The sequence below is a fragment of the Telmatherina bonti genome (assembly GCF_933228915.1).
Source record: "Telmatherina bonti genome assembly, chromosome: 14".
Lineage (NCBI taxonomy): Eukaryota > Metazoa > Chordata > Actinopteri > Atheriniformes > Telmatherinidae > Telmatherina > Telmatherina bonti.
This window is the reverse complement of record NC_136612.1, coordinates 15,503,534-15,634,403: the sequence shown is the minus strand read 5'-3', so window position 1 is coordinate 15,634,403 and position 130,870 is coordinate 15,503,534. Positions and strand designations below refer to the sequence as shown.

The following is a 130,870-nucleotide window of genomic DNA, read 5'->3' as shown; positions in this document are numbered from 1 at the left end:
AGAAAAAAAAATAGTTCCAGCTGTGATTTTGAAGAGTAAAAAGTTAATGTTTTAGTCATATCAGTATTTAAACTAAATGGTGACACATGGCACACTTGTAGAAATAGTGTATTTTCTGACTCATGTAGTAATTAATGATCAAAATGTTAAAAGCTGAAAGAAATAATATTTTACCTTAATCTTTGGATCTCCCCTACATATGTTAAAGTTGTTTGATTCTAAGTTAACATGAATCCTTCTGGTTGTTAAGGAAACTCTGTAACCCAATAGGGTTCATCATCTAGTTGCAAATAATTCCGAAAAAAATAGCATTTGTTATAGCCATTTATTTAACTTGACTTAAATGGTACTTTTTAGAGATCAGAGATGGTGGACAGTAAACATTTTGGCTTTCACACGTTATTGGGCAAACTACCATGATTGGACTCTACATGCTAGTCGATAAAATCATAGAACCACACTGTGTCCTCCACATCTCCGAACCAGATCAAACTACATCCCAGCTATTTTACAGACATCGATTTTCAGCATAAGACTGTTTGTGCAGACTTACAACTTTGCAAGTTTTAAAGTCTTATAATATCCTCTGATATTATAACACTCTTTTCTATGGGTGAAAATGTTCATTTCCAAGTATCTTATTGAACACCTCATAAAGGGTTAATTGCCCAAGAACTCATACATCATATTTAAATGACTGAATATCCAGTTAATAGCTTTCATGGAGGTCCTTAAGGGGGTACAAGATATACCTGGTTACACTGAATTAGAGGTGCTGGACTCTGGACAGGTTGGTGGTCCGTTATAGATCTAACTTACATTACATTACAGCCTATAGACTGCAGAAGGAAGGAGAACCACAGGAAAACCCATGTGGTCATAGCGCAAACATTTAAACTCCTGGATACAAACCCAGAACCTCAATGGGATGCCCCTTATCTTGTGTGCTTTCAGAAATATAACATGTATTCCTCAGGATACTGAAACAATTCTGAAAGACTGAAGGAAAGAGAGTATTTGGAGATTATAACTGGTGGGATTTGGCTCTTTAGCAGTGCCGGAGTTAGCTGCATGCCTGCAGTATTAACTGAAGGGAACAATGGACCCTCTCTCTGCAAGCTGTTTACAAGACGCTGCAAATCCACATAAGCACTGAAGCTGCTCACACACTTCTAGAGGTGAGGTGTACTTACACACACGTGTAGATTCAGCTTTTTATTCACTTCTTTTTTTTCATCTGTTGAGCTGTCTGAGTCAAATATCCGCCTCGTCAACACACTCACGCACACACTCACCCTCTGACTTGTATTCACACATGCCCCTGAAATTATTACTTCCACACAGACAGACGTTATGATCCTGTCATCGTCATCTTCCTCCATAAAAGTGTGCAAGTCAGAAGTTTTTCCATCTTTGTCTCCAGTGCACACACACACACACAGTTAATAAAGGTGAATCCCTTCTTTATACAGAGCAGTGGGAAAATTCTGCTGATGAGCAAATGTGTGTTTTGACATAGAACATTAACACAAGAAAACAGGATCAGGGAAGAAATTACAAGAAGAGAGGAAGGGTATGAAGACGAGGAACGGCAGTAGGGAGAGGAAATGCTTCGTCAGGGCTGGAGCCTAAACTTTAAACTCAGGAGAAAAATCTGTTAATCTTCAGGTCAGAGGTTTGATCCCCGGCTTCCACAGTGGATAGTTTATTGTCCCTGGGAAAGCCATCGGACCCTACTTTTACTCAGACAGTTTCTGACAGGAAAAAGCACCTCATCACTTGTAGGATTACTTGCAATAAGTGTTGTGTGAGTGTGTGTGAATGGGTGAATGTGGCTTGTAAAGGTGCTTTGAGTGATTAACAAACCTAGAAAGTACAAAATTAAGATAATTTTTTTTAAAAGGGGTATGCTTTTTAAAAATATGATAATTATGCTATAAAAAAGAGGAATAGACTTATTATAGAACCTTTTAGAAAAGAGATGAAGAGTTTTTGGAACCATCCATCCGAGACCCAGGAATCCCAAAGTGTTCCCCGGGCCCAAAGCGATACATAGATATATATGTCAAGCTCCCTCTGGCTCTATGAGCTCCTTAATGTGGTAGAGGGGTTTGGGTGCAATGTGAGTCGGGCACCAGGCATGTCAGGGGCATGGGCGGATTTCCGGCGTGGCTGGACTTGCTATGCGTGAGTACCCTTTAGAGGAATGCGAGCAACCGCTGTGTCATGTGTGAGAAATCAACGTACTGAATAAAACGATAAAGGTGATGCTCAAAACAGAAGTGGATAGTAGATGAGACACATACTTAACATGTCCAACGGATATTGTCGGTTAGTCTAAGTCCCACTTCTCACTGTGTTTAAAATGTATGTTTTCAAGTTTCGTCATGAAATATTCTGACTTAAAATGGCTTTGATTTGAAGTCAATGAATATGACAGGGAAAAGAATCAACAGCTATACGCCATCCACATGTTCACTCACATACAGCAGCTAGCATCTACTCACTCAGGGAAGCTAAATCTTTGCTGCTAGTAGCTAGCCCCTGCATTGCTAATTGCCAGCTAACTTCCTTCCATGGCGTTTGCTAACTCAATAAGCTACCATAATTGAGAGGATAAATGAAAAGGAATAAAAGCTTTAGGACTGGAAAAGGATATGAAGAGGATTGTTAGAATAATAGGCTAAAGGAAGGAAGTGGTGTCAGTCTGAGTGATAGATTTCCAAGAAAGCTCAAACTGTTTTTGTGTAAGAGTCACTAAGTTGCAACTTGTTGGTTTTGTTCAACAACATATTTTCTTCTTCATTTCCATTCTCACCTTCTATCTGCAATAGATGAGCTGGTTTGATTTGTTACATTTTGTAGCAGTAGCACTATCTGGAGTGACAAAGACCTAGCCTGGCACGCCAGACTGGAGTGCTCTATATGTTCTATACAGAGTGTCTCAGTCTGGAGTCAAACCGACGACTGATTGGTTGATCTGGGGAGACTCTTGCTTTGCATCACCATGTATTCTTCAAAACATTCAAGATGGCTCACGGGTGTATTGGGGGTTCATTTCTTTTTGCTGTAAATGCTGTTTAAAATGACCATGAATATATCAAATCCTTAAAACCTCAACAACTGACAGCTATGAAAGCTTTTTTTCTTGAAGAAAGACGTTTTTGCTCTACTTCCAACTGGCTTTGGGAAGAGCTTAATTTATCAGTTCTCTCTACTGAACACTTCCAGACATTGTAGGCTGCTGCTTTGCTGACGTCACATCCACCATTTTTCTGATTGGTTTACTCTGCGATTGTTTGTCCCGCCCTAGAAATCCATCAATGCGAGTGAGTCCCCAGACTCTACGCTGGTACAGCAAGAGTCTGTGAGAGAAGAGCGCCTTTATGCTATGAATAAACCATATAACATCAATAGCTCTTACTGGGTAAAAGATGAACATGAAACTTTTGCTGCTGGGGAGATCAAGTCTGAAGATAGGGACCAACAAGACCACTATAAGATTAAAATTGAAGCTTTGTCATTGTAAAAAAAAAAAAAAAAAAGAATAAAGAAAATGAAACCAGAACATTTATGAACCCATGGTGAACTAATATCTGAAATAAAGATAATAATTTCCCTCTGATTAACAGCTTCTCTATTCAGACAGTAACTTAGTGGAAGGAGGATGAATCCTTTGAAGCTTTACCAACATGCATGGTCAGCCTCACTTTGCCCAGTGAGACGAGCCTTTTGGAAAACCTGCAAAACATGAGGATCTGTGCAAACAGCGACTAAAAATTCAAGAGTTTGTTGTTTGTAAACCTGTGGTGCTTCATCTAACATTTACATTGGTTACTGGGACATTGTTATTACCACTTTTTTTTTAATTTCCTCTCATAGACCTGCTCAAGCTTCTGCTGAAGCATCTCATATAAAATAGCTTCCTGGAGATAAAGTGATCCAGATACACAAAGAAAGAAATACAGTAAAGTCATTCTACACATCCTCTCCATCTCTGACACCTGTGACCTGATTATGGATGAGGCTGGGTTACAAATAACAGAGCTATTAAATAATTAGGAGAAAGACCCAGATGGGGTCCTTGGATAATAAATTGCAAGTCTTAAGTGTCTCTCTGTGTGCAAAGATATTAAAGGTCTCATATCATACATTTTTTAAACAATTTCATATGGATGTCAGAGGTCCAACAACATTGTTTTCAATGTGAATTAGTTCAAATTTAGCCTTGGTCCTAAATTTCTGTCATTCAAGAAGTTCATCTAGTGAGCTCAACTGAGAACAGGCTGTGTCTTTGTTTGAAGATTTAAATATTCATGAACGATGCCTGTCCACACCAAATCCACGTCCCTCTCAGAGAGAGGATGCAGCTTTCGCTGGTGCCTTTCTTTGTGAATTTAGAAGGCAGGCTCAGGTAGCTGGGGGGAGGGTTAATGGCTGTATCCACCACCAGAGGGAGGGGTTATTTCCCTACATGAGGTCACAAAGGGAAAGATCTCAGACTCACCTGTTTGACTACATTCACTAAAAAGAAGAGCAAGAAAATGAGAGATGTGACAGAATTTTCTCATTTTCTGGGTCTGATATGCAGACTATGGAGACACATATGACTGTAAACCTTTAGAAAGTTAATTTTGGATAATATGGGACTTTTAAAGCCCTTTAAGAAGAGCTGCTTGAAAGTCATTGCATGGTTACAAAAGTTTGGAAATATTGAAGGAACAAAGTCTAAACTAAGCTACTGAGATATCTCGGCCCGAGAGTGGTTTGACGCGCCGCTTCGATGTGACTGACATCCACTCAGATACTTGATTTGAAATTCATCAATCTTTATTCCTTTGCAAGAATCTTGTGGCATATACACGTCTCGCACCCTGTGGTCAAAAACCGTTTGCCCTTCCAGGCCAAACATCTACCAAACCAGTGACGCGTTCCCCCTATATGCGTCACCTGCCCAGGTAGCAATATAGCGCCCTCTAAAAGCACCAATGTGAACGCAGTTTAAAGGTGGAGTATTGAAGATTTTCAATATTTTCAAAATAAATTAACTAAAAAAATAACTACAGTCATAATTAGATAGTTTTTAAACATGTAGGTTCCAGTCTGTCCATATTTGATGCGTTATTAAATTACAAGTTTAATTAATGACAAAAACCCTTCTTGAATGTTTTCTGACCAGTAAAAAAAAAAGTACTTTTTTTCCACCAGTAGGGGGAGTATAAGCCCATTTATTGCAGAGCGGCTCTGAGCTACAGCTTACAAGCGATTCCTGCCCTCATTGGAGCTGGCAAGGAGGAAGGGTGAGTTTTGCTCACTACTGCCAACCTGTGGTCTTTTGTGGAGGTAGCAGTTTTGTGGTTTTGCGGACGACCTGGTGTTTGCCACCTGGTGGTGGAAAGAATCGCCTTGAAATCTTACATACTCTGCCTTTAAAGAAATCGACTTCTATACACACTTTTCCATTACATCCAATAGGAAAGTGTGTCCAAACTTTTGACTGGTAGTGCATATTGGTGGTGGCTGTGTGTGATCGGTATGGTGTGAGATGATTTGTTCAGGGAGTTGCAGAATACTTTTGAAGTCATCATGAGGACGTCAGGGGAGAGCTGTCAGCTTTCTGTGTGGTGGGGAGAGCTGACAGAAAACATCAGCAGGCCCGTGATCTGCTCAGAGGGAATTCAGCAGCAGCTATTCTCTTTTCTCCTTCGTACCTCTTCTCATCTCCTGTCATCACAGAGCAGTAGTCAAAGCTGATCACACCAGCACAACATCTGTTAGTGTCCCAAAAATCATGGAAATCGTGCATCTCGGATGCCTCACGTGTCTCAGCAATGGTTTGATTATGGTAAAAAAATCTGATGATGGTAAGAGAAACGATTAAAAGCTTCTCTGATGGCTTATTTCTGGTAGAGGCTGATCAGAGAGGATCAATACAAGGAATTTGTGAAAAATGCTTGAATATTTCTTGCCCTTCTGAACTTTCATATTAAGATAAATTAGACTAAAATGTGCATAATATAGCCACTTTGATGAATTTATATGTTGGTCTAAAAGATATTATATTATATAAATCCTGGGTGGAACTGTGAAGTTTGCCTTCAGTAAAATTCTTTCTTCTTCTGTGTTTCCAGGCCTTAAATTAAAAGAAAATTACATTTTTGTGTGTCTAACATTTGTTTGACAGCCTGTACAGTTTTGGCTCATTGCTGCTGTTGTCTCTCGCTGTGTCTCTCTGCAGCACTGTTGCTTTTGCTGTCCTTCTCCCTGTGCCCTTGTGTCCACAGGAAGCCTTTGATGTTTTGAGCTTCACTTCAGAAAAGAAGATGAGCAAGTACAAACTGACTGGAGGGACAAAGCGCTGCAGAAACATGAAGTTCAAACAGAAACCCAGAGAGGAGCCGACTGATGTGGAGTCCACTGAGGCTAGGAAAAGCTCCTCGCTCTCCATCTCTAACATGCCCATCAGATTCCATCCTTTAGTTTCTATCATCCCCTCTGTTTTGTCAGACCTTTTAAGGCAAAGCCTTTCTTTTGTGTTACCTGACTCGTGCATGTTTAATCTTTTTTCCTTTAACTTCCACAACTGACTCTTTGTCATCTATTTTTTGCCTGACCAAATCCGGTTCCTTCTTATTTCCTAAAGACAAGAAAAACATGCATATTTTATTAAGACATAAAACAGAAGGCTTGTCGATCAGACAAGCACAAAGTTGACCATTTAAACAAGCTTCACCGCAACAGAATGACCTGGACGACCGCAGTTCTGTTAAATGTGATTGTGTGTGGTTGAAGGAAGGGGGGTGGGGGGTAATTTGCTGTGAAAGCTGAAGGAATGACCTCTTAAATCTTTTCATGTATCTTCAAAAGCTGAAGATACATGAAGATACAAAGACTCAATGCACCGAACGCTTCAAATACAGATTTTATATGCGTTACAGGAAGAGGGTGTAGAAGATGCTGTTACACCTCTGCCATGTCAGAGAACCAGGTCATAACACCATCACACCCTGTACGGACTGCCGTGTCAGTCATTGTTTGGTGTAATTTCCCACTGTAATAGCTGTAATAGCTTTGGATTAAAGTTTTTTTGGGGCCATCTGTTTGAACAGGAAGAAATGTTATTCAGATTTGATGACTTTACACAAATCTGTTGTCAAGCATCAGTTTGATGTAAAGGCTGCAAGTTGGTTGATTCTCTCACTTCTCTGCCGGTCTCAACCAAAACTGATATATCTGGTTATCTCCAACTTCAACTCCAGCTTCACTTTTTTGTTTTTTAAAAAAAAAAAATATAACACAGTTGAGGAAAGTGTTTCATACCAAAACAAAAGACATAAAAACAGTTTTTTTTTAAAAAAAAGTAAAGATGTCTAAAAACACACGATTGGTCAATAAAAAGAAACAGTTGAAATAAGTACAAAAAGGAAGAAAATCACAAAAACCAACAACTTAACTACTGCTAAAATTTCAAAGAAGGTGTTTTAAGCACGTGTAAAACATGTCAACAATGTTCAGCTGCTAGAGGATGAGCTGGGAAAACATTGCTAATCTGCTGACCTTTTTGCTGTGATGTAATAAATGTGATGAGCGTTACATCAGCTCGTTAGTGTGACGGACAGGATCATAGATGGTAAAAGAGAATTGAGTGAATACGGCTTAAATAATGATTGATGCTGAACAAAAGATATGGAAATGGGAATAACATCATAGTAAACAATGATACAATAGAAATTATGATGTATGTCTATTATTGGGATAAATATGTATTTGTGCGATTGTTTGTTCATTTCTGTCTACTTTAGGAACGGTCTGAAGAGCTGCCAGAGAGGTGGAAGCTGAATGAACCAAGAGAGTCAGGGTACATGGACTGTTTACCAGCCATTCTGTCAAATCCAAACCAGATACATAATGGCCACTTTGTGCAACATCTTGCAGTTAAACCTGATTTTTAAAGCTGAGAGCAAAGCTTTTAAGAAATTTAGAGGAGCTCAACAAAAGGCTTGTAAGTCAGCCAGTAGGCTGAGGCATATCTTGTATCTGAAGTTAACTTTTTAGACTGAGGAGAACAGGAAATGTGAGACTGGCAGCGGCACTGAACAGGAAGCAGTCAAATGAGGTGGCAGAGGATGAGTAGCTGAAGAATGTCATCAGGCTTGAAGCTCAACAACAGAAACATAAACAGCAAACATAAAAAGCTGAGGTTATAGATCTCAACATCAGCATGGAGCATATTTTGAATCCAGATGTTCACTCTATCCAACAGGAACACAGCCTCACACATGGTGTGTGGATGAGATGGGCAGTGGGTTTACAGCATCAGCACCACCAAAATCAATCTGACTGGTAAAAACTTGCATACTGGTGGCCAAAAAAATGTTACTTTGAAGCCTCTATGTTTTGCTGGTTTTGGTTTTGCCATCAATTAATTTTTCCAGTTTTACCTGTTTTTGCAATGTTATCTGTGCAGTAATCTGAACAGAGGTTTGGAAGGGATATTATGGAGGCTGAAGGGCTCTTTTAACTCATATGAACTTAAGAGACAGGTAGATGAGGACAAAGTATGTGCTACGATAGACTCACAACACATTAAGCCCTTGAAACTCCCATTAAGTCTTTCTCATTAGCACACACAACAGGCTTGTAACATGGCCCAAGTGGCCCAAGCCATTAGCCTGAAATAACCTCTTCTCTTCGTGATGAGATAAGTGTCATCCACCACACAAAGAAGCTTGGGCCAGTTGGGTTCAAGGGAACTTAAAAACACACTACTAGGCAATAAAAGTTGTGTCAGAAGGCTAAACTTTAAAGCCACATCTGCTGAAAATAAATTTTTCAACTATTTGATGATTATGCTTCGTGTCTGAGAGCAGGACCTGTGAGTTCAAGCAGACATTATTTTCTAAGAAGATAAGAGGATACCAATCCTGACTACTCCTCGGCTGGATCTCTACAGCTATTTTACACGCACTACAAAGAACCTATGAAAGAAAAAGCTAGTAACTGTGGCTAGTTTTAAGCTAAATGGTTGCTAGTGGTTGCTAGCTAATGGCAGCTAGCAAAGATGTGTGTAAAACCAGATGAACATATTTGAAATACCTGGTTGGTTTACAGACAGACGGAAAAGTTAGACTCATATCAAAACTATTTCAAGGCCACGAGAGTTTCTTTGTCCCTGAGCAAAAAAAAAAGTTTTTTTTTTAGCAACAGTTTTTTATCAACAAGTGGTGTTTTAATGAGTCATCGTGCTACTAAGAAAACAAACGAGCCAGTTTTGAAAATTTTGAAATTTTAATCCCACTCCTCTTTTTTTTCCTTCTCTCCTTCAGATGCAAACTTTCAGTTTGTCTCCCAAAGTGATGAGGAGGCTGCCTAAAACCAGTGCTGCCATTCTGGAGAAAGGTCAAGTGGAGGCTGAAGATAACCTAGAGATTCATGTAGACATGTCAGTATAGATCTGTAAAACTCACTAGGCCATGTATGCCCCCAAATGAACTAAAGGGCATTTTTCTTAGAAAACATGTTTTATAGACTGCTAAACGTATCAGTGTTCATCCCCTTACAAATCTCACTGCAGAAACAGCAACAGATTTTGACAAGCTGGCAGTCAAATGGAGCCGGATGAATAAAGGCCTGCAAATGAGAACTAAATAATTATTTAGTTCTCATTTGCAGGTCTTTGTTCATTAATTTTTATTATAATTTTATTTAATTATAATTCAAATTAAACATTTTTTAATTTTTTTTTTGTTTTTAAAGGTGGAGTATGTAAGATTTTCAATATTTTCAAAATAAATTAACTAATAAAATAAGTACAATCATAATTAGATTTTTTTTTAAACATGTAGGTTCCAGTCTGTCCATATTTGATGCATTATTAAATTACAAATTTAATTCATGACAAATGACAAAAAGCATTTTTTTTTTTTTTTTACTGGTAGGCAAACATTTAAGAAGGGTCTTCGTCATTAATTAAACTTGTAATTTAATAACGCATCAAATTTGGACAGACTGGAACCTACATGTTTTAAAAAAAACTATCTAATTATGATTGTAATTATTTTTTTAGTTAATCTATTTTGAAAATATTGAAAATCTTACATACTCCACCTTTAAAGATTTCTATAAATTTATAAATCTATAGATTTTTTAAAATAAGATTTCTATATAATTTTTATAAATTATAACTTTTTTAAATGATTAAAATTTAATTTTATTATAGGTATTAATACCTAACAGGTGAGCTTTTCCTACATTAGAGAGCACTACAAGCTAAATACAGCCACAAAGTAAGATCAGGGTCTGAAAGAGCTGATAATGTCACCATTTCTTCCAAAAGAGAACAAGGAGTTAATGAAATGTATGTGTGTGTGTTTGACAAGTGTGTATGCATGTTTGCAAATGAACTGTTTATATATAATCTCTATCCTGACAATTCACTCTAATTTAGCAGTATATTCTTCTGTAACTATGTATTTAATCCCCATTAGCTTTTGCTAGACAGCAGCAATTGTTAGTGTAGTCTACACAACTCCTATATGACGATACAAACATCCATATCATGACAGGACAACACAATGCACCTGCATTACAACACACACACCCACATATATACCAGGTAACAATTCTAAAAGAAACTCTTAGTATATTTTACAAAGCAAAATGTTTCAGTGTTTTTTTATTTGTGGATATACTTACTAAAAGAGTTAAATAAACTTCCTCCAAGTGGGAGGATTCCACATTTTCCCCCCTCATTCTGGACTATATTCACAGTTAATGCAAGATGCAGGTGCAACAAGGAAACAAGAACAAATCTCATACATCAATACAGAATTTATTTTCATTTTAGTTTCAGATGAACATTTCACATTTTGTACAAAATCATTAGAAAACGCCTGACGCTCCAAAAATCCCACAGCTAATCCTTCTACAGCAGCTGCAGACGCTGGAGGATTAATAGGGAATCACGCAGCATACTGGACCAGTCAACGAGGCTCAGTCTGACCTCCAGATCAATCAAATTACGATCCACAGTTCACTACGTGGTCAAACATCCGCTTTCCCAGAGTGCCGACACGAAGTCTTAACCTAACAACAGATAGGTGCAGATATATCTCGCCACATCTAGTAATGTACAGAGTAAAGATACAGGAGGATGAGAGGAAGAGGCATTTTTTTCCTGCCTTTCTCAGCTCATCATTATCGGCCATATGTCTTTGATGTATGGGCACAGTACCACATCAACAACACCATGCATGTTTTCATACGCATGACACATCATTGGTTATAACTAGTTATGAAGATTTTAAAAATGATCATTAATATCAGAGATTAAAATCAACCAATGACTGCAGGCCTGAGGAGGGTGGGGCGGGAGTTGGGAAGGTCCACTGAGCCTCTGTTTCAATGAGGTAAAAATGAATGCGGGCAGGTAAGGGGCTAATTACTGGATTTTTTTCTAATGTATATGCCCAGCAAAAACACACCCACATTTAAGTTTCAGTCCAAGCGCGCGCACACACACTCATCTGCAAACACTTCCTCTTCACGACAAAAGCCTCTAATTTCTTCTTTAATAGATAAACCTGACTCTTCTTGGGACTATGTGAGATGGGGAAAATGTGCGGGAAGATCTCGATAAAGATCAGATGACTGAAATTAGAATTTATTACACAAAAAGAAAAAAAAAAAAAGGTCCTCTCCTCTTTCAAACAGAACCATGACAGCGGGGCAGAGAGGCACTTGCATGATCGCTTTCATTTTACACAGTGCTTGCGTCTGTGCGCATCCTCACAGGAGACACAGCTACATTTTTCTTTTTTTTTTAAATTTTATTTTCATTTTTGACCACACTCACGCTCACATGTAGTCGTATTCACATCAGAGCATGTTGCTTTTTTTTTTTTAGCAGTTGGCACATGTACATGCAAAGCTTCAGTTCGGCCTGCGCTGGCTGAACTGGGGGAAACGGGAGCCAAGGAGGTGGGGAGTAAAGGAGAAAAGGATGTGTGTGTGTGTGTGTGGACAGAAAAATGCACAGAATGACTGACAGGAAGGTTTTTGAACACCCCCCCCCACCTCGGATCTTTGACCCTGTCCCTGCCCCACCCTCTTGTGTCACATGGTTATAGAGGCACCAGAAGAGCCCTCTGATTGGTGGGTGCAGCCATCGGTTGAGTCAGTCAGTCTCAAGGATGAGTGGTGGCTGCTCGTTCTCCTCCTCCAAGCGCAAGTCGCTGAGGTCCTCCTCTAGCCCCGCCCCTCCAACGGCTCCCTGTTCTTCGCAGTAACCTAGGAAACAAGTTCAGTTAAACTTTGATGTCGTTCTGTATCAAACAACTCCTGCAAAACCCTTGTAGATGTGCTGCTTCCTACCTTTACTGACAGCAGCACTGTAGGTTTGAGCCACAAGGGGGCGATCATGTGACTCCTGCTCCAGGATCTCATTGGGTGGGTCAGCACTGCTGTCTAATCTGAGGTCAGAAACAGAAACTCTTGCTTCACACTTTCTATTCACAAGTGCTTTGTTGACAGTGTTGTGTGTGTGTGTGTGTGTGTGTGTGTGTGTGTTCTACCTGTGCTGCTTCATGAGCGTACACTCCCCTCCCTCCTGTGGGTCCAAGTTGTACAGATACAGATATCCGTCAGCCGCTGCAACCAGCAACCGAGGAATCTTCTGAATCCTGATTTAAAGCAATAAAAGTGAAGACTTTTGAGTCCTGCCTCAACAACTGTCCTCAGACTCGCTGTTTCATCTGCTGCTGATCATTTTTAAACTGTTGCAAATGATGAATATTATGCTGTTAATTCACCTGATGTCACTGTTAGGATGACTGCTCTAATGCTGCTTTTAGTTTGCACACTATATTTATTCCCCAGCATTTCCTTTTGTTTTTCTCAGCAAGTCTTCAGACATTTCCTCGTTCATTCGCAGCACAGCTGTTGGGAATTCATTACAAGACAAACCAGGTAAACAATAAGATTGTTTGTTTATAGACTGGGACGGTCTGTGATTAAATGAATAAAAGAGTGTTCTTAGTTTAGAAAGTTATTAAGTCAGTGGTGATAAAACGTTTTTACATTTTTAGGCAAGATTTAATTTTGAATTCTATAATAATAACAATAATAATAATAAAAAAAGAAACCAATCAATTTAAGCACCTTGAATAGTCAGATGGTAGTGATGCATGCTACAACATAAATCACAGTTTCTAAATGCTTTTTTAAGCATCAGATTTTCAGTTCTTCTTTTCATGATTTCTACTCATTCTTCCTGCTCCAAGCTTCCTCTCTGAGAGTCACAGACCACCGTGTGTACGCTGAAACTTTACATGACGTTTAGGTCAGAAAAAATCCCAAGTCCACAGAATTTGCAGTTTTTTTTAACCACCTAAACATAGTTTCATGAAAAAAAATAAATAAATAAACACATAGAAGGATAGATAGATAAATAAGCCAAGAAGACCAATTTTTGCAATTTGTTTTGACCTGAATTCACACATATTTTATTTTGTAGTGAGAACACAAAAACAATTTTCTCCTCAATACATTTTTTCATGTTTTGCAAGTGTTTCTGTCCAGTTGAAAGACCTTCCTACTTCCTCGTTTCCTTTTCTTTCTTCCTTTTTTTTTCTTGAATCTGGTGTTTTTTTTGTTTGTTTTCTGTAAACATTTCTTTTAATAATTTTCACTTATTAAATCAGTAACATTTAAAAACGATAACCTAAGTTAAATTTGCAAGCAAAAATATTCATTTTTTTACTTAATCTCTTCTTTAAAGCGGCTTTATTATTCACATTCCAGTCTAATTTATTTTAATATGCAAATCCAGAAGGGGAAGAAATAATCAGGCATTTTTCACAAACCCCTTAATTTATTTTGTGTTGATCCTCTCAGATCAGCCTCTGCCAAAAACAAGCCAACAGAAAAAGCTCCGCCCTCTGTTCTGCCTGTGGGCTGCGTCTGATTGGTCAACTGCTAGGAATAGTGAAGATGGGTGTGGCTTTCTTCTCGTGAACGTACACGACGTAGAGAAGATGACCAATTACTGAGTCCCTCTCCCGGGATGTCACTAAAATTTCAAAGTAAAAAAAAAAACCCAAAACTTTCTAAAACCAATCATTTCCGTCGCCATGGAATCCAAATGTAGAAAGTGCTGGAAAACCCAAACATACGTTTAGGTGATAAACGGTGTCGCTTATATATCTGATGAGTATTCAACACTATTACACTCGGAAAACTAGAAATAGCATCATAGAGTCCCTTTAAAAGTGTTTGTCATCTGACCTTCTGCCTATAAGCAGAACAATTGTGTTTTGGTCTTTTATACCACATCACTGAAATTTTTCTCTCTAATAAAAAGTCTTAAACTTTATCCATCTATTATGGAAATGTAGATCTGTCACCCAAACTAAAAAACAATTGGGAACCTTTGACATTATAACATGACAAGTTTTAATGTTGGAGCATAAAACACAAAGTGCTGCATGCACATGTTGTTGCCACAGAAATATTGACGCATTTATGGAAATTATCCTCGTAAAGAAGAAACATTTCAGTTCTTTTTATGAAGGATTAATTGTTCTACTCCAATTCATTGTTTTTATTATTATCAAACACGGGAATGGGGGACAGTTACGAGCCACATGTCACCTGCTTGAGATGGTGCATGCGTGTATCGGGGTTTGTGTGTTGCTTTTGGTTACATGCACCAGCAGTTTTGCCTATTCCCTGCTGTCTTCTGAAAATGAACTTAAATGAACTAAAATTAAAATGATAAAGGCTACACGCACGCTGGGACTGGGAAAATGAAGGTGTTGACACTAAGACTTAGTTCTGTCTGGTTTATCACAGTCTCCAAGCTTCATCATTATAATCTCTCCTGAATCAAGTAGCGACAACTTCACCCAGTTTAGTAAATTAAACATTTCTTTGTATTCCACCTTTTTACGACAAGCGTATGATGTTATAAAATAATAAGCTTTATGTTTAACAATAAAATGTTCACGTAATAGCATGATATGGCTCCTTTTTAAATTGGATAACAGCGCAACTTCTGTAGTTTTTACATCAGGGCTCTTCAAATGGCGGCCCGCGGGCCACTTCTATGTGGCCCAGCTTATGTAAAATAATAAAGATATTAATCTAGAACCTTCAGTCATTCCTTTGCTGATTAAAGTGGAACTATTATGTGCATTTCAGGCTAATTTATTTTTTATTTCTGAGACCAGAAGGGCTGGGATTGATCGAGTTATTGTTACAAATGGCTTTATTTACTTCAGACCCACCCTCTCCGTAGGCTGTCAGATCAGCCTGTGGGCAAAATGAGTGGATTGAGACTCTTCCGCATTAAGCCCCGCCTACCGCCACTGCACTACATCGGGAGCGCGCACCGCACCTGCTTTCGCCGTCATTGTAACATCTCATAAACAGAAGGATTAGGCTAATATGAACTCAATAAAAAAACAAAATACAATGTCAACACACAGCATACAGCCCTACATGTTGGAACCTGAATCAGACCCTGAAAACGAAGTGGAAAACAGCAACCCACAGCAATGAATGCAGCAGGATGTCTCTCTTTGGTAAACTCACCAGCCATCGTTGGAAATAACTTTATCCCACATTTTCCACCTGCCTGATGTATTTGTACATGCCCTTGTTAACCAGTAGAAGGTAACCAATCACCGAACCTTATCCATCGGGACGTCACAAGGATTTCCAAGTAGAAAAAAATTCTCTAAAACAATGTGTTTTTTTCGTCGCCATGGAAACAGAACGGAGAGCGTGCTGGAACTCAAACTCAAACGTGTTTAGGTGATAAAAAACAGTGTCGTTCACATGTCTGATGAGGATTCAACAATGTAACACTGTAGAAAGCTCAGAAAACTCCAAATACCATAATAGCACCCCTTTAAGTAGCCTACAATCCTAGCAGACCGTGAATGCAACACTTGGTTGCCTAGCAACATTAACACCAACGTGTTGTGTTTTGAAATTGTAAGAGTAGCATGTCGCTCTTTGTCCCAAAATGCTCAATTGACAACGAAAACCGCAGATTTAACCCGCCTGGACTGATAAGTATTTGTTTCTTTTGCCGTCACATTCGAGCGCCAAATCAATGTGTTTAATATGCAATGAGTGTGTGGTGGTGTTTAAAGATTATAATGTGAGGAGGCGCCACATCGAGAAATTTAGTTTGATATGATCTTTTAATATTAAAAGTTAGGAGAAAAATAGGCTCTGACTGGAATTTTCATTATTTTATTTTTTGCACTTGCCCTTGTTATGTGGGACTGAATATGTAGAATAGAAAAATTAATAAACTACTTATTTTTCAAAATTTAAATGTGTCTTTTTTGTTTATTTATTTTTACGTTATTTACTGGCTCTGATAATTTTTTAATTTGAAAATCTTTCCCACCTGAATATCTAATTGAGAAGTCCTGCTTTATATCTTTAATGTTAAAATGAACAGATGAACAGAAATCTTTTTTTTTTTTTTTTTTTTTTTTTTTTTTTTTTAAGACTCAGAGCTCAATTTTAACAGCCATATGACAGCAACAACCAGATCAGTCTTTTATCATGTGAGGACTGATGATTCAACATGATTTAGAAAAATTCTTCCTGTGTGTATTTGCAGAAAGCTTTATCACAACTTTTATAGCTCTAAGAAAGAAATCACGATAACAAGTGCCACTCAGATTCTGCTTCACAGATCGACTGATTTAAAATGTTGCTGCTGGTGTACAAGGCACCAACCTAGGGATGCATAATAGCAGATTTTTTTCTATTCTATTTCTACTCTATAGCCATTTGGCAGACACTTTTATCCAAAGCGACTTCTGTGTGATAAGCAGCCAATTAATTAACCTAACCTCATTCAAAGACGGAGACTGTTAATATTACTTTAATATGGCTGTTAACCCAAACACGCATGCATTTGGACAGTGGGAAAAACCGAAAGTACACAGAGAGAATCCATCCATGCATGCATGTGGAGAACATGAAAACTCTACACATAAAGGCCACTGTTCAAACCTCCTCCCAGTCTAGGCTCGAACCAGCGACCTTCTAGCTGTGAGGCCTAACCGCTACACCACCGTGCTGCCCTTTATGCAATATGCTGATATTTTAGACCCACCTAGTTACAATGATTATCAAGTTTCTCTGTTGTGGAGTTCAAACACAGCATTATTCTGCAAACTCTTTGCCATGTTGGCAAAGCCACATGTAATTTTTAAAAAAAAAAGGTGGAAATGATGTAATATTTACTCCTTGTGCAAAATAGGAAAAATATTTCCACTTAAATGATGTCAAACTGAATCATGGCAGCTGTTTCTGAACAAAACAAGAAGGATATGTGCTTCGTATCCTACTTAACACAGACTTGGATGATATCCTGTCAGCACCAGTTACTTTATCCATTAATTCCACTGGTGGAATTGCAGATATCAGATATTTCATTTTGAAGCCAGTATTGGCTAATAAGTGATATTGTCACGATAATATTGAGTCTTTACACTAAACGGTTTTGCTTACACCATATGAGCCACCAAAACTTCCAGCATCATCTGGGTCAAGTTTGATTTCCATCCAGAGAGTTAAAACTAAACAAGCAGAATCCAAATACGCTTATTAAGACGCATTTCGCAACTTTCTGACCTTAAAACTCTGCGTTCTGGACTTGTTTGATTACACAGTGACATCTACCGTCTGCATTTCTGCCCAGCAGCATCCAAAGGCGGAGAAACAACACTATTCAACTTTTATATACAGTACATGATGTGACCATAGACTGTATATAAAGAGATGGACGTAGCCTCCGTGACGTCACCCATAGGTTTTTGAAGAGCTGAACTGAAGTTCGGTGGGCGGTTCCTACCATCGCCATCTTGGCAGGGGCATGCGTGTCGTCACCCAGAAAATACAAATATGGGCAAAGAGGTGGAGCTGAGAGGGGGGCTGTGAGCGTCATGGTGGATGACTGACATCGAGCGAACTGTAGCTAAGAGCAGACCCAGAGATAACCAGAGATAACAGGAGCTAATCAGCTAACAGAGGCAAGCGGGCTAAAGCTAAGTCATGTTGTTAATCGACTAAAAACCGCAGTTGTTCTGTGTTCTTCTTACCCGAAGCAGATCAAGTACCTGTCAATCAAAAGGACACACCCCCTAAATATGCTGAAATTGGATATTAATTACTTTAAAACGGGCAAGTTAGAAAAAAATTCACTCCCCCCACAGTTGTCATGAAGGTAAACCTGACCTATAAAAACAGAAAAAGGATTTTTGAACCAGGCTGTAAACATGTTTATTTCTGCCGTGAAGTTGGTCTTTTTAACATGGGAGTCTATGGGGATTTGCTCTGTTTTGCAGCCCCTAGTGGATGAAGGGGGAACTGCAGTTTTATGCACTTCCACATAGGCTTCACTTTTAACCACTGGAGGCTCCATCCATCTTTCATATACGGTCTACGGATGTGACGTTGCACCAGAGTTTAGCTTCACTCAAGAAAACAAGCTGCTTTGAACAAGCAACGTTACTGATTCAACAAAGAAATGCAAGAATGTTAAAAGAGAGAAAGGCACCAAACAAGAGTCATCGTAAGATCGTCTTTTGCTGGCTGGACAGCGCTAACAGGCCAGGTGGGACGCAAGATGCATGCAGAATTAGCCGTCGATACGGGGGAACGTGACGTGGAAAATAGCAAAAGTTTTGTCGTGTGTCTAACATCTGGAACAAATGACACAAGAACCCATTAAAAACCTTTGTTCTTACTAATCAGGTCTGAAATGTCTTTAATTTACCACCACTTTTTAATTAAAAATAGGGCCTTGTCTAAGTTTTTTGTTTCGCAAAGCACATTGAGTTGCCTGAAAAGTGCTATTTAATAAATTACTTTTGCTCTTTGGAGATCACTTCTTCTTTAACTTACTTCTTTATTCTCACTAACAGGTGTTCAGACTGTTGCATAAAATAGAGACTGAACTATACTTCTCTTCTGTAAGTCTGTGTGTGTGTGTGTGCTTACACAGCTAAGGCGCAGATGTTCTTATGCCCGCAGAAAGGCAGCCGCACGGTGGCGAAGGCCCGCCCCTGAGTGAACATTTCTGTGACCTGTGAAGGCAGATAGGTGGTGGATGCCATCAGGACCTTCCCCAGGTACCCTCCCCATGTGGTGGGCTCTTCTGCTGGCCTGAACACACACACACAAAGTTTACATTTTAGGTGAAACATAAAATACACTCCACATAAAGCTGGAGAGAAGATGAGCTGCACTTACACATATTTCTCTTTCTGTGTCTCTAATTTGAAGATGTGGACCGTTTCTGTGTTGCTGGAGGCAGAAAGATAGAGACCCTCCATACTGAATGCCAGCGAACAGATGCTCACACACCTGAGAAGAGAGGAAAACATACAGAGGAGCTATGCATAGATGCAGCAAGCGCTTTTTATTAATAAAAAACAGAAACTTCAGCACATCAGTCACTCAATCTTCTACCTCTTGACTCCTCGACGAAACTCAAAGAGCTTCTGTCCCTCTGGGATGGAGAAGACGCGGATAACTGTGCCCTGGCAGGAAGTGAAAGGTACAAAACAAATGTAGAAAGGAAGCTGATTAGTAAACAACAAGTTACTTTGCAGCAGCAGAGGCTTTCAAAGTGTGAGATGGGCTTCCCATGGGGGCTCCAAACAGTTTCAAAGTGGTCTCAATCAGTGGTGTAGTCCAGGGTGTATGCAGGAGTATTCCCACTTCTTTTTCAGTCAGCATAGAGTATACCCACTTCTAACCCCCCTGTTACGCTGCTTTTACATCGCCAAACGTCCCTACACATGTACCTATGTCGTCCAGTAGCTTAGCTAAGTTTCCCTATGCTACACTGGTGCAGTTAGCCATCAGATGGATTAACTTTAGCCTGAACATAGACATAATAAAGATTCTGTATATATATCTCTGAGCCTGTCTCTCACTAGTGAGAGTATACCCAGTTCTTGAGAGACCATTACACTACTGGTTACAGCGAACGGAGTAAAGAAGTTGAAGAAATAGTTTGCAGCCTAAAGAAGAGGTGGTTGTATAACAACAGACAGCTCACCAAGTACTAGAACACCGTTATCAACTCAGTCAGTCAAGCTAGGTTTTCTGACTCTGGTTGCGTGACCAATCACAATCGTGTATTCCCAACAGGCTGAAAAGTAACAATCTGAAGAGGATGTGATGAAAAGTGACGACCACGTGGTTCATGAATGAACGAATGAATCCATTGCATGTATGTCTGTGAGGTTCAGATATAACAGCGGCTGGTTGTGTCCGCTCAGCTCTCTTTCTCCACAACATGCTTGTGTTTTCCACTGCTGCAAAGCGGGGAGTGCTTTTGTTTTTAAAGGGGACCTATTATGGTATTTGGAGTTTTCTGAGCTTTCTTGAGTGTTACGGTGTTGAATCCTCATCAGACATGTGAACGGCGCTGTTTTTTAATCACCTAAACGCATGTTTGAGTTTGAGTTCCAGCACTCTTTCCGTTCGGTTTCCATGGCGACGAAAAACGAGTCGTTTTAGAGTTATTTTCTACTTGGAAATCCTTGTGACGTCCCAGGGTATAAGGTTTAGTGATTGGTTACCTTCTACTGGTTAACAAGGACATGTACAAATACATCAGGCAGGTGGAAAATGTGGGATAAAGTTATTTCCAACGATGGCTGGTGAGTTTACCAAAGAGACATCCTGCTGCATTCGTTGCTGTGGGTTGCTGTTTTCCACTTCGTTTTCAGGGTCTGATTCAGGTTCCAACATGTAGGGCTGTATGCTATGTGTTGACATTGTATTTTGTTTTTTTTATTGAGTTTATATTTGCCTAATCCTTCTGTTTATGTTTACAATGACGGCGGAAGCAGGTGCGGTGCGCGCTCCTGATGTAGTGCAGTGGCGGGAGGCGGGGCTTAATGCGGAAGAGTCTCAATCCACTCGTTTTGCCCGCAGGCTGATCTGACAGCCTACAGAGAGGGTCGGTCTGAAGTAAATAAAGCCATTTGTGAAAATAGCTCAATCAATCCCAGCCCTTCTGGTCTCAGAAATAAAAATAAATTAGCCTGAAATGCACATAATAGTTCCACTTTAAAGTTAAAGATCATGCCATCATGCGTAGTCAGTGATACAGCCATGCTGGCAAGTTTACACAGTTCAGTTTTTTATATCTGACAATCACCAGCTACAATTACTACTTTTAATCGGATCAAATGTCGAATCAGAATAAAAAAATGCGCCATGTAAACATCACAACTGATCCAATCGCTGTTTATTGGGGCGAGTTTTCAATCAGATCGAGAAGGGAGGTTTAAACCTTTTCACAGTCCAATCAGCGGGCAAAAATGACCATTTACTCACTCATTCCTATCGTTTTGTGTCGTATGCTGCTGCACTGCATGTCTGCACATGCTTAAACCACACAGGATACATGATATGATGAGTTGTCAGGTAAAGCTCGAAAAATGGCGGCTGTAAAACAGAATAAAGTTGCTGTAAATATACGTTTTTGTTGGAAGATAAAAGAGTTACGGATTATTGAGCCTTCAATGCTCAAAAGGTTAAAAAAATTAAAGTAAACCCCACTTTTTCCAGACAAATACGAACTGCGTATTAGGGGTGGGAAAATAGAATAAAAAATTGAATATTGGGATTTTTTGCTTCACAATTTTAAAATAAATTGTTTTGTTTAAAAAATAATTTTTTTTCTTCAAATAAATAAAAATAATCCATGATAAATTTTTGGTCATTTTTACTGTTTTTACTGATCTTTGTACTTGTCTTTTGGGCCTTATAGCAGCAGAATGATGGTCTGGCTACTGTGCCGTTTTTTCCAAATTGAAATCAAGAAAAATGACGAGCAAAAGTTTTTTTTTAAGTCTACAAAAAGCAACAATAACAAGGAATCGTGAGAATCGTAATTTAAATCAAATCAAACATCCTAATCAAATCGAAACAAACGCATATCGTCACAGCCCTACTGCGTACGTCAAAAGCCTTACAAACGTATTCAATCTGTTCATCATGCACAACCGATCGGATCATTTTACCTTCCATGTTAACATGTCAGCTGAAATCTTCAATCAGATTAATTTAAATCTGATAAATTAAATATTTGTCTATGGAAAAGTAGCTACTATAAATCCCTGATAGTCCCAGGCAGGGACTGGCCTACAGAACCACACAAACAACCCACCCTTCCAGCAAGACTGGAAGTACAGACATCAAATCAGCAGATGTACAAAAACTTACTGGTTACTGCTAGGAATATCTGTACGGACCAGTTTACTGTCTGATATATTGTGTGTTCTTTATCCTCAAGCATCTTCAAAATCTGATTTTATAAAACTTGTTTAAGATGTTAATCATCTAAATTAGCTTTTTTTGCCCCTATTGACTTGATCTGCTCTCAAGCGAGGAAGAAGACACTTATGTCAGGGGGGGTCAAGTCTGGTCCTCGCGCTCTACCATCCCGCAACTTTTATATGCAAACTGCTCCAGCACATCTGAATCAATTACATGTTTTGTTACCAGGCCACTGCAGAGCTGGATGACATGCAGAAGAAGCATTCAGCTGCTTGTTTCAGGTGTGTTGGAGAAGGGTTAAATCTTGAAGTTGCAGGACCGTAGAGCTCGAGGACCTGGGCACCGCTGCACTAAGCAGTGATTTAAGATAGTTTAGTATTTTTTGCATTACGGTGAGTAAAACACTATCTTTCACACGCTAAAACAGCTTTAAATATTGCATTTATTTTACAATGTGAAAGCTTAAAATGAAAGTGATTTCCCCTTTATTTAGCAGTGAAAATAGTATATTGAGTTTAACCTTTAGCATTGTGACAACCCAAGCATGAAGGTTGATGTGCAGACATTGTTTAATGCAGTTTGCTGAGTTTCATATGCATCACAAGCAAACATTACAGGAGATGACAGCAGGATATATTTTCCAGTTTAGTAATTGGGAGTTAAAAAAAAACAAAACAGACGAATTAATATCATTTACAAATATTTAAAGATACATTTTGCACCTTATAATCCGCTAGACTCGTGTGATTAGGTATTGCAATATTCAGTTGGTATGAGTTTGTTTTCGAAGCGCACCAATCTTTTCAAATAAGATATACCCCTCCTTGCCTGAGGGGGGCACTGCATCAAGAACAAGTTGAGGTAAAGAGACGACTAACAACGAACAAGAAAACTCATTGTGTTACCGCAGCCGGGTAAAAAGTGAACCAACTTTGTGATGCTGAAAATCCTGAACTGAACCTGAAGTTACCTCAATAAGCCATTAAACCTGCTTTGTACAGCAGATCCCTGTCGAAGTAAGCAACCACAGAGTCACAACAACCTCTGGGTAATGCAAAACCACCATTACGACAGTCAAAACTGCAACAGAGGGACAAAACAACCACACACAGGCAAAAATACCGCAATGTAAGATAAAATGACAACAAAAATATGCTAAACAACTGTAAAGTTGCACAAACTGACAACAAGTCAGAGAAGCGTCTCTGTGATGCAGTAAATGAAATAATCACGAGCGCCTCATAAACATCGAGTTGAATCAAGAGGGGCATCTCTCCCTTGTTCTGTCGAACCCACAGTCCCTGGCTTTTGAAAACCCTGGGTCATAACAATACCTTCTCTGATGCTGTGGCCAGTTTGGTACCACTAGCGTCGAAGGCCAGCGCTGCTAATGGGCTGTCGTGGGCTGGAATCATGTTTGCTGCCCGCTGGAAGATAACAAAACACCAGTGAGTGATGCACATCACAACAGAAACCACTCTAACATATGCAGACATGCACTTTTAAAGCAACCATCTGATTCAAATCATTAACATGCATATGCCAAACTTTACAACAAGCTGCTGGAGATACATTTTATTTGAATCAGGTGTGTTGCAGTCGGGAAACATCCAATACCTGCAGGACACCGGCCCCCTGAGTTTATTATCCCAGTTTTAAACGTTCAAGATAAATAAACAAAATAAATAAAACTTCACAATGTCAGATTACATACCAGGTTAACCGTGTCGAACACTTGAACTTCTCCTATCGTAGCACTGCCTGGGTACGCCAAGTAGCAGTTATCATTACTGATGGAGAGAGCACACAACCCTGCAAAGAAATGGGCAGAAAAAAGGATTAAAGACACAGACAGCTTACAAAGAGTGAAAGCTAAATACATATATTGCCTAACATATGATGGAAGACTGCAGTACTCTCGTGTTTACAACATCTATGGCAGCATGACTCCCCTATATAGTAGAAGTGAGGCAGCCTGCAGCCTTGATTAATCAAACAAGTGAAACATCTCATTATCCTAAACATTTCATTTAAACTAGTTTTGTCTGGGTGACGGGAAACAAAAAGTCATTCTTCAATCCAACCTGAAGGGTTGGGCGGAGTCTCTCTGATAGTGTGCAGCACTTTCATGTCTCTGATGTTGTGAATGTAAAGTGACTCCTCCAGACACACGATCAGCCTCTGCAGAGAAACAACACAACATCAGCAACCACTCTCGAAACACCTCTTCCTGATATACGACTGATAAGTTCACAAATATGTGCAGTCCAGGGAAGGGCCGTCCTACCTGTCTGTTGAGCTTGACAGCCAGTATGGTGTTTGAATAAGAGTAGTTGCAGATCTCAGTTCCCTTCTTGAAGTGACAGACTTTGAGCTTCCTGGGGGCCTTCAGGCTCACTATGGCCACGAGGCTGCTGGAGAACAGTCGCTCCACAATACACACATCCTCTGTGTCAGCTGCAGGTACACAAACACACTTAAGATATCACTTCATTGCTTGCTCAGCAGCACTCTCTTATCAGCTATTTGACATGAGGGGAAACGAAAGTGAAATTCAACATTAAGTAGATGTTTAAGGTTGTATCAAGTGTAACAAAATGGTAAAAGCTGCTTCACATAAGTGCATAAAAAAGATGCTTCAGAAAACATATGTTGGATGTGAACCCAATATCAAGGAGGATGCTTAATATTTAAGTACACAAATATAAGAAAAGTGCTGACTGATGTTATTAATATTTAAACTAATGGTGAAGTGGCTGCAAGCTGTCTGGGACTGTGCGAACCTATAGAAGCAATGATGCTGGTTCTGTAGATAATGTAGCTTTGAGAACCAGTGGATTCACTCATACAACTACTCTGTGCAAATAGTGCATGAAGAAAACGCATCCAGACATGAGTAAATGGCACGAGACAGCTTACACAATACTTACTACATTCATATATCTGCTCCAATTTGTCCACAGAGGACAGGGAGAAAAACTTGTATCCCGATTTGGTGCCAACAGCTAAAGACCTGCATGAATATAAGAGACAACAAAGGTGATCAATCATTTTTATCACCATCAGATGAATACAGATCAGCTGTCCACTCAGCCACCCGCTTGTCAACGCTGGTTTCAGTGGGCTCTGTTGCCTCCATGTTACTGGATATGCTGTGTGCAGCAGTCAGATTGCGACGTTAGTCACACGACTGAAGCGGTTTTGCAATAACACCAGGCCCGAGGACAGTGTGCAGTTAACACATCACCCATCTGACAGTTAAAATGACCCGGATAGTCTTATTTAGCAGCATTACAAAGTGAATCCAGTAACCCAGTTAGACCAATTTCCCCACATTTTATGGTCCTCCTGCTGCATCTTCATTACTGAAAAATATCACTTTTAACACTACCACAATTTGTTGTGGACAACATACAGAACAATTTATGAAATGAATACATTTAAAGATGTGTTGTTTGGGTTTACACTGTACAAGAAGGAACTAGTTGACCAACTCTTTTTGTGCAATCTTACCCTGCTAAGAGCCAAATTTTATTTCAATAAATGCAAAGTTACTAAGACTATACCCTCATATATCAGCTTCATTAAAGAAGTAAAACTAAATCCTCTTCCTCCAAAAGTAAAGCCCTGAAAACAATGTCACTTTGCTCTAAATTCAATATTTTCTTATAAATTACATGCTTCCAAATGTGTGTAATTTTCCTGTTGTATTTACAACCCCTGGCATCAGCTAAATGTTTCCATTATGTCTCATAATGCTGTTTATTTGTTTTACCACTGCAATGACAATGTTAAAAAACAAAACAAAACAACAACACTACGACTACTTAAACAGACTAAAACACCTTTACTCCAGATACTGTTAGCTACATTTTAGTACATATGAACAATAAATCCTTCAGCTAAGCTTCTTTATAAGCCAACCAGCCTCTATCTGCATGTTTTGTGGCTAATGTTAGCTCACCGACCACTCAGCATCATGTTAGCTACATGCTAAGCTCGTGTCTGGTGACATAAAATATCTTAACAGCATAAATTAACGGCTGATTAGTTATTTCTAGAAAGAGAAACTGCTTCCCGGACATTTTCAACCAAAACCCGGTTAGGTGCTCCGACAGGTACAGACTGAGCTGGCTAATGATGGCTAGCCGGAGAGCAGTGACAGGCCAGCGGATCCCGACAGACCCTTCCCGGCCCGGCCTTACGTGTTGTCCTGGTTAAAGTTGGCGAAGAGGAGCTGGCTTCCGCCAGCATCCCCGCTTTGACTAGCCAGGTTCATGGGCTCGGCACCATCGACTTATAAAGCTCCGGTTGAAATAGCAGCAGGTGGGCTGAAGTTATTTCAGTTTAAAGGCCAAACGCCATCTCTCTTTTCCAGCCCTCTGTAGGGATTGTTGTTTTTTACTGGATGTTGCTTTCATCGCGCATGCTCACTGCACACAGCGTGCACTGCCTTAAAGGGCCAGTGTTTTTTATGCGCGCTGTCGTGATAACAACTACCTCAAATTATAAAGCCTGCAATACTATGAAAACCATTTATATTTAAGATTTTAACGACAAATAGTCAAAAGAAAATATAAGAAGACACATATTTTTCTTATGAGACAAAACTGTAAGGTACAATTCACAATTTGATGTACCAGCGCCACCTACCTCAAAGGTTGCAAATTACATGTAAAATGAATGGGCTGCCATGACAGATGTGTTACCTGCTAATATTTATTAATCACACCATGAACTGTTCAAACTTTCTTCTAATGTTTAGAAATTATATAAACAAAACATTTGGTTTCTTACAAATATATATATATATATACATATATATATATACGTTTTTACAATAAACTATTACGTTATAACGTAATAAGGCCCAAATGAGGATGACAGCTCTACGCTTCCGTAATCCGGTACTTGTTTCTTGTTTTTTTTTTTTTTTTATTTATTTTATTTTATTTATTTATTTTTTTTTTTTTTTTACAAAAAATTTATTGCATTTCATGTTAAATAATCATTTGTAGTATGAAACTACTTCTGTTTTAAATCTCCTGCAAAACAAATTGAAATTTTTTCTGTATCATTTGGAGGGGCAGATGTAATAATGTATAAACACATGAAGCAAAGCAAAATCTAATTGTAAAACAGTAGAAAAATTTTTAAAACAGCAAAAAAAAAAAAAAAAAAAAAAAAAAAAAAAGAAGAAGAAGAAAAAAAGATATACATTATTTTAGTTATTTGTAGATAGGCTAAAATAGAACCTACGGAGTAAGAGAAGATTGCTTATAAATCCTTTTTTATGACATAGCTTCAGTTGGAGCAAATTTCAGTGTCAGCAACAGCTGATCCCAGCAGAGGGCAGAATACCATGTGGTGAGCTCCTTCCACCACAAACTGACCAGTCTCTGCAAATCTGTGACTTCTTCCAAGCCTGCTGATGTGGAACCGGGCCATTAAGAGACTTAGAAACAATAGGAGGGGCTAATTGGACTTGCACACGTCCAACAGTCTTCTTGGAAAGGCTATAAGTGAACTACAATAGCAAATGATGGAGATGAATAATCATGCATAAAATTTTCTACATCCTACATGGACACAATTTTTACCATTTAAGTTGTTCTAAGATGCCAGAAGGATGACTTTGTTACACCTACAAGAAATATTTTTGCACGCCGGAAATGCAAAAATGACATGAAATTAAATACATATTCAAAACACATAAAAAAATAACAGGATATGGGAGTTTTATTCCAGTGTCCCGTGACGCCAGTGATTCTCCTTTTCCATGGGATTTCTCATTGAGACTTGGAAAAATGATGCACTGACTGAAAAGTAAATTGGATCAAGAGTCATCGTATTTGTCTATGAATAGTTTTGTTGAAGTGTCAAGCGTGATATTGCTCTTGTGAGAATGTGTTTGTAACAAACGCAGAAGGAGGCAGAATCTGCAGGCTGCTGCTCATCCGGTGTGAGGATCTCACAGAACAAAGGAAGGATACAGAGCAGAGACACAATCAGTTAGTTGGCACAAGCACAGATTGCAAAGAAAGCAAGGAAAAGGCTGGGCAAAAGCAGAATCACATTAGAAACAAAGGAAGCTCGTCCATTACTAGGAGTCTAGGTCAGCGATACTGATGATTAGTGACAACAAATGCTTTATTGAGCTTAGCTGAATTAATTGGCTGATTATGGAGCTCAGAAGGAAGAGCGGTTGTCTTTCAACCAGAAAGTTGAAGGATTGATTCCATGACTACATGCCTACACTGCAAAAAATCCAACTTGTGTTGGTTGGCCTGAAACTGTCATTAAAGTAGGTAAAACTTGAAAATATGTATTAATGGCATTTAAAGCAATAATGTTAGTAATCACAACAAAACAAGCAAGTTGTTTGCCCCAAAACAATTAGGTGAGTCTTTAAAAATGATGACTTTAAGTTGGAGTTCAATACAAGGGACAACAGTTCTGCTAACTTTAATTTCATTGTTGTAAAATCCAGGGAAAACCAACTTTTTGAGTTTGTAATTTTCACTTGAAGTCTCACTTGGCTGTGCTGCCTCGAACTGGACTCCACGCAGGTAAGTTTTTATCTAAATTAAGTTTAAATGGTATGGGAATTGTGGACTAATGTTGTGTAGTATGTTGTAGATTTATGGAGGAGGCAACCTACACATTTTCAACATTTAAACACAAACAGCTTTTTCCTCAGCAGCCTTTAGCATAACTGCTGTATGAGTTAGCAGCTAGCTTAATCTGGGCTGATACCGTTCAAACAGGAGAAGACATGTTAGCTTCTACTGGTTAGTACCGTTCAAACAGGAGAAGACATGTTAGCTTCTACTGGTTAGTACCGTTCAAACAGGAGAAGACATGTTAGCTTCTACTGGTTAGTATTCAGTTAATTCATGCTCGCCTACTAGCTGCAGCTAAAGGAGTAGCCATTAGGGTTTTAATGCTAACACATTAGCTGATATTTCATGTATTAAGTATCAGGACAACATGGAGCAGTTTGTGTCACACTTTTTTGTATTAACATTTACATCATGCCGAGTTCAATAAAACACCATACTACTACCATTTACATATTAAAATAAGATGTAAGTCATGTCACTGTTGATAAAATTATTACAGTGTAATCGTAGGAAAGGCCAATATACATATTTAAAATATTGTGTTGGTCATAATATAGGCCTACCTGAAATTTACTACATTGCTTTTGATTAAAAAAAGGTTTAAATATTTGTACCATGACCCACTGTGGGCTCCCAGGCTTGGATATATTGTCCTTCTGTTTAAAAACATTGAAATGCATTTCATTGACTGTCCTGTTTTATACTGACTGCTGACTTTCTTAACCTAAACTGATGTAGGTGTTGGGTTTAGGTATAGATATAGGTTGATAACCTTAGAAAATATATGTTATTTGTAATTAATGTTTACCGCAGCAAAATTTACTAAAAATAAAAACACTGAATGGGTAGTCTTTTCAGCTCAAGGGTCTAGTCTAGTCTTTGCATTGTCATTAAATTTATAAAATGTTATGTGTAATGTATAACATTTCTGCTGACAGCCTTACTAATTCCCAGCAAATTGTCATCTTTGTTTTTCAGATTGAAATGAATGCAGTTCAAGTTCTGCAAGTTTACCAACGCCATGGAAGCTGTTCAGCTGAAAGATCATTGGCTACATCATAGAGGTTCAACACAGCTTTGCAAACACAGGGACTGATGCACTTTCAGAACCATCAGTGCTTTGAAATCACATCTTTCACGACTGCATAGGACTGTCCAACTGTTTTTTTTTTTTTACGAGCACAAGTTGTCTTTCATTTTTCTTGTCTTGATAAAAGCACAAGCTGTTTTTTTATTTGCCTTTTTATTTGATTCCATGCTGGTAGTTTAAAGTGGAACTATTATGTGCATTTCAGGCTAATTTCTTTTTATTTCTGAGACCAGAAGGGCTGGGATTGATCGAGTTATTGTCACAAATTGCTTTCTTTACTTCAGCCCCGCCTCCCGCCACCGCGCTACTTCGGGAGCGCGCACCGCACCTGCTTTCGCCGTCATTGTAACATCTCATAAACAGAAGGATTAGGCTAATATAAACTCAATAAAAAAACAAAATACAATGTCAACACATAGCATACAGCCCTACATGTTGGAACCTGAATCAGACCCTGAAAACGAAGTGGAAAACAGCAACCCACAGCAACGAATGCAGCAGGATGTCTCTCTTTGGTAAACTCACCAGCCATCGTTGGAAATAACTTTATCCGACGTTTTCCACCCGCCTGATGTATTTGTACATGCCCTTGTTAACCAGTAGAAGGTAACCAATCACCTAACCTTATCCGTCGGGACGTCACAAGGATTTCAAAGTAGAAAAAACTCTCTAAAACGACACGTTTTTTGTCGCCATGGAAACCGAACGGAGAGCGTGCTGGAACTCAAACTCAAACTCAAACATGTGTTTAGGTAATAAAAAACAGTGCCGTTCACATGTCTGATGAGGATTCAAAACTGTAACACTGTAGAAAGCTCAGAAAACTCCAAATACCATCATAGGGCCCCTTTAAATAAAACTAAGGTTTTGAAGATGTATGTTGTATTTGTAATTATTTATGCATTTGATTAGAAGTTATTGAAATTAAATTATGAAGTTGAGTTACATTAGCAGTGTGCAATTTTAAATTACTCTTAAATTATTCTGCTATACTAACTTAATCAAATTCAAGTGGATTTTGTGAAAGAATTTGAGTTATTACAGTGTCAAATGGTACATTATTACAACTTATGAAAGAGTTAGAACAAGTAAGGATTAAAAGTTATAACCATGGACATTTTTAAATTAGTACAACTTGTGGAACAGTTACCAGAACTAAAGATGAAAAGTTATTGCAATATAAAATTATAATTTAGTGGAACTTACAATTGAGTTGTAAAAAATCCTAATTTAGAGTTGAGCAAACTCAAAAGCAAAACTTAAAATATTTTGTTTAGCTGTTTAACTTAAAATCTTATCGAAGTTTGTTGCCTTGAAATTTTAAGTTTTTTTTTTTTTTTACAGTGTACGTGTCCTTGAACAAGACCCTGAATGGGGGCCCCCGATGGGCCTATCGGGGTATGAGTGTGTGTGAATGAGTGACTGTGACATGCAGTGTAAAGTGCTTTGAGTGGTTGTCATGATTGGAAAAATGCTAAATAAGTCCAATTACCATTAAAGGCCCATTTCTGCCCCCACAACAAAAATAAAAAAAGTTCTAAGTTTCTCAAAAAAATCAGAGTTGGTGTTTTAAAGCTCACAAGTAATTTCTCTCTCTCTTTAAAATATTTTCAATTAGTATTTTGGAAAAAAAAAAAAAACGGAATTAGCATTTTGCTATTCTTGTTTAGCACTTAGCAATTTAAACCAGGTATATTCAAATGCAATATTTTACAATGCTGACATAATTTCTCAATATCTTGAATCTGTAACAAGAATAAATAAATATTTCAGCTTGATGTCTCTAAATCCTGACTTTATATTTGATGTGATATTTTAAAACTTTGCCCTGATATGTTAAAATCCTGACTTTATGAAAGATAACAATAAAGTCACATTCTTCTTATTATAAATTGTTGCTGTTATGATCATATATATAGTTTTTTCTTTTCTTGCCGTTTTTTTCCTTTTTAGTTATTTTATTTAAAATATTTTCTTGACGTCATTATTTTCCAACTATTTAGTTATTGTGAATTTTCTTCTCTTTTTTTTGGATCTTGTAACTCATCATTACTCAACAAGACTGTTATGTAATTACTGTTATTGGAAGTAGTCTTGCTATAAATAATAATTTGATTGTTCATTCAAATGAATTCACTGGATGACACATTTTTTACACTGACATCTCCCTCCGCTGTATTGTGTTACTTCTTTGTCACCTAAATGCTGTTTTGTCAAGTTTGTCTTGCACATTATAAATAACAAAGGGGGAAAAAAGAAAAAAAAAAGTCCCACTTAGTGTTTTAAAATCCTGAATGAGTGCAAAACATTTCCTGAATGAGTGTCTGAATATAAATTCAGACCAATGTAAACCTAAATGTGTGTGTGTGTGTAGTTGTATAAAGTAAAAAAAAAAACAAAAAAAAAAAAACATCTGTTGACGGAAATAAAAAAATTGGATAATTTTTTATCTCTTTAATGCATTAATAAAAAACAATGCATTTAATTTATATTTTTAATTTATTTAATTTATTGATTTATTTTTATATATTCTATATAATATTCATAAATAGATATATAATCATATTATATTATTTTTTCAAATATTCATGTATCATTTTTTTCCTATTTTGCAAAGGCAAATGTGTGTAATTAAATTTGTGTTCAGTTATATCATGTGTTTCTTTATTCTTCAGTTAGTCGTAAGGTCTAGGATGACACATTAACATCTACTCAAGTGGTTCATTTACAAATATAACATCCTCATTCATCAATATGCAAGAAACCAGCTTGGAAATAGGTATCCGCTATAATGACCACTATGCTAGAAAGGGATAAAGATTACAATTCAAAACATGCTCACAAGTATTTGTACAAAATTATTACCCAAATTCTAAATAAAACTTGTTAGCTTTGTTGTCACTGTGCAGAGTCAGCCGTGCCTGTTGATCTAGTTTTATGATTTCTCTCGGGACAGCGTGGCCTCTTCTCATCCAGAAGCCCGTCGGCACAAACAAAGGTTCAAACCTTCAGCTCCCAAACAAACATATTGATCAGGGAGAAAAAGCAAAATCCCTCTAACAGGTTTAGTTTCTTTTACATTAAATAAAAAGAAATGTTTATTCTGTTGATCATTTGTCACGTACTGCTCATACCTTAACTCATGTCTATGGTGGTTATACCAGTAGGTCTCAGGTTGACTTATGAACACACACCATGACTCTAGATTATGTTGATTGTAACATTCATTCACTCACTCAATTATTCCACATATACACACACTTATGAGTGGTTTTACTGTGTGTATTACATAGTGTTATTCAGCAGGCATTGATATTCAATCTTATCTTTAAACACAGTTGATGTAAATGTGTGACATGCTTTGCTTGCAGTGTGGAAACATATTTGGATATCAGTGTGTTTGCATTTGTATCTGTTTTGTATCACAGATGCTGCACAGTGCCACAACCGGCTGCTGCCTCCCACTGTTATTGTTGGCTAATGTTTAATTTTCCATTCACTGTCAGTGTGTGTGTGTGTGTGTGTGTGTGTGTGTGTGTGTGTGTGTGTGTGTGTGTGTGTGCGCGCGTTGAACAAATACTGAGTAAATATGCAAACTGGAACTTTGACACACAAATAGCTTGTGTATTTATTTATTCCAAATACATAAATGACGAAGATTAAGAACCAGATTTGATCTATGAGACTAAAATGTTTATACTCTATTTTTTCTTTCTTAAAAACAACATACAGTCGCTTATGCTTTTTGTTTTCCTGAAAACTCACATGGAAAATGTAAGACTGCAACTCTCGCATCAGAAAGTCTCACAGCTTGTGCGTGCGTGTGTGTGTGTGTATGTGTGTGTGTGTTTATTTGGCAGCGAGAACCTTACAGTTCATGTTTAGAGTATTTTCACCCTTTCTTCCACAAGATCACCAAATCGAGTTACGTAAGATCGTCACTGTTTTGCATCTTTGTAAAGGTCATGGTTAATCATTGAGCTCGAGATAGCTGATTATGGATTTAGAGATGAGTTTAGGGGAAAATATCCTCTTTTAAAGCAGCACAGCTGCACTGTCCGACTGTGCCCCCCCCCCAACAAAGACTAATTCGAGATTTGTCTTGCTACTTGTCTCTTCTCTGAGCTCCTTAGATCCAGCAAATGTGTTAATAGGTGAGTAAAGGGTTGTTGTGAAATGACTATACAACTCATAACATAAATATTGCTCTGGTTTTCACATCATAAAGGTCTACGGTTTCACCTCTTTTCTTAAGATTAGTATTTGATTTTCCGGCTGCTGTTTAGAGGCTTCTGGTTATTGGAGTTAGTATGTGTCACATGATATATAACATGGCACAATTAGTCTTTTAATTAATGTGAGCAAACCAATAAGTGCTGATAAAGCAGAAGGTTCAGGCTCCTCTCTTATGGAACCAGCTCCCACCGTGGGTTCAGGAGGCAGACTCCCTCCACACCTTTAAGATTGAGCTGAAAACCTTCCTTTTCCATGATTCTTATAGTTAGGATATGAGCATCTCCTGCCCGCCAGCACTTTGCTTTTGGCCCGCTAGTTGTTGTTTTGTACCCTATAAAGCTTGAAGAAAAGAAAATACTTTTAGTGTCATGAAATTCAATAAGACCAGACTCAGAGGGACCCTGACTGACTCACACCTCAATGACCTTGTCAGTGAACCAGGTTCAACCTAACATGGAGAAACTGGTAATGTCCAAAGATCAATTTCATGTGTCCCACTAAGTATCAGCAACTTGCCTTGTTTAACATGCACTGTTTCTTGTTGTTGACATGTTGCACTGTTGCCGTTTAGTGGCTATAATTATTGTTTCTTGCCTTTTTAACTAAGGCTTTATTGTTCCATTGCTATAGTGATCATTTCTGTAACATTTTATTTGCCCAGATCTGAAAGAATACACTGTATTAGTTATTGGACAATAATTAAAATAATTCCATGCATATACTTGTGTTTCATCCTTAAAGTTGCAGCATTTGGCCCGTGGCTCACTGGATCATTTTCAGTTTGGCTCTTGGAGGCAAAAAGTTTAGGCACCCCTGCTCTAATGTATTAATGTATCATTACAAATAGTGTTGCCGTCTCTAATTTATTTCTCCTTTTTTCCGCAGGTCTTCCTGAATAAGTGCAATTGTACATGTTGATCTGTCTTTCCTGTCATCTTCACCCCAACCAGTCGAGGCAGATGGCTGCCCTCCCTGAGCCGGGTTCTGCCAGAGGTTTTCTTCCTGTTAAAAGGGAGTTTTTTCCTTCCCACTGTCGCCGCATGCATGCTCAGGATGGGGGATTGGATCGAAGTCATGACTTGATGCAATCAGCTGGTTTCTATTATAGGATATGTATGAAATGGCTTGAACTGATGTGTATGTTGATTCGTGTATGTAAAGTGCCCTGTGACAACATTGTTGTGAAGTGGCGCTATACAAATAAAGTTGAATTGAATTGAATTTAGTATAAACACTTGGTAAAACGTACACACAACATTTTGGTCAGGTGGTCTGTTTCCAGAAGCTTTGACCTGCTGTTGATGTGATGAGGGGAGGGGTTGCTACTTGCTTATGTGTTATCATCAGACAGGAGAGGGTAAGGGGGAGGGCAGAGGAGGGGAGGGGTTACAAGCCCGGATTCCGCGGAACATCCTGCAAGCACGTCCGGTACTCGGGTGGAAAAAAAACAAAAACAAAACAAATAAAAGTTTCCCGTCACTGCACATCTCTCCCTCAGCGTGATGACTTCTTCTGTGGTGAAGTCTCAACACTTCAGTTGGAAACGTTAAGTATCTTCTTTTTTTTTTTTCTTTTTTTTTTTTGCTCTTCTGTAGTTTTACCGCGTCTGCGGGACGCTGCCAGTGCTGGATGCGGCGGTGGGACATCCGGAATGGGGGATCCGTAGGAGGAGGCGACGCTCGTCGGTTCGGTAGATGAGGACGCAGCGCGTGCCCACAAAGCCTGAGCACGACATGGACTTCAAGAAGACAAAATTTGGAAGGTAACTGTGTTTCTCAAAGTGAAAGTGCGAGCGCATGTATCCATCTCCCTTTCTCCATGTGTGACAGATGCTGTGCATCCATGCGCACTGACTCGCTGGCACAGACACAGTCAGAGGGATGGTATGGATTAGTTAGCGCGTGCGTGCATGAGAGAAAAACGCAACAAGCCTGGAGAACTGTTTGTGACATAGTTTAATCGTTCTTTTTTTTATGTGTTAGAATAGAAACCTGAAGTTACTTCATCTACTTTCCAACCAGCCTTTTTCTTGTGCCACAGTTCAGTGGCACCGAGCCTGTGGCACCAGTTTACAGAGTATCATGGTCAGATCTGCTTCAGGAAACTCTGTGTGAGTGTGGTGTGTGTGTATGAGAGCTGATTATTATCATGAGAACCAGAGCTGGAGTCCCAGAGGAGATTAACTTGATCTTTGCTGTAAAACGAACAGCCTTGGAGTTACAGGGACAGTATATAAACACACACACACACAGAGATTCCTATGGTGCACACCAGGCGCTCTGATCTTTCAATGTAGCTGATCCTATTAATGCGTGGTATGTGCTATAATGAGCTTTCATAACTTAACGCTTGCTTTTGAGGTGAAATCTGGGTGCTTGCTGTACACACACACACATGGATCCAACATGAGATGCAGATCTGTGTGGAAAAGAGGGAGAGCAAATCTAAACAAGAGGCACAGAGAGGAAAATAGTGCACACATGATAACAAAACCATCCTCACTGATCGGCCTGTGAATCCCCATCCCTTTCCCTTTTCAGATGATTACACACACGCACGCACAGAGTTCTGTCATAACTGATTAGAGAACCTCAGAGTACCACGTAGAGTCACAATACTGCGACAGTGCTCCGAAAAAATAAAATAAAAAAAAACACCCTTGTGCTCTTGTTTTGTGCTTGGCACAGCCTGAAGAGAAGCAGGACAAAGAAAGAAGAGATGGCAGCTACTCAAAAATCTGATGTTATTGCATTCACTTTTTTCTGCGGACTGAAAAGTTACAGCGCATGACAGAAGCCTGACGATGAAAGCTTTTAGTGTATTTATTGATTTTTGTGTCAGAGTCAGGCCGCTTTTCACTTACAGTGGAATAAAGTGATGGGATGTCTATTAAAAGCTAAAATTACTTAAGTGGTCCATGTTTACATATTATATGAAGCAAAAACATGTATAAGTTTTGTCGTAAAAATGTGGACGTCTACGTGAACCCAAACAGGGATTTGGCTCATTAAAGAACCCTGATGCCTCCATCTGCTAGTTTAACCCATAACAAAACAACCCACATGCACAATACACAAACAACCTTGTCAGAGGGTTGTCGAGGTGAAACTGAAGTTAAAGGTTAATGATTCTTCTGGAACTTTCTTTAGACTCCTTTTTCCCTTAAATTTGCAAATGTTTTACATGACATCACATGCTTACAAATTGAACTTACTGTAGGTTCCCCTAAAGTTCTCTTTCAATGCGAGAACCTTTGGATAACCACTGCAGAATGTTCCTGTTTATTAGGCTGTTTTAACATTCTCCTAAATAACAACATCCTCCAAACCTGGCATCCTGGATCTCGACCGGGGTCTTTAAGGTTTTGACTGTTTGATTGATTGAAAAAGTTTATTTGAAAATAATGAAATCTAAAAACAAAAACAAGAAGAAAAAAAAAAGAAATAAAAGATGACAAAATATTCAAAAGGAGTGGGTAGAAGCATAAGCTTATATGAAATCCCACTCCAGTGATGAGCAATACAATATCAATAACAACAATAGTAATGCATAGCAATACAACAGTAGCAACCCAGTATATTAGTAATACCTGTATAAAAATAATAATAATATTATCCTTTATATGTCATAATCTATATGAATACAATAAGCAGTTACAATGATGGAGCAATGCAGTAATAATACCAATAATATAAATAATAAAAACAATAGCAACATTCATATCAACAATAATGTTGTTATAAATGTTGCTGTTTAGACTGTTCAGAGCTAGTGAGATTTAAATTATGTCATGTTCACGCAGGAACGAGTGAGTTGAGGTGTATTAATTAACATGTAACCAGTGTTTTGGGAGCCCCCTCCCCCCAAAACTTTGCACTAAATGAGACAAAATGCCACAAAGCGGGTGATTGGTTCTTATATTGGCTATATATTGATCATTAACTCTGGTTTCCTCAAAGGAAAAAAAGCAATCCAATGTATAACTTATGGTGAGAAACTTGCTGATTAAAAGCATAGCACCCAGCAAAGTTTTAACACGGGGCAGATGCGGGGAGTCAACAGCTTTTTGGATGAAAGGGGTTCTTAGGGAAAATAAGTTGGGAACCACTTATCTGAACATTACGTTGTGGTTGTCAGTTTTGAACATTTGGTGGTTGTTTGGTTGGCCTCTTCACCCAGACCTAAAAATAGAAGCAGTTTTCTCCCAGTGCATTTGTACAAGTTTAGTAACTGAACCACTGTCTGTCTGGAGTCGGGTGATGCTTCCTCAGAAAGGATGATGAGGCTCCATCGTGGAGTTTTTCAGTAGTTCACTCAGAGCAAACACAAAATTGACTAGAAAAGCTGAATGAGAAGCTACAGCAAACCCTTTTGGCTTTATTGTTGAGAGGGAGGAAAGTAAAAAATAACTAGCTTGAGAATAAGTTGGAGGAAACTGACCTATGACAACACCAGCAAAGCACAATAAGGTGAGTTCAGTGGTTAAAACCAGAAGAACTGGTTAAAAATAAGCTTCAGAAGATGAATGACAGACATCTTAAATACAAAACAGGCTTCAAGTTGACACAACAAGAGGGATGACAAGACAGTTTTGGTGCTAATGGAAAAGATTTTATCTTTTTTTTTTTTTACATTCCTTTTTTTTGTTATATATTATTAAATTCCTTTTAACATAATTAACAGACTTGAGGTAAAATGGTTGGAGTAGGGGTAATTTATAAAGTAAAAATTATTACTAATGTTATTATTCATGTTTGTCAAGTTTGTAGTAGATGGAGTTGTCATATTACCTGCTTATTCTTCTGCTTCACCGCTTCCTGACTATTTTAATGCACTGAACCATTACAATAAACAGTAGTAGGAGTTATGTACACGTGATGATGAGGACATGACCTAAATGTGTAATCAAATAACACAGCTGACCAACACAAACACACCTGTGGCCTCTCATGAGGAGTCACGCTCAAAAAAGTGTGTATGAGTGTGTTCATCTTGGTGTATAAAACGTGGTTTCATAACATCTCCAGATGTGTTTTCCCCTGTAAACCAGGACTGGGGGATTAACTGCTGATTAAAGAGGATACACAGCACAGACATGCACGAACTAACACACACTCAAGTACCATGACAAGTATTGCAAATCTAGTTACTGATTAATGGCCAGTCGTGTCCTGTTGTGTTCGTATACATAGTAACATCACTGGTGTCCATAGCAACATGTGGCGGTGCCCCAGTAATGGTGTTGCAAACTAAAATTCAGACAACGTGATGTGGATTAGAGAACTGTAAATCCTCCAGGAATGACCATATAACAAAAATACCACGGGCTTTCATGGGTTCAGCTAGCAGTTAACTTATTAAGTAATAATGCATGGGCTTGTTTGGCCTCCAGAAGTACTTTTATTATCCAGTCACATTATTTCCCCCATCTGTCTTGCCTCTCTCAGGTACATGAACTGCAGGGTGCCAGCCAGCAAGCGATACCAACCCACTGATTATGAACATGCTGCAAACTGTGCCACACATGGGGTAAGATTAAAACACACAGGCAGAGGAAAAACACAGTCTGCTTTTTGTGTGCATAGAATTTCCTATTTACTGTTCGCTGTCCCTGCAGAGAAAGTTTGTGGAAGATTGTGAAAAATGAAGCAGAATGAGGGGGATTTTTGGCTGTGTGGTAGAGGCAGTGGACCATAATCTGAGTCAGTCTGTAGTTTCTCCTAATCTGCTGTAATCCCTGCATGGCGTAGCCACACAGAATAAATCAAATGGACAGACAGAACAGAGAAAATAAAAAGCAAAATCATCCACATGAGGACTGTAAGCCTCAGATGAGGTAGAGTTTTCAGTTTGTAGCTTTAATCATGATTTGCCCATACTTCAACTTTTACTTCACTGCCCTCTAAAGTCCACATAATCTCATTTTGTTGGATGACAAAACAAACTTAAAAATGTTCATTTGATATTTTGTACGATAAACTTGTATTCATAATTCCTTGTTGAAAATATTGACATTATGCTTTTATGTGGTAAGAAATGCTGACGAAGGTCATGATTAGCTTAGCTTAGCTTATCTTAGCTTAGCTTAGCATAGGGGTTGAAAATTCAGGGACACGGGTAGCTAGTTTCTGCCTAAATGCCACAAAATCCCCAGTAGTCTGTGGAGCTACAGAGTTAAACAGTATGTGGAAATATTTTCCACCAATTTGCAAATGTTGATTGGAAAACAAGATGCTTAAGACCACTATCTGACAATGAAATAGTCCAGTACAGTGCCTCTGCTAAACTAAGCTAAACTGATTAAAGCTAAAGTTGGTAGCTACTGTTTTTTTTTGTGTGTGTGATTAATTTTTTCTTATAGTTCTTTTCTTTTCTTTGCTATATGAGTTTATGCACTAAACTAGCTGTTTTAAGTTAATGCTAACCAACCCAGTCGTTGGCATGCACTACACATATATGACATGTGACTGAGCAGCATATGACTGGTCATCTTGGAAACCAGATTAGAGTTCATGTTTTGTGAAACATAAAATTAGACTTTCACCAGTTAAAAAGAAATTTCAGCTCAGCTTTGCCCCCTCACAACCATTTATCTAAGATTGGGTGGATTTGATACAACTAATGAGCCAAACTGCTGTACTGTTGTCATTATATCTCATATTTCATTATTCTGTAATGTTAATAAGCATTTGTATGTCTTCATAGTGCCTTTTAGAAACTGGAAATAAACATTTCCAGACTAATTTCTGGTAAAGAAAAGTGAACAAGGATTATAATATGAGGTGTGAGAGACAATGAGGATAAGGGATATGTAGAATGTGCTTTGTTAATGATGTCTTACAGAGTAAAACATGTACAGGGAGGAAATTAGAAAATTAATTTGTTACTTTCTGATTTTTGTAGTTGTGGATCCTTCCCAGCTTGATGGGTGGATCTGTGCTCTACTTCCTCTCTGTGGACAAATGGCATCAGGTCGCTGCCTGGCTTTACGGGAGTGGTCTTACCGGCTTGTTTGTCACCTCAACACTATTCCACACCGCTGCCTGGAAAATCAGCCATCTCCGGTTTGTCTGTCTGTGTGTATATGTGTTTATGTGTGTGTGTGTGTGTGTGTGCGCTAATTTTTGCTTCATTTAGTCTTGTCTTGTGATAGTTCAATGAATCATTTGAACATGTTTTCAATAATCCTGTTGTAGATTTGCTGTTGTGTTTGGTATCATCATGCTGTTACAGGATTCAGTTTCAGTCAAGCTTGAGCCGTCAGACAGACAGACTCACGTCTATGATACTTTTATATACAGAAGAGTTTATCATCAACAGAGTGTATTTACACCAGGATAGTCCGCTAGACTGAGTTTGTGCACTACTGAAACGAATCGAACCTTTTCGACTCGCTGCCAGAAGCAGAGCTGCATGAGATGTTACTGAAGGAGAAGATGAAACACACAATGGAGTAGAAAACTCTTTCATCTATAAACACAACTTGTGTTCTATCGCATAACACCGAGAGCTGCATCTGATCCTGGTGGCCTTGGGTTGATCATATTTCTATACAGAATTCTTCCACGTCCAACTGCGAGCCATTTCTCTCCTCCAGAGCTCCCGTTTGTCCCACACACACACTTATGCTTTGGTTGTGTACACACAGTGGTGTGTGCTGAACCCACAATGCACTTTGCTTCCAGCAATGTGTTAAAACCTTTGCTTTTTTTCTGATGATGATCAAATAATTAATGCATTTGATTAACAGGACTTACTCATTAGTAAGACTGGATTTGTTTTTCACACCCTGCTTTGGATTTAGTAAAATAAATAGAGACATAGTGAGTTATGTTACTTATAGCTGCTAATCTTTTATTGAATTTATTTAGTTTTAAGAACTGTAAGGATTCAGATTTTTTTGTATTTTGTCCTGATACACAGATCCACAGAATGGACAGAAGGTGTACGTTCCTTCCCATGTGACTATACATATGGAAAAAATACCAGAGTAGAACCGTGGTGGGGGGCGGCGTTTCATCAGGTTACAGCCACTTTGACAAAGTGGATCAGATTTACAACTTTCAGCTAAATTATTGATCAAGTGCAGAGTTAAAAAAGGTCACTTAGTACTTTCATACATCATGTCCAGTACAGTGGACATGTCTCTAGAGGCTGTTTTCTAGTATATGTCTTGGTGTGGATGGCATATTTGTAAATTAGCCACTTCAATAGACGGCCGTGAATCATCCAACCCACTTCCACTCTCTGCAGAATAAATAGACTATAACAATGATTAATACGTTGAAATTACAAACAATTATTTCAGAAATATTTTAATAGAAAAGGTAGAAATACATAAGAATGATAAAAAGTAAAAATAAAAAAAAGCATCACTTAAAATAAAAGTAAAATATTGTATGTCTTCATATTTATTTAATCAGTGTTTACATATTTAAAGATGGTATTTCAACACTTGTTTGATGTAATTGACAATTTTCTGTGTGTTCAGGACAATGATTATTGTATTGGATCAAGTCCACCTTATTGGTATTAATACAGATCAAATCACCCACCTCAAAAAATTCAAAAACAAAATTATGATGGCAGCACAGTTCCTGCCATGGATAAACCAGGAATTACAAGTTGTAAAAGTACATGTTTTTCTTCAGGAAAAAAAAAAAAAAAAAAAAAAAAAATAAAATAAAATAAAATAAAATAGCTTCAAACTTATTACTCCAAAGGCCATTAAATATCATAGTCATTTATTATATTTTTCAAACTTTCAAGATAAAATGAAATGAAATGAAATGAAATAAAATAAAATAAAATAAAACTGCATTGCTAGACCTCTTTATCGTGCATGAAATGCAACTCAAAGTGCTTCATATTAAAAATGTGTTGAACATGCCCTCCCACCTCCCTTCTTTTCCCATCAAATCTTCATAACTACAAGTTTATTATTGTAATAAATGCATAAACATAATTTATGAGCTCTGATTGCTTCCTCTTGGTGTGTAGGAAGGTGGAGCAGCATTTCCACATGTGTGACAGAATGGCTATCTACTTCTTCATCGCTGCCTCCTACTCTCCCTGGTAAGTGTTCTATACCTTTTTCTAAAAAGTTTGGATGCTTTCTGAAATATAAATAGAACAAGAATTAAATGGCTCATAAACCTGTATTTTATTCCCAGTTGACTATAAACAATGTGACAGATGTTGAAAAGAAGTTATTTGACCATTTCATGGAAAATGTTAGCTTATTTTTAATATGATGTCAGCAACACATCCCATAGGAGTAAGAGGCCAAGAAAAGGTTGGAAAAGTAATTCAGATAAATCAACAACACCTGTAGGAGCATTTAACAACTAGTTAGATAAAATGGCAACAGCTGAGTAACAGTCTGAAGAACTGAATCTAAAATTTGTGGAAATATGAAATCATGAATTATAATCATAAAAACTTTGAACATCCCACCACCTACAGTGTATATAAAAAGGTTCAGGGATCATGAAGGAATCTCTGTGCACACAGTACAACGTTGAAGGTCAAAACTAGATGCTTGTGATCTCCTGACCCTCAGATAGAACAGCATTAAAAACAACATTTTCTACTGGAAATCACTGCGTTTGCTGAGAAACGCTTCCAGAAATCACAGTCTATGAACACCGTTCACCGTTACATCCAAGAATGTACGCCGAAACTCTGTCATTTAAAGAAGAAGGTGTGTGTAAACAATATTCAGAACCGCTTGTCAAGATGTGAAGATGAGGACCCAAAAGTGGAGACAGGAGCCAGAGATGCAGAGTCAGGATGTTTATTTCCCCAAAAAACTAAAGCCAAGACAACGCAGGAGGCGTGACAGAAACCCATGAACCTGCAATGGGGAACAGAAACCAAGAGGCATAAATACACAGGAATAAAACGAGACACAGGTGAAGGGAATGAACTAAAGGTGAACTAATGAACAGGAAAGCAAAACAGGAAACCAGACATGAGGGAACTAAACAAGGAAAACTACAAAATAAAAGAGGAATCAGGAACATAGAAAACACAAAACAACACATGACACCTCTGTAGTCCTCCCTGGACCAAAGCTCACTTAACCCTCTGATGCATGAATTACTGAAAACCAATGCCACTTTTTTTTTTTTTCACACACAGACACTGTAGAGACACTTTTCTTTGTTTTTAATATTAAATATGTAATATAATATTTAATATTATAATATTACATTTCATTTATTTAATTGATATTTATACATTCTTTTGAAACCTTTATACCATAATATATTGTCATATTTATACAACAGAAATATTCTATAAAAAATGACTGGTGTCATTTTCTTGCCCTGTTTATTACAGAGGTAAACTTAGTAATTATATATACAGTTGTGCTCATATTTATTCACACCCTTTCATTAAAGAAGGAACAAAACAGCTGCCTGTAAAATAAGCTGAAATTGACTAAAGTAATAATAATTAAAAATTTTATGAAAATCATTACATTATTTTCTAATTCGGATTCAATAAAAATATTTTTTTTAAAAAGCAAACAAACAAGATAATTTTTTTACATATTACATCACTCATAAACTAATATTTTGTTGAATAATCCTTTAATGTTTCCGCTCCAGTCAGGTGTTTTCTGTTCCTCTCAGTCAGACTTCTGCACCTGTTGACAGGTATTTTGTCCCACTGTTCAACAGAAAAGTGCTTGAATTGGTCCAGGACCAGTTTGTTTGTTTGTTTTTATTTCTTTCTTCAACTCAATTAACTGAAAAAACAGTGTCTTATATTACTAAATTATATTTTTGCACATTTTTAGTTATTGTTCCTTTTTTAAGTCTCTAGTTATTTGAGTGACTGTTGTAAATTCAGCCTTTTCTTTAATGAAAGGGGATGAATACATATGAGTACAACTGTATGTGTATATATTAAATGTTATACTATATTGTTTATTCTTCAGTGATTGGCAGTGTGTTGGGTGACTTTCCTGATGTCCACTGAAGCAAAATTGCAAATATACCATCCTCACTCTAAGACTAAACTAGAAAACAGCCTTTAAATAGCGTCCACTGTAGTGGACACGATGCATCAAAGGGTTAAAATGGTCTGAGATAAATGGAGAAAACTGTCCTGTTGTCAGATGAATCACAATTTGAAATCTTTTTTGGAAAACATGGATGCCGTGTCCTGCAGACTAAAGTGGAGATGGACCAGTATGCAGTTGTAGGGTCCTGCATCTGTGATTTATGGGGTAACATTAGTACCAATGGTGTGGGCAGTTCCCACATCTGTGAATGCATAAAGGTTTCGGGGCAACATCAGCTCCCTTCCAGACGTCTCTTTAAGGGAAGACCTTGCAGACTTCAGCAAGACAATAGTCCAGGTGCTAAACTGACCGGCCTGCAGTTCAGACTGTTCATCACGTAGAAGAAAACCTGGCAACAAAGGTCTCGGACTGTAGAGCATCTAGAATCCTGCATCAGACCCGAACGGGACATCAATCCTCCAACAACTGCTCATCTCACTTCCCAGATGTTTACAGACAGAAACATCACTGTGTTCCATCAAGTTAAAAAATAGGCTATTTTCTATGAAATGGTAAAACGTCTCAGTTTCTGCATCAGATATGCTTTTTATGTTCTACTGGAAATAAAATATATCCATGAAATGAGCTAATTATTGTTGTTTACATTTCACATCCCTTCCCAGCTGTTTAGGAACCTGATGTAATAAATAAAGATGAAACTTGACATGCACTTTGACAGATGGCAAATCGGGTTAGCTCAGTCACAGTGAACATGTGTGATGTGCGTCCTCAGGCTGATGCTGAGGGAGCTGGGGCCGTGGGCGTGCCATATGCGCTGGCTCATCTGGGTCATGGCTTGTTTAGGATCAATGTATGTCTTTTTCTTCCACGAGAGGTAAGTTTCTCTTTGAGTTTCTCCTCTTTGTGTGCGCTGTTTGACACAGTTAACTTGAAACCAAAGCGCCGCCTGTTTACTTCAAACGCTGGATGGCTGTGTGAAACCGTGAAACAGAAGAAGAAAAGGTGGTTTTTATCCTTTCATGCTGCTGCTTTCCTCCTGCAGGTACAAGCTGGTGGAGCTGCTGGGATATGTTGGGATGGGAGCTGTTCCTGCTTTGGTCATTTTGTCAATGGTGAGGATGTGCTTTTTTATTTCTTTCAACTTCTGAGCCGTTTCCATGGTTACAGACATGCTTCTGTTGTGAGGCTACCGGTCTAAGCTCCGAACACAATCAGTTTCTGTGATATCACTGCTGACTTTCCACATGCAGACGCGTCATACTGACTTCCTCTCTCTGAATCATTGCTTTCCATTTCAGCAATTTTTTTACGGATTGCAGCCATATTTACCATTTTTTCATCAAAACGCCTTCAGAATGCTGGTCATACATGTTTGTGATGCTGAGAAAGATTTAAAAAGGAGGACTCGAGCAGACAAAAAATGACTGCTAACCGCGTATGGCATAAACAACCCTTGACGTTCCTGCTGATGATCACAGAAATCTCTTCTGGCGCATTGCAGGTGGAGCGCTCAGGTGTGTGTGAACTGGCTGTTGGAGGCGTCTTCTATGTGGTGGGCGTGGTCTTCTTTAAGAGCGACGGCCTAGTCCCGTTCGCCCACGCCATCTGGCATCTTTTCGTCGCAGTCGGAGCAGGCATTCATTATTACGCCATTTGGAGGTACCTGTATCTACCTGGGCCGCTGCTGCACACGTCCAGGTGACCGGCTGCTGTCACGTGACATCATGCACCTATTATAATGATGCAAAAAGGGTGCTTTAGGCGTGACATCGCTGTTTTAACAGCGACTGGGTTGGTGCTGGTGATTTGACCCTTAGAGCTGAGAGACTTCTGATTACATAACATCTAACCTCTCTGGACCAAACTTGCACAAAAATGTTGCTTTTATTTTACTGTTAGACATTTTAGACTAAATTAGCATTGGTTTTATATTTGGGTTCATCTCACTTTGGACGCAGATTGAAAGATTTAGATGACAGTTAAAGAATCAAACAGGGAAATAGGATCAGTTTCAGGCACATGAAGTTTTAGCTGGACTGTACAGACATCTGATTGGGGTAGGAGAACCATCAGCAGAATTTTACTTTAGGTTTTATAAAATGGTCATAAATAGCTGCGTCTTGATCCAGAAGCGGGACACCCCTACCTCCTGATCTCAGCATGGGCCGAGTCTGGCTGGCAGTATATGGAGAAAAAAAAATCACTATTTTAATCTGGAGTAATTCAGGTGTTTGGGATGAATGATTTAAAAAAAACAAAACAAGCGTAGTCAGATAAACTGGTGCTGCTGAAGGACTGTGGTCCCTGAGGAGCAGAGCTGGACACCCCTGCTTCAAAGCTTCCTCACTTTCCATTTATTTCAGCTTCTTGTTACTTCATTCATACTCACCAATCAGATGACCGGAGCATTTTAACATCAGGGTCAAAGAAATCCTTTAGCAGAGACACTGCATGCCAACCGGCAAAACAGGCAAACGCTGAACCAGAAGATGGCTTCCAAGGGTCCAACCACCTTTTAAACAAGACAGCACTGACTATCTGGAGTCTGCAATGACAGTGACAGACCACTACAGACCTCCATAAAGGGGCCCCTCCTCTACCTCTCAGTTGCTCGTAGCGGTGTGTCTTATGTTAACAAACAAGAACAAACAGGTTTACACAAATGGGATTTTTTTTTATTTTTTTTTATCTGGGAGTGGTTAAAGAAAGAGAAAGGAACAGGGAGAGTAAAGATGAGACCAAGACAGAGGAATGAGGTGCAGATAATCCAGAAGCTAATGTAGCTCCTAGCAGCTTGTCCTCCTGATCACCACCTGGAAGCTGAAAACAACCAACTTGCATTTTATTCAATTAAAGCTGTTTATTTCAGCTTAAGTGTAAAACTAAGAAAGTTAAATGATAGAATTCATCAGCAAGAATGATATGTATCACCAGTACTCATAAGTTCATGTCTCTGTTATAAGTGCAATATCATAATGAAAGTACAACGCTGGTTGGAGGGGCCCCTGTGTAATTTTACTTGGGGCCCCCAGAGACCCAAAAATCCCCTCTGTCCTTTAGAGACGTATGATCACACTACACTTAAGTCAATAACAGAACTGATTATGATGCAACAAGTTTGATTTTTTTTTATCTATCAGTGCTGGTCCCTAAATATTTCAAAATCTGCACAAAATCATTCTGACCCTTCATTTCAGGCGTGTTTCTCATCCGATCAATGCGAATGTTTAGTTTTCCACGTATCTAACTGAAATGAAGACTCCTCACACTATCGTACGAACTGCTGAGTGTAAAACAGAATCATCATTTAATACATATATATGTATTTTACAAGATAATTCCCAAATTATAATCATATTTCCCAACACAAAATCTCCCTTCTGGGATAAATAAAACATTTTTTCTCCATTGAATTTCTGACTACAGTGGATGGAAAGTCCACTTAAGTTGGCACAAAAGCAAGTACAGATGGTGAACAGCCAGTGAGACTGCGCTGAAACAAAAGAAGTTCTGCGTGCCACAAACTGAAGCTAACAATGATCACTGTTAGCAGTAGATTGACGCGCAGCTAACGGAGACACCTGCATGTCTCCAGCTCTGCACTCAAATGAACAGAACACAATCAGTAAGGACATGTGTTTGGTAAAATGGTTCACATTTTATTGTACGTTTGTTCAAGCAGCAGCTTAATTAGTTTGAAAACCCCCAAACACACACACACACACACAAAATAGTTCCTAAATTTTAGCAATGACGTGCCAAAACTCACCACACTGCATCAGTTTACATGCAGCAGGTGCTCAAATGAACTGATAAATATAAAATCAGAATCTCAGAAAGTTTATGAGAAGGTCTTATTGTGGCTTCCTCTAAAAGCATTAAAACCTCACACACTCATCAGGTCAGCAGCTCGAGGTAATCTGGATGCAAACACACTGAAGGTTGTGTATGGTGTCAGGTTGACTCATCGCTCGCTCTGAGGAACGCGGCTTCTGGAAATAAAAGTAATGTGCCAGCAGAAAGTGACCCGGTTATGACACTGTTTGTATTTTTATGTTGCTTTCACTTATGAGTTACTGTGATTAGAATAAATGAGTGGATCAAATGTTATTTCACATCAGATATCAAGAATGAAGGCCTTCTAGTATTTTAATAGGATCATATCTTCTCTGATTGCCAGTTGTTTTGTCTTATCCATGGGCACTTTTCCATCTACAGGACAGATTTTATCCATATATACCAACATTTTTACATTTTCTAAAATAAAATCTTCTAATATGGTGGAATTAAGATGTTTTTTAAGTAGATTATGTATGTAAATTCCTATTTTAATAATCAAGCACTGTATTAATCCCAATTTTCTACAGCAAATAACTTTAAGGAAAGAGCACTTACTCAGGAAATAATGTTTTTATTTGTTTTTTTTTTTTTTATAAATCAGAAAGTATATTTTGTCAATTAAAAAGATTCTGTGAATTACTTAATTAAAAAAGTCACAAAAACACACGAGATCTGTGTATTTTATAAAAAATCATACAAGTTTCTCAGAAAAAATGTATTTTATGTACAAGAACGATGTTCAAACAACGAGAAGAAAAAAGGAAACAGGATGCGGCTCTCAGAGGGGAGATGCCGCTTTGTGCAGCTGATGCTTCAGTAATGCCAGTGCAAGATGATGATGATGATGACGATGTGTGTGTGTTGTGTTTGTCACTGTGAGTGTGTGAGGCTGGTGAGAAGTCTCAGTTGCAGTGGCATGGCCAGATTGGCGTCCCTGTGCCACTGTGGCGTGATGACGTGAAGAGGTGGGCTCAGGACGCTTTGAGCTACGCCAGGGGTTTTCAGGAGCGACCATAACTCCTCTCCTCGTGTTACTATGGCAACAAGGTCCTCCTCTTCAGCGCACCAGGGGACAAAGCCGCTTCTGGTGACTGTTCTTAGCTTGGAAAGGAACAGAGACACCCTGAAACACACACACACACACACACACACACACACACACACACACACACACACACACACACACACACACACACACACACACAATGAAATGAATCTTTATACATAAACAGTCATGGAAAAAAGGATTAGACGCACCTTGTTTTCCAAATAAATACACGTTCAGACATTAAAATTAAATTTATACCTGATTTAATCTAGAACAGCGGTTCTCAACCTTTTTGCAACACAGAACCGCTTGTAAAAATTTTTCAGCCACGTACCCCCCTAACCACTGCAAAGTATTTTTAGTTCAGAAAACACATGAAATACATCACTTTGTCATTTGTGTTCGGTTTTTATCAAACTTTTGTTTGCGTTGTCATGGCGACAGTGACTGACGGATATGATTTGGCTCAGAAAGTGGGATTTCAGGAGGAATGAAATGAATTAAATCTAAATGTAAATTCAGTTTATAAATGTAAATTTACATTTATTGAAATATATTAAATATTTTGATAATATTATATTCATATTATTTTATTTCAGGATGTTTTGAAGAAAGCATAAAAAGATGTTTCTAAAAAAATTCCAGGTACCCCCTGGAATGCCTTGACGTACCCCCGTTTGAGGAACAGTGATCTAGAATAATAAAAGCCCAACTTGCCTGGGAATGAGGTCATGTGATCGAGACGCCAGCTTAGCAAGAGCGCTCATTAAAGTGGTGATTACTTTGGGGGCGGGGCACGCCGCTCCGGGTGATGGAGCAGAGGAGGTGATTTCAAACAGCACTGCCTCTAAAGCTTCAAAACAGGAAGTGATGAGGCTCACGGAGCAGCGAGCGTCAGATGACACCGACAGGTACTCGCCCAACACCCACACCTGAAGACAAAGAAAGAAAATCTCTCAGCGTGAAGTTTCTGCGGCACCCAACACCTCCTTTCAACACAGAAATGCTGACATGAAATAAAAGAGTCTGGACATGATCCCAAAGAGAAAAACAGACTGGGAGCCTCCTCTGAGCCTTCCACTTTACCACATGAGTGTAGATCTCTTCTTTGCTGTAGACGTTGGCTGTGGTTCCGGCGAACTCCAGCAGCTCACGGGACTGGTCCACAACCAGAGAGGGGTGGAGCTTGCAGAGCCTCAGCAGGTGGCAGCTGAACACCCTGCATGACCAGAGAAAGAGGAGACAGAGGGAGAAGATCAAGACCAAACTTACATCTACTAAACTGTTTTCACACACCGGGCTTCCCCAGGAGTGTGTTTCATCTCCTTTTCTCTTCTGTTTGCAACAAAAACATCTCCTGATGCAGTGAAGGAACGATAACTTTAAAGTATGCGGATGAGATGGCTTTGGTTGTTCATGTGAGACAGTCAACTGAATATATATATATTTATATATTGCTGAACACGACAAAAACCAGTGAGCTGGTTTTGTGCAGAGGGGGTGTTTGCATCCACAGCAGTCCCCACTTTTCAAGCCCCTCATCATTATAGTAAAAAAAAAAAAAAAAAAGCAACAACTCAGGCCTGAGCTTCAAAACGCACGTCGTCTTCATCTACATGAAAGTTCAGCAGCGTTTTCACCTGTTGAGGGAACTCAGTTCTTTCAGTGTCAGTCAGGACACTCTGGCATTGGTCTACAAATCACTACGGAAACCAGAACGACCTTTGACCTGGCACCCTACAAGTCCCTTACCACTAGACATAAAGTCAAACTCCACCAGGCAATAAGACAGGCCAGCAAAATAACCAGATCAGCCTCCTAACAGGACAGGAAAGCCATAACCATCACACAGGACACACACACACACACACACACACACACACACACACACACACCTTTCTCATCAAATAAACATAACAAATCCATCGTTCTTACTGTCATCAGCGCTGTGAACTGTTTAAAATAAGTTTTCATCTTTTTACTATATTTATATGCATGCTTTTTTTTTTTTTTATTATATTCATGTTTTCTATGTGCAATCAGGAGCCCGTCAAAGAGGAATTACCGTCATCTGTTACCGAATAATAAAGTTTATTTTAAAGGTGGAGTATGTAAGATTTTCAATATTTTAAAAAAAAAAACTAAAAAAAAAAAATTACAATCATAATTAGAAAGTTTTTTGAACATGTAGGCTCCAGTCTGTCCATATTTGATGTGTTATTAAATTACATGTTTAATTAATAACAAATGACAAAAAGCATTTCTTTTACTGGTATGCAAACATTTAAGAAGGGTCTTTGTCATTAATTAAACTTGTAATTTAATAACACATCAAATATGGACAGACTGGAACCTACATGTTTAAAAAAATCTAATTATGATTGTAGTTATTTTTTTAGTTAATTTATTTTGAAAATATTGAAAATCTTACATACTCCACCTTTAAGTACAGCTTTAAGATGGCCGTGTTATGAACTGGTGACCTGCCCAGGGTGTACCCTGCCTCTCACTCAATGATTACTGGGATCCAGCTTCCCCATGACCCTTAACTGGAAGAAGCGGTTCAGAAAACGGATGGTTGGATGAACAAGTTTAGAACAACTTGTTGTTCCAGTCGTCCAGCTTGTCATATTTTGCAGTTAAATAAAATAAAAAAACAAATAAAAAAATAAAAGAAAACGAAAGTAACAACCAAACAAAGAAAAGTTGTTTGACATTCAGTCTTAGTGCAGAGAAAAGGCTGTTATTGTTAGTGTAGCCGTGCACACGTGGATTAGCTCTGACACACAGAACAGAAGAACAGGAGCTCAGCAGCATTACCTGTGTATCTCTGTGCTGTATGTGGGGATGTTGAGGAGCAGGCTGCTCCTCTCCAGCATCACCAGAATCAAATGGGCTAGAAGCTTCTCATCTGCCACCTGGAAAACAAAAACATCCGTAATATGTTTCAATATGCAAACTTTCCTCTGCAGAGGAATAAACGTGTGAATTTACCGTAACGACTGCGTTGAAATAAATGTGCAAGAGGACGGGGACGGTCTGAGCACAGCGAACGACTCGCGGCCAGTCGGTGGCTTCAGCTAGCAGCTCGTGGAGCGTGCTCAATCGGTCGATGGTGTCACCTAAAGAGGCAAATGTATAATTACAATTATTTAATAATGATTTCAGCCCAGCTCTCATCAGCTGCAAGTGCAGATGAAGCAGCCACGACACCTGCAGTTAACACTTCACATGAAGTCTGTTATATTCTCCTTATTTGCATAAAGGAAGTGAAATACAAAGTTAAATCATGGCTGAACCGCTTCCAATTGAGTCCATAAAGAAAATTCTGACAAATATAACAACATATTTCTAAACTGCAACCTGATGAGATGCTTTTATCTGTTCAATAAATAAGAATAATGTCTGGGAAAGTGTGTGTATGTGTGTGTGTGTGTGTGTGTGTCCCCACCTGAACCTGCTTCCCCTCGGAGCAAAAAGAGGAAAAGTCCTCTAAAAGAAGGGTTTCGGAACGCATCTAAAGACAGGAGGCCCCGACTGCCCGGATCAGAGATGGGCAAACACGTAGACCTGCAACGTGCAGAAACTCAGTCAGAAAGAGGTGAAAAAAAAATCAAGTGTTTGGTGGTTTTTAAAGTTTTACTTGTGTGTCTTTATAAACCTGAGTTGCAACACCAGCGTGGCAGAGAGACAGGGCAAATCCAGGAGTGTGTGAAGCAGCTCCACTGCAGTTCCCACGGTGACCAGAGAGGGCAGCAGATCCACAAAGTCGTCCACCACTGCCGGACTGTCCCATGCTAAAAACTACACAGATAGTCAGACAATGTGCTTCCTGTGTACAATCAAGTGTTTGCTGGTTTTATTCCCCCCCCCTGGTTTTTACCTTCAGGAGGTTTGGGAAGAAGCGTGTGTACAACGGCGTTCGAAGCTGCACGGTCTCCAGGTTCAGTCGAAGGAAGCGCAGAAGCTCATGTGCCAGAAAGGGGTCGTTGAACAGCTCAGCTGGGAAGCGGCCAAACACCAGCTTCCACACGCTCTCACAGTCCACCGCTGCCACCTCACCTGAACACATTCAGGACACATTAAACCATTTTATATTCCACATCTGGACCAGTCAGATGATTTTCCCCCACATGGACGTTTAAGCAGAAGATGAACTGATATCTAAGCAGCGCACAGTGAGGATGAAACATTTTATCTCTTGTCTTTTGCAAGCTTAAAGACAAGAAAAAGAGAAAAAGTAAAGAATGCAAAGGAAATGTTTGCGAACCACAAGAGATTTGAGCTCTTAGAAGACACTGATTCGGTCTCAGACTGTCAGCAAAGATAAAGAAGTAGAAATTTCAAAGCTTTCATGACCAGAAGAAACAAGCTCTTCTAAGCAGCTTCCCTTGAAGCTCATCCAGTGTGCTCAGAGAAGAGCACACTGGATGTTTATATGTGCAGATTCAAACTAAAGTCTTTCCTAAGTCATCCAAAATGCCGCGACCTAAAGTTAAAAGGCGCGCGCATAGTTTCAGGAAGTGATGCAGAAATAAGGTTGCAGTTCTGAAGCAGAAATGACCACAAAATAAATCATTCTTTACAGAGATGGTTTAGCTGTAAAGCTCTGCAAGATGCTTCTCTGGTCAAGTCTAAGTGACCTTAGACTTGACCAGAGTCTGTAGAGGAGCCCTGACCCATCACTGAACTGTATTCCTGAGTGGGTTGACCGTCTCTGTCCACCAGGACGTTGGGACACCGGTACGCTTTCATTTATAAGACCATGCTTGGACCATTGCCCTTTTATATTTGTAACTTAATCACACAGAGAAACGTCGATTCTTACGGCTTGTGATCAAACAATTGTCTGTTGCTTTCTGTACTATTTGCCTGCACTGAACTGGGAAAAAGGGCCTTTGCATCTGAGACAGCCTCCTTAAACTGTAACTGCTTTTCTTTATTTGTAAGTAATTGTGACTTTGCTGTAATTGATACTTTTTGCTGCCTCTTGGCTAGGACTCCATTGAAAATTAGGTTTCTGATCTCAATGGAATTTTCCTGGTTAAGTAAAGGAAATAATAATAAAAATAATCTATTGTTGATCTGAACTGGAAGTTACCACCATAGTACATCATGTCTAATAGAGACTTCCTTGTCCTCATAGTGATAAATAGCTTCCAGCTGTACATTTAGTAACAGATTAAAAAGATGTGATTGTTACCTTCCCCCTTAACATCTGCTTAGATCCCCAGCTGAGTTGTTATTATCCTTTTCTTTTGTGAAGTCCCAGATACAGGAAATGATGTTATATTACTGCACCAGCGTTTCCCTTCTTTTTAAAAGATTTTTGTTTAGGGATTGTTTTGACTGTTACTACGCAGTCCTTTTATTTTATTTATTTTAAAAAAAAAAAAAAAAAATTCATTCCAGGTTTACTCTGTATTATAACATTTTCATGAACAATTATTATATCATGTATGTGTGTATATATATACATATATATATATATATACATATATATACATATATATATATATACATATATATATATATATATATATACATATATATATATATACATATATATATATATATATACATATATATATATATACATATATATACATATATATACACGTATATATATATATATATATACGTATATATATACGTATATATATATATATATATACGTATATATATACGTATATATATATATATATATATATATATATATATATATATACATATATATATATATATAAAATTCATGAAAATATTTTGGACAAAATAAAAAATGTGATTAATTGCGAGCTAACTTTGGACACTAATGCAATCATTCAGAATTAAATACTAAGAATCACAGACGGACATAGTTTTTATAAAAAAAAAAAAAAAAAAGTATTGCATTAAAAGAAAACCCGTCCAGCTGCTCGGGATTCTCCAGGTTTGTGTTGCAGCTTTGGCACTGCTAAAATTTTACCAACAAGAAGACCTGATCCGTCCAAATACCAGCAAACTGCAGAAGAAAACGTCCCACCTTCTGCATACGAGGTGAGGAAAAAAAGAGGACGGCTTCTAAAGGAGAATAAAGACTTCATGTGGAAGATGTAACAGTGTACACACTAGTGTCAGCACACACACCGTAGTGGAGGTAGAACTGTGCGATGGGCAGCAGGACTCTGGCAAATGACAGGTCTGAGCTGAGCCGGCCAAACAGAGCCTTGATGCACGGGAACGCTCGGAAAACCAGAGACGGCTCCTCAACACACACACAGTCCAGGATGCACACCGCCTCCACCAGACACTGTCAGAGGAAACAACACAGACACAACGTGGGCAGCAGTAAAACATCTGGCTTGATTCAGGCAGTTTCATCTGTTCCTATGAACAATTACAAGTTCAAAGGCGATGACAAATAACAGCCGGGCTCACCGCTTTCTGCAGCTCTGCGTCTGTCTTCTTGTTTGCCTCTGAGGGGACAAGAGTACACATAAGACTTCACACTTGTACAGTAAAATACACACACTAACAAACAAACGCTGCGTGTGAGTCATTCTGCGACTTCTTGCTCTCACACACTCACTGCGATCGCACTGCTCGATGAGGCGCTGGCAGTATTGGAACGCTTTCTCTCCCAGACGCTCCTTTGGAGGAAGCAGGCGGCTGGAGGAGGAAGTAGCTGAAACCATGGAAACTACTGACCCGTCTACCTCGGACCGATCATCTGTAGCAGTGAAAGGTGAAGGGTTAAAAGACCGACTGCTTCCAGTCGAGTCTGAGCGCAGATTGGGAAGATTTTCGGTTGAATGAAACAAATCAGAGGATGACAGAATGGATCCCATCTTCATCTTACCTGTGTGATGTCATATTTAAAGCCACAGGATTTTTTTTATTTTTATTTGAGGTTTTTTTTTTTTTTTTTTTATGGTAGCCATTCAGATTTGCAGGATAAACACGTATGATTCAAAGTTTTCCAGCCTTCTCTGTCTGCTTTATATCCCAAACAGAAAACATGAACAAGCTGCAGAAAAATCCGCCACATATGCAGCAGTTTTCTAAAAGCTTCTGAGTCCAGAGTTTACGGCGCTAACGCTGATATCAACCAGTCAGTCGTTATGTTCTGCCATTTGTGTTTTAGTAACATGACTCGGCGCCTCCCTGGGCGCTGAAACATGAAGCCCACTGCTCTCTAGTACTGTCGAGATGGGTTAAATGCTAGGGGTGGGAAAATCGGATCGAAAAATCAGATATCATAATTTTTGGAAACATCATTTTAAAATAGAGATTTTTGTTTAAAAAAAAAAAAAAAAAAAAAAAAAAAAGATTTTTTTTTCCCCAATAAAAATAATCCATTATGGATTTTTTTGTTATTTTTATTGTTTTTTTTATGAATCTTTTTACTTTTCTTCTTGGGCATTATAGCAGCTGAATGATGGTCTGGCCACTGTGTTGTTTTTTCCTCATTGAAATCAAGAAAAATGACATACAAAAAATTTTTGTCCATTTTTTTTTGTTTTTAATCTACAAAAATCAGCAATATTGAAGAATTGTTAGAATTGCAATTTAAATCAAATCGGCACCCAAATAATCTAAATCGGATCGGGACAAAAGCATATTGTCACAGCCCTATTAAATACAGAGCTGAATTTCCCAATCGGGATTTATTCTTGTAAAGATGATGATGATCATTATTATGATTATTAAAAAGAATAAGCATTAAAGAGGGATCAGTAGTCTACCAGGGTATTTGCTATGTGGTCTCACATATCAGATATTCCAACTGTTCCTAAAGGAGGATGGCCGTGAGGAAGAGAGGGGCAGAGTGGAGTCATGCAGTCCAGTGGTTCAACTTCCATCATTTTGCTGAAAGAACTTTGCAGACATGAAGACCTGGGAAAATTGTGTCAGCTTTTTAGATTTCAGAACAGAACTTTATGGTGACAATGTCTTTAGGCTGGTACTTAATATATAAATGTGTTGGAGCCTATCATTATTCATTAATTCATTATCCTAACTGCTTAATCCAATGAAGGGTTGCAGGGAAGCTGGAGCCTTTCCCAGCAGTCTTTGGGTGAAAGGCAGGGTACACCCTGGACAGCGCGCCAGTCCATGGCAGGGCCACATCATTGTTCATGTAAGGATAGAACAGTTCCTGGACTGACTGCGAAGTGGCGACAACCTCAGGCAGGAAACGGCGACATGGACAGCCAACCAACAGAAGGCAGGCGAGTCTTGCAGAGTCACTATTCAACTTAAATCTGAAGCACCCCCCTCCCCCTTTTTTACCCTGGGAGTGACACACATGTGCACGACCACAACCAAAGACATGCAGACAACACCGACAAGAGAAAATTTCACTACTAAATAAAACCCAGCAACAAGGAACAAGTTAGACATCCAGAAGACAGTATAACTAAAGTGACCACCAGTACACAGAAAACCACCATCTAACTAACCTCATTACATGATAACTAGCATGATGTTAGTTAGCTGGTGGTTGGTTAGTTGTTTGTGGTCACTTTAGTGCTTTTGCCCTTTTAACCATCCTACCATTTATTGTGCTTTTTAAATTCTGTTGAGTCTTTTAAAGCAGCCGAGGACACTTTTGTACACAACTTGTGGGTTTATACGACAGTTGTTTCAGCCATAGACCGTATATGAAATAATCTTTTTAATAATAATAATATTTTTATATGCAGCCTATAATTTCAGCTTTTATGTTTGTAAATGTGGAAATTTGTCCCTTAGAACTATTTTATTTATTCATGTTACTTATTAAGACTGTGATGATATGCTTTTGTCCCAATTCGATTAACAATTTTTTCACTGTAGACAATTTGATTTTAATCACGATTCTATTGATTCTTCAATCTTGTTGATTGTTGTATAATAAAAACAAAAATGCACAAATGTACTTTTTTGCTCATCATTTTTCTTATTTCAGTTAGGAACAAACAACACAATAAGCCAGACCATCATTCTGCTGCTATAATGCCCAAGCAGACAAGTAAAAAGATCATTTAAAACTATAAAAATGGCAAAAATTTTATTTATTTGAAAAAAAACAAAAAAGATTTTTAACAAAAAACAAAACAAAACAAAAAAAAAATCGATTTTAAAATTGTGAACTAAAAAATCCAGAAATCGATTTTTTCGATTTGATTTCCCACCCCTATGACTTAATATTTTCTATCATAATTTACTATGAAACACTCTGTGCTTCTCTATATGAAAAAGTGCTATATAAATATACACTATTTATTTACATATAACATCATTTTTAAAACAAAAATCAGCTCACTATAGAGGATCAGATGAGAAAATTAGAGAAGTATGAGATGATGCTGTTTATCAGAGGCCGTGTGAGTAAAAAGATCTGACAGAGAAACTTATTAAAATCTGGCTGAAATCCAATCAAACAGATGCCAAAGAACAATCACGACTGCAACAATTCAGTTTGCAGTCCTCAGTGTTTACACACCGCGTGTGACGGATAGATCTGTGGAAGATGCAGCATCCCATTTTAAACGTGGTCGCTGTTGGAGCAGCTGGGTAACTACTGGTTTGTATCCTTACCAAACATGTTAGAAGATTTAAGAAGAAGAAAAAGACACGTTTATCAGAGACAGTTAAAGGTTAGAAGTCACACAAGGATTCCTGGTTAGAGATTCTTAGTTAGATCAAACACAGCTTCAATTTGATCACATCAAGTATTGTGAGTTGACCTGTGTGGCCCTTGAGTTACACAGAAGGTGAAGGAGCCTCTTCACTGATTTTTGGATGCAGATACATGCACAGAAGGTCCAGAAATTCTCATGTCTTACCGATGGCAAATGAGTGGGAGTGGGAGAGGGAGAGGCTGAGCTGTAGCCTGTTTGCTGGAGACCAGGAAAACAAAGAGCAAGTCATCCTGAGATGGGTGATACGAAGGAGTAACAACCTTTCTGGTTCATAATTTGAAGTGGAAGTTGTCAAAAGACAAATAATCAATTATTTCTTCAAGGTGAGGATGTTAAACATCCACTAGTTTAAGATTAAACGTGTTCTGAAGGCACAGTGTGATCTGCCATTTCGAAATGACCGAGACTAACTTCCCCAGTCTGGGATGGTGTACGGCTGTGATCTGCACAAGGTGTGTGTTCTTACCAATATCCAGTGTAATGTTGGGGTTGGAAACGGAGTGATAAGTAAGAAGCCAGTGGCGCAGCATTGAAAACGAATAGACGTTCATCCACTGATCCTCAGTGAAGCCCTGGCCCACACAGAGCACTGTGAAGAAATCCCCGGACACCGACCCGTCCAGCTCTGCTGTTGGAACGGGCTGATGTGGAGTACAAAGAAAAACAGAAGCTATTTATTCTCTGCTCTTATTATTAAAAATGCCAAAAGCTTCATCTCTTTTACAGAAGCTTAAAATGAATAAACCTGGCGAGATCTAGAGCCTGTGAAGAATCCCCCCGATGAAGCCCCGCCCCCCTGCGTTATGCTCGCATAGCGCAGCCAGTCCACCAGCTTTTTGCTCAGGAGGGTCATGTGATCTGTAAGTGTGGGGAAAAAAACCTTCATGAAAACTGAAATAAACAGAATCCTAACCAGTTATCTTTTCATCTTTTTTATTGATTTTATGAGAAATTATTCAAACTATCTGTCCGTCACCTTCACTGAGGCCCTCCGGACTGTGTGACAGGATGCTGTTGAGGGCTGGGAGAGTGTGTGTGAGTGAGTGAGCTGGCGCCTCCGATGGTCGACCCTCCAGGCAACGAATGAGCTGAACACAGAGATTTGACAGATCGGACTTGGATCCAGCCTGTTAAGGTGAAACATATAAAGAAACAGGTCTTCTTTAGTCACCAATATGATAAGAAACTGTGTGTGTATGTTGACTTCTTGCCTGCATACCTGTGAAAGCAACAGAGCAGCAGCATGGCTGTTCAGCTGAGCACCGTTTTCCTGGTTGTAGTTCAGCTCCTGAGCAGAGAGGGGCAGCGTTTCTCTGAGGACAGCAGCACTCAGCACCTGAAGCTGCTCTGCAGGTGCTGAGAGGAGCAATGCGAGCCTCTGCCGAAGCTCCGAAGGCAGTCTTTAGTTGACAACAACAAAGGAAAGAAAACACTGTGTGTGAGACTGAAAGGGAAATGCTTTGTGTTGTTCAGAGGGAAAAACTAACAGTTTAAAGGTTTTATAATGTGATTCTTATGGAATCAGTGAAACTATCTAAACGTATCCCCGTCCTACCTAAACCAACCAACACACAAAGGACCAGAACATGGCTCATGGGGTAGGTAATGTTGGGGGTGAAAGTAACACCCTGTCTTGGCTCTGCCCCCATTTTACTCCTTTTTTTCCCCCTTCAAAATAAAGTTTTTTTGTGACAATACATGGATACCTATAAAGGGCACAAAGTAAATAACTAACTCACATTTAATGGAACATGATATCAAATCTTTGTAAATCACACCTCTTCTTGAATGTCTCTTGAGATCTTCTCTGGAACTTGGAAATGTGAAACGAATCAACATATCAATTGGTCCTTTTCACTAAATATAATCCTGGGGGGAAAGTATCTTAGGGTAGATGCAGAGGTCAATTAATATATCTTGTTTAAAAAAAAAAAAAAAAAAAAGAAAAAAAAAAAAGAACAAAAAAGTTTCATGTATAAATGATAGAAAAGTAAGGGAAATAAATAATAAAATAATAAGTTTACAAGGGATACGGGCTTAACTTAAGTCATATTTTTCAATAAGAGAATAAAATTTTGCTGCTTGGGAATTTTTAATCAATTTCAGGTTTTTGTAAAATAAATAAAGTTAATTTTACAAAGCATTCCATGTTGGGAGGATTTTGTAAAATTTGGCAAAAATGATATTATTAATTAAAAATTGCATTGGTTTATTTTCCGTCACAATACCAAGTTTTATAATGTTAAATGAATTAACTCTACATTGATGGATTTACACTGAAGCCATTCCTGTAACATTCACCACAATCTATTGATTATTTCACAACTGTAAAACAAGTTTTCTGTTGTTTCATTTTTGTTTCATAAATAACAATTATCTAGTTCAAATTTAAATTAGGATCTGATGAATTTGTTAGAGGGATATATTTCATTTATAGTTTTGAAATGAATCTCTTTATATTTCGAGGGGATTGGAAATTTAAGGAATTTAGTTCTGATTGTTTTTATATCTGATTTCTATGGTTTTAAAACATTAAGTTGACCATATACCATAAAAAAAAAAAAGTTACATTTTCTATGCAAAATATTCAGACCATTCATTGACAAGCATGGTTTTGTTCCTTATGTGATCCATGTTTTTACCGGCGTTTATCTGTGTTCAAGATATGGATGGATTTTAATTAAATTTTCAGGAGTTGTTGGAAATGTGAAAAAGGAAAAACAGGTTTAATTTTGGTGGTGATCCAGATCACCGTTTAGATCCAGGAACTTTTTAAAGGCGTTGACGGAGGTTTGCGCTCTCAGAGTGCCTTTCTAGTTCACAGCTTTTTCCACCAACGATTTTCTCTTTCTCGGCTGTTTAAAGGTAGAAGGCAAATAAACCGAGCTGGGTCAGTAAATCCTTCCTGCATTTTCTCAGCCATGAAGAAGATTACAAAATGTAAGAAATAAACAACTTAAATTCGGCCCGAACATTTTGATTGGTCAAAGTTTTTACAGATTTACAATAAACTGAGGGGTCTAACTATTTTTCTTATTTTATTTTTATGATTACAACATGTACAGACTACTATCAGGACGAGGAACCACTTCACCCAGAGTAGAAAAAAAATGTCTCTGAGCAAGATTACCTACCTCAGCTTTAAGGTAGGTGTGAGTCGAGCACTTACTTTCTGGTGTACTTGTTGGCAGAAAGAATGAGATGCAGCCTCTCCAGGGAGTCAACGGCCTCATGACTGACTTCTTTCACCTGCAGAAGCTTAATGAGTCTGCCGTAAAACTTCTGCAGCTCAGACTCTTGAATCTCCCTGAAAAAAAAGGAAAAAAAAAAAAAAAACTAAGAAAAAAACTAAAAACCCAAAACCCCATTTATTTTAGTCTAGCTAAGTTGTGTTTGTCATTTACTCACAATATCACTGTGGTTATGGATCATATAAAAGCAGTACATTTAATCATGTCGTGTGCCAAATGTTTAATGTTTTACACGTTAGTGTAGACACTACAAGAAAGCAGAATGACTTATTTAAAGAATAGTTATCACCACAAACTTCCCTGTCTGACTGTTTATCTGTTGTTTAGAGAAGAAACTAGTTCAACATGCTGATTTGCATACTATACTCACTTTACAGCACACATTTTCACTTGTCATTAAAGGTAAGGCACGCATGAGGCGATATTGTTCATGTCCCTGCAAGCTAAGATAAAACCAAGGTCCATTGATCTGGAAGATCTAACTGGTTTCAGCCACTGGGTTATAAAACACCAGTGAAACTGTCTTTCTGCAAAAGTGTAAACACCTACATGTGTTTAGTCTCAGTGCTGACCGGGGAGAGGAAGAAGCATTGCTTTTAAAAGCAGAGTTTCACCTGAACAGGCATGTGATGTCAATGTTGGAAGGAAACAAAAGAGAAAATAAACCTAAATGTAAACACTGATGGTTAACACGCTAGCTAGTTTAGCCTCGTTAGCTTAGCGGATTAAAAGATGCTAAATAAAAAATAAGTCCATCTTCTTCTTATCACTATTTTATTTATCTGTTTATTTTTACTTACCTCGCTTGTTTTATTAAACTTTCAGAACCGTGGGAATACATTTGGAGAGAAATTGTTGGCAGAAAGTCACATCTGTCTGTACCGGAAGATAAACAGTACGGTTGCTATTCTAGTCCTGACTGCAATCACATGACACGATTAAAGTTCCGCTTTCGGGAACTTTTTGAGTGGCATTTTCCAAAACTTTCCATCCAATTTTCTATTTGTAAAGCGATTCTTCTCTGTTATTTATTTCAGACTAAATATTTTGTTAAACACATGCATTTGATCTGCTAATTCGAGCTTTCTGTTGCTGTCTTGGTAGAAAAAAGAAGAAGAATGCCATTCCCTTTATCTGATAGGACCCCATGCACACAATAGTCATTTTCTCAGTAGAGTGTTGCATTGTAAAATTGGAATGCACTGGTATTAAAGCATGACTGTCTTTTATTTGGGGGAGTTCCTGCTATTGTGGATGCAAGTTCAATAGTTCACAATATGTTCAGTGATGGTTCCCCAAAGAACATCTGGAGCTTTCAGACTAATTGGTCTTAGTGGCTAATTTAATGATTAATGTCTGACCTAAAGATGAAATGATCTGGTCCATAGGAATCTATCTTGAAGTTTTTCTGAGGTTTTCTTGTTTTGGGGTTTGATTTGCAATAAAGTGAACTTTCAGCTTTGACAAATCAAAGTCAGCAGTGAAAAATGTCTTAGTAACCTTTATTGATAGGAAATAGCTGAAAAACGCAAATGTTGATCTGTGAAGATATTAACAATATGCTTTTATGAACAAGATTCATTCGGAGAAAATGCAACTCACAGACATTTGGAAACATAATGCAACTATCAAACAAATTAATAGATACATAAATAGATTTCAAAAGAAAGAATGAATGAAAAAAAGGAAAAAGCAATTTCCCTCTGGTATTTTTTCAGACTCTGATTATGTTATAAATAGAAAAGTTGCTTTAAAAGGAAACGCAGCCCACAGAAGTTAGTAAAAAAAAAAAGAAAAAAAAAGAAAAAAACGCATTTCGAAAAAAAAACCAAAACAACAACAACCACCCAATAAATACATAAATAAAGAAATATTAAAGGTGTAACAGCAATATTATAAAATGCCCCAAGGGCCAGTGGAATTTTATTTTATTTTTTAGCAATTATGAAAAAGAAAAATACAGCAATAAAAAGGAGATAGTCTATCTACATTCTCCACATCACCAAAAACAACCTAAATACGCTATTGTTGTGTTTCGCTGTTATAACCTAAAATTGGGATTATTGCTCATTTATTGTGTACTATATAAACAACTTGTTGTGGTTGCTTGCAGCCATTTCTTTACTAAATCCTGCTGTGGAGCTCATGCTGGAAATTATGAAGTATATAGGCGACATATTTGTGTTGACAATCAGGACCAAACAAATGAGTAAGGTCATGATGCTACGGTCTAATCACTGGAAACATCAACCTGTTGTTATTTTAAAACAGGCAGATTTGTGTAGGCTATGCCAGAAAAGCGTCCACAGGTCGCAGACTGCAGCTTGTCCTCTCTCTGCAGCGCTGAACCTGTTATTTCCATGTGAGCTGACACCGCCCGCCTCCGCTCCGCTCCGTCTCGCTGCGGGCGTGTTTCTCGCTCGTCTCGTCTGTCTTCATCGCGGAGCGGCTCGGGGCCACAGCTCCCATGCGCCCCAAAACTCTTCTAAAAAAAACAAAACAAAAACGTTTCCACATCGCGGATAAATGGACACAACCTGAGCTTTAAAGATTCCGGCTCAGTTTCTAAAGAGAAAGAAAGAAAAAGAAAGCGAGACAGAAGGAAAACACCTGTCGGACTTCTACATATAAAGAACATAATACTTCGTCGGACTTCATAATTGTCGCATCTCAGGTAAGAAAACTCTTAAAAATCACTCATGTCCTCAGTAGATCGATCATTTTGGGGGGTTTTAAAGAGTGCCTGTGAGCTCTTAAAGTGAAAAACAAGTCATGTAGACTGTCACACCTCACCTCACATCTAAACCGACATATGTGTCACCGACAATGGAATTACAGGCTGTATTAACAAAGTACAATAGACACAAATGTCACTTTGTCATCAGGAGTTTGAGGCTGACTGTAACTTTCTCATGTTATGTACTAAGACAAGAGTTTGTGGCTGTGACTGTCTGTCCTCACCAGCTGACATCTTCTTGGCTAATAAACAAGGAAAGTTGGTTTAATGCTTTGGAGGATTTGGAGGCTCTCATCACTGCGGCTCTGTCTGGCTTTATCAAGATGTTTGGGATTCCAGCTGCAGGTGCAGAGAACAATGGAGTCCCAGTGAGGTGGGAGAGCCAAGATGATGCAGGGCTGCCAAAACACATGGCTTTGGAGTCTGGCTGAGATATAGTATTCTACATTTTTTACTAAATGCACCCAGTCTGTCTCCTTAAAAAGCGTTTTAAGGCTCAGTATTTATTTCTTAAGGCATGAATTTTGATAAGCTTATTTCATCGCCTGCAGGGAAACAACTCTTTAAAGATTGCAGCTTAAATTTGAGCTTATTTAGTTTCTAAAAGCTGCCAGAGGTGTCATTAAACTGAAAAGAAAACATGCCGTTTCTGATGGCTTATTTGTAAAAAATGTGACAATGTTAGTCATGAACGATAATCTGCTTCAGTTTGCTATGTCGCTTTTCCCTCATAGTTCACAGAGCCCAGATATCAGATTCCTATATACTTCGGTTGTCCAGCTGGACAATGGAGCCTTTATGACAGATGTAAACTGAACCAATCATACCTGTCCCACCGGGTCAGTACGAGCAAGTCCCAGGCCAGCATAGATAGGCTTGTCATCATATCGGGATTCTACTGTATTTATATAACTGATAGTATTTCCTCTGTCAGATCAATCAGACTTATCTTCCACTCTGTTTATCATGTGTCTCGCTCTCTCTTTTTTGGGAATGTTTATATATGTGTATAAATGCTAGCAGCAGTTTAGTTTGCCCATCTTCTCAGCAGTGCTTTATCTCTGTCCTGGACTTGTGGTGCGCTCAGATTTGGTACGTACAAACGTCAGATCCATTCAGGGTTTGTTGCTGTTCTTTTTCCTCCACAAGTTTCTGAGACTGTGGCATCACTGTGTTTATGTGTTTGTCAGGAAACCAGCAAATAATGCCAGACCAAAGTTAATATGAAGGTGTGGAGAAGTGACAGATGAAGCTGTTTGCAAGTGTTATTCTAATCCCAGTCCTAATTCTTAGCCTCTGGATTTACCACAGTTTCATTTACACTTTGCATAAAGGAGCAGTGACCATCCGTCCCTTCAGCAGACGAGCTTTCAGGACATTCGGGTGGCTTGATGTCCAGATGGCAAATATGAACTTACCTAAAAGATTATTATTGCGTTTATATATAAAGCTTTCTTTTATAAGTAAATTCAGAACATTTTCCGAATTGACAGTGACAACCCGGTCCTGGTACATGAGGTAAATAGTCACCTTCTTCAGCACACTTTACCTTCATGGCACTAATCCTGTAATTTGATTTATGTTTAATAGATATTTGGGATTAAATATCAATACTTACAAGGTCATAAGATGAAAAAAATTACATGAATGTTTTTGATATTTAACAACAAAGTGATTAAATAACACTAAAATGATAAAGTTTGAAATATTTAAAACATAATATTACAATTATGTAAATATCAAATATGGAATCTGTGCATTTATAAATGCAGTCATGGATGTTTTTCTTCCCTAATTCTGCTTCACTTTATGAGAGTTGGCCTTTGCATAGATAATGTTCAGATATTCTGCTATGATTTGATCGAGACTTAAAGGTACAACTGCATTATTCCAAAGAAACATCGACATTAATACTGAAACTGTTTTTTTAGGCAAGCTTGAAGCTTTTTTCATGTGTGCCATGTGCCATTTTAAATAATTATTCACCACTAACACATATTTGGAAATTTATTAGCGGATGTTCTATTCAGGTCTTTTTACTAAAATCCAATATATTGATTTTATCCAACTCCTAGATTCCGATACTGATATCAACGAATACAAATATTTTTGGAGCGAGTTGTGCCAAACAAGCAAAAATATCTGGAAAACTATACATGACATTTCTTATATTTTGTCATTTTGAGTTAGATGAGACTCAACTGAAGAGTTTGCTATCATATTGTGCAAAGGTTATGACATTAAAAAAATAAAAACCAATGCTGATCATTTCCAAAAAGGCATTTTAATCCTGATATCAGCTGCTGACATCAGCAGGCAGATGATATTGAACACTCTTAATATTGATCATTTTTACCAAATCTCACAATTGTTCAGTTTACTATGACTCTCCAAAGGTATTCACAATAAACTTTGTGGTTGTAGAGATGTTTTCATTTTAATATGGGCGAGCAGTTTTCAAGCAGAGGCCTTGAAAAGAAACCAAATCATTCCGTGTTTTCTTATCTGCTACTGAAACAGATCATTTCCAGGTATAATAGATAACGATGGCGGAAGATTTGTTGTGAATTCTCTACAATGAAAAAACACAAACAAAACCACACAGTGTGATTCTAAAAAAACCAACTAAACTGTTGCAGTCTTTACTAAGCCGGTACATCCTGTGATACAGTCCTGCATATACAGTCTCTGTCTGCTCGTCTTTTCTGTGTTTAATGAAAGAAAAAAAAAAGGAAAACGCAGGGTTTAGTATAAAGTCATACACATATGCGGACCCAAAAGAGACACCTGACCGCAGTACTATAGACAGAAGTGGCTGACTAAAAAAGCTAAATGAGAATAGAGGAAGAGATCTGCTACACACATCTGGTTCTAAAAGGAGGAAGCAGAGATTAATTTTCTCGGTAATGAACTCCAAAATAGGAGAACTGAGAAGAGGAAACATGTGTGGTGACATGAGGGGGGTCTGCGAGTGTGTTATTTGTGTGTTCATGTCAGCACGTACAATGTAACTTCTGCATGTGCATGAATGCAAATGGTTGTGAGCTGGTCTGAATGTTTGTGGTTTCATCATCTGCAGTGACTGTAGCAGCGTTTGCACGCTGCAATTACAAATAATGGTGTTTCAGGTGTTTAGAGGGTGTGTTTTTACTGTCAGTTTCAGGCTGTCATGGAGAAGCAATGCCTCTGATTTTCTTCACCTGCTGCAAATAAGATGTTTTTCCAGTGTCATTTGCTGATAGTTTAATCAGTATATTTTTTACATTTCTGTGCAGTTTGAAAACCAAAGCTCGGGTTCTTGCATGCAAAGCGCTGAAGGGAGCGTGGAAATATGTGTTTACATGAGCGGTTGATAAATCAATGTTATCTGATGATGATCCATGTTAAAAATATAGACCTTTATCATACATTTTAAATAGGTTTTATTTGAAATATGGTTGCTTTTTTTTCATGGTGAGGTTGACATTTGCATGGAATTGCCCATTTGCCTAACTGTTGGCTTAAGCCACAAAGCAGGATTGTTGAATAACACCCACTAACATGACAGCATGCAAATGCAGCAGATGCATGGACAGTGTGTATGTATGCGTGTTTCAGTGTCTAAAAAAAAAAGGAGTGGAATGATGACGTGAGGAAATGGAGCAGGTGTAAGAGGAAGAGAGAGGAAGTGCGAACATTGTGGAGAAATTAGAAGACTATTAAAGAGAGGCTAATGGAACAAACACCGCCTCTTTTAAATATGTTTCCAATTAGTGGGGAGCACAAAGGCTCATATGAGTACCTTATCGTACACACAATATATTTGTTATGCACTTTGATTATAATTCAGATAGTCTGGTTAGGTTTGAGGAGGGCAACAGCTTTGAGAAAAAGCTGTGTGAGTGCACATATATCACTTCTGGTGACATCGCTTGAAGTTATATAGGGGCTTTAAGTGGAACTAAATAAGTGGTGGTACTCCCTTAATGGCTTGCTGTCAGTTTGTCGTGCAAATATGGGACAAAAACATGGCTGATACGTACATGTAGATCTATAAATTGATCTGTAGATTAATAGTTTTATAGCACAGCAATGACAAAAAATAAACACAGCAAGTTCTAAATCAAATCCACATTTGCCAAATTCAAAGTGTCATGGAGACACTTTTATGAACTTCAAGCCTCATTGCTGGACATTAAAAATAACTCTGAAAAGTAAATACAGAAACTTAAAGTTCATTAACCCTTTCGTGTAGGAATTGATAAAAAAATGCAACATTTTTCACATTTTTGTAAAAAAACAAAACAAAACACTGAAGTGGTTTATTTAAGAAAATACCCTCCTCATTCATGAATATGCAAGAAAAAAGCTTGTAAATAGGTGTCCACTACAGGGCCACGATGCATGAAAGGGTTAAAAACATAAAAAGTTCTACATTTAGACTTATTTATCTTATTACCAGACTAATTCAACAGTGTATTACTATTACACTTTTCCTCTGTGAAATATGTTTTTCCCAGCATTACACCTAGTCCATGCAACTTAGCAATATTATCTTTAATCTAGAAATAATTTTCAAAAGCTATAAATACTGACCAGCCATACCCTTAGTTTGCAGCATCTGACCTTCATTGTCTGGTGTAATAAATGACTGTTAAGTAGTACTACTGTCATCACTAAACTCTGCTCCAGTTTGTAACATTACAGCCGCCATAGTTTCTTTCCTCTCATTCAAAGCACGTCCACTTCAATGTAAACACAGAAGTGAGTGAACAACGTGACATGCGGCATGACGTTGTGAGTTACAGCAAGCATTGTGCGTCTACGCTGTAAAAAATAGTCCCGGTATGCACTACTATACGCTGTAAAAACTAGTCCCGGTATGCACTACGCTGTAAAAAGTAGTTCCGGTATGCACTACTATACGCTGTAAAAAGTAGTCCCGGTACACACTACGCTGTAAAAAGTAGTCCCGGTATGCACTACTATACGCTGTAAAAACTAGTCCCAGTATGCACTACGCTGTAAAAAGTAGTTCCGGTATGCACTACTATACGCTGTAAAAAGTAGTCCCGGTACACACTATGCTGTAAAAAGTAGTCCCGGTATGCACTACTATACGCTGTAAAAAGTAGTACCGGTACACACTACGCTGTAAAAAGTAGTCCCGGTATGCACTACGCTGTAAAAAGTAGTCCCGGTATGCACTACTATACGCTGTAAAAAGTAGTCCCGGTACGCACTACGCTGTAAAAAGTAGTCCCGGTATGCACTACTATACGCTGTAAAAAGTAGTCCCGGTACACACTACGCTGTAAAAAGTAGTCCCGGTATGCACTACTATACGCTGTAAAAAGTAGTCCCGGTACGCACTACGCTGTAAAAAGTAGTCCCGGTATGCACTACTATATGCTGTAAAAAGTAGTCCCGGTACACACTACGCTGTAAAAAGTAGTCCCAGTATGCACTACTATACGCTGTAAAAAGTAGTACCGGTACACACTACGCTGTAAAAAGAAGTCACGGTACACAAAAGGATGGAATTTAAAAGTGCCGGTACTGCGTACCGCTGCATACTGACCCACTTAAAGCACTGGCTGCATAAAGATTCCAGTTTTGTATCAGAACACAGTTTACTACAGACATGGGGTCTGGAGTGTGTGACTTGGGTGCGAGTTGCACATTAGTCGCATTTCCAGTGACATAAGACTCTACTTGGATTTGCAATTTGAGACAGTGAGCAATCTTTTCATTTTAATTTTATTTTCTTCATAATCTTCTGTCTGCTGTTTGTGTTGTGTGTTAAAATTTCCACATACATAAATAACACTGACATGACAAACACACACGTTTCACACAAACACAGACACATCTACATGCACAATCAAACAGTAGCAGCTCCGTCGAACACGTCTGTCGCTGCAGCACCGCTGTAACTTTTGGGTATTAGAGAAGTAAAAAAGGGACTAATAACAGAACAGAAAACTGCTATGTCTCTGTATAAAACTCCACCACATCCACCTCCATCCTCCTTACACACCGTTATTCGTGTAAGCTTAATATTAGCATCAATGTTAGCAACGAGCTTAGCGCCACAGCACTAAATGTTAGCTTGTTGATTTCTCTGGATCTAATGTGAGCTCCATCAGACTGGCATTCATCAAATGTATTTAGAAGAAAATTAGACTTTTACCCTACAGTTTCCAAAAACTTTGCTGTGATTACTTTAAACTGGGATCAGTCCCAGTAAACAATGCAGCTTTACTGGGTCTGTAGATAAGTACAGCGACAAGGAATATTAGGTGGACCTGCAAGTATGACTCTAAACCATAAAGAAAGTGTTAAATCTGAAAAAGTTTAAGATTCAAGTTTTAGTTGAAAACAATTTTGAAGAAAAAAAACTTTCTTAAGCACTGGCAGTGAAAGGATCACAGTGGTGGACCTAATGTAGTGCAGGTTTACCTGCTGCAATACACCAGAGTCAAGTTATTATCGGGTCATAAAGAGGCTTGTTGAGATCTTGAAAACAAGCTGTCATTTGAATCAAGTGTGTTGCAGCAGGAAAACATTTATAACCTGCAGGACAGCTGGTGATCCTTGCACGAAAATGAAGCGTATTAGCCCTCCTCTCTACATGCAGGGAAAGATGCTATGAACTGAAAGATTAGCTCTAAAATTTTCTGTCGATCCAGATGGATTAAAAACTCTTGGACATGTTGTTAATAGCATATTCATTCATCTGAATACATTTCCATGTTTATTTACAGGTTTTCTGTATTCAGTAAAGCAAAGCCATTGTCCAGCCTAGAGGGACAGAGATTTTCTCTCTTTAAACTGAAGATCAGTGCTGTAACAAAATGTTGATAGACAAAGGGAAGGGTATGGATTTTACATTCCTTGGATATCTGTAGTCTTCCAAGCAGACCAGACAGTAATCGTCTAGTGCAGATTCATCACCACAATTGAAAGTGACATTCTTGGAGTTGAGCCGTAAGAATTGTAACTTGATCCGTACTCATAAAAAAGGACTTGTGCGAATCTCTGGCTAACACGACCTCTGCAACTCGCTCCTTGTCATTAAAAGCTGGAAAAATGAGCTGCTTTTTGTGTAACACATAGAGCTATATAAACTCTTTGTGACCAAGTTGCATTGTGGGTTCTGTATTATTGGACAACAGACAACAATTTGATCATTTTTTGAAGTGTTGGGGAGCTTTTTACCTGAATGATGCCTTAGTAGGAATGGGCTGCAGCAACCGGGGATTGTTTGGTTGAAGACAAGTTCAGCTTCCACAGACTGTGTATAAAACATGGTTAAAGCCAACATGATGTCACTCGTTGTTCAGTGGAGATGATTTCAGAGCAGTACTACTCAACCCTGGTAGATTTGCACATTTTTGCAAGCCTAAGGACTAATTTAGGATCCATTTTGCATCCCATCTCTTCTCTGAGCTCTCTCCAGCCGGCAATGATCAGTCTGATGTTGAGTCTTGCCTTTGCTCTTACCCTGTGCCTTTCTCTTTCTGTTCCTCTCCTACTCCAATAACGTCCTCTTGCATTTCAGTCACGTTGCATGTAAAAACAGGTTGATATCCTCATGTTGGCGTGTGATGTGACGCCGTAGAGCAAATAAAACTCAGCTGTCATGTGAGGCTCTGAGCTGGAAGACAAAGTTGTAAAGTCAGATTTCTCAGCCTGCAGCACGGCAGTGATGCCCCCAGTAAAGTGAACAATGAATGTGTGCACCATAAAAACAAGGCCAAAGTGCAGAGTTTTCAGGCTGGAAACTTTCAGACGTTTCATAACCAAAGTGTTAATTTATCCCTTCCATACACACACTCATACATCAAAATTCATCAACAAATTAATAAAATTAATTAAGCTTTCTCACTTTTATACATTTTGACATCTTTTTGAAAAAAAAAAAAGGAATTGATCTATTCTGCATTTGATGAAAAAAAGTTTCTTTTTTGTGTAGATTGTGGTTGTGTTTCCTCCAGATGCTACATTTCACCCTACAATAAAAAGTCTGTTTTATTCTACAGTCATTTAGCAGAAGCTTTTATCCAAAGCAACTTACACAGGAGAGACTGAGAACAACACAAGCCAAAATTAAACGATAGAGGACATCATAGGAAGGTGCTGGTGGACTGCTGGAGTCCAGTTGGACGCCGGTCTTGACGTGTAGTGCTACAGGCTTTTTTGTTTTTCCCACCCCACAATAATACCTGTCTTAAAATAGAAAGAATAAATACCATAATATTTGTTGCAAAGAGCTGAGCTAAGTTCTTCAACTTTTCCGACAAATATAACTAAACTAAGCGCAGAAGTACTCCTTGAAGAACTGAGTCTTCAACTTGCTCTTAAAAGTAGACAAGGACTCTGCAGAGTGGACAGAGTTTGGGAGGTCACTCCACCATTGTGGCTCAACAAAGGAAAAGAGTCTAGTGATTTAGTCCCACATAGTGGTGGTAACATGAGGCGTCTTTCACTGGTGGAACTGGTCAAGGTAGGTCTGGATTAAGGAGTGAAGGTAGACAGGAGCAGTTTGAGTTATTGTTTTGTTTGGATTAATTGGCATTTCTAAATTAACCACATATATGACTTGTCTGTGTTGTTATCTCAGCCAACCTAGTCTCATGACAGAATCTGTCACGTTGATTTGCAGAGGAAAATGTCGACATTTTGCCAGCTCTTAAATTGAAATGTTTCTTTCTGTATTGAAACAGAGCTCATAACTCACTACAGGATGAAGTTCAACATCTTTTCTTTCTGCTTTGTGACGATGTTGATAATCAATGGTTCAATGCATCACGGTGTACACGCTTGTCTTTTGTTACTTTGTCAACTATATGACATGTTTGTGTGCAATTATACACTAAAAAAGTGACATTGATGATGTTGATCAAACAACAAGATAATAATTATTTGAAATACGTACGTCAGAAAAAACACCTGGAATTGTTCACTTTGTTTTGATGATGAAAACATCTAAAGGCGTGTAACTTAGTCAGACTGTACTACCTTGGTTATTATAAATAAACCACAAACTTTTAGTATATTACACCTGTACAACTTTGTTCTTTAAGTATGTAAAGTAAAATGTTACACATTTTACTATTCACTGAGTGCAGTTTCTGTCATTTCATGTTGTTGCCGCCCTACACACGAACAAGATCTGGTGATGTCATCTGAAACTTGGACACATCTGTGTTTTGGTGATTTTCATCCGTTGTTTGATTGCATGATCTCTGATTGAACTGTGGTCAGGAGAGGACTTATTTGGCCAGGATGGACATTGATTCTGCGGATGTGAGAAATGAGATAAAATACCTTCCTGCTGGTCAGAAAGGATACAGGCAAAAGGATGCAAAGAATTGGTTTCATTTTTCAGACCAGGATGCTATCCTTACTGTTTAAATGCAGGTATGGAAGCATAAATGTTGCTTAAGTATTTACTCACACTGCTTTGCAAAAATAAAATAAAAAAGTAAAAGAAGAAAAAAAAATAGGAATAAAGTGTAAAATCAGCTCTTATTAAAAAAGGAAATACAGAAGTAAATACACTTGGAGAAATAAATAGAGGAAGAAAATGCAAGACTGGAATTAAGACTATATAAAAAAAATTAATAAAAGTCAATAAATGACTAAATGAAAAATTTGAAGGATAAGAAAATGAAAAAAGAAAATAATGTCAAAATAAATACTTTACTACTTTAAGAATAAAGAAGGAAAGAAATCTAAAAAAGGCGTCAAATAAATAAACATATTCAACTGAAAATGATCTAAAAAGTAAATAAATAAGAATATTAATTCAAATAGCTATTAGAGGTATAATGGGAAACCTATAAAGCTTAGTATAATTTATTACCATATCAGTTTGTTTACTGAACCATTTTAATTTTTTAAATTTATTTCTTATGGTAGTTTCAGACTTCTCATCATAAGATCCGACTGTACATCTTATTTCCCAGACCTCTGCTGTTTGAGCATGAACCAGTTATTTGCTGGTTTCCTATATAGCTATACCAGTAAAATCCACGATTTGACGTGCTTTTTATTGTGTTAAGTTTTGGTAATTTATTCCACTTGCAGGTCATAATTCAAGGCACCTCATGTGTGAATGAATCATCAACATAATTAAATATAAGATAAATATTTAAATCTAGATGTTAGCATCAAATGTGTGAATTTTTTGTGCAGTTCTAGTTGTAAAATTTCACTGGTCAGCTTGTCAGCGCCACTGAAACAAATAGGACTGTATGATAATTCATCAAGCAGTTGTTGAGATTGACATGTGACTATTATACAAATGACATTTTTAAAAGGGCATCTGCTATATTTACAACTTTTTCTATGTGTTATAAACAGCCTGATAATGTGTTTTTAGACTGGCATTGTTAGTCATTGGGAACAGTTCTCGTGTAACACTTTGCATTATGTAAAGCTGTGGTTTTAAAACCCTTTAAGCCATGGCCCTCAAGATACCATATGCTGCTGTTCCTGAGCCTACATGAGCCTGCATGAGCCTGCATGAGCCTGCATGAGCCAACTGAGCGAGTAACTGATATATCAGATTGATCACCCTGCAGCCTTCCTCTAAATGTTAAACAGGAAACAACCAGAAATTTTATAAACAAGGAAGATAAAGAGGTTTTTCGTTGATTCTGTTAGCAGCTTTGACAAAGCACTCCAATGCAAACGAATGAATGAATGAACGAATGAATGAATGTTTGAATCAGTCAATCAATAAACAAATAAATAAGCAACCAAGTAAGTAAATAAATAAATAAATCAACCAAGATGGGGCCAAATTCAGATTTTAACACAGCAGTCTAAATAACTTTGTTTCTGGACACCTAATGATAGAAATTCTAAAGGCAAGGCTGTAAAACTGTCCGAAACTTCATAACTAAGCAGGATGAAGTGATTTCTGGTGGATTCGCTTCGCTGCTGTAACAAAGCAAAGTTTGGATTTTCATCACGACATGAAACACGGATACGCATTCATGTGTTAAAGATCTACAAGAGGTCCTCGGGTTACACGGTTCTCGACTTATGTCATTTCGACTTTACGATGATCATGAAATAAATGTAAATAAAAAAAAAAAAAAATGAAGCAAGTTTTGAAGTTAGGAGGTTCCATGTAAGCTCTTATGATGCGTGACGCGGAGGCTGAGACGACGCCTTTGTGTATATTTATTTTATATTAACTAAAATTTCTATATTAATTGCCTGTACTGTTTTTCCATTAATATGATGTATATTACGTGTATTTACATAGTTATTTAGTCATTAAGGGGGCATTTAAGGGTAAAAATCTGGCTTGTGCGAAATTTTGGGTTACACTGCAGCGTAGGAACGGAACTAGTTGGTAAAAACCGAGCATGCACTAATTTCATAGATGAATCTTGTTGCATCAAAGCGTTCCATCCCATTTATCCCAATTATCCCCGATTTATATAATAAAAATAGCCTATTTTTTTATTTATTTATTTATTCAGTATAATTTTTTTTTTTACAATGATCCCCTGAAATGATCTTGGGATCGTCATGGAGATCACAACCCCCAGTTTGGGAATCGTTGGCTTAAAGTGCCTGTTGCTTTTCCTGCTTCTTAGTGTGTAGGAGATGGAGAACGGGACGTCAAACGGCGTGGATGCCATGTGGGAGCAGGTGGAGTGCAAACGCTACGAGCTGTGCCGCACCATCTCCCCAGCAAAGCTCACCCCCTACCTCCGCCAGTGTAAAGTCCTGGATGAACAGGACGAGGATGAGATTCTCAACTCCATGCTGCTGGTCTCTAAAGCAAACCGCACAAGTGGGTAGAAAGATGTGGAATGTGTCGATTCTGTTGGGACGACGTAACTCCCTTTTTATCACTGGTTTCACTCCATTACTGGAGACCATGAAATTACGCTCTAAAATACAACCAGTGGAAAGTAGGAGCTTTGTGTTTCTGTGTGTTGAACTTATGTTTATCAAACCTCTGTCAGGTCGTCTACTTGACATCCTCCGCACTAAGGGAGAGCGAGGATATGTTGCATTCCTGGAAAGTCTGGAGTTTTACTACCCTGAACTGTACAAGCTGGTAACGGGGAAAGATCCCACACGGCGCTTCTCCACCATTGTTGGTAAGGCACACAACTTTAGATGGAAACGCACCCACGTGCATCTCATTGATGCAAGTTTTATGTACTGCTCATCTGATCTAGTTTTGATAGACTGCAGTCTGTTTTCCTGCAGTAAATCAGCCAGCCGCTCAACCCCCGCAGTGACAACATGTCACTGTCCAATCTGGTTCTTACAGGCTGTTCCAGATGCTTGAAAAGTAGCTACGGATGAGGAAGAGTTACATGCAAAAGACAGAACTGGATTGCAGTTTAATAGTCGGGTGTGTCTTTCCATGCGGGAGTTGTCATATCAGTTTCAGGCCTAAACATGCTGAACTTTTCACGTATCCTGCTCTGCTGTTTGAATGAAATCACTTGCAGAGCGATCATTTCACACCGTGAGTTACATAAAACACACAGTAGTCTCATTCGGACAGAGACGTTCTAAGAACTGCGTTCTGAGAACTAATAGCGTTCTAAGAACTGTCCTTCGCCAGAGAACCGTGTCACTTTGCATTCGGACATGAGTCGGAGACCCGATCGCTACCGATCTGACGCAACCATCTGCGACAGTGACGTGTTATTTTAGCGCCACTCAGCAACAAAACAAACCGCGAAGAGGAAAACACCACAAAGGAGCAAAAATGGAGAGCGACAAGGCCATCGTGTTCTTTGTGTGCTTTCGAACCCCCTCTGGATTTCCTCGGCTGAAAAAACAGCCAGCAGGGCTCTGACTTCGTCGTCCGTCCACTTATCAGCTGCGTTCTCCATGCTTCCGTAAACAGTGGTTTTTAAAAATGGCAGGGTCTGACGATGCGGAAATTAAGTAGCGGCGCTCAGCGCGAGGGCGTAGCTATCACCTACGTCAGCCTGCTTCGTCACATGCGTTCCTACAGAACTAAGGAAAGACCCGGAAGTTGAGTAGGCGCTGAAATGGTTATAGGAACTCAGGGGCATGGTCCCTAAGTTCCGATCTGTCCGAATGCGCCAAAGAACTGAAAAGGTTACAGGAACGTCAAATGGTTCCTACAGTGGGAAAGAGGCTAATTTTTCCATTTTTTTCCCCCCTGTTTTCTCTCTTTCCTTGTTTCAGTGGAAGAAGGCCACGAGGGTTTAACTCATTTTCTAATGAACGAAGTGATGAAACTGCAGCAGAAATCCAAAGTGAACACCCTGCAGTTTGCTGAGCTCAGCAGGAAGAACTGCACACTGGAAGACGAGCAGAAGAAGCTTCGGCTGGCCAATCAAGAGCTTCAGGCCTTCCAACAGAGTAAAAACACAGCATTTTATGTATATTTCCCTGATCTGGATAAACAACCTTCACATATTCTGTATTTCTGAAATACACAGAGCTTTTAAACATGTCAAACGGTTGAAGAATTGATAAAAATGAACAGCTTACTGGCACGCACTGAAACTGCTTCACCACCAAATGTGGCTGGTTTACCTCTCTCGGTGCACCGCGTTTGAGTTTAACAAGGATTTCCTATCACATTGTCTACTAAAGGCTGCTGGCGAAACTAGGACACTGTGTTCGCGTGTCCTGTGCAGTTCACATCTGCAGCTGGTACGCGAGGCTCATTTACACCAAAACAATTGCTAAAAATAATGTGAGGAAGCTGTTTAGGCTAGCTCGGTGCACAGTTCTCTCACAGCTTCTCCAGTAGTTAGAAACAGCAAATATAGTTGGCATGACAAGATAGTTAGAGGTCAGCTATTATTAGACCAACAGACTAAAGGATGTGCAGCCAGTTAGTTATTAAAAAGCCATGCACTGTTTTATTTCATGCCTAATTAACCTGCTTAGTTATTCCTAACAAAGCACCTCAAGGAAACACAGTTTTTCATTCAGAAGTCTGTGAAGAAGTCAAATAACTTCTAAATGTAGCGTAATGATTTATTTAGCAAAGACCTGCAGACCTAAACCTCTAAACATGTTTCTCATTGATATCGTGGCTGGCGCTCCAGGGTACAATAAGTTGAGAGAAGAGAGGAATACCTACAGTGACGAGTTGCTGAGAGTGAAGGATGAGAACTACAAACTGGCCATGAGGTATGCCACGCTCAGCGAGGAGAAGAACATGGCTGTGATGAGGAGTCGAGACTTGCAGCTAGAGGTACTTCCTGTCACATATACACCATCATCATCATCATCCTCTTGGAAGAAAAGAAAACTGTAAGAATTGTGAAAGCATTATAAAAGTGGATTTTGTAGCCTTGGTGTGTAGAAATGATCCACAAAATGAGGTGCATTTACTGACACATAAATCTGTTTATCATAGTTACTGTTGCCTGTTGATTTTCCACTGTTTATTTTGATTTTTTATTGAAAAAAAAGTCACAATAACACAGCTACCTTTACATACGTGGTGGTTCCCATTTACTCATTTTTTATTTCCCAGCACAAACGTGGTGGCAACCATATCAACACAGTCACACATAGGTTTCATTTTGTCGGCGAAAGGAAAACATCATCTTGTTTTGGTGGCTGTACAGTATTAGACAGAAGTGACTCAGTGTTGCATCATTGTGTGCTTACATTCACACACTAACAGAAGAAAAAGCAGAAAAACTAACATAAGCTGCAAAACATTAGTAGTGAGAAACTTTTACTTACCACTCCGGAGGATAAGTCATAGGTTTTCTTTTCTTTTCTTTTTCTGTTAGCTACCCTGTAGGTTAAACCACCACATCATTTCATGTATCAAGTTGTTAAAATTTTTTATTAGATTACAATACGGTCCACCTCCAAAGGATTCCAGTTGAATAAAGGTGTAAAAGGGTTTTTTTTTTTTTAATATAAAACATCATTGACTTCTTGGTATTCTGTTTGTTTCTGTAGTTAAATTTTTTTTTTTTTTTTACAACATTTCTTTCTACCATGAGGATGATTACCAGCAAGTTTGGAGAACTTATGTGATTTTTTCATTAAGTATTCAGCAGCTGTTACTCTTCTCTGTATGCAGATTGATCAGCTGAAGCACAAGCTGAACAAGGTGGAGGAAGAGTGTAAGATGGAACGGAGACAGAGTCTCAAACTGAAGAACGACATCGAGAACCGTCCAAGAAGAGAGCAGATCTTTGAGCTGGAAAGAGAGAATGAAATGCTGAAGATTAAACTGCAGGAGCTGCAGTCCATCATACAGGTATGACCCGACTGAAATGGTTCAGTTGCAACGTTTTTTGTTTTTTTTTACTGTTGCAATCGATTACAGCGCTGCAGAGACTCTCAGTCATAGTGGAGAAGTTTTCTTTGCAAAGAGCTGCAAAAGGCATTTTCCACTTCTTACTTTGCCTTCACGTTTTTTACAACTTTAACCAGATGTTTTACCCCTGCTGCTCAGTGCAACAAGCTGTAAACAGCTGATACAATTCATGTTTCACACATTTTCACGACCAACAAACACGGCAACATCAGGATTCATCTTATATCTGCTTTTTGGTTTTTTTTCTAATTCTATTTTGATATATCTCTGCATGTATAGGATCAACATTATTACAAAAGCAAAAATACGGACAGTGAGAGTTATTTTTCAGAGAGTAGACTCTTGAACTGTCTGAAATTCCTGTTTTTTCTTCTTTGACTTAAAGACACATTTGAATAATGTCATAATGTCTCAGTTTAGCAGTCATTGTGGGAGAAGAGACTTAAGGGGACTGAAGCCAAAACTGGGCTTTTTTCAGAAAGTGCTGCAGAAATATGAGAGATATATGTTTATTTAACATGAATGTATGTTAAGTTCTTTTAGGAGACATGGTGGTAAAATAATGGACCTGTAAATGTGCACTTTAACATGCAGCGAAGCTGAGTAGAAAACAATCAGGACTTGTAGAGATTCAGATGAAATTTGTATGAGCTTTATAACCTTTGACATAACAATGCTTTTCCATTCTTAATAAACCATTAATCCCAGCTCTTGTTCTATCATTTATCTGCTTCGTACCCAGCCGTGTCCCTTACCTGCCTCAGACAAGGCCATCCTTGACATTTTGGAGCATGACAGACAGGAAGCTCTCGAAGACAGACAGGATCTGGTCAACCGCCTCTACAATCTGCTTGAAGAAGTCAGACAGGCAGAGGAACTACGAGATAAGGTCAAAACGGCACACACACTTTCAGCAACGTACATGTAGGGGAGAAATGAGAGGGTCGCTTGTTCAAATGCATAAAAGGAGAAGCAGAGAGAGGAACACACACCAATGATGAGAGAGACCAACACTTCATAGATCTTTATGAAACACCCTTTGAAGAAAGCTCCATCTTAGTTTTGTCTCTGCATAACATAGTCTGTCTTCCTTTCTCAGTCTGTCTTCCTGTCTTTTTTTGTAAAAAAAAAAACATGACACCAGTGCTGCTGTGTGTGCGTCTGTGTGTGTAGTACTTGGAGGAGAAGGAGGACCTTGAGTTGAAGTGCTCCACGCTTCAGAAGGACTGTGAGATGTATCGCAACCGCATTGACACCATCACTACACAGCTAGAGGAGGTGGAGAAAGAGAGGGACCAGGTGAGAACGCACACACACACATACACACACAAATACATTTTTACTTTTTATTTTGTCACTTTATTTTTCAATTAAAAGTGTGTAAAAGTGAAACGCTGATTATCAAAAGGAAATACTTATAGTATAAGTCTGAATGTGCAAATTTAAATGAGTTTTTATCACAACAATGATCAATACAATTCCTGGTGCGCTACCAATTTTCTTTTATTAAATTTAGCTTTATAATAACATTTTTTGGTCATATTCCCTTGCTGCTGCAGGCATTTCGATCCAGAGACGAGGCCCAGCACCAGTTTTCTCAAGGTCTCATCGACAAAGACAAATACCGAAAACAAATCAGAGAGCTTGAGGAGAAGAGTGATGAACTCCATATTGAGATTGTTCGCAAAGAAGCCAAGCTGGTCACTCTGGAGAGTCGCTTGCGACGGATGTCCAAAGACATTCCTCTGGATCAGGTCAGAAGGAGCAGAACACTTTAATGTATAAATTCAAACTCGACCCAAGAAAAAATTTCGAGAATATTAACATTTTTTTAATCAGAAGTTTGTACTTGAACCTTTGATAAAGTACGAAAAAAAAATGACAAAAAAAAATTAAATTAAATATAAAAAAAAAAAAATTAAAAAAAAGAAATATACATATATATATATATATATATATATATATATATATATATATATATATATATATATATATATATATATATATACATATATACACACACACATATATATATATATATATATATATATATATATTTTTTTTTTTTTTTTAATTTAATTTAATTTTTTGTCATTTTTTTTTCGTACTTTATCAAAGGTTCAAGTACAAATATATATATAATATATATATATATATATATATATATATATATATATATATATATATATATATATATATATATATATATATATATATATATATATATATATATATATATATATATATATATATATAATATTTATGTTTGATAATGAGCAATATATCAAAATCATTGAAGTGCAAAAAGTATCATTGGGAGCAAAAAACAAAGATCAGATTGAGCCCAATAGCGTTTTGAGCAAAGGTTTGGACCATAAAGTGATGCAAAAGGTCTCAGAAACTGTATGTGTCAAATACGATAGCCTACATACAACATTAGGAGGTTGTGGCATATATTAGTAACATTATCATCTAAACACTTAAACCATTGAAATATTATAGAAGTCTCACAGGAGAAAGCTTTTGTCTGCTTATTTAAAAACACTGAAATGGCACTTTCAAATCAAAAACCACTTTAGCCAATATAATTGCATCTGTTGGTGCAGCTACATTAGCTGAAACAGTTGTACTCGCACAACTGTAGCAGCTAATCTAGCTGTACCAGCTAATCTAGCTTTAGCAGCTAATGTAGCTGTATCAGCTAATGTGGCTGTTGCTGCAGCTTGCTTGTTGAAGCTACATTAGCTGCTACATTACAGAAACATTAGCTACATTTCAAAAGTTACAAGAGCAACAGATTAAATTTTCCAAATTTAAGATTCTCATTTTGTTGCTGATAGATGAGAAGGTCTGGGTTTGTATTAAGTGTGTGTGCAAGAATAAAGAAAAACAAGCAAGTGCTAGCAGAAGCCTTGCTAATAAAAGGTATTCTGGTGTCCAATAGTTCAAGGAATTCAGATGCACACAGAACAGTATAATTGCATTTTCTATGTTAGCTGCACACCTGTCATGGGTGCACATTGGCAGCTAGCAGAACTAAGTGTTGTTGTTTGCTTAACCCTGAAATGACGGTTGTTGAGCCTTGCATTTTGGGAGGGATTCAATGCTTAATGGAAATGAATTAAAATCTCAAATCATTGTTTGTGCAGAGTTTACCACGGGACTTTCTACCAACCATCATCTCCCAGGTGGGGGCGCAGGGCCAATCTGAATGGTCCAGTGATGAGTCGCATGAAGAGAAGCAACCAGAAGAGAAGCAACCTCCCTTAAAACGCAGACCCAACCTTAAAGCTGGGGTAGGTAATCTTGTTCAAAGACAATGGCAATAAAAGTCTTTCTGATTCTAATTTTTTTACTCTGGTTTGAAGTGGTTCCTCGTCCTGATAGTAGTCTATACATTTTGTAATCATGATCAATTAGAAATATAGTTAGACCCCTCAGTTTACTGTAAATCTGTAAAAACTCTGACCAATCCAAACATTCGGGCCGAATTGAAGTTGTTCATTTCTTATATTTTGTAAGCTTCTCCCAGCTCCCCTCCTCTCCCTCCTGCAGCGCATACCTGGTAGCCACACCCTGCATATAGATAACGTGTTAGGATGAAAATACAAAGTAGTGAAGAAGAAACTCAGAAGGTAAACATGGCTGAGAAAATGCAGGAAGGATTTCCCGACCCAGCTTGGTTTATTTGCCTCCTCTCGCTAAACAGCTGAGAAAGAGAAAAATCGGGGAACTAGAAAAGCCAAGGTCTTTAAAAAGTTCCTGGATCCAAAAGGTGATCCGGATCACCACAAAAATTAAATCACTCCTTCTTTTTCACATTTCCAACAACTCTTGAAAATTCCATTTAAATCGGTCCTTAACTTTTTGAGTTATCTTGAACACAAACACATGAACACCTGTAAAAACATAACCTCCTTGGCGGAGGTAAGAAAAAAACCTTGAATCATGCAAGAAGCGAAACCAGAGGGGGAGGAGCCAAGATAGGGGGCTACTTTCACCTCTTGCTGGCTCCCCAACATCACCTACCCCAGCTTTAAATCTCCAGTCAGCAATCATGTGTTCTCATTATTCATAAAATATATTCTCGTACCTGGAGCAGCAACCCTTCAGCAGCCATACGAGTAAAACTTTTATTATAGTTTACTCTGTAATTACAAAAAGCAGAAAATATTTCATCACATAAGAAGGCTGATGGAAACTAAAGGAGCAGTATTGTAATACATGAAATGTGTGCAGTAGTTCATTTTCCTGTTCTGCATTTTAACAACCACACATCTGCGGAGGGGTCACCGGAAAATATGTCCAACTAAAAGGTGTCAACGTTTTGTCATTTAGAACAGAGCTAAGTCTCCAGTTTACATGGCCAAAGACATTCAAGTTCATTCGGATGCTGGTCATCGTACAGGTACGCAGAGCACGTCCCGGTGTGTGTGAAAGGTGTTTCCTGTGTGTAAACAAACCTCTCGTTTGTTTCTATCTTCAACTTCAGCCAATGGAGGAGACTTTCTGGAGATGCCAAACACTCATGGAAATGGCAACTCGCTCCCGCCCTCACCCTTGCCTTCGCCTTTGCCCGGCTTCCCGTTATCTCCCACGTATCCTTCCTCTTTGCCCCCCCAACTCTCCTCATCCCCATCCCCACTCCCGTTCCATATCGCGGAGCACACCAGGCCAAATATGGTAAGGCTGAGCTGCTTTGTGTTTGAGTTTTCATTTGAACTTTGTCTGTTTTAGGGTCACATTAAATTGTTTTTATGCTGGCCCGACTCCCCAGCTGCGTAACCGTAACGACAGCATGATGTCCATCATGGCAGAGCCACCTCAGAAAGAATCACTGTACCGCAGAGAGAGGGAAAAAGAGAATGACTTCTATCCTCGCAGGTACTTCAAGAATGAAATGTAGATGATTTCATACTGTGTTATTAACACATTTCATGTTTTATATTTACTTGTCTGTCAAGTCACGTCTCAAAATATCTTGGCATTTTGTCATTTATAGTCTGTCAGACTTTGACAGTGACAACATGGAAATGGAGGGAGGTAAAGTATTTTCACATTATGCTCAAAAATAGCAAAGACATTTTTATCTGAATGAATTCATAGCATTTTTATACATGTTTTTAAAATCAGTCAATTGTGTGTTTTGTCTGTGTTTTTCTTGCTTTCTTTTGTAGAGGATGGCCCTAACTCTGTGATCTCCTCCTCCTCCTCCCATCAGTCAGAGGGGATGGATACATATGATCTGGAGCAAGTCAACAATATCATTAGAAAACTGTCTTTGGAGAGGTGAAGCCCGGCTTCACACATGCTTACATGCAGTGTGCGATTTATGAAAAAACCAGAGGGCGGGACATTTAAAAAAATCTTTTTTTAATAAAATAACTGGCAACACGTTACCTTTCACGCAGGTTTTCTCGTTCCAAACTGGAAGAAAAATCTGGAAAATAAAAATGAAAGTCAGTATAATGTTCCCAAAAATTTTGGCTTATTTAAAAGATTATTATTTTTTAACACCTTTACCTATAAACTTAGCAGAACAGTCTGGTATGGGAGGGATCTCAGCTTTGTTTGACCTTTTTACCTGTGTATATAGCTTTTTATACAGCTTTTGACTGGAACATTAGTCCAGAGGGGGGGACATCAAAAGCAGAGGGGCGGTAAATCCCCCCCCCCCCAACAAATCGCACCCTGCTTACATGTATACGAGTGAACACACCTTGATTTTAGATACAAACTTTCAATGATCTGTGTGCAGGCCGTTCCGCCTGTCTATGTCCTCCTTTTCTCGAATCAGCTCCACCGTGAAGCCGGTGCAGGAGCTGTCGCTGCAAGGCGACAACCTGCTTCGGGATATCACACTGGTTGGAGGCAATGAGAGTGGGATTTTCATCTCATCTGTCCAGTCCGGGTCCAACGCTGAGAGGGCGGGGCTGCGAGAGGGTCACCATCTCCTCCTGGTATGGTGGTAAAAATCTTTCTTGAAGTTACAAACTGCACAATAAAAAGTGTTCTGTATGTGTACTGATGTGTTTTCTGCTGTGACTGGTGAACCAGCTTGAGGGGTGCATACGAGGGGAAAACCAAAGCGTTTCATTGGACACCAGTACTCAGGAAGAAGCCCATTGGACGCTGCGGCACTGCTCTGGACCTGCCAAGCTGCACTATCGTGCCAATTTTGACTGTATGTGGAAGAGTTTTTTGACTTTAAAGAAATTACGTGGATTGTGGTTTTACTTTAACCGTTAAGTGAGTGATAATACATCATGAAGATAAAAAAAAAAAAAAAAAACCCGCATACATCTGCCTTCTGCTAAAGCTGGGTATGATTCTTCCGTGTCCTCCAGCATACTGTCGTCTACAGAGGGATCTAGTGGATGGCAAGGTAGCGTCTGGTGACTCGTTCTACATACGAGTCAACCTCAACATCTCTGAGCAATCAGACAGCTGCACGTTGAGCGTGCGCTGTGACGAGGTGGTGCATGTTCTGGACACAAGGCACCTGGAACGCTGCGACTGGTTGTGCGCCCGTGTGGACCCCTACACTGGCGCTGACCTGACTGAACGAGGCACCATACCCAGTAATTCAAGGTACAGAGGAACTGCTTGTTTTCTTTGTCCTGACACTGTGATTTAGCTGATGAGAGCTGGTTTGGAAGTTCAGGTTTTTTTTTTTTTTTGGTCTCATTGCTTTTATTTCTGAGCTGCACAGTTTCAGCAGAGGAAGAGGAATAAACAAAAGACTTTATGAAACTGATATTGTTGTGCAATTGTTTCATTAATATTTTTTAAGAAGTTTACCTTCATGTTCTTTTTATTGTTGTTTGTGTTTCTGCATTTGCAAATGGTTGTGAATGAAGAGCGCAGCAGCTGCTTCTGGTGAAGATTCAGAAGTTAATGTGTCGAGGAGGGAAAGACGATGAAACCCACCGCAGCAGCAAGGTAGGAATTTACTCTTTTCTTTCCTTTTCATATTTATTTTGTTGATGTGTATTTGTATTTAATCCATTTTCTATTATCTTTTTATGTTTTTGGAATTCAGGAAACAAAACAACAATTTACAATAAAAACTTTTCTCCTATAATAGATTTTAGATTTCCTCTCACTTTGTCTTTGTCAGGGTTTTGACCGTTTTATTTATGTATTCATTTATTTATTAGGATATATAATCATGTGCTGATATATAAAATTGTTTTATAATTATAAATTATATTCAAATTAATATATTGGGTATTTGTATGTATATATGATTTATTTATTGAAAAATATAATAATCATATGATGAAATATGGAAATAATTTCTGTTAATAGATTACTTTATTTTATATTATTTTATATTATTTTATTTAATTTTATAGCTGGATTGAAAAATAATTTAGTAATCTATCACGCAGGATTGTTTTCCAATAACATATAAACTTGATCCCAAAATTTTTTCTTTAATTTTTTTCATAATTCTCTAATCCTTGTTATTTTTTGTTTTAAAATCTGTATATCTATTTTATCTCTTTGTAAATTAAATTCTTTATTTATCTTAGTTGTGTGTTATGTGGCGACTATAGGTCTTTTGAAGAAAAGTATCTCCAGTTATTGTGGGCGACTTTGTCTGAATGCTCGTGTTTATCTCCGTCCAGAACAATTTACAGCCCGAAGAGGCCAGCTCCCCTCCTGATCCTAAAGCCAGCCCACGCTTGTCCAGAGCCAGTATCTTCCTCACTCAGATACTGCAGGTAATAAAGTGCAAGCAAACACTATTTCATCAGCACTACAGCTTCAGCCAATCTGCCCTAAAACAATTGCAAATTAGTGAAAAGCAGTGAGAATCATGCTGATACACTTCTTCTCTGATCTGTGTGTGTTTGGAATCTAGTTTGTCAGCAGGGTGGACATCAAGTACAAACGGATGAACAGCAGTGAGCGTGTGAGGCTCATCAACTCTGGCAGCACAACACTACCCAGACAAGGTACTGAGGTGTTTAGACCAGAGGGTGAGCGCGAAGTGTTGAAAAAGAAGCAGCAACCACATGCAAAAAAGGCTCATGCATCTAGAAAATTCACAGTTATTGCAACCGTCAAAGTTTCATTTTAAGTAGGAGATAAAAGTGAAACGCTAAAAGGTTGGGAGCCGCTGTCATCTTTCAGTTTGCTGAAAAAAGCAGCTGATCTCTTTGAAAGGAGATAAAGTGTGAGAAGAGCAACAGAAAAGAAAGTGGGATTAAATTTCACTTTGAAGGCAGTGAAAGTAAACTGTGGAAAATTAAAGCCGTCTAAAAATAAAGATCTGAGAGATGAAAAGGTGTAAAGTGTCAGAGGTAAGAATTGTATACTGAAAGTGTTCACACACAGGTGAAGAGTTACATGATGCCTGAATTTTGTGCGCCGTAAGAACCTGTCCAAAAGACCTGGATTTAGCTGACATATGCATGGCGTGACGTGTCTAAGTGAGGGAAACTGAGGTATCTGAAGCCCGCAGAGCACCAAGGTAAAAATAAAAGGTGTGAAAACAGCATGAAACTAAAACTGAGAGGAGAAACCTAATGAGAGGTAAACACATCACTTGTACCTGCTCAAACTGAAACACATGACTAAATGCTGAAGCTGAAAGAGGAAAAAAAAAGTTACACTAGTTTCTGAGTTTGGACTTTCTGTCAGATCATATGAATGAGGAAAGAATAGCTCAGAAAGGGTTGAAGTGAGCTGCACCCAGCTGGGGAGGATGAAGAGTCAGACAATCCTGGACAGGGGATGATACAGCCATCCATGACCAGGAACAGAGCTGTGCAGCCAGACAATGGTCCAGATGGGATTGCACAGTCAGATTTACATAAAATAGATGAGGGACGTAACAATCTTATACACATGCAGAAATAGTCACACTTACTATCAGGGAAAAAAACATTCTTTATAGAATGTAAACATTACATTAAATCTCTCAGTTAATGTAACTACATTACAAAAATTACAGTTACAAAAATTAAAGAAATTAAATATGTATAAATATTCACACATAGTAACACTTTTTAATTTATTTGCTTCAACTTAAAAAAAAATCACTCTTGATCTTTGTTCTTTATTTCACTCATTTCTCTGTATTGATTTGTGAACAAACCGTGTTGGGTAAATATTTTATTGTAATCTTGCTTCTTTCCTTTTATGATTTTATGAAATGTTAATGTTTTGAAAGAGAAAAAAATGACTGTTTGTGATTTTTGAACAGAAAGTGCCGATGTGACACAATTATGAAAGAAACCGCAGTATTTTCTCCAAGCCCACATCACTCGATTTTACTTTAACTAGACCAAGTAATACAGCACTTATATAAACATCATTAGCCTGCAGGTTATGAGACAAATTCGCACAATATTCAGATATAAACACAGACATTTTGTGGTACAAACATAAAGATGTTAGCTAACAAGCTAACAGCTAGGAGATTGTGCCGCTAACGCTGTTTATGAGCTGAATGCTAATCGCCTGAAGTTACAACAAACACGTTGTAATAAACAGGCAAAATAGCCCCTTCTGAAGAAAATTTTTTTTTTTAAAAAGCCAAACCACAATGTTCCCTTGTGATAATCTACATTTTGAAGCACTGTACTTGGTTTTACAGTGTTGACTTTCTCCATAAAACATTAGCTTTTCTGTTTCAGGACAAAAATCAACAACAGGAAAAACAAAACCAAGAGGCACTTATGTTTATATATTTATTTGTCCTCGCGTGGCAGTGAAAAGCTAAAACAGGCAGGCGCACATTTGCTTTACTTATTGAGAAGCACTTATCTGAGGTATTTTCAGGGTTTTAGAAGTCCTGACATTCACAAGAAGGAGCAGGGAGAATCTGAGGTGTTAGTTTAATGATTTACGTAGCAGAAAGTCCTGTTTAAAGTCCATCCCACATTTTTACAGTGATGCTCTCACTTTTATGCTTTGCTTTAGTGACTTCTTTAAAGGATGTTTAAAACATATAATTATCGTAAGCATGAATATTACAGAAATGACTAAACACATGCAAGGTAAGGGTTAGGTTAATATGTCTGTTTAGTTTACAAGATTTAGCTGTTTTTTATGTTTTGTAGGTGCTTCCCTTCAGAAAACAGCTCAGGGATGTGCTGCCATCTCATAATGTGCCCCTATTAGCTGCGAATTGTTACTTTAGAGATGGTGACAAAAAACCCCCATCTTTTACACATTTTCTGATGAGACTGCGCTGCATCGAGAGGTCCGGAGCTTGTTAAGCTATATTTCCTCTCCTCTTCACTCCCATCTAGCTGTTCTCTCCTCTCCAACTAGTTGAGGCAGGTGACCATCCTGCATGCTGAAGATGGGGGATTGGATTGAATTTTAAGATTCGATTTTAATCTGTTGGTTTTCCTAAACTAGGCTATTTACAGTATTATGAATTGGCTTGAACTGGTGTGTCTGTAACTCGCCTTGAGTTTACATTGTTGTGAAGTGGTGCTTTACAAATAAAGTTGAGCTGAATTGAATTGAGGAAGATTGTTGCTTTCCCTGTCAGGCTCTGCTGGAGATTTCCTTTAATATGAACATAGAGGTTTTTTCCTTTCCACTGTCGTCCACTGTCCTCCTGCATACACACAGTGGGGGATTGAATCGCAGAATGACTTGGTGCAAGTTGTTTGCTTTACTGTATAAATTTGTGTGTATGAACAGAGTTATTATAAAAAAGACTATTGAGAATCATATGATGGATTTGTTTTAATTGGGCTGCATTGACTTTGAATAATTTAAATTATTTCTTAGAAGTACTTTAAGATGACTGTGTCGCAACTTTTCTGCATATATAATAATACTGACTAGTTAAGTCCTTGAATCTAAGCTCAGCAAGTGATTAGAAACCTAAAAATTACATTTAAAAGACGGAAACTGTGAAAAATAAAACCTGATCAAATATATTACCAGTTTTTTTTATCCACTAGAAAATCTTTTGGGTATTTTAGAAAGCATGGAATAACAAATCCATGCAGTATTAAAGGCCTAAACTACTTTATTCTCACAAATGATAATACCTGCGCTGCAGGATTTCAAGTACTGAATAAGGGAAGCAGTTTTAAACCATTGATCTTACTGGGAGTGGGTGGATAATTACTTTTCCCTCTTTATCTGCTGGTGCCATGCTTGGAAATAGATGCTGCTGACCCAGACAACGACCTGAGCAGAGGTTTGAACCTGATTCCGTACAGTCCCGTCACCCTTCAGCGGACCCAGAGAAAACGACCCGTCCTATTCAGTCCTGCTGCCCTGGCCAAAACCATCATCCAGAAAATTCTAAACATGGGAGCAGCCATGGACTTTAACATTTGTAAACCAGGTTAGTACACCTAAGGAATAAGACGTCATTTTAATGTCTGCATTTTCCCATCTTGGTGTAATCCTACTGTTCTCATCTATTGTGCATCATAAAGAACAGGAGGATAGTAAGTGGTGAAAGGGGTGAGGGTGAGAGAAAATGAAGCCTCTTTGGGGATTCAGGTCATGTATTGTTATGACACTGTGGTGTAAATGTTGAGTGTAACCAGAGAGAGTGAAAGCATCATGGGAGATGGCCTAGATCATACCCAGACTGACGAGGCTATTTCAGACACGGCATTACTCTGCAAATGAGCTCACTCCCTGTGGTGTGAAAGTATTGAGAGGGTTGTCACGTTCTCAGAGAGTCAACACCCTGCTCCCATTAAATCATCTCTTGTGGGAAGAGGAGTCGGCTCAGACAAGCTGCTTATGTAAACAGCAGAACATATGGCAAGTCAAAAGTGCATGTAATGTCTTTATTACATGCAGTCTCCCAGAGAGAAAACCGCAAGTTTCAGTTCCTTTTGAGACTTGTCCTACAGTGATGGCTCACTAATGGGCACAGTTTGATTTTCTGCTTCATTTTGCAAGAATTTTTTTTTTTTTATGTTTTCCTATTTGATCTTGTTGTGTAGATTCCCTGACCAAAGAGGAGTTTCATCTGAAACAGAACGTAGAGCCCTTCGTTCACTACAAAGAGAAACAAGCCTCATTTGAATGCATCACACGAGAGAACATCGAAGCTGTCGCTGCAAAAGTAGGTTGTAAACACCGTGTGTACCAGCATTCATCCTTAGACCAGTTTTGTCATGACAGCCCACTTCATGTAACTAGCAAAAAGTCAGGAACCCCTCCTCCCCTGTGATCATACCATGCTTGACTGGCATGCTACTGTCACGCAACAAATGATGCTTTCCATCTGAGTCTTTCTCTGTCCTTTGAGAAATCACACCTAAAACAACTTTAAACATTTATTCTTACTTATTTAATATCTTTATCGACTGTACTGTAGTTTCTTAGACATGTTTCATTAATGAAATGGTGCAGGAAAAAAACACCAACCAGGACACGGGGAACGGATGGATGGATAGATAGGAAGGTAGGTAGGTAGATAGATAGATAGATAGATAGATGGACGGACGGACATGCCTGTTTGTCAGTAGGATATAAAACAAACAAACAAAAGCCAAAGATACTTAAAAACAACAAAAAAAACACACATTTCTAATAGATTTTTTTATTTTTGAAAGCAAAATGGCCCAACAGGAAGTGAGATTGTGTCTCAGTCCTGCTTTAATCTATGAAAGCTCAGGGACCCTGTTTCAAGGAAGCGCAGATGTGCAGCTTGACCATTAAAGAGTCCTGTGCTCCAGCTACATGTCTGCTGAATTCTTCCTGTTTAGCCAGTGGCTTTCCTCTTCAGTGCTCAGAACCAGGAACTCGGTCGATGCCAAGATCTGGTGCGATCTTTAGGTTTTCTTAGGTACCGTCCGTGATTGCGCATTATATCACTCCATTTAAAATTAAATAAACTGAACTCTTACAATAAACTAGACTTCTCCTAAATTTATTTACTTCCTCTGTAAAGTTTCCTGAGATTACGCCACACAGAAAACTATTTCTGGGAGGTCATTGTAACTCATTTAATGTGGAAGTTTATCAAGTTTCTCATCCTTACCAGCTGCATCACCACAGATGTGGTACTAGCTGGCAAACAGGAAGAAAAATCTTATCTCAGTAAAATTTCCTTCCAAAACAGTGTTGTTATTTGACTTAAAGGCTGGATTATGATCTTTTTATACAGCATTTACTTGAAAAACAACCTTAAAACAAACTCAAAGACAGGTAAGAAACTAGATGGTTATGAGGTAAATATGGACAAAAAGGAAGCGTGAAGTAGTTTGATGTTTTTAGCTAAGTTATGTTGAGGTGTCGTCTTTCTACCCATCACCAGGGAAAACACTGCCTGCTGGAGGCTGAGCTGAGCTGCGTCAAAGACCTTCTACGGAGGGAAATCTACCCGATCATCATTTATGTCAAGATCTGTGATAAAAATGTTAAGAGGTTGAGGTAAGAACAAAAAAAAAATCAACCAGTTACGGAAACCAAAAAGCTGCCAACCTGTCCCTAAATGAGATCTGGACTCCAGTCAGGGGATTAAACTAAGCTAACAGACAAATCTACTCTTTTTCTTCATGTTTGTGCCCTTTTTCTTTTAATCCCTTACAAACCAGGATGATCTCCTGGAGTTTATTTTCTTTCTCTGATTAATTTTCATCAAAACCTTGCTACCTGGTGTATCTTTAGGTGGCTTGTTTCTTTAAATAACATAAATGTAAAAACAGCATGCGGAAACTGTAATGTTTCTGAGAACTTCATCAAAGCAGACAGACCATGTCTGCAGAGTGCATAGAGGATCTTAGAGGTTCTGGGTTCCAAACATGACCACAATCTCACCACGCTGCTTCCTTCCTGTTTCCTGTCCACACAGGAAGTTGCCTCTTCGCTTGGAGTCAGAGGAGGAGTTTGTTAAGTTGTGTCGGGCGAAAGAGAAGGAGCTGGAAGGCATCCCCTGTCTCTATTCCACCTTGGAGCCCGATACCTGGGCAGGACCGGAAGATCTGATCAGGGTCATCAAAGACCGGATAGTTGAGGAGCAGAAGAAGATCATCTGGGTCGAGCAGGACCTCCTGTAGACTGTTACACAACAACCTGCAGACAGAAACAGGTGTTGTTGGAACCTTGTACATGGAACCGCCATTTTTTATATGTACACGCAGACTGAAATGCCCGTGTGGACGCTGATGTTTTTAAAGACTTAAATAAACGCATTACACACTTTGTAAAGGCCTTCTGATCTAGAAAGATAAAAATGACTTCTTTTGCTTTGAAAAAAGTACAAGAAAAAAACAAAAGAGGAAAGTCGTTCATTTATGTAAAGACACATTTTCAGGTCCATTCAGAGCTACAGAGACTATACTGCCCTCTAGTGGCTAATATTAGGACTCTCCATGTAAATAATCCAATGAATTTCTATCCGACTTGAAGCTGCAAGAGGACACAACTTCTTCCAACAATGTGAATTATTTTAGTATAATTACTCTTTGTATTAATTTAGATTACATATTTGGTGTGTTCTTTTTGTATTGCAACTTGCATTAAAGGATAGTTATTGCATTTCATAAAAACTTTTCAGACCACCTATGTATTGATAACTGTGTACAAAGATAGCACTATTAAAGCTAAAAAAAAAAAAAACTTTAAAAAAAAAAAAGAGAATAAGACCAAACCAAAAAAAAAAAAAAAAAAAAAAAAAAAATCAAAACTGCAGAACTACACTATAATCACTTCCCTTGATACCTTTGCTGAATAAAAATCTGAAATCCATTCTGGATTATTGGTTTATGTTGGCTCTTTTCTTTTTTTTTTAAAAAAAAAAAAAAAAAAAAGGAAAATAGCTTTTAGTGTTAGCTGAGCTTGTTTAAACTATTTTAAACTATATATTTAAAATAGTTTTCTGAAGTTTTTAACATTATATGGATGCACGTTTTCCCCTGGTGGTTTTATAATTATTTAAGCCTATATATATATATATATATATATATATATATATATATATATATATATATATATATATATATATATATACATATATACATATATGGATATATGTATATTTAAAAAAAGGCAAGCCATGAGGGATTTAGAGTTACCTCTTTCAAAAGGATGCCAGATAATCTCATCTGCATGGAAAAACATGCACACACCAACATGCAAATATTTCCAAGACAGCTCATATCAGCCACATGAACTGAATGCATTTATCACCTCCCCTGCACTTTTCTCCATGTTGTGTATTATTAAACTGCTTAAGTGTGTGTGTGTGTGTGTGTGTGTGTGAGTGTTTTTGAAAATCAGAATGAGTACCAGGGTGCAAAGTTAGATTATTCAAATTAATGGGAACTCAGCAATGAGTGTAAAACCAGAAGTGGGGGAGAAATGTGTGTTGCTTATTAAAAACAGATGAAGTTGTGTTTGTGTGCTGTGTGAGCACGCTGTGTTTAATGTCACAGGATGAGAGTTGAAAAAAATAAAATAATAAATAAAAGGGTTTCTTAACGACATCAGCCTTAGGCATGCAAAGAAAAAAAAACCTTGAACAAGATTTTCCTTCATTATAACCCCTTGCGTTGTGTTCTAGAGGTTTACTGGTATTTGGTTTTGCAGGTAAGCAAATTAAAAAAGAAAAAAGACAAAAAGGTTATTTTCAGCACTCTACTCCTGTGGGAGAGGGCACAGACTGTCTACATAAATCATCCCCAAGTTGAGACACGTTGTGCTGAAGCTGACCCAGAAAATGAACCCTCCCTCCATATCTATGCTCCATATGCGCTCACGTTGCAGAAAGCGAAGCTCCGCAGTCTCGCGGTACTTTGCGTGATTCCAATCCATCTCCAAGAAAAAGGGAAAAGCGGCTCAGAGACACACAGGCTCAGCTGGACTCGGGCTCAGCTGACGCGGCGGCGCAGGGAGCAGGAAGGCAAAGGAAGAGGTGAGAGGTCTTCCTTACTTTTAATTCCTCACCCCACGTCCTCATCAATAACACCAATTAGTCTAGATGTCAACGTAATGTTTAATCTTTTAGTGGCTCACCTTCCAGGGCAGAGGGCTGGCTTGACAGCCAGATAAAGACACTGACTGGGCAGGCTGTCACCGTGACAAACCTAACTCTTCGTTTTCTCTAAACGCTCCTCAGTCTTACACGTTAAAAACCGCCGCACGCGACTCTTTTTTTTTTTTTTTTTTTTTTTATCCACCGAGCGACAGGTCCGACGGCGTTGCAGTCGCTTTCCGCGGGGCTGCTCTCCCTCTCTTCTCGTTCCCGTCAAAGGACACATTGTGTCCGGTCTGGCATCTGCTGGCGGCTTCAGCGGACAGGACGGTGTCAACTATCCGCCGTTTGGTGAGGAGCTCGCGCTTTCAGGTCGCTGCGTTGGTATGCTGGAAAACACAACGACACCTGAACCGCCTAAAAAACCCACTAAACCAATAACAAACAGCCACCTATACATACATACATATATATATATATATATATATATATATATATATATATATATATATATATATATATATATATATATATATATATATATATATGCTATTACACACACACACATATATAAACATATATAATGTGTGTGTATATAGGTGACTGTTGATGAGATATATTAGTTAAAAACACCATGCATATACATATGTATGTATGTATATATATATATATATATATATAGTGTGTGTGTGTGTGTTTATAATATACATAATATATCTCATCAAACCACTTAAGTCGTTAATCTCATACTCCTGTTTTATAAACAATTAACAGCACGTACGCTACATGTAAAGTGAGATTATAGTTATTTATTGGTGTACTGGTATAGAATGAAAGGTGCAATGTTTATGAACTGTCGTGGAGTCAAAGTGTCGTACTTTATGAAATGCACCTGGAAAGATTTAGTAGCCTCCATCTCTCTCAAACTGTACTTAAGTGCTTGAGTTAATAGGCTTTCATTTGATCAGTGGCACATTAACTTTATGCATTTTGCCCTGATGATAAATCCGGCGTGATGTGTGTAATAAGGCTGCAGTTAATTCGTTGGTGTGTATTTGTAGACAGAGGGCGAGAGGAGTGCAGTTTGCTGCCTCTTATGAGGGTTTTTCCATGTCAATGGTTCCCTCTTTGCTGCAGGAAATAATATAGGGACTGTGGCATGAAGGCTACCAAATTTAGGAGTGTGTCAGAGTGGAAAAGTGGACGCCCTGTGACTTTGAACTAAATAGGAGGAAGAAGATTGACTGGATGTTGAGACGCGGCAAATGTGACTGGGATAAGTTACAGGTACAACTCTGTATTTACTTAAAACCATTAGGCTAATTGTCTCTAAAGCCTACTGGTGTATTGCATGAGCACACTGAGGTTCAGTGTTGCTATTAAACGCAGAATGCATCATGTTTACGTGTGTAAAATATGTCATAACTACCCGCTTTTAAAGGTGACTAACAAAGGTTTTATGATCTCAGGTTTAAGGCTCTGGACTATAATTCTTAGTAAGGCTGGTGTGGCGAGAACATATTGCTTTTTGGTGTGCCGAGCTCCCGAACATGAAGTTATTTCACAACCACTCGTGATTTTACTGCTGAGAGTGGGAGTCAGGTCAACTCCAAGAGCTGAAGCAGAAATTCAACACATGCCTTGTCATAAATTGAGCCCATAAAGAGTCACAGGGTCCCCTGCCTTCTGTTTTAGGCTCTTCATAGCTGAAAATACAGCAGGAAGACCGTAGATTGTTTGTTTGGGCTGGTCCCTATGTGTTTGTACATGCGTCGACCAGAAAAAAAGAAAGGATATGTAAAAACAGGAGAAGTAATGAAATGATAGCCTGAGTAGATTTTATTTTTAAATATATGCGTTTAGTTGTAAAAAACACATGACTATTAGTTACTGTAATCAGAAGTGAATTTTCTGTATGAGAATCTGAGAGATGGAAGATGTAGAGGTGTTTTCTGTGTGTGTGTGTGTGTGTGTGTGTGTGTGTGTGTGTGTGTGTGTGTGTGTGTGTGTGTGTGTGTGTGTGTCTGTGTGTGTTCTGCAGGTATGGAGCAGGGCTGAGCGTCAGTCCCTGACAGACCTCTTCTTTTCCTTCTATTACAGAGCCTTCCGGTTGTGCAGCAGCATCATGACAAGCCTTATCCTTCACACAGACTCTGCTAAAGCTGCTGCGTGTCCACCATCATGGTTAGATTATGCCCCTGGACCTTGACTCTGTTGCCATGGTAACCCTGTAGCATGAGTATTGCAGTGTGTTGCCCCGGTAGCCACACAAAAAGACCCAGGTAACCGTCTCTGTTTACTGCCATGGCAATGCTGCGGAGACGTCCTGTAAAATCATAAAGTCTGTTGCTATGGTGATACTTTAGCAAGCAACAGTCGCTATGGGAACGTCCAGGATGTTCCGCATCTTTGTAATCCTGGGGTCGGTTTTCATGATTCTTCTGATCATCATCTATTGGGATGATGTCGGCGCCTCGCACCTGTATTTGCACACTCCTGTATCACCGGGACCCAAAGTTCCACATCCCCCTCCCCACCCGAAGCCGCATACGACTCAGACGCCGTCCTTCCTGTCTGATATCGATGCCTTTGTGAACCAGTTTTTGGAGCCCGGAACCGGGGAGCCCACAGACACTGTCCCGGCTGACACAAGCAACCAGTCGGAGAAAGCAGAAGAGCGGTACATACCGCGGAGGGAGTGGAAAATTCACCTGACTCCAGTGGCAGCAGAGCTCCGCGAGAGACAGGTCAATACAATTATCATTATCAGTAGTATGTCGACTTGTTAGTATTGTTTAGTCCAACTGTTTTACTGCAGACACAAGTACATAGATACTGCTCTTTTTCGCTAACAGGATCTTAAAGGTTGGATAAGTAAAACATGTGATCAGTAAAATCTAAACAGGAAGTTGAGTCTGACAAGACAAGTGTTAGTTATCAGTCTGAAAATGAGTGATTCAGTCATTATACAAACATGTGGAAAAGAAAGTAGGTCCTCTTTCAGCTGTGAGGTTTTCATGTCAGCATAACACAAAAGGATCGGGTTGTGACAAGGGTTTAAGATGAGATAAATGCAGACACTAATATATGACAAATCACACTTTCTCTTTCTTTATTTAACAAAAAAAACAAAATCAAAATGCAGAAGCAGTGTGTGAAAATCTGACATTTACTATTACTGCTTACTTTGTAATTAAGAGGGTAAGCAGGGTCCAAGTGCCAGAACATGGCAGCAGCAGGGCTCAGCTTTGCAAAGCTGTGTCTAAACAAACAACAAGACTTCTGGATATGTTTTAGTCATAATGCACCACATGAGCTAAAAAACAAACATAACAGCACAAAGATGTAACTCTAAGCGTCAAGCATGGTAGTGTAAGGGTGGTTATATTGGCTTGTTTTGCACAGAATCATTGATTGGACCAGGAATTCCTCTCTATACCAAAGTATTATGGGGACAGGGAAGGGAAGTGGGATCATTAAACAGGATACAGACCCCAAACGAAGCAGCTAATCTACAACAGAGAACATCCCCAACCTGACTGAAATTCTGTGGAAGGACCTTTAGAGAGCTGAAAAAAGAAGGAAATGTCTCCAAACCTTAAAGAACTGAAGCAACTTTCTAAAGATGAGTGGATTGTTTCACAGTGACATGAGGGGCTGATGATGTCTTGTAGAAATTTATTTCTTCCACTTACTGCTGCTAAAGATAATTATATATGCTTTTAACGACGGGATGAACTCGATTCTGCATTGTCTCCAATTAGTTAACATCATTTTCATGTACATGGTTTTATTTCAGTTCGGATATTTAAAACCATTTGTGATCTTTTTTTCATGACTGCATGGATTAAAGTCTGTAACTAATGTCTGAAAAAGTCCAGTTTCTAATAACCGATGGCGTCTGCTGTACACGATGGAATAACCAGGAGCAGAGACGGAGGCTGCTTCAGGAGATGTGCGCCAACGACAGCCTGGTGTTTCCTGGCAAAAACCGTTCATTTGATGACATTCCCAACAAGGAGCTGGACCATCTGATCGTGGATGACAGGCATGGTATTATCTACTGCTACGTCCCAAAGGTAGGTTTTATACCTGCACACTCTTGTTTCCGTCTGTTTCCAGGTAATAACTCGGGACTTTTCCTCTAAACCTCAGGTAGCGTGCAGCAACTGGAAACGCATCATGATAGTTCTCAGCGAGAGCATGCTGTTGGAAGGCATTCCTCAGAGAGACCCTCTGGCGATTCCCAGAGACCTGGTGCACAACAGTAGCATGCACTTCACCTTCAACAAGTTCTGGAAACGTTACGGCAAGTTCGCGAAGCACTTAATGAAGGTGTGTTTAGACATGAATGAATACGGCTGTTTTACTTCTAGATCTGCTCTGCAGACTCTTCTAGCAATAAGTGTGATCCTTTCATTTTATTTCATTTATTAAGATCCCCGTTAGCACATGAAGCATCAGGAGCTGTTCTTCCTGGAGTCTGATAAGCACACATTAATAGTTGAAAACATTTCTTCCAGAGTCACATTTTCCTCCAGTCCAATGCCAACAGGAGTAGTTCAGAGAAGCAGATGTGTCCAGCTGTTGATCCTCAGCATCTTATGACCACTTGTGTCGTAAACGTTTTCTTTTACTGAAGCAAAAACTCTCATTATTTACATGAATGCTTTTCGGCAGTCTGTTGTCTGACATGCGTTTAAAACAGAAAGCTTTCTGATTGTTTCCTATAAAATGAATCCAAAGGTACGTTTTATTGTAACTCGACAGCAGATCTTCCTCCGCTACTAAGCACCATTTTTCTTCAAAGGGGACTAAAATGTTAAAAGTATTTCTTATCAAGAATTCAGGTGCCCTGATGTAGAAAATTTAAAGAGATTTCTAAAAAATAATCTGACTGCTGATTTGTAAACTTTTGCATGTATTCATTTGAGCATTTGATTTTAGTTTTTATATTGTATCTTTTCTTTAAGCCCCTCCCACACACACACACACACACACACACACACACACACACCCTTTTTCTGTCATAAGTTAATCCTGTGTGTTGTTTTAGCCTCTCGCTGCGCGGTACAGTCTGTTTTATGTCGACAGGATACTTGAAATGTGCTGCATGAGAAGAAACGAGCAGAAGAATAAAAAGCTGAATTCATCTTTTTGCAGGTGAAGCTGAAGAAGTACACCAAGTTCCTTTTTGTCCGGGACCCATTCGTGCGTCTTATCTCTGCCTACAGGAATAAATTTGAGATGCGCAACGAGGACTTTTACCGGCGCTTTGCGCAGGTCATGCTGCGTCGCTATGCCAACCAGCCGACACCCCCGGCCTCGGTGGACAAGGCATTCGCTCTGGGCGTCCATCCCTCTTTCTCTCACTTCACCCAGTATCTCCTGGACCCTCAGACCGAGAAGGACATGCCCTTTAATGAACACTGGCGGCAAGTGTATCGACTTTGCCACCCCTGCCAAATTCAGTACGACTTCGTCGGCCACCTGGAGACGGCGGAGGAGGACGCCGAGCACCTCCTGCGCCTGCTGCGGGTGGACAATGTGGTGGAATTTCCCACCTCTCATAGGAACCTTACCACCAGCAGCTGGGAGTCGGATTGGTTCAGCACAGTTCCCGTGGAGGCGCGTAGAGAACTCTACAAGCTCTACGAGCCGGACTTCAGGCTGTTTGGTTACAACAGGCCCGACTCACTCCTCAATGAGTGATTTTCACAGCCAGCCGCCACACACTGACACAAAGGTTGTTGTGTAATGACGTGATGCCACGCCCCAGCAGCAGTTACACATGCCTTTGTTCTGGGATTTGCACATGTTTTCTCCCGTCTCGCCCGCGCTACACTGAATGTACACACAGTAAAGCCAGTCTGTCCTGTAAGGAAGAGCCCTAATGATGCAAAACAATGATCCAAAGTGAAAAAAACTGGCACATGCATCAAGCCAGGCCAGTTAAGACCCCATCTAGTGACCCTAAAAGTTGTACATTCAGTGTAGACCTGGATCCACACCTCCCTGCTTTGATGTCATACCATGCCTGCCGTTTGTGCCCACAGATTTGTCGTGATGAAACTCTATAATGACACATTTTGTTCGCAGGACAGTGTTACAGTGGCACAGAGCCACGCTTTATGTTTTGTTGTTGCACAGAAAAAACAGAGAGATGTGATTGGAAATGTGGGCAGTTGGATAAAAACTAGGTTAGTCTCACACGTAGTTGCACTAGCAGTAGTTTGTCAGCTAATTTATTCCACCTTGTTAAAGTGCAGCATTACTTAAGCATGAAAAGGGATTTTCTTTGTGTCGAAAACACGTTCCGATTACGGCTGCCAGCACCAGAGAAACAATCTTTTGATACCTGGCATGAAGAGCACATTCATGTTACATGCAAATCCCGCTCCCCTTTTTCACACATCTCTTTCGTTTCAGCAAACAGTTTGTTTTCCCAGCAGCATCGGAGCTGGTCTGTTCTGTCGACCGGCTTCCTCAATGTAGCCTCAGCGTATCCAAGCACAGCCGCTCCATCACACAGCACATGTAACCCATTAACTGGACTTGTCTCAGCTTGTTGTTGAGACATTAAACTGGAGTTTCTGCTTTTTTTTTTTTTTTTTATGGTTTCCACACTGCACAGGCGTGCCTCTGTGTATTCATCCAAACGGTTTCTTAAAGAAAAGAAGAAAAAAAAATCCTCTTTTCTTTCTTGTTGTTACTGTCAGCGCTTCATGTTTGTGTCTTTGTGTTTTCACACACAAACTGCAGTTACTAAAACTGAGCTACATTTGCATAACCATGCAAACTGCAACAGAGCTACCCCCCCTCTAAATACTTTACTTTTCAAGGGCAGCGTTTTCATGAGGTGCATTATTTTGTAGCATTACTTGAAGCCAATGAAGTGTGTGTTTGTGTTCGTACAGTGCTGCTGCACAGCATCTCGAGTTTATCTATGAAACTGGTGCAAAATGAGACTAAAACCAATATTAGTGGAAAGGAAGGGATAAAGATGTTGAAGATGGATGGCGTGGGAGTCAGGATCATCACAAGTCAATGGATCGTCTCTAGGAGTAATTTGGGACGGGAAGATAGTGCCTTTTGGTTGCAAAAGTTTACACAAAAAAAAAAAAGAAATAAAGTATTTTTGTAGGATGTAATTTTTACTCAAATCACAACACAATGAGAGCTATACAAAGCCACCACAAGGTGGGACTAGTTTGTCTCATGACCTTAATTTGGGACCAATAGGGAACAACATGCCCTTCAGCAGAGTTGTAACTGTTTATGTGCAGGTTTGTTATACATGTGAATGGTTTACTTTCTCCTTCTGTGTGCTTGTGTTCAGGCATCATGAAGATGTGCACACTTAGCGCTGGTGTTGTCTCACTGCCTTTTGGTTTCTTTGTTTGGCATCATTGTGGAGCATTATGTAAAAAGGTAGAGCCATGTGTGTTTGTCTCCTCATGTGGCCGTGAGTTGTTGGTGTGGATGTAACAGATCAGCGCTCCCGCGTCACTGGTGTTGGTGTCGCAGCTCAAGTTGTGTTTTCCATCCTTATTTTTATGTATTTATGTTCTATGTCTTTGTTTGCCATGTGAGTGTTCACATTCTCCATTTCGGAGACGATGTGCTTATGGCTGTTTTTTTTTTTTTTTGTGAAAGTGCAAACAGAAGAAAATAATGACGTGGAATTGTTTGCAAGTCAATCCATTTATTTATGGGCGAAATAAAAAAAACAAAAACATGAGGAAGTGCTGCTTTTGCAAAATGGGAAATCAGTCTCAGAGGCTTAATGGGTCTTAATTAAAGCTGATGGCCACTGACCTGTTACCACAGCAACAGTTCTGCATGAAAGAACAATCCATGTCCCCGCATTTTGACCTCAACCAAGCTGCACTCCATGAACACACATGCAATGAAAAACATCTTTTTTTTTTCTAAATATCCTCACAGTTTTATCAGTTTTGTCATTTCATAGTTTTTCATTTCCAGATAAACTAAGTGAATAAGACAGTGAGTAACCAGATGAACAGCCATCACATTATGTGGGTTGATGAAATTATAATTGTTTAGGATAGATAATAATTTGAACCAGTTAGATTAATAATAAAAGTAACATCTTTTGATGTGATAACTCAGTAATTGACTATTTTTGTCATTTGAAGCAGGTTAGTATTTCCTGCTATTTACTGCCACCCAGTGGTTACAACCTGGAACTACATCGACATGATGCAAAGTTCTGACCCTACAAATTCTGAATGTGAAGCTGAAATCCGGACTCAACAGACCAGGCGTCGCTTTTCCAATCATTTATTTCCAGTTTCGGCGAATCTGTGAATATTAGCCTTAAATTTCTGTTCTTAGCTGACAGGATTGTGGCACCGGTGCGGTCTTATACAGCTGTGCCCATCTGCCTTCATGTTGGATACTCATTCAGAGATGATATTATTCACACCTTCACTGGAATCAGGGGTTATTTTAGTTATGGTTGTCTCTCATTTCTAACCAGTGTGCCCATTCTCCTCTGACGTCTTGACATTAAAACATTTTGGTTCATACAACTGCTGCTCACTGGACATTTACCCTTCTCAGGCCATTTTCTGTATGTCAGTAACTATACATACGTATCCACTCTATGAACAGTAACAGTAAATTGGTCTTAATTTTCATTTTTATTTAAACATTATCATTAAAAACAAAATAATCTTTACATAAATTTAAATCTACAAGTAGATATTTGCATATTTTAAATTGTGCATGTATGACAAATTAAAGGTAGAATATTAGGAAAATCTATATAAACTCATACCAGAGTCATGTCTTTAGACCCATCATCGAATGAGAAAAGAAACCATGCATGCTCGTACTCATTCCTTAGTTAAATTTTTAATGACTGATTAACCTAGCATGCATTCCTCTGGACTGCAGTACGAAGCTGGAGAGAACCAGGGCACGCATGACTACAAGAAAACTCAATAGAGAGGGAACCCAGCTGAGACTGGAACCAGGAAGTTTAACCCTTTATAGGACACTCAATGAAATATCTTGAACTTAGGAATTTTAACCTAAAATTATCCTTCTGGTATGTACCAAGACCCCCATTCTGTTGTTACGTTAACAAAAAATCGTTTCATGCTGAAAATGAAAGAAAACGAAGTGATCAAAAACAGTCACTTGCTCCATAAAAGGTACAGTGCTTACCACCACGCCATCATGTGGCTCATAATAGTTTGGGTCTGTCTGTTTCTCTGCAAAGACAACTCTGCATTTTCATCGTCTCTAATTAATTTAATTGTGTCAAGCTGGAGTCTTTGACCAAAGAGTGAGTGGGTAAGTTGGGTTTTTCATTCTTTTTTTTTTTTTCATCACTATAATATGAAACACTGTGGAGAACTACAGATACCTGGGTGTTCACCTGGATAAGTGTGGCATATACCTAGATTTTACATTTAATGTATGAGCCTGTCTGTTTGCAGTCATGTTTCATAGCATGCGAACAAGTGACTGATGGGAAATAAAAACGGTTTTTGTGCAGGGAACTGTTCTGTAGCCACTATGGCTGAGTTTGGAGAGAAAAATGTTGCATTAATAATCACACAGCATGTTTCAGCAGTCTAGCTTTCCTTAAATATAATTTAACTCAACAATCTGTAAATTTAAATCTAAAAATATAAGTGAAAAAGAAAGAAAATATGATCAACCATGAGCTTTGCTCTGTTTCTATTCAGTTGTCTCCTGCACTGGATTTGATGAGGTATCCGTTGAAAGTGATGTAAACGTCTACGTCGTCACTGTAAATGGCGTTTTCTCTCTCCCTCTTGAACAGGCGGACCCACACTTCGTCGTTCAGCTCCAGCTCCAGCATCAGGCTCTGACTCTGCATGATGGAGCGGTCGCTGGGCTGCGCATACACGATCGCCCTCTCTGTGTCGTTTTGCATGATGTGCAGGTACGTCTCCTTGAAGTTCCAAGTGTGAATGTTGACGTTGAAGAAGTAGATCCCTGGGATTCGGCAGAGGAATTTCCCCTCAAACATGTTGAAGTGGTCGTCCAGGTTCACAAAGACGGTGTCAAACACCAGGGTCTGGTAGGTGTCGTGGCTGTGAAGGGATTTGCGACGGGCAACAGAGAAGGCTGAGTACTGGACTTTGCAGGGATCTCCTGGAAGACCTGCCTGGCCTTTACTGCCTTTTGAGCCCATTAGCCCCCTGGACCCGGGAGGGCCTTCCTGTCCAGCTTTGCCTGGTGTCCCTCTTGTTCCGCGGTCTCCTTTGTCACCTGAATGAAAACATTAACACCACTTCATGAGATCACAGGTAAATAAATGACAAAATTAAGAGAAAGAAAGTTAAAAAGAAGTCAAATGAAGACATTTTTCATGACTGTTAAACTAACAAAAACTTGTCAGGTTTTTTTTTTTTTTTTTGGCTTATATTTTTTATTTAATTGTTATTTCATGCTATTAGTGTTGATTTATTCTATTTACCTGTTCAGCACTTTGGTTACCTTGTGGTATTTGAAAGTGTTCTAAAAATAAAGTTTTGATTTTGATTAATTAATTTACGTTCATTTTTTTGGCTTTGCTGAAAAAGTGAACACGTAGAAAACTTTTTGCCTAAAAACAAAAACATGCAGTCCTCCTCTTACAATCTGTGAGGCATGGTGGTGGTACTATCATGTATATGTTTGTGTATTATTTAGCCAAGGGGTACCCAAGTACAGTCCTCGAGACTCCTCGTGTGTCCACGAAGGGAAAAAATCTAAAAGTTGCAGGCGAGTAGATGTCGAGGGTCGAACTTGGACACTCCTGATGTTGATGATCTATGAAAAGAATTTATGGACAAAAGAACTGGACATCATTCCTGCCAACACTCATCACCCTCTGGAACAAGGCGCTATCTTCCTCTTCATCATTTTGTAAAAATTATTGTTTTAATTTAGAAAAAAACAAGAAATAAACAGGAAAAGCAGAAAACTAAAAGCCTCTGCTATAACTTTGAAATCGGATGAAGTACTTTTTTTTTTTTTGTTTGACTTCATTTGTTACATTTCATTCAATTTCATTACATTTTATGAAACTTTGTTGCCTGAGGAACAGGGCAGCTTGCAGTTTATGGTTTACTATGAATTCTGCCTGATAATTATTTACCTATTTCTTTGTAAATGCTGAAGTTTGAATGGATGTGGACATATTTCTGTAATTCAAGAGTCCTCAGCACATCAACATATCCATGAAGAAATAAGTCAGTAGTGACTGGGGTAGATTTAAAACAGGCCGTGCATCCAAGTAAACCAACAAATACTGTTTAGAAATGAGAGATTTTTTATGGGCAGTTATAGAAAAAAAAAACAAACAAACAAGAAGTTGTTTCTACAAATGTAGGCAGCAGTAGCTCCCAAGGCAACATCCTATTGCAATTTAGCACTCATTGGCCACTTTTTTAGGTGCAGCTATTCAATCACTTACTAACTCAAACAGGAATCAACCAATCCAATCAACCAATGTGACATGCTTGTTAATGCTGGACAGGCTTGTCTGGGTATTTTAGAAACTGATGACAACCATCAGAAACAACGATTTCCAGGGTTTATAGATAATGGTCCGAAAAAACAAATATCCAGTCAGTAGCAGCCATCTGGACCAAAATACCTAGATGATGTCAAAGTTCAGAGGAGATGGGATGGACTAGTTGGAGGTGATGGGAAGGCAACAGTAAATCAAATAACCAGCGGTAACATCCAAAATATGTACTATACCATATCTGCAGCAGCAGAGGACCATGATTTCACTTCTGTCAGCTAAGACCAGGAAACTGAGGCTACAAAACATACAGGTTCACCAAACCTGGATAAAATAGGCTCCTCTGTGCCATCTGAATGGATAATGCACCATAACATGAAGCTCAATTCATCTCAAACTGATTATTTGAACACATAAAAGAACCATGCTGATCTGGCTGCCATATTCATATGGCAGGGTCAGAATTGGCAATAAGCATGGATCAATGCTGGTATTAGTTGTTCAGGCTGGCGGTGACATAATGATGCAGACATTTTCTTGGCACATTTTAGGTTCTTTAGTATCGACTCTGCATGGTTTAAACACCACAACCTGATTATTGTTGCTGACCATGTCCATCCCTTTATGAGCACAGTGCAGCATCTTCTGATGGACACTTCCAGCAGGATGATGCACCATGTCACAAAGCTCACATCATCTCCAACATGACAGTAAGATCACTGAACTCCAGTTTACCCACAGTTACCAGATCTGTATAGACTACAGCACATAGAGGATGTGGTGGAACAGGAGATTCTCATCGTGGTTATGCAGCAACTGCGTGATACTATCATGCTAATATGGACAACATTTTTTCCAATACCTTGTTCCAGAAAGAATTTAGGCAGTTCTGAAGGCAAAAAGGGCTCAGATGCTGTACAGGCAAGGTGGATCTGGTAAAGTGGTTTTTTACAGATGAAAATACTTAGAGGGGAAGAAACCTGTGGGAACTGTGTGTTGCTTTTGGCTCAGCTGTCCAGAGTCCTCATGCAGGCCACCCAGGACAAATTTGAACTAAGAGCAGAGGCTTTTATTTTTAAATCCCTCCAGCACACAGTAAAAAGAAAACAAATCTGTGGGAGCAGAAAAGACCTTTTCCTTCGATTCTGTTCCACTTGCATAAATATTTCCAGAGCTCCTGTGTAAGTGTGTTTCTATCATTTTTATGATATTGTTTTTATTAAACCGGCAGTATTGTAAGTCCTTCAAGTTTACATGTTATGTTTATGACACAAACAGACTGGTCAGATATAGAAATGGGCAGGATTGTGGAGTTTAGACTGTACTTTTGATGTCTTACCTTTTAATATGGTCATGTTGATGTAGGTGCGAATCTCTGGGACGTGGTGGAACTCTCCCATGTTTGGCTGATCTCCGCTGCCCTCTGCTGGTCCCATGTGATCACAGCAGTGTCTGCAGGGGACAAGGGGAGCACTGGCAGGAGGCACTGCTCCCACCAGGGAGGAGAGGAGTGGGAGGAGGATGACACCTAACATAATTGTGCCTAAAAAGGAAGAACAGAGAGATGCATTATGGTTGGAAGAGCATTGACATTTTTGATGATTTATATATGAACTCACATCTACTGGTGGAGACTTGACCTTTTACTGGGTCAATTGCTGGCAGATGAAGCAACGTTTTACTTATATAATAAATTATTTATATAAAGTGGAGGAAAATGGCAAAGAGTTGTAAAATCAGTTGATGAGACAAGAAAATGTGAAGCTTCACTCCAACATAAATAAAAAAGAAACGTCTACGCTGAGTAAGGAAGGAAAACAAGTGGTCTGAATTATGGGGGGAAAAGAATGTAAACAGTGTAATTTTTGTGGTAGTTTAAATAGTACTTTTAGACTCAATAAAAGCAGCTTTTAAACCATAATCTGCCTTTTTATCCCCAAAGAGAAAAAAGTGCAAATCAATAGAAGTGTGCAGAGCAGAAAGGACCATATATCTCTTGAATAATTACCCTGCAGAGGAGAGAACTGTGATGGGCGTCTGCCAGACTGTAATCAGCCAATGTGTGTGTGTGCTGTAAGTGGAACAGTGTGTGCTGCCATGTTTATACATTACAGCTGGTACAAGCCCGTACTTATACATACTGCATGTTTTGGCTTTTCTGAAATGATTTCACACTGTGTCAGAACGTTGGTCTCTGATGACTCTGCAGGCAAAGATGGTTTTCTTAAGTAAAACCGCATGAAACAAAATTAGTCTAACATTTTCTCCATGTTTGTATGAACATGTGTGAAGGTTACATATTAGCAATTTTTAAAAAATGGCTAAATAATGTCTGACAGCTACATAGACATGAAAAAGCCAAGAAAGATGCATGAAATGACTATAAAGACAGTGAAACTGAGAACAGATTTGTGTTGTCAAAATTGTGGAAAATTGCAGCTGAAAAGAAAATTGTACTTGTGTAATTTACACTGGGGAAGACATCTTGCCAAAGACAGGGGTGGAGCCAAGGGGTGGCCTCAACGTAACCCTTCAATGTCAAACTTATCAAACCTTTTCACCATTTTATGGTGAAAACGTTGCTCAAAGCTCTGTTGAACACAATCTGATACTTGTATTCTGTTCCTTAGCGGATACTTGGGCATAACGTGGTCATAGCATGGTTATAACATGGTAATAACATGGTAACATGCAAACAGCTTTTTTTTTTTTTTTTTTTTTTTTTAAATCATTCCATTAAAGGACCAAAATACAGATTTTTAGAATTTAAAATATGTGAACTTTCTGTGCAATTTTGTTGGGTTTGACTTTAAAGGGTTACATTTGACCATCTAAAACAATGAACAGAGAAATCCTTAAGAGGGCAACTCAAGCATTAAACTGGAGTTTAATCTAAATTTCCCACAAAAACAAAACAAAGATCCAAATCTGTCAACCATTTACTCATTCAGTCAGACATAAATTGTATAAATTTTTTTTATAGAAATTAAATGGATCATAAATTTCTTGACAGATTACAAAAGTAATATGAAAAAATAGTCACACAAAAAACCCACTTAAAGTCCAACGCAGCTCCAACTTCTGAGGACTACAGATTTGTTTTCCAAATCCAAGCAAACTTCTTCATAAATAACTAAATAACTACAGAAAACACCAAAAGGTTTTTTACAAATGAAATCGAAAATTGAAAATATGTTCAGTTTAATAACTTCATGAATTTAATTTCATTTAATTTAATTTGTACAGCACCAATTTACAAGAGTCATTTCAAGGCACTTTTACACAGTGAATTGGTTGTAGTACAAATAAAAACAAATATTAATTAGTCCAATTTTAGGCTAATCATTAATTCATTCATTCATTTTCTGAACCACTTAATCCAATTCAGGGTCGCGGGGAAGCTGGAGCCTATCCCAGCTGGCTTTGGGCGACAGGCAGGGTACACGCTGGACAGCTCGCCAGTCCAACGCAGGGCATTTTAGGCTAATCCATAGAAAATAATTGCCGATTAAAGGAAACTAGCAGATCACATTGAATCTACTTTTCAGCTAAATCCCCCATCCTGGGCATGCATGAAGCGGTGGGCAACATTATGATAAAATAAAGCAGAATTTAAAAAAAAAAAGATTTGTTAAAGATAACAAAATAAGCAAACAGAGTTTAATAAGAAATTAGTCTTCATCAGTTTGAAAAGACTTAAACAAGATGTCCTTCGTGGCAGTAATGTTTGTGTATGTAGATAATTGCCAAAATAATCAACTACATACCCTAAAGCCATGTGCCGTGTAGGAAAAAGCACTGAGGATACATTAACTTTTGGGACACCCTAACGACAACGACGATAGTTTGGGCTCGGCCTCCTTATAAAAACATCCTGCCTCCGGCACTGTGCAGTCATGTTAGGAGGCTTCATTTCCTTTTCCAAACAAAAACCAGTTCCAGTTATAGAGTAAGCCTCTAAGGTTCAGGCTGAAGGTTTTGTAAAATTGTTTTGGGTCAATGCAAACATCTGTGAAAATATCACCATGTGGATGTGAGTGTACGCGTTTGCAGCTGCACAGTTCATATTCAATCAAAATCCCTGACCCAGTCAGGCTTGTGTTTCTCTGCTTTTACCTTTCAGTGGGAACTTGAAGCATGTGTTAACATTAGCAAACGGCTCTTCAGATGGTAATCCTGCATGGTTTATATAGCTCATTCACTGACCAAGAACATTACATAACAGCTTTTTTTAATTTTTTTTCTTATTTGTAAAAAACCTCTCCTGGAACTGGAAATGTGTGCAACAAGTCTGACTGCATGCAGGCTGTTTGTTGCAAAAGCAGAGTTTAAACTTCAACTTTAGCTAAGATATAAGTAGACTAAAGCCACTTGATGGCTGCCATGCATCAACATACATATCAGTGAGGTCATCAGAGTGAATATTTCAGTCATCATTAACCCACAAGCATGTAGCACTCAAGCCCGAGCAGCTCTGTGAGCTGATAACAGAGTTCTGTAAGAGTGACTCTCACCTTGTTCACGTCTCTTTTGCTGCTTCAGTCCACTGAGGAGGAGATGGATTTCTGAGTCAGCAGTCCTCTCTCTCTCTGTCTGTGAGAGTGACTTGAGTTCCTTATTGAGTGGAAATCCCGCTCTTCCCTGATCCCTCCTTCATGTGGCTATGAAAGCTTGTTTATCACGACAGCTGTGCTCTGTCAAAGATGACTCTGTGACTTCCAACATGTGCTGCAAGAGAAGGCACAGAGACAGTGATTATGTTTCAAATAACTGCAAAATGCTAAATGAGTTTGATACGGCAAAGCAGCAGCACAACTGTTGGGTTAAACTTCTGGTTGTTGTCTCCTGGGTCTGAGCTTCCGCTGTGCAGAATTCCTGCAGCCATCCAAAAGTCCTGTTAGCCCAGCTGGGAGGAAAGAGGGAAGCAAGAGGAAAGAAGAAAATACACGTGTAAACATGATATGTTTACATGACACATGTTAAGACAACTATTTATTTTAATTGTTTTTTTTTCTCAGTATTTGTTAAATTTGAAGTTGGGTAAACAAATCCCTTCCAAGTACCAAAAGAAACATCTGAACTAAGACACACTGTTATTAAAGACTAAACTTTTCATAAAACGTGAAGTTTATTATTTATAGAGTGTAAAGAGGGAGGCCAACTCTTTCAGATGGAAATATGGGAAGGACTGCATGACAAAGTGGTTTCACAATAATTTTGTTCAGCACAAAACTGTGAGAAAGTTTGATTTCCTCAGTTATGCACAATATAAAAGATTAAAGGAATATGGAGAAATCTCTGTACGACCAGGACTATCTGTAACAGTCTGTGCTTTTTACTTCCTCATGTATCTATCTGGACTCCTTTTTTTTCACATTTTTTTTGTCTTTCAGTGTGTCCTTTGTTTTCTGTCTTGTAAACCTTCAGAATCGAGTTGTGAAACAGTGAGGACAGCAACAAAAGTCAAGAAATAATGTATTTAACTGGAAACATTATGAAGATGACAAATCAAAGAGACATTTTTCAGAATCATAAAACACATATTCTAACTTTAATTACTTTTTTGTCAGCAAAAGTAGTAAAAGAGGTTTGTTTCCAACTTTTTACATTTAATTTTTTAAAAAAAAACCCATAATTGAAATAGTAAGATTTTATACATCAAAGTGTAAAACCTTCTTTAATTTAAATTTAATTCCTGATGCTGTTCAGAAGAGGTCATTGTCAACATCATATAAAACATTAACAAAGCATAAACATGTTCAGATACTAATTGTTAAGATGTTCTAGGGATAAAGAGACATCTTCAAAATTAAGATCACGTTTACTTTTACTATTTAAAGTTTCCTCTGAGTTTGCAGCCTCTTTTGTTGCATTTTTTTTTTATCATATAATATGTGAAATGTTTTCACTGAGGACGTCTTGTAGACTTTTTAAAAATTTTTAATTATTATTATTATATTATTATATTTTATTATTATTGGATTTCTATTTGTTATAGTTTGGGATTGTGTTTTTATTCCACAGTTAACTGTTCAGTGTTTAGTTAGTTTCGATTAACTTTGCCCTATAGTTGGTTTTACACATGGTTTTGTTATTGCTGCTGTTGTTGATTTGTTTTTATTTCCCCGAGCATGTATTCCCCTTGGTCTTTGTTGTTTGTTGCAAGGTATTTGTCATCATTGTGAATTAAACTTAAAGGGGTGCTATTATGATATTTGGAGTTTTCTGAGCTTTCTACAGTGTCAACAGTGTTGAATCCTCATCAGACATGTGAACGACACTGTTTTTTATACCTAAACGCATGTTTGAGTTTGAGTTTGAGTTCCAGCAAGCTCTCCGTTCAGTTTCCATAGCGACGAAAAACGTGTCGTTTTAGAGAGTTTTTTCTACTTTGAAATCATAGACTGTATATAAAGAGATGGACGGAGCCTCTGTGACCTCACCCATAGGTTTCTGAAGAGCTGAATTGAAGCTTGGTGGGCGGTTCCTACCGTCGCCATGTTGGCTTCGTCATGCATCAATGAATGCGAAACAACATACAGTGAACAGATTTCCACAAAGGCCACCATTCGCTTGATGGAATTTCCTGTAATTCTGTTTATTTCAGGGGGTGGCAGTGGCTCAGGTGCTAGAACTGCTTGTCTTGTGACCTGATGGTTGGTGGTTCAAGTCCTGCTCCCCTGCTGCTGCAGCCCAGAGGAGGATTGTTCTCTGTAGTTCTCAGTCCCAAGCCCAGATAAATGCAGAGGGTTGTGGCAGGAGGAGTGAAGTATAAACTTTATTGGTGATGTTGTGTGCCCTCATTCAATGGTGTTGTGGGAAGAGAATCCTGTTTTGCAGAGCTGCTTGCTTATATCACTGAAGAAGGTAAACAGAGCGTGTGAAACAACAAAAGTTATGGTCTCATGGTGTGTGTGTGTGTGTGGGGATGGTTGGCCACCTCCCTAGCGCTCCCACGTTATGTTGCAGAATGAGGGGTATTAAAGCGGGGAAGCCCCAGACTTCGGTGGAGTCTGCTGCGGGTCTATCTGATCAGGACGCCCAGCTGGTTTTGGCACTCTCTACCGGGGTTGTGGGCTCCCCAACCTATCCGCGTTACGGTAAGAGCTGGGAACTGAAAAGTGCCTTAACCAATGTGCTTACTCTTGTGCTGCAAGGTTAATAAAACGCTGAGTTAATCATTGGGCAGAGAGTTTGTGTGTTCATTATTTGCCGACTTCCTACGATCCTGCAAAATAAATAAAAGTGTTTCATTACATTTTGGCGTCACGAACAGGATACTAAGGAAGCTGTAAATAATGTCTGGTTTTAAGAAGCTGTTTTCACGGAAAACGGCTGTTGAGTCTGAACCTCCGACTGACGTGGGCTGCGTCGGTTGGCAGAGTGTGGGGTTAACACTCAGAGCGGGAGGGGGACGCCCTGGGCCGTGGTCTGAGGTTGTGAGCACCGCCACACCAGCGGAATTAACAGAGGTTTTGCAGAAAATACCTGTTAATGATAAAGCACCTTTGTCGTCGGTGCAGCGGCGCATGTGGATTTGTGCCAACACATGGCGACGGAGCGTGAAGGAGGTTAAGCAGCTGACAGAGCTGAACCATAAATGTTTAAGACAGTTGTCTAATGTGGCAAAGAAGCAACGGGGAAAGAGATCGAAATCCCCTGATTTAAAGCGCATTCGCGCTTTTGTGGCAGAACTGCCAGATGACTGGGACCCAGGCTCGTGGGACGGGCACTGGGGGGAGGATGATCCAGAGGAGCCCGTGGCTCCGATCGATCCTCCCACGCCAGGGCCGCCGAAACCTGGCCCCTATGCAGCGTTAAGCGCAGCTATACGCTCCAGACCAGAAATATGTCCAGTCACCCGGAGGCATCGTAGGATCCCGATGCCTGCCGTTGTGCAGCAGGTTGATGAAGCTGGAAATGGTGTTGTGGATGAACACGGACTGCCTGTTTGGATTCAGGGTCCGACTATGGAATAATGCATGTACAGGGGCGTAAACACAGTATGTCAACATCTAACGAGAGACATGCTGGTGTTGTTGCAAAGTAAGGTTTAAAAAAAAAAAAAAAAGGGTGTGGAAATATTTTTTTTCTTTTTTTTTTCCTTCCTTCCTCTGTGTCTTGAGACTTTAACTCGATGCTATTTGGTGAAGCGGAAGGTAAATGAGCCTTATTCTGTTTTTACTGTGGATCTATGTTAAAAAATGTTGAATACAGACTTTTTCTATCACTGTTTCTTGCAGATGCCTTTTTCTTAAAACAGTGATTGAACATAAAAAGGGTTATGTTTTACTATGGACTGAAAGCATAAATGCTTATCGAAAGAGGAGAAACCAAAGACAGCCAGATTATGATGAGGAATAGGGAGGAGGCCAAGCCCGGATATTAAAAATTTCTTGGTCTGCTCTTGAAATTTATTGGAGAAAATCAGTTCAAAGAGTAATAGCTTTAGTAGACACGGGGGCGGAGGCCTCACTAGTTTATGGTAATCCAGATAAGATTAAAGGCGTGCATGTTCCCCTAGCAGGAATAGGAGGCCAAAAAGTTAATGGAAAAGCTATTAAAGTACCCCTTAAAATAGGAAAACTCCCGATTCGAGAATATACTGTTGTTGTCACTCCATTAAGAGAGTGGATTTTGGGCATGGATGTTTTGGCAGGAATGACTCTACATCTGCGCCAGGGTAGATTTCAGTTTGGAACGGAAAAAGTTATTCGCTCAGAAGTTGTGTGTATGAAACAATAAAACCAGGACGATCATGGCAGATTGATTTTATTGGTCCCATGGTTAACAGCAATGGCTGTAGATATGCATGTACGGCAGTAGATACATTTTCAGGAGTGTTGGTTGTGCATGCTTGTCGCTTCGCTAACCAATTCGCTACGCTGAAATGTTTAAACACTATCTGTCAGTTTTATGGTATTCCTTTGCAGGTGCAAAGTGATAATGGAACTCACTTCACAGGTAACAAGGTGAAGGAATGGGCTGAGGAACATCATGTAGAATGGATTTATCATGTTCCCTATCATCCAGAAGCAGCTGGACTGATAGAAAGAATGAATGGAATGCTGAAAGAAAAGTTGAGAAAACTTTCTGGGGAGAACTCGCTTAAGAACTGGCGAGTGCATCTATCTCAGGCGGTTGCCCAGATAAATAACCGACCTGTAGGGTCAGGGCAAACTCCGCTGATGAGAATGATTTCCTGTGAAGGTGTGACACAGACAGATCAGCCCATAAAAATGAAGAACAGTGGGTGAATGTGCCTGTGGATCAATGTTATCTAAGGGAGGACTAATGCTTTTCTCTCTCTCTTAGACCTAACATTTTTTGTGTGCAGATAAATGACGTGGTGGAGATTGCTCATTGGGACCTCGGCGCAAGGACGTAAGGGGACCTCGCCAAGGCAGAATGTGAAGCAGGATAGCTGGAGGCCCAGGACCTGGAAGTGTCGTCTGTGGGGTCATATTCCTCCATGTCCTCGCTGCAGCTGGAGGCTCGACATGGAGGGATTGCTGCTGACTGAAGTGTCAACATTCACCACTGGTTGGCGGAATGAGTCGCGCGACCGGACCCAGGACGACTTCACCTGTCAGGCCAATCAGGCCTGTTGGGCATCAAATATCACCAGTACATGCCAGCTGTATAAATGCCAAGGATGTATGAAGACTCGGGACGGACGTGTCCTCAACGTCCCAATGGTGGCTCATGGCTGCAACATCACCGTTCGAGCGGCGGCCACTTTGTGTGAGCTGGATGATACCACCTGTAGTACCCATAATAATGGTACTCAGTGGACCATGACGGTGTTTTCTGATGTGTGGTTGAGCAATGGCACAGTCATAACAGGACGAAACGCCTTTATGTTTGTAATTTGGGTCAGAAATGATAAACCTAAGGCTACTCAAACACAGTTGGCTCCCATTCTATCCACCTGCACCAACATGACAATGGGAAAGCGGCGAACTGTGGTCCATTGGACGGTGACTTTTCCTCCCATACCTATGTGTTCGCGGGTACGTCAAGCATGGTATGACACGCTGTTGGGCGGTGCTGGAATTATCCTCGGTGTGTCCAACACCATTGATGGAGAAATCACCAGAACAATGTTGTTTAACACTGGACAATACACCTCCAAGGCAGTCCACACGGTTGGAGCGTGGATGCCTACTGGAATTGGTTTATCCAGAGAAAATGTCAATCTGTGGACACACGCATATAAATGGCGATTAGATATGTGGAATTCAACCTCTGATGTTTTAAATAATGTCACACATGCTTTAAACTGGACTGTATGTAGTATTCAGGTATTGCATGCGCGGCTCCAGAAACAAAGATTTGTCACAGGGGTTTATTCCGGTAACTATCATCACTGGAGAACAACATGGAACATAAGTAATGATTTGTGGTTACAGATACATCCGGAAAAGACCATTTGTAATGAAACAAGCTGTCGAGGTTCTTACACTCTATACAATGTTACTCAACCAAAGATAGTGTGTCAATATGAAGTACTACCTGTAATAACCACGCATGCTTATTATTTCTTGCATATGAGTGGAGAGTGGTTTGAACCAAAGACTAACATGACAATTGATGCCAAACTATGTGAGACAACTGATCAGGGGTTAACATGTGCACTACAGATGGGACACAAAAATCCATGTTTAACTGAAGACAAGGTGTTGTGTGATTGGACTGTAGACATGCTATGGCAGGTAGGCCCACACTACTTATGCGTAGCTACATTTAGGTCACATCCACAATTACCTTCAGCACCTTTCTCTGGCTGTTTAGGGAATGTTCATATATGGCAATGGAAAAATAGGACCTACTTCCTGACCAATTACACGGAGCAATCCCGGCTGACTGCACTCCAATGGGAGGTTTTGCGGGCGCCATGGGGTATTTCTCTGGACCGATTCAAATGCGCATTGGATCGCTCTACAGAACTGCGTGATATAATCAGGAGTCATGGGGCTAACGTTTCCGGAGCTATGGTGACAACCTTATTGGCTGGAAAGGAGGTGATACATGCAGCTAGAAACATACAACGAATGTCTGTAACAGCATGCAGAACCTTAGTGCCTACCCTGATCATTTTGATAAGTTGTTTAATATTGTTAACCTGCTTCAACTTGCTAACCTGCTTTTATATTAGAAGGGTAAAGAGAGACATTGATAAAATTATATACAATCGTTGGACACTATGAAGATAACAATTACAAGACGGGAAACTTGGTTCGGCAAGTATGAAATGATTGTCCATGTACGACCTGGAGGACCTAATGTGTATCGTGTTGAATGGTCTGGGCTGAGGCCCAGCGAAACAATGTGTGAGTCTATCACTGAATTGTTCCTATTAGTGCAACATGATTTGGCTAATTTTGGATATAATCATTGTGGGGGTAATATTACCGCCCTAATGTGGAACCCCGAACACTTTATAAATTGAGTGATGTCACAAAACATCAAGAGTGGAATGAAGTATAAACTTTATTGGTGATGTTGTGTGCCCTCATTCAATGGTGTTGTGGGAAGAGAATCCTGTTTTGCAGAGCTGCTTGCTTATATCACTGAAGAAGGTAAACTGAGCGTGTGAAACAACAAAAGTTATGGTCTCATGGTGTGTGTGTGTGTGTGTGGGGATGATTGGCCACCTCCCTAGCGCTCCCACGTTATGTTGCAGAATGAGGGGTATTAAAGCGGGGAAGCCCCAGACTTCGGTGGAGTCTGCTGCGGGTCTATCTGATCAGGACGCCCAGCTGGTTTTGGCACTCTCCACCGGGGTTGTGGGCTCCCCAACCTATCCGCGTTACGGTAAGAGCTGGGAACTGAAAAGTGCCTTAACCAATGTGCTTACTCTTGTGCTGCAAGGTTAATAAAACGCTGAGTTAATCATTGGGCAGAGAGTTTGTGTGTTCATTATTTGCCGACTTCCTACGATCCTGCAAAATAAATAAAAGTGTTTCATTACAAGGAGCATCCAGCATAAAACATCTGCCAATTCACTGTGGGGACCCCTTCAGAGGGACAAACTCAAAGTGAAACAAGCAGTCCTGTTTATGTCAGAACAAAACAGCATAGATCCACATGCACGGGTCTCAGAACTAAACTAGCATTGCCTGCATTTTATGTTCCAAAATTGTCCTCGGTGAAAACATTTCACGTTATATAAAACTAAAACAACAAAAGAGACTGCAAACTCACAGAGGAAAGTTTAAAAAGTGATGTTAATTCTGCAGATGTCTCTTTATCCCTGGAACATCTTAACAATTAGTATCTGAACATGTTTAGGGCTGTGACGATATGCTTTCGTCCCGATTCGAGTCCGATTTTTTGGGTGCCAATTCGATTTAAATTGCAATTCTCATGATTCCTCAACAATGCTGACTTTTGTAAACCAAAAACAAAAAAAAAAGTGTAAAACTTTTTTTGCTCGTCATTTTTCGTGATTTCAATGAGGAAAAAACAACACAGTAGCCAGATCATCATTCTGCTGCTATTATGCCCAAGAAGACAAGTAAAAATATCAATAAAACAATAAAAATGATTAATTTTATAATGGATTATTTTTATTTATTTGAATAAAAAAATCAATTTTTTAACAAAAATATTGATTTTAAAATTGTGAAGCAAAAAGTCCTGATATTTAATATGATGTTCCCACCCCTAATATTTGTGCTTTCTGAACGTTTTATACGATGTTGACGAAGACGTCATGTGAACGGCAGCAGGAATTAAAATTAAATAAGTGTAGCCAGGGGATAAATTACTAAAATAATTTTTCATGGGAAGTCTTTCTAAGAAATATTCTGGTGTGGTTTGTTGTGTTTTGTGATATTAATGGTTTGTCTGTCCTCTGCTGCAGTTTTCATTGGTTTGATTCCTTGAGATGTGAAAGCCTGCCATGTTGTAGATCTTGGCCACCAGGTGGCAATGTCCCAGGAGTAGAAACCTTTTCTGCAAACAATTATATAAGAGGCATTTCAGCCCTCCTTCCTGTTTGACCTAACTGGAAAGGAAAGGAAGTTCATTCATTCATTTTCTGAACCGCTTATTCCAATTCAGGGTCGCAGGGAAGCTGGAGCCTATCCCAGCTGGCTTTGAGCGACAGGCAGGGTACACCCTGGACAGCTCGCCAGTCCATTGCAGGGCCACACAGAGAGACAAACAACCACACTCACGCTCCTAGGGGCAATTTAGAGTGACCAATTAACCTATCATGCATGTCTTTGGATGGTGGGAGGAAGCCGGAGTACCTGGAGAGAACCCACGCATACATGGGGAGAACATGCAAACTCCACACAGAAAGGCCACTGACCAAACCAGCCAAGGATCAAACCAGCAACCTTCTTGCTGTGAGGCCACAGTGCTAACCACTGCGCCACCGTGCAGCCTGGAAAGGAAGTTGTTGGAATGGTATATGGACTTGTACTTCTATAGCGCTTTTCTAGTCATACAGACCACTCAAAGCGCTTTACACTACTTGTCACATTCACCCATTCACACACACACTCACTCAACACACTCATACCCCGATAGGCACATCAGGGGGCAGTTTGGGGTTCAGTGTCTTGCCCTAGGACACTTCGGCATTTCAGGGGAAGCCTGGAATCGATCCCTCAACTTACCAGTTCCTCCTGAGCTACAGCCGCCCCTGGAAGAAAATAGTTTCTGGTGATTCAAAGTTTGTCCCTATAAAAAGATAAATGTTTGCTGCTTTTGGAAAAATGTGCATTCGAGGTTCCATTTGAGATGTTCTCTGTCTGATTCTCAGTGTGATGGTTTATTGTTAAATGGTTAATACTAGAGGTGGGAAAATTGAATCGAGAATTGAATATCGGGAATTTTTGCTTCACAATTTTAAAATCGATTTTTTTTTTTTTTTTTTTAACATTTTTTTTTTTTTTTTTATAAATAAAATTAAACCAAAATAAATTTTTTGTTATTTTTTTATTGATCTTTTTACTTGTCTTCTTGGAAATTATAGCAACAACATGGTCTGGATACTGTGTTATTTTTTTTCTCATTTAAATCAAGAAAAATGACATGCAAAAAAGGTTTTGTACAGCACTATCAGAGAATCATGAGTATCGCAATTTAAACTGGAATTGAATCGAATCGGGACCAAAACATATCGTCACAGCCCTAGTTTACACAGAAGGCCTGCATGTGGTCTGGACGGATGGTGATGGGAACTGATTTTTCAGTGCATGTGAAAAGGAACTGCAGTGAGATGTAAGAGCATGCGGAATTTTATATTTTACATGTTAGTTAATGGGTTTTGGATAACCAGTAAATAAGTGTCTTCTGTATGTTTTTCTGCCAGTGCCCAAAGTCCACTGTCGTCTTTTTTATTGTGTCTTTTATTTTTATTGCTTGTTTACCAAGTAGACTGTCCCAGGACTGGGAACAGTTAGCAAAAAACTGCAAGAGAAACCCAGTCATTGTGTCCAGTGAAGTAACCTCTCGCCCAGGTTACAAGAGGTTTTACACTCTGATGGAGGAAATCTTGCCATTTCAACTATGGTTTATTTATAAAAATGAATTGTAAAAAGTGGCAAACAAGCTTCTTTTCCAACTTCTGCTGGCAGCAAAGTAATTAAAGTGTTTTATGATTCTTAAAAATGTCTCTGATTTGTAATCTTCATACTATTTCCAGTTATATACAGGATTTCTTGACTTTTGTTTAAGTCCTCACTGTTTCACAACTAGGTTGTGAAGTTTTACAGGCAAGAACCCAAAACAAACAAAACAAAACAAAATGACCTTGCAGCAGGACCACAAATGTGTGTGTTGCTGGATCCTTTAGTAAAAGGAACATTTAGAACAAACCTCTGATGAATGAAAGAGAAAGAGTTTTTAAGAAAGAGACATTCTTTGGTAATGAAAGCCTATCTGGATCTTAATGACCTCAGACTGCCATCATTAAGCTCTGCATGACCTCAAGGCAGATGACAAGATGAAGTTAAACAAACAGCACTTTCAGAAATGACCAGAACAAAATAAACAAGAACTACAACTAAAATATTGTTTTCTCGTTTATCTTCAGCTTTGTTTTTCACACACAGAGAATGCTGAAAGGTTATCGAACATCACGCCAAACTACTGCTTGGAAGAGAATCTGTGCTTACTTACGACCTTCATGACAAATGCAGCTGATCCCATGTGATGCATTTGCAATAAATTACAACCCGGTTTCCAAAAGAATCTGGGTGTTGTGGAAAATGTAAAAAAAAAAAAAAAACCCTGAATGCACTGATTTCTCCAACTATTCTTATTCCAGCAGAACAAAAACATGTTAAATGTTGTGAGACATTTTACTGTGTCATAGAAAATATGAGCTCATTTTTCATATGATGGCAGCAACACGTCTCAGAAAAGCTAAAACAGGGAGATGTTTGCCAGCGTGGTGTTTTGGTGAAAGATCAAAAAGTGAAGTGGTAAAAGTGAATGAAATAACCTTTTATTTTACTCTTAACCACTGTTTTTATTCTCTGGCCTGCGTTCCAGCTGGAGGAGGAGGAGGAGGCAGCGTAACATGAGCTCAGCTGAACATTACTGCCTGTGTGTGTCAAGGGCTGAAGTTTTACACACTGATACGGCGTTACATCAGGGAAACCTTCCTCTGCTTCTACAGCCAGTATAAACTGTCAGGAGACGCGTGCAAAAGCACCTGATGTGTTTAATATCTGCAGCCTGCAGAAATGAGAATCCTGCCTCTTTTCCAGTTTACGTGTGATTAGTTGTGTCTGATTTTTGTAGCAACTGAAGCTCCTGTGGTGTTCCTACGAGTAGTCTTTGACTTGGAAACACTTGGATTTAAAGCTCCAGCAGCATCATTTCTAACTGGAGCGGGTCCAGTGACCACAGCTCCTCCTGATCTCTGACCCTGCAGATGAACCATTTGCTGCAGGAATGCAAAGGAAAACTGGTGGCTGGGAACGAGATGATTTGCACTACAGTGATGATCTTTGCAGCTGGGGATTAGAGATGTTTGTGGCAATAGGGGGATTTTTATCTTCACTGCAACCCCACCTTCATATTTCCTGCAAAACATATTGTTTTGCACTGATGTAATTAAAGGAAACTGTGTTAAAATCTGAAAACAAAAACAGAGGTGAGTTGAAATTGCAGCCCTCAAACCATTTTTGTGGTTCGGCTCAGGAAAACAAAAGACTTGGTAACATAACAAGGCGTGACTCCTCCTGAGCTCAGAAATCCTACAGGACCTGCTCATTCAGAGCATGACGATTATCTTCTCCTCACTGCTGATTTTGCCAAAGCAGGAACGTATCACTTGCTTTTAGTAACAGTTTTAAGTAAGTTGGACTTCTTGAGAAACGATCCGGCCCTTGTGGTGGCTGTGGCTGCTGCGCTGTCTCCACCTCCTCCAAACATCTCTCCACATAAACAGCTCACGGTCAGTCTGTCCTCACACCCCTCCATTCCACTGTGGGCGAGATCCAAAACCAGCACCGAGCTTCTTCCAGAACAATTCATGTTTTTGTTCTGAAAGAGAGAATGAGGGAGAGGAGGAGGAACAATCCCCAGCTCTGCATTGCTCAGGTTTGTGACGTCACCTGGTGGTAGAAAGTACACATGACATTAGTGTCATACGAAGAACTGGGAGTCATCTTGTTTCTATGGCGACACCACTGCGGTTTTACCTTATTGCAGTAGCTCTGAAGAAACAAATAATGATAATCATAATAACGGCCAATAACAGCATGAATTTGGCTTATTAAATGCAATAAGGCATTACAACAACGTGTGTGGAAAAAAAAAAGTTTGTATATATGTTCATTTCTCTGCATGCCCTTACCTTATTTGTAAATAGTTGTAAAATAGCTGTATTTCTAATTTCATATCATTATTCAGAGTTTTTATTATTATTTTTATTATTCAGCACCTTATCACCGAAGCAAGTTAGTCTGTGAACTGTTCGAAAACAATGGCAATAAAAGTCTTTCTGACTCTGATTCTGATCATTGTTGCCTCATCGTTGCACATTTTTGTGTTTGTCTCGAGCCCCTCCCTCACCCCAGCATCCACCTGCTGGCAAGGTAAGAGAAAATATTTCTCCATCATTACGTCAATATTAAACTGATTGTAAACGTGTGGACAAAGACTGAAGAGATTGTATCCTAGCTGCCAGGTTAGAATTCCCAATGAAGCTTTTTTATTATTATTATTATTATTATTATTATTAACTTATAAGTTGTCTGACTGAACACCAAAAAAATCTTTTTCTGATAAATGAATTCTTATTTATGTTGTATTAAATTATGGGGCTGCAGTTGTTACATTAACAAATGAATTTTTTTTCCTGCTAGGCCAGTAAACTCCTGTGTTGATCTCTGTTCAGTTGTTAAAAAACATTGACAGGTAAAATAATGAAGCATTACAAGATAAAATAATAAATATATGAATAAATTAAGAGTCAGTCAAGTCTTATATTTCTTGGTCTGGTTTTTGTCCCCCTCGTGTTGTTGATATTCCAGGTTGATTTATGGATTGTAGGTAAAATAAGATCCGACTTCAGCCTGTTCCTCTTTTAGTTACAGTTTTTTTAAAAAGAGAAATTGCTCAATGTAAGCATATAAAACAGTCCTCTGTTAATAATATACATAATTTCACTTTAGAATGTTTCCTTTGTGCTGAATCTAGTCTGCACAAAGGAAGGCAACCTTTTTTCAGCACCTTTCTTTCTTGCTTTTATTAAGATCCCCATTAGCAACTGAAATATCAGTAGCTATTCTTCCTGGAGTCTCCTCTATATGGCATTACAAATTATGTAAACAATTTTATACACCATGCACACCCACAATCACACATAGAGATACAAACAAAACATAGAATACAATAGCTCAAAAAGACTAAATAAACAAATAAAATAAAAGACAGGGGAAAAAAACATTGCTAATCATTCACAAAATAGATAGGCTTTATCTATGCTAGTTCACGATCATGTCTGCATTGTGCTCAAGAAAAGTTTCTTCTGAAAACTTTTTGTATGTTTTTCCAGTAACAGAAATCCTGCCGATCTATTCCATGCACCTTCTGTGCTGAAGGTTGTCTGCTTAACCATTCATTACTTCAACCAACCACTAGCATAATGCTTTAGTGTCTTATCATGTTTTTATAGTATCGGTAAAAAAAAAATTGATTAATTTATGATGAACTTATTAAATGAGTTAAAATAGTCCCAAAACTGATAATATTGGCAGATATTAGATTATTGGCCATTATAACATGGTTGGTTGCTACAAACCCTGATCATGTTGTGCCTTTATACACAGATTTTCTTTCTAAGCTGTACTGGATGCTGTGCAGCTGCTCCTTCCACTTTTTAATATCTGTTATCGTGGATAATAATTCATTCTGGAAAGTTTTTGCAACCAGCTGGTCGGGCTTTCAAAAGCCCGACTCACGTCTGAAATAAGATGGAAATCCGGAAGGGGAAAGAGCAGACGTCAAGGACGTAGAGCCGGGGCCAAAGAGAGAGAGAAGAGGGGGAAAGTCTTTCCTTGGTCATCATGGGGAATGTTGGATCACCAGTAATGGTGAGTACTGGGAATGCAGGGTTATGTTCAGTGGAGATATGCTGTGGGAGCATTTCTCCAGCTCCTCTCTGTCAGTCTGTCTGTTACCTGCAGACGCTGTATGTTACATCATCAACTTAGCCGTTGCCAACCTGCAAATTCTTTCCATATTAAATGTATTGATATTTTTAAATCATTTATCCTCATCTGTCAGGAAGATTTGGGAACAGAGCTAACGCTAACGCCTCCACACTGAAAAGAATCCACTGAGTTTTTTTTTATGTTTCTGATAAGATGCTTCCTGTTTGCTTCACTTTGAAGGTTTGTCTGGCTCATGCAACTGGGAGGAAACCCTGGCGCCATTTCATAACTCATTGGAGGCATTATATAGCCCTTCTGGCCTGACAGTGTGTACAGATGCCCTACGAGAACCTGAAGAGTTGTTCAGAGGGATGAATCAGTTGTTCCTAACGGACCTTCTCTGTACATGGTCCAACCTTTAAAATCAAAGAAAATAGCTGAATAGAAAGCTTTAAATGGGATAAATGAAATATGAACACCAGCGATGGACTGGCGACATGTCCATGGTGTACCTAGCCTCTCACCTGAAGCCTGCTGGGAAAGGTGCCAGCTCCAACGCAACCCTTCATCAGATTAAGCAATTCAGATAATGACTGTATGAAATATAAACACGTACCATAGCAAAAATACAACTCTGTGTCAGTCCTGATTTATGAGATCAAACTAATTATTGGGATGTTTTACTAAATCTAAATCAAAATGAAATCAAATCAAACTTTATGTTAATAGAACTTTTCATACAAAAGCATGTCAAAGTGCTTAACATTAAAAAAAATTAAAAACAGTTTCACATTTAAAAACACACACACACACACACACGTTACCCACACACGCACACAACCCAACCCTTCCCCTAAACATTAATACCAAAATAAAAACTAATAACTTTAGGATTCTGTCATCTGTATCTGGCTTGACACTGCTGCGTGGAAACGACATCTGAGGAGTCCGTCCATGTCAGGCGCTGCCCCAGGAGAGACCAACAGAGATGCAGCCACAGGTAACGCCCAGGCTGGGGCATGCCGGGGTCCACATCACAGCCATATGGCTGCACTGCAGCCATATGGCTACCAACATCCCCAGCAGGATGACCCCCGCCACAACGGCCCCGTTGGTGAAACAGGTGCAGCCCCCAACACGGAGGATCTCGATGAGGAAGAAGAAAATCTACAACAATATATCCTTATTAAACACTAACATCTTCTCATCACACCTTTTTATACAACCATCACTGGGAAAGTGACAAAAAGGGAGGATCATAATTAATATTGCTGCTGGCAGAAAGGCTGAATGAGTCATTTCCATTACGTGAATGAATAATCAATGCTTTCCCTCTTTAATTTATCAAAGAGACTAAGTAATCAGCATTTTTGGGGAGTATGCTGACCTTTACTTAAACTACAGTTTAGAGATTACACGACTTGTTTGCATTCTGAGATTGCATCATAGAAGACGCTCTGCAGATGTAGTGCAGTTAGCCGCCTTTGTGTGTAATATAACAGATTGGCTTGATAAAGTTTGAGCTGTGATGTGGCACGCTGTTGTGCAACCGAAAGAAAAGTTTGTGGAGATGTTGATCAAAAGCAGCATGTTTGGTAGTTTCTTACCGACATGACTAAATATTGTCAATTCAGTCAGAGATGAGCGGATGTCGTTGGTTGTGTCAGAGCTAAATGTCAAACCACACTCTAATACAGCAGCTCACTCACACATACACCACCAGGACCACCTGACAGGACATGTAAACACTCAAAACTACACACACACACACACACACACACACTAAATAGGGTACAAACAGACCCACGTACATGCGCACAAAACTCACTTTCTCATATTGTTTCTCAAGCCTCGAGCACATGCCCACCCCTCAGCTTTCATTCCACAGCAACACAGGAAGTGACAGGGTGACCCATTTCTACCAGAGGTTTTATTTTCTTTGGTCTCGGTACAGAAGCCACTGAGTGCAACGGAAATATGCTGCATGTGTGTAAACAAGACAGACAACATTGATCACTTGTTTGACCTCAAATAATCCTTGTAGACGAGTCCAGAGTGAAAGGTCTGGTGCTGAACGAGCTCTGCCTGCAGGCGTTAATGCAATACTTTACTGTCAGTAAGTCGAACCAGGTGCAGCTTCAGCATAAGATGTCTGCATTGTTTCTGATGATGGTTAGGCACGGGCAGAACAAAGATCCATACAGATGCAAATGGTACATTTACACACATACAGTATGTGACAATCCAGCTGCCGGTGGAAACAAACAAAAAAAAAAAAGATCATTTAATGCTTAAAAATGGTGAGATGTAAGTAGTTTCTATGTATTTTATAGTGCAATTGATGAGATATTATTTAATACAAACAAAACTTAGCCTAGCATTGAAGAAGTGTCTGTTTGGTGGTTTGTTTCGGATGTATCTGTGTCTGCTGGCAATAAATCAAATTAATAAATGAAATCCTGTTGGAAAGTGTGCTTTTTATTTTCCTCTTAAATTGTGCCACTTTTGTAAGGACATGCATTTCTGGCTCAAAACAGTGTGCCAAAGCTGATCCAACAAGCGCTCAGCAGGGTTGAGGAGGTTGTCTCTGATGAATCCTGCTCCGTGACGACGAGTGCGATCATCTCAAGAGGTTTGAGTTTGGTTCCACAGCGTGGAGACATGCCGCTGGCTGCAGAATGTCACATCGAAGAATCTGCACCCAGACTGCCTCTAATGACAGCAAGCCTTGTTTTTCCTGTTGAAAGATGCCACCTCTTACATCACGCAGCCAAAAGGTATGACCTCATTGGTCAGCACAGTGCTCGCCATGTCTTCTCTCGTAATGCAACTACCAATAGGAGATTTAGTTTCCATGGGCACAACCTGCATACTCAGTGCTGCTGCTCATCCCACACAAGTATCTTCCTAACTTATGCATGCGTACAACCAGTACATACACACACACACACACACACACACACCTGTCCTGGTTTGTCTGCTGGTGGCTGAATGGTTCTCTGTGGCTGTGAAAGCACCCAGGAGCTTTCAGCCACAGCATGACACTAACAGCTGCTTTAGTTTATGTTTTCTACTCCAGCATATCAGTAAGGACCCATGAAGCACATCCCCTGAAAAGATGCTCTCACACACACACACACACACACACACACACACACACACACACACACACACACACACACACACACACACACACACATGCACAGTAAAAAGTAAAATAATCTTGGGATAACTAGAAATATACAATAATTTTCTATCTACAATGGAGAACCAGCTGAATCAGGTGTAAAACAGCCCAAATGTCAAATATCACTACCGCTACTTTTCCTTCAAATGCTTTGATGACGTTACAGAATAGTTCGTTACTGCAGCATCTGTTGGATTAAAAAGCTGTGAGTTTAAGGGAAATTATTTAGACATTTTTGGCTGTGAAGGTGTCCAGACGGCGTATCTGACAACACATAAAAATATATTTTCACACAATCAAGGCTCCCATCACCATCACATGCCCACCACTCTATTACTTATTGGATGAAAAATATTGTTATTTTTCATTATAATAATGTATAATTTAGTAATTAAACTAGTATTTGGAGGGTTTAAATTAAAAAAACTAGTAAATGTTTGGTAATTTTGAATGAATGCTCAGTTGTTT

The 130,870-nt window shown here is 39.0% G+C and overlaps 6 protein-coding genes across 6 annotated transcripts; 3 read left to right on the top strand and 3 right to left on the bottom strand.

The window, feature by feature from the left end:
* Window positions 1-10,854: 10,854 nt before the first annotated feature.
* wipi2 (WD repeat domain, phosphoinositide interacting 2) lies at window positions 10,855-26,726 on the bottom strand. The gene is made up of 12 exons (XM_079253208.1): window positions 26,535-26,726; window positions 25,260-25,342; window positions 24,617-24,786; window positions 24,414-24,510; window positions 24,044-24,141; window positions 23,664-23,756; window positions 19,501-19,571; window positions 19,282-19,395; window positions 19,030-19,194; window positions 12,573-12,680; window positions 12,373-12,470; window positions 10,855-12,288 (listed from the first exon to the last, which is right to left on the bottom strand). The coding sequence occupies exons 1-12, from the start codon at window positions 26,606-26,608 to the stop codon at window positions 12,176-12,178; spliced, it is 1,284 nt and encodes a 427-aa protein (XP_079109334.1). The 5' UTR covers window positions 26,609-26,726; the 3' UTR covers window positions 10,855-12,175.
* Window positions 26,727-36,011: 9,285 nt separating this feature from the next.
* mmd2a (monocyte to macrophage differentiation-associated 2a) lies at window positions 36,012-47,015 on the top strand (the record flags this gene model as incomplete). Its single annotated transcript, XM_079253314.1, has 7 exons — window positions 36,012-36,040; window positions 39,726-39,807; window positions 41,182-41,342; window positions 43,279-43,353; window positions 46,086-46,187; window positions 46,356-46,425; window positions 46,815-47,015. 7 exons carry the CDS (start codon window positions 36,012-36,014, stop codon window positions 47,013-47,015), a joined length of 720 nt encoding a protein of 239 aa, XP_079109440.1.
* A 3,008-nt stretch (window positions 47,016-50,023) lies between these two features.
* ap5z1 (adaptor related protein complex 5 subunit zeta 1) lies at window positions 50,024-63,958 on the bottom strand (the record flags this gene model as incomplete). The annotated part of the gene is made up of 18 exons (XM_079252173.1): window positions 50,024-50,276; window positions 50,919-51,133; window positions 51,288-51,420; window positions 53,022-53,119; window positions 53,196-53,323; window positions 53,653-53,771; window positions 53,845-54,005; window positions 54,085-54,263; window positions 56,328-56,490; window positions 56,619-56,656; window positions 56,770-56,910; window positions 60,011-60,064; window positions 60,333-60,507; window positions 60,612-60,724; window positions 60,843-60,993; window positions 61,086-61,266; window positions 63,036-63,173; window positions 63,918-63,958. 18 exons carry the CDS (start codon window positions 63,956-63,958, stop codon window positions 50,024-50,026), a joined length of 2,481 nt encoding a protein of 826 aa, XP_079108299.1.
* A 1,734-nt stretch (window positions 63,959-65,692) lies between these two features.
* Window positions 65,693-95,658, top strand: card11 (caspase recruitment domain family, member 11). The gene is made up of 25 exons (XM_079253017.1): window positions 65,693-65,791; window positions 77,455-77,654; window positions 77,830-77,967; window positions 79,040-79,216; window positions 79,915-80,063; window positions 80,913-81,092; window positions 81,895-82,041; window positions 82,326-82,451; window positions 82,712-82,906; window positions 84,302-84,448; window positions 85,491-85,560; window positions 85,645-85,750; window positions 85,890-86,036; window positions 86,155-86,195; window positions 86,330-86,441; window positions 86,911-87,112; window positions 87,210-87,336; window positions 87,500-87,743; window positions 88,013-88,094; window positions 88,787-88,882; window positions 89,023-89,140; window positions 92,299-92,481; window positions 93,098-93,219; window positions 94,417-94,532; window positions 94,954-95,658. Exons 2-25 carry the CDS (start codon window positions 77,465-77,467, stop codon window positions 95,156-95,158), a joined length of 3,420 nt encoding a protein of 1,139 aa, XP_079109143.1. The 5' UTR covers window positions 65,693-65,791; window positions 77,455-77,464; the 3' UTR covers window positions 95,159-95,658.
* Window positions 95,659-96,956: 1,298 nt separating this feature from the next.
* On the top strand, window positions 96,957-102,810 carry LOC306765221 (carbohydrate sulfotransferase 12-like). The gene is made up of 5 exons (XM_079252622.1): window positions 96,957-97,014; window positions 99,175-99,821; window positions 101,001-101,157; window positions 101,234-101,409; window positions 102,238-102,810. Exons 2-5 carry the CDS (start codon window positions 99,456-99,458, stop codon window positions 102,784-102,786), a joined length of 1,248 nt encoding a protein of 415 aa, XP_079108748.1. The 5' UTR covers window positions 96,957-97,014; window positions 99,175-99,455; the 3' UTR covers window positions 102,787-102,810.
* Window positions 102,811-106,771: 3,961 nt separating this feature from the next.
* Window positions 106,772-113,312, bottom strand: LOC306765222 (complement C1q tumor necrosis factor-related protein 1-like). Its single transcript, XM_079252623.1, has 3 exons — window positions 113,104-113,312; window positions 109,929-110,132; window positions 106,772-107,346 (listed from the first exon to the last, which is right to left on the bottom strand). Exons 2-3 carry the CDS (start codon window positions 110,122-110,124, stop codon window positions 106,793-106,795), a joined length of 750 nt encoding a protein of 249 aa, XP_079108749.1. The 5' UTR covers window positions 110,125-110,132; window positions 113,104-113,312; the 3' UTR covers window positions 106,772-106,792.
* Between the last annotated feature and the right edge of the window lie 17,558 nt (window positions 113,313-130,870).

What these genes read in the sequence shown, in the direction of transcription:
- LOC306765221 (XM_079252622.1), top strand. Translation starts at nt 99,456, where the DNA reads ATGGGAACGTCCAGGATGTTCCGCATCTTTGTAATCCTGGGGTCGGTT. An exon ending in CAGAGCTCCGCGAGAGACAG is followed by an intron (nt 99,822 to 101,000) that starts GTCAATACAATT and finishes TGGAATAACCAG; the next exon opens with GAGCAGAGACGGAGGCTGCT. An exon ending in TCGCGAAGCACTTAATGAAG is followed by an intron (nt 101,410 to 102,237) that starts GTGTGTTTAGAC and finishes ATCTTTTTGCAG; the next exon opens with GTGAAGCTGAAGAAGTACAC.
- LOC306765222 (XM_079252623.1), bottom strand. Translation starts at nt 110,124, where the DNA reads ATGTTAGGTGTCATCCTCCTCCCACTCCTCTCCTCCCTGGTGGGAGCA. An exon ending in CAACATGACCATATTAAAAG is followed by an intron (nt 107,347 to 109,928) that starts GTAAGACATCAA and finishes GTTTTCATTCAG; the next exon opens with GTGACAAAGGAGACCGCGGA.
- card11 (XM_079253017.1), top strand. Translation starts at nt 77,465, where the DNA reads ATGGAGAACGGGACGTCAAACGGCGTGGATGCCATGTGGGAGCAGGTG. An exon ending in GCGCTTCTCCACCATTGTTG is followed by an intron (nt 77,968 to 79,039) that starts GTAAGGCACACA and finishes TCCTTGTTTCAG; the next exon opens with TGGAAGAAGGCCACGAGGGT. An exon ending in AAACCCACCGCAGCAGCAAG is followed by an intron (nt 88,095 to 88,786) that starts GTAGGAATTTAC and finishes ATCTCCGTCCAG; the next exon opens with AACAATTTACAGCCCGAAGA.
- wipi2 (XM_079253208.1), bottom strand. Translation starts at nt 26,608, where the DNA reads ATGAACCTGGCTAGTCAAAGCGGGGATGCTGGCGGAAGCCAGCTCCTC. An exon ending in TGGCCACAGCATCAGAGAAG is followed by an intron (nt 19,572 to 23,663) that starts GTATTGTTATGA and finishes ACTTCCTGCCAG; the next exon opens with GGCACAGTTATCCGCGTCTT. An exon ending in ACACAGAAAGAGAAATATGT is followed by an intron (nt 19,195 to 19,281) that starts GTAAGTGCAGCT and finishes GTGTGTGTTCAG; the next exon opens with GCCAGCAGAAGAGCCCACCA.